This window comes from Choloepus didactylus, chromosome 16, assembly GCF_015220235.1.
Source record: "Choloepus didactylus isolate mChoDid1 chromosome 16, mChoDid1.pri, whole genome shotgun sequence".
NCBI classification, from domain to species: Eukaryota; Metazoa; Chordata; class Mammalia; order Pilosa; family Megalonychidae; genus Choloepus; species Choloepus didactylus.
The window spans coordinates 83,057,956-83,202,134 of record NC_051322.1 but is presented as its reverse complement, the minus strand read 5'-3'; the positions used below and the strand labels follow the sequence as shown (position 1 = coordinate 83,202,134).

The 144,179-nt window shown below is 37.5% G+C and overlaps 1 pseudogene; it reads left to right on the top strand.

Moving 5' to 3' along the window:
* The first annotated feature begins 29,986 nt into the window (after nucleotides 1-29,986).
* LOC119511396 lies at nucleotides 29,987-88,331 on the top strand (annotated as a pseudogene).
* Nucleotides 88,332-144,179: the final 55,848 nt, after the last annotated feature.

Genomic DNA, 144,179 nt, shown 5'->3' with positions numbered 1-144,179 from the left:
TTACTGTTGACTGAATAACCAATTAAAGGATGAACAAAAAATCATTGATGGATGGGATCAGATGGTTCTCTCCATTTTTATGGTAGAGGCTTACACAAGGTCAATTTGTAGGACATTTCCAAGAGTCTATTGTAATAAACTTCCATTGGAAATCCTAAAGTTCAGGATAATTTAGGTGACAGAGTTAGGAAATTAGGTACCTAGAATTGTATAGATGCTGAATTCAGCTTATGCCAGAGAAGTTATTGGAGTTTACAAAAGCAATGATAATTTTCCAGAGGTTTCTTTGATATTATAATTTTTTACTGAAAATGTTGTCTTAATCAACATATATTAAAATCCCACAGGCAAATTCAGAAACCTCACACTTTGCAGTCTTACAAAATTGTTTCCTGAAGAAGATTTTTTCTTTTTCTGTTTCTTCTGAAGTAGGAAATTAACTGTCCTTTGCAGAAGTGATGAGTACTCCTTGGTCAACTGAGCAGTTCCTGATTGCCATGCTATGTACTATTCTCACTGATCTTTTTTCTCCCTCACTTATGCTCTTAAATGTCTGTCTACCTCATTTCCCTTCCCCCATTTCAGTACAGGGTATATCCAGTCAGGCCTTTCCCTGACTTTCCAATTCTCCTTCCTGTCCCCTTCCATTGCCTTCCCCTTCCCCCAAAATAAGACTATCAGAGGATACTTGTCACTTCCTAGAATCAAGCTAGCTCAGAAAATTTTAAGATTCAGAACATTTTGTTTAGAAATACATTGGAATGTGTTTGGATTTGAGATGGAATATTGGTTTTCTTAAAGAAATGCATGGGAAACTGGCCTGCCTCTTCTCTCTCAGATCTAGCTGTGATAGAAAACTAGTCTTTTTTTCTTTTCTTTTTTTTTTTTTTTTTTTTTTATTTAATAAAGATTTGAGTTATATGCTGGGGACAGATAGTCTGGACATGGCAAGTATATACTTGATTTCCTTCTACTTAATAAAAATGAAATTATGTAAATCATCTATCCCATAATTTCCTCTTTTATAATATTCTTATTTCATCTTGTTTTTTATTAAGATTTATTCACATACCATACAACCATCCAAAGTTTTTGATCACATTACTATCATCTAGTTCATTCATCACCCCAATCAATTTTTTAAAACATTTTCTTTGTACCAGAAGTGAAAGCAAGAATAAAAAAAAAAAAAAGTAAAAACAGAACACCCAAATTATCCCCCCATTCTTCCTTTAGTTTTTATTGCTCCCATTTTTCTACTCATCCATCCATACACTGGACAAAAGGTAGTGTGATCTACATGGCTTTCCCAATCACATTGTCACCCCTCATAAGCTACACTGTTATACAATCATCTTCAAGATTCAAGGGTTCTGGGTTGTAGTTTGATAGTTTCAGGTATTTACTGCTAGCTATCCCAATTCATTAGACTCTGAAATGCATTATCTATATTGTGTGTAAGAGTCACCAGAGTGACCTCTCAGCTCCTTTTGGAATCTTTCAGCCACTGAAACTTGAGAGCTAGTCTTTTAAAATTGAAATATTGGACTTCATTAGGACTGTAATTCCAGGAAAACTTTAAGCTAGCACCATTTCTATGGAAGATGGGTAGCACTTGCTCATGCCCAGAGAGATCAAGATCAAGGATTGCCCTGTCAGGGAAACAGAAGTTGGGGGAGAACAGTTTCCTGAGTAGGCAAAGAGAAAGCTCAATCCAGCAATTAATGTCCATGGAGTCCTTAATATTTGAGTTAGTTTTTGATCACTGTTTAACAAATTACCACCAACTTTAAAACAACACAAATTGATTATCTCATACTTTCTATAGGTCAGAAATCTGGGCAGAGTGTGGACAGATTCTCTCCTCAGGGTCTCAAAGAATTGAAATCAATGTTTTTGGTGGCTGTGAACTAACCCAGAGGCTTTACTAGAGAAAGATCCACTCATATTCAAGCTCCCTTAGTTTCTCAGGCTGTTGGCAGATTCATTTCTTTGGGACTATAAGACTGAGATACTCTTTGTCTTGCTAGTTGTTGATCAAAGACTTCTCTCAGCTCCTAGAGGCTACTCTCACATCCTTGCCACAGAGTCCTTTCTAGTTGACCTCTTGTACTTCAAATCTCTAACTTCAGGAAGTATCCAACCACCTTTACAGGCTGGCTGGATTAGGTCAAGCCCAATCCACAGTCTCCACTTTGATGAACTCAGAGTCAACTGATCAGACACCTACTCATGTTAGTCACATCCCATCAAAACACTGATTCTTCCACCCCTCAAAGGTAGTGAACCATACAAGTATGAAACACAAGAGGGTGAAAATAATGGGGACATATTAGATTTCTATCTCTAACATTATTTATAACAAACACACTTCATTAGATCCAAAGGTGGATGCCAGAAGACTAGGTAAAAGCATTATTGGATTGTTAAGGAAAAAAATACTTAGGGAACAAATGAGTAATAAGATCAGGGAGCTAAGCAAAACTGTCCTGATGACAGGCAGTCTGAGGAGTCTTTCTTATGAGCTCAGTGAAGAAGCACTTAGAATTGCATTCAGACACAAGACTGGAGGGCAGGGACAGGATGCCACCAGGGTTGGCTGAGATAATTAGTGAGTAATTTGGCTAAGTGGGAGATGCAAAGCCAGGTGTACTTGACACTGAAAATGGAACATTTCTTAGATAACTTCATCATCTCTGCCCCATTGTCAATTCCACAGGACAAGGCTGTGTCTGAGTCTCCACTCATTCCCCAGCACCTGGCATGGGGCAGTACTTAGTCTGCACATAGTTAAAATCCAACAAAGACTGTCAAATAAATAATGTTAGCACATTAAATAACACATTGAGAAATTATTTCTGCTCCAATTGCTTTATCATTTAGCCAAAATATCAAACCTGGCCTCTCACCAAGGATGGTGTATTCACTTAACCCACTGCCTCATTTTTCTCATTGTTATATCTTAATTGAAAGGAGAGATCATCTGTTTTAAAGGTTTATGTCCTCTCCCTTTCAAACAATGGGCATTTCTCCTTTTCCCCTCCAATTACTCTTGTTATCCTAGTCCTCTGAAGTCCCATTTAAACATTAGGATTCCCATTCTCCCAGCAGCTGATGGCCCTGAGTTATTCAGAAAAGCAAATTTAAATTTTGTGAGCAGTCTTCATATGGTAAATCCTTTGAGGTACAGGGATGAAGCATCAGACACACTGCCTTCTTGTGTTGAACAACTGATCCCCATAATTGTCCACTCCAATCTGGTGACTCCAGGATTCTCTAAGTAACACCACCATCCCACCCTGCTCCATCCCATGCCTGCCTCCTCTTAAGCTCACCCCAGAGAACCTCACAAATCCACTGGAGGGTGGAGCCATTGTCATGATCACAATGCCAATGTGAGTTTCTGCAGAAGCACCTTCATCATAGCTATTGGGCCTTATGAGGCCATGCTTCTGGTGGTACTCATGTCTGTCTCTGGCTGCAACCTGATCCTGACAAAACCAGAACCATGTACCAGATTAGGAGTCCTGGAAGCACTGAAGAGACTGGGTGTCTACTAGAAATGGCTGGGTTTGAGCCTAAGGCAGCACCATGGTAAGGGCAACAACCAGGGAGGGGAGGTTTGGTGGTCAGAGCTAGTCTAATTAATTAATCAGGGGATCAAAGATTGGTGATTGCTGTAGTCTGCAAAGATCAATGAGGTCAATGCTGGTGGGCCTTTGGAGACTTAGTGTTGGTGGTTTATGTGGTGCAAAAATAGGGGAATCTGTGGGGTCAGTGAGTGCTAGAGATTTAGGAAATCAGTACTTTAAGATATCTGCAGAGACAGTGATGGGAGGTCTATGATAATCATTAAGAGGTCTGGTTTAAGGAAGAATGGGGGGTTTCATGATTTGTCAGAGACTGGGGGGGTCTCTGGTGGCCAATGATTTGGGAATGCCTGGGATTCAGCAATTATAGGTACCTAACATGGTTAGAGGCCAGATTGTCAAAGAGGGTCAGTGTTGGGTGCTGTGGGGTTTCATGATTTGGAGTATCTGTGGGTATCAGAGATAGAGGCCTGGCAGTCAGGGATGGTGATGTTTATGTAAGTCTGATTGGCACTGTCCTCGAGAGTAAGTAAGTAGTTTACTATGATTGGTAATGGGGACCATGAATGTTAGAGGGGAGCCTATGGTTGGTGGAGTTTGTGGGAAGTCAGAGTTGAGGAGTCCTTGGGGTACACAGATGGTCTGCATGTCACCTGGGGGAGAAACAGTGATGCTGGCTTTGTGAAGGCCAACAATTAAGTGTTGTCTCGGGATCAAAATTGTGCTTTCAGTGATGTGATTATTAGTGGGAATTAATGATTAAAGATCCTCCAAGATTCTTTGAGAATTGGGGGTTTACAGGGAGGACAGATTTAGAGGGGGGGATTCTGTAGAGGTCAGTGATTAAAGACCTGTGCTTAATGGTGACTGGAAACTTATAGGTTTTGGTAGTCAGGAAAGTTGAAAGTTGGTGATTGAGGAATGAATGTCAGTGTTTGAAGACCTACAGAAAATGTCTATAAGTTTTATATTTCATGACAGGCAGTGTTTAAAGTGTTGAGATACAGCAGGAAATAGAGCCAGAGTGCCTCCCTCAATGTCCTGAGATATAAAAGTAGGAAAGAGACAATTAAAATGTAAACACACAACCTCAATTATTGATAACAGCATTGAAAAAAGTGGAAGAAGATAATGTGGTAGAGAGTGCCAGAGGCTAGACAGTGTGTAGCTTTAGGTGGGTTAATCAGGAAAAGCCTTCCTGAGGAAATGACATTTGTGAAATAAATGATGACAAGGAGGCAGTCAAGCAAAGAGTTGATGAAAGTGTTCAAAGAAGAGGGAGCATCAACTGCAAAAGTACTTATGTAGGAATGATGTTGTTGTGCTCAAAGAACAGAAGGAAGACCAGTGTAGTGGGAGTATAGATGGGGAGGAAGTAGAAAGTTGTGAAATCACAGTGGTAGGAAAGGACCAGATCATGTAAGATATTGGCTATGGTAAGGATTGTGAGTTTTATTCTTGTTGCAGTCAGAAACAATTGAGAGTTTTAAGCTGGGGAGTGATCTGATCTGATTGCTACTTTAAAAATATCAGCATGACAACTCCATGGAGGATGGACTGCAGAGGGTCAAAAGTAGAGACAGAGAGGTCAATGAAGAGTTTAGGGCAGTAGTCAAAGTCAAGAGGTAAGGGTGGCTTACACTAGGGTTGCAGCAGTGAAATGAAAAGAAGTCAGATTCAGAATATTTCTGAAAGTGAGCAAATGGGACTTTCTGCTGAATTGATATGAAATTTGGGGCAAGAAAATAATTAAGATTTACCTCCTGAATTTTCACCTGAGGAGGGATGGTGGGTACATTTTTGTGGAAGTCCATATTTTTGAGAAAATAATAATTTCTTTACTATCACAGAATACCTAGTCAGTGTGCACAATTTCAAGGGTCTCAAATGTCATTTTTAAAAAAATTTTCAGTTAGTTCATTTGAATTGGGATCAAATGAAGTACACATATTGCAATGGGTTGACTATGTCTTTAAACCTACTGCCTTCAGCTCCATCTCTTTCTCTCTCTCTCTCTCTCTCTCTCTCTCTCTCTCTCTCTCTCTCTCTCTCTGTCTCTGTTTCTTTCATTGCAATTATTTTTTTAAAAAGGATCATTTGATAAAATGTAATATTATACAGTCATTTCCAGTGATGTAAAATATTAATGACAAGGAGCAGTATTCCTATTGTTTTATTAGCAGAAATAAAAGACAGTTACCAATACTAGTGTCCTACTTTATTAAAAATCTATGGCTTTTGAAAGGGACTGGAAGCATACATATAAAAATGTAAACAACAGCTGTTTCTGAATGATATGACTTAAGATGATTGTATCCAGTTAATTTTAATTTTTTTTGCTTATCTTATGTGATTTTTAAATCTTTCACTTGTCTGTATCTTCTCATGTATACATATATATTTAGTATAAATTTGTTTGATTTTAAAGATAAACTTTACCCTCTTAAAAATAAAAATAAAAAGGGTCATTTGTCATAAATGTTTCCAAAGGCCTGGATTTTGCTGATTGCTTTCCTGTGGTGTTTCTCATGGGACACTCTTTCCCTGTATTTTTTTCAGTTTGTATTTGGATCAGATTCAGGAACAATTTATTTGGTAAGACTATTTCATTTATGGTAATATGTTTTCCCATTAGGCAGTTAAAAATCAATTCCAGATCCCTTAGAAATTGCAAAATGGTGATGCTCTAATTCTATTATTCACTTAAAAAAATATCATCCCCTTTTCTTTACTCTTTTTTATAATGAGAAACTTCTCTTCTTTCATCTAGTTTATTGCACCACTCTTTAATATAATTCATACAGGAAACAATAAATTATTTACCAGTTTTGAAAACAATGAGTTAATTCATTAGCATTATTCTACAATGAGGTGAATTGGATTTTATTTTTTAAGGGACATTGTAAACTCATGGTATTTGAACATATTTGATATATTCAATCATTTGTTCATGTTGTCTTATTTTGGCCAAGAGACCGGTTGGCACCCTTGTCAAAAATCTGTTGACTAGAGATATATTTATTTCTGGACTCTGTTTTTATTCCATCCATCTTTATATATAACTTTTTGTCAGTACCAGAGTGTCTTGGTTACTGTTTCTTTGCAGTAAGTTTGGTATTTTCTACCTTCTTCTTTTTTTTAAGGATTGTTTTGGTTATTCTGGGTCTTTTGAAGTTCCATATGATTATTAGATTCAGCTTTTCAATTTCTACATAGAATTCAGCTGGAAATCTGATAACGATTACATTAATTCTTCAATGGACTTCTGTAATTGGTTCCAAATTCCTCTTAAAAGGACCCTAGTAGGAATATCAGAGTTTATGTATGGAAATGGGATCCAAGGGAGATGACAGTATCCATGTCAAGATTGAGATGCCAATTACACATCCAAGTAGAGATGTTGGGTAGCTGTTTGATACATGAATCTTGATATTAGAAGTGGTCTGGTCTGGGAATTCCATATTTAAAAGGCATCAGTATAAAGTTGGCATTTAAAGCCATAAGACTTCATGAGGTCCAGGCAAGATTGTGAATGCTGCTAGTTTAATAGTTCTTCTCTCTAGCTGTCCTCCAAAGAAATGTATTGTGATCCTAGATTCTTTCTCCTTAATGGGAGATCTCTAGTGAGCTCTCTACATTTATCTAGGAGACAAAATAATAGAGGAAAATTAAAGGATAGCAAAACCCCTTCTGAACTACTCCAACACAGAAACGGCATGCATCACACATTCCTCTTGTGAAAACTAATAACCTTCTATCCTGGCAAAAGGGGGATTGGCAAACAGTCTCTGATGGGGCTACAGTTTCCTACTCATAGTGCTACATGATAAACACATATGGCTCACTTATTCTTTATTAATATCTCTGTCTAAATATCCCCTCAACAGGTTGAACTTCCCTGACAATTTCATATGTAACATAGCAACAATCACTCACTATCTTATAGTGCTCATTTGTTTATTCCATTGACATATCACCAGTTGACATATTATATATCTAGTTATTTCTCTATTATGTCTACCTCCACCATAATGCAGGAACTTTGATTTTCTCACTCTCAAGTCTTGAACAGTACATATTGATGGTAAAGCTTTATAAAAATTTCTGTTTATAAACAATAGAAAAATGTAAAAATATTAAGTGACTTTTCATAATGTAATAAAATTGAAAGAGTACATAGCCTGAACCAACAACAAAATTCCATATATAACAATATAGCAAAGGAAATCTTACTCAATATATTAAGGTGTACTCAGAGATTAAAGTGATATAGATTTTGCAATATTTTGTAATCCAAAAATATGAGAAACCTATCAAAATTTTAATATGAAAATTAATAAAAAGAATATGAATTTATTATAAAAAGAAATTCTTTACAGAATTAAGAAGTTATATATACATGATACAGTAAATAGATCTAAATATATATGAACTATACATAAATTGAAAATGGAGAAAGAGCTGAAAACATCTAAAGTAACAGACAAAAGAGATTCAGAACAATCTGGGCAGAATAATAGTGTGGAGCTAAATTTAAAGAAGGTGGCAGAGACTGAGTTTCTGTCCACTTCATTCTCCCACTTCTTTCCAGACATTCAGTTCAAATACTCCATTATGGTTAAATGTTTCCACATAACTTACTTCTTACCTATAGGTTATGAATGGAATTGATTTGTACCAAGTCCAGTCCTGCTCATAAGGATTTCCCCAATGCACTCTTCCATGCTTCTTTCCCTTATGCCACATAGATGCAGAAGGGTCCTGCAAAATTGGAAGCCACATAGTGAAGATACATTAGCATTGGTATGGAAGGAGCTTGTGTATCTGCATTACACTATGTAAGAGAGTTCCCTTCCAGAAATGAACCCGATTTTTTATGAATTTATGCCTGAAATGACCTTCCATTGTGTTTATTTTTTTTTATATTCTGGAACATGCTGCATCAGCCAGAATTTCCTTATCTAATGCATGTACATAAAACAAACACTTTATATTTTATACATGTATGTAAGAAAATTGGCTTGGAAGAATATACATTACTCACAATAAATGTTCCTTCTAGGAAAGAGAGAGGAATGAGACACAGAGTGGTATATTCTTTAGTGAATCATTTTACTCTCAAAATGTTTTACTCTGCTGGTTATAACACAGTTGGGATGTGGGAAAATTAACTTTAAACATCAAATAATGGCATTTTATGGTCTGCTGATGTAATTAGCCTCTTTCAGACAACATAGACAATTTTTTGGTGGGTATTCAGCCTATCAGAATCCTAGGTCTCCTGGTATTCCTTTCTGTGTACATTCATGGGATTTTATATGCCTTACAGTAGAGCATAGAAGGTGGGCTTAGATAATATAGTGTTTACTAGAGTCTAACTGTATTATCTGGCAGCAGCATTAGTCTGAGCTCTACCCTGACTTGTTTTCATGTGAGACATGATAATGTTTTGGTATTTTGGAAATCATGATAGAATTGTCAGTCTTCATAATATATCTCTAACTCTGAAGTTTCTTAACCAGAAGACATTTATTTCTACCCTTAGGCCTCTCTAGATGCATGGGCTTGTCTGAATGTCACCAAAGGGCATCTCAGGAAATTCTGGATTAATTATACCCCATATAAGCTTGCGAGGAAACCAAAATGCATGTGTGTGTGTGTATGTGTGTATGTGTGTGTTATATGAATTGGCATTAATTGACTCACCAGGTATGATGTAACAGTGCTAGTAAAACTGGCTTGACAAGATAAAATTTGTATTGATGTCAGCAAAAAATGGAGTAGGAAACTCAAAAACCTATTACTTCATGAAAGTAGTACATAGACACACCAGGGTCTATCCAACAGAATAAATCATTTGCAACAATCAAGCAACTGCTTAATCAAAAAAACATCTGAGTCTTGAAAAGAAAGCTTTGGGGCATTTTACCTTGACCCAATTCTCCACTCCCCAACTTGGTGGCAGACTTGAACAACAACTCCATTTTTGCTTCCTAGTACTGGATGGAGAAGGACATGTCTTTTCATCAAAGATGTGTTGTTTTTAGTTTTGACCTGTATCATGCTCCATGAAAGGCCTATTCAAAGGCCTTGACTTTATTTTACGTAACTCAGAACTCCCCCAAGTCAGAGGTAGTTACTCAGTGGGCATTTGTTGAAAACATTTAAAGAAAAATCCATAAGTCTCTACAACCAGGACAGGTGAGTTGAAGCAAATTATTGAAAAAAAAACTAAAAACTTGGAAAGAAAAGCTGAGGAATCATATATTTGTGGTAAAAACAGCTTTCACAGACTCTTATTTATTCCTGGAATCTGGAAGATGTCACATATACCCATGACTGGGTATTTGATCAAAAAAGACCTAAGAAGGACATGTTCTCAATTCTGGCAGACTTTCAGTCTCTTCATGAAGAGAAAGTGAAGAATAAAGCAGAATTACAAACTTCCAAGGTAAACAGAGAAAGGCATGCCACAACACACACACAGGAGACATCTACAAATCTTGGAGTTCTGTTTTCTTTTATTCCTAGCATTAAAAAAAAGTGTCAAATCATAAGCTGACCATTAAACTAACAGAACAGGGACTTCAGTGTTGATACACAACAGAGTTCAGACACTTTTAAAAATCAGTAAAGAAGAGATGTTAACAAACAACAACAATCAGGCAAGCAGCAAAAAATTAAAAAAAAAATATGTACAGAGAATCTGATTTTCAATATTGCCAAATTATAATTTTCAAAATGTGCAGTTGTCAGCAAAAAATTTGATGAATATAAGGAGATAATAAATTATGCCCAGTATACAAGAAATGCAGGGATTAATATAAACTATCCTTGAGGAAGCTTAGACACTGGATTTACTAGAAAAAATGTTTAAATCAAAAATTTAAAATATGCTATGAAAGCTAAAGTAACTATCTGCAAATAACTAAAGAGAAGCAGTAAAATGATGTCTCACAAAATGGAGACTATCAATTAGAGATCAAAATCATTAAAAGAAAACAGAAATTCTAGAGTTAAAGAGTACAATAGCTGAAATGAAAAATTCACTAGAGGTATTCAAGAGCAGATTTGAGAAGGCAGAAAAGAATCATAAAATATAAGGGTAGATCACTTTAGGTTATGCTATCTGAATATCACAAAGAGGAAAGAACGAAGAAAAGTTAATAGAGGCTAAAGAATCTATGGAACAATATCAAGCATAACAATATATATATATATAAATGGGAATCCAAGAAGGTTAAGAGGAAGAAAGGTGAGGGAAAATATTTCAAGAAATTATAGAAAACTTCCAAATTTGATGAAAGAAAATCTAAACATGCTAGAAAGTCAATAAACCCTGAATAGAATAAACACATTTAATACTTCTTAAACATTTACAAAAAATAGTAGAGGAGGAAACACCTCCCAGTGTATTCTGTGAAGACACTATTATCCCTGTAACAAAGACACTGCAAGAAAGAATTATAGACCAACATGTCTTAAGAATATTTTTGCAAAACATCCTTTATATTTTCAACATAATATAAAAAGAAATACATAAAACAATATGAAGGGCAATTTATCCCAGTTTTGCATAGTTGGTCCACATAAGGAAATCAGTATAAGACCCCAAATTAATAGAATGAAAGGAAAAAATAACATGATCATATCAATAGACAAAGAAAATCTTTAGAAACAAATTTAACCATACTTTCAGGATAACATATCTTGGAGGAAGGAGGACTTCCTTAACATGATAAAGGTTATACTAGAAAATCCATAGCTAACCTTATGTTGAGTAGTGAAGGACTGAAAGCTTTCCCCTAATACTAGGAACAAGTAAGAATTCCTAATCATGCTACCTCTATTCAACATGCAATGGGAGTTCTGTCCATAGAAATTAGGCAAGGAAAAGAAAAAAAAACAGAAACCAAAGGAAAAGGAAACACTATTTCTAAACACAAATGCTATGGTAATTTAAAATCCTCAGGTATACCCGAGGTAACAAAAAGTTCAGTAAAGTTGCAGAATACAAGATTAATATATAAAAGAAATTTATTTCCTTATACTAGTAACAAAAATCTAAGAGAGAAAATGAGAAAAAAAAATCCATTTAATTAGTTCCAAAATGGCTGAAGTACTCAAGGATAAATTTTACAAAGGAGACGCAAGATTATGCATGGAAAACTATAAAATATTTTTGGAAGAGAAATTAAAGATGTAAATAACTGGAAAGACATCCCATAATCATGAATTGCAAGACTTAATTTTGTTAAGAATATCATTACATCCCCAAGGAATCACGTTCCCAATTTGAACTCTCTTTTTTTGGCAGAAATGGATAAACTGATTTCAAAGTTCACATGGAATTGCAGCTGTTCCCAACAGACAAATCAACAGAAAAAGAATGAAGTTTCAGATCTCAAACTTAGCAAAGTCAAATTTTACTACACAACTGCAGTAAGCAAGGCTGTGGTGTTGACTTGAAGATAGATAAAGAGGTTAATAGAATTTTGGATCCAGAAACAAACTTGTTTATCTATGATCAATTACTTTGGACAAGGTGCTAAGGCCATTCAATTGAAAAAGGATAGTTTTAACAACAATGGTGTAACAGGACAATTGGATAACCAATGCAAAGGAAAACTGTATCCTTACACCAAGCCACATAAAAAATTAACTCAAAATAGATTAAAGATATAAGTGTAAAAATGCATGACCTTGGAAGAGAATAAAATAGTATTTGCAAACCTCCTTGAAGAATTGGGGAAAAATGTAGAAATATTAAACTTCCCCACCTGAAGAATTCCTGATATTCTTGCAAACATTAAGTATGACAAATTTAACAGGCCAAGCACTCCATCTTGGGACATGCCCTTATGAAAGATATTCCTGCAAAACAGAAGCTAAGCCTACTTATAATTGTTCCTAAGAGTCACCTTCAGAGAACTTCTGTCGCTCAGAGGTGGCTTTTCTCTTCTAAGCCAACTGGGAAGGTAAACTCACTCTATGTGGGACATGACTCTCAGGGGTGTAAATATACCTGGAAATGTGGGACATGAATTCTGGGTATGAGCCTGGCTCTGACATTGTGGGATTGAGAAAAAAGGGGGAAGAGAAATGAAACAAAATAAAGTTTCAAGGACTAAGAAATAGATTTATTAAATAGATTTATTAAAATAGATTTATTAAACAGATTTGATAGGTCATTATGGAGGTTAATCTTATACATTATATAGATATCCCTTTTTAGTTGTTAGGGTATTAGAATAACTGGAAGGAAATACCTGAAACTATTGAACTGTAATCCAGTAGCCTTGATTCTTGATGATGATTGTATAACTATATATCTTTTATGGTGTGATTGTTTAATCTTGAAAACCTTGTTACTGACACTCCCTTTATCCAGTGTATAGGCAGATGAGTTAACAAATAAATGCAAAAATAAATAAATAATGGGGGAAAAAGGGACATTGGATGTTAAAAAATGCAGGACTTTGTATGTTACAATGAACTCTTATATATGACACCAAAGCACAAGCAACAAAATACATAAATTCCATGTGATCACAACTATAAATTTTGTGCATCAATGATTGTATCAAGAAAGAGATAACAACCCATAGATTATAAGAAAAAATTTGCACATAAAATATCTGAGAAGAGTCTCCTATCCAGGATATATAAACAACACACAACTCAACAACAAGGAAACACACAACCCCATTACAAATGGATAAAGTACTGCCTAGAAACCCCTGAAGATGCAGAAAGATTAAGTGAGAGGAAGGTGTAGCAACAAACAAGATAAGATTGAACAGAGGTCTATGAAAACTGAAACTTTATATAATTATACATATATTTTTGGATAAGGGTGGTTGGAACGGCTGGAAATAGGTAAAAGACATGGTGGAACTGTAGCCTATAGCAACCCTTGGGATTTGCTCTATAGCTGCTCATTGAATTGTGCCTGGAAAGTCTTCACCATTCTTTACATACTTTGTATTCCATAATAAAGAAAGAACTGAAATTGTGGAAATTTTTAACCCATAAAAATTTTTGAGATTACCTATATGACTGCTTGTTGAACAGTGCAAGAGATGACAACTTTCTGTATGCATATTTACAATAATGGAATTGGCTGAAGTTGTGGAACTGTGACCCATGACATTCATTGAGATTTGATCTCTAAATACTTGTGAAATCATAAATTGAATATTATTGCTGTTACATGCATATGTTAAAGTTCACAATAAAAACGAATAAAGGTCTAGAATAGATGTTTATACAAAGATGATATACAAATGGGTAACAACACATGAAAACATGCTTGATACCAAGTGTTAGCCATTAGGAAAATGCAAATCAAACCCAGAAAGAGATGCCACTTCATGCTCACCAGGATGCCTATAATAAAATAAATCAGAAAACAAGTGTTAGTGAAGATGCAGAGATAGTATAACTCTCATGCATTGCTGTTGGGAATGTAAAATGTTGCAGTCACTGTGGAAAATATGTTAGCATTTCCTCAAAAAGTTAAACAAGCAATTATCATATGAACTAGCATTTCCATTACTAGGTATTTACCCATAAGAAATGAAAATGGTCACCAAACAAAACTTGCACACAAATATTTATAGCAGCACTATTCACAATCACCAACAGGTAGAAACAACACAAATGTCCATTTACTGATAAATGGATAAAGAAAATAAGGTATATTCATGCAATCAAACACTATTCAAATATTAAAAGAAATGAGCACTGCTCCATGTTACTACATGGAATAACCTTGAAAACATCAAAGGAAGTGAAAGAAGCAGACAGAAAAGGCCATATACTATATGATTCCATTCACATGAGATGTCCAGAGTAGGCAGATGCATAGAGACAGAAGGCATTACTAATGGTTGCCAGGGGCTATGAGGAGGGGGAAATGAGAAGTAACTCCTTAATTGGTACATGATTATTTTGTGGGGAGTGAAAATGTTCTGGAATTAGACAGTGGTGATGACTGCACAACTTTGTGAATGTACTAAAATCCACTGAACTGTGCACTCTAAATGCTTTGAGTTACACGAAAACAGAGTAAGCATTCAAAAACACTAAAATTACATTTCTATTATTAATTTTATTGAACAAAATCATAAAATTGTCATTTTATTCACTTTGTATCTTTACTAGTAATATTTATTTTATTTATTACAGTTTTGAGTTTGTCTTCCATAGCTTTCAGTTACTCTCTACATATTTTTTAAGATTTTACTTATTTCTTTTTCTTTTTGCTCTTTTTCAATCATGTTTATGTATGACATTGTAGAAATGCCTCTTTTACTTTTCTTTTATATCTCAGTGTGTACCTTATCTGAAATGGCTCTCTTTTGTTCTTTTAATTGTTTTAGAGCCCTGCCAATTTTTCTTACCTTAAAATCTCTTAGTTTTATTCTCACAGCTTTATTTTGAGGTCTGATTTGGTAAAATTTATGATTCTTCATCAACCCGTTCTTATTACATGAATGGATGTAGTCTCAGCTCATGATAATGTGATTAACTGGCAAGAAAACCTATTTTGTGATCTTGTTGGGGAGGAGGTTCATTGAGGTCAAGGGCTCTCTTGAACAACAGAAAAACCCCTGGATTTATAGCATTTGCTGGTTTCCATAGTGCATGTAACTATCCCATAACCAATTTCAAGTTACCAAGTGTTTAACAACTGTCTAACAAATCTCCTGAGCATTTAGTTTGTAGCTCATAAAAGCCAGTACCAGACAGCCCAAGCTTATCTCCAGGTGAGGAGTGGAAGGACTGTGTGGAAGGAAAATAGTAGCTCTCCTAGGCTGCCTGAAGGCAGGAATGTACTGGCAGACTGTGTTACCAAGCAAGGGCTCATTGTCTGATGTGCACAGAAACCAATACCAAAACTTTGGGATTTGGTGGAAAGATAAGTCTTTTATTGTGAGTTCACCCAGCAAGGGGACAGGAGCAAAGCTCAAATCTAATTTCTTGATCTAAGAACTAAGGGAGATTTATAGGATGGAATGAAACAGAAATGGGTATAGTGATGGGATTTAGGTTGGCATATTCTGATTGGCTGTTAATAGAAATATGCCAGGAGAAGTTAGGGAATTTAAAAGTGCAAGAGTTACATGAAAACACATAAGTATATGGGGCATGAACAGAAGCTCTGCATATGAAGTCATACATCACATGAGCAGAAAATGACACCTTTAGCATGACAAGTCAGTGAAAATTTAATAAGACACGTTATGGTGTTACTTCCAGTTGCATTAGTAGAGAATGTCAAGTGTGGTCTCAGGGATTCCCAAGGAAAACTAGAGCTAGTTGCTGCTGGGGAAGTCTGACCATAAGCAGCTCAGATTACAAGGAGGCCAAAATGTCATGGAAGGATCTATTTACAACTGGTATGGGTTAATAAATTCTGTTCCCAATGGCTTTAGTACCCCCTTATCTTTATTCATTCCTCAGTTTTGAGGGATTTGGAGTGACGGCCATTCTGGTTGCCTCAGGCTGTGGAGGGATATAGATATTATGGTGCAGAGGAATGTAATTGTTTTACTTGCAGATGAAGGTATTCAATGCTCCCATGACTCAGCTGAGTCATCATCATTATCTTATTGGTCATCTTGATATGTCAGAGTTGTGATAAGTCATTAAAGCAAAGCTTAAATAGGAGAACACCAATAATTACAGTAAGGATGAATGGTCCTGTCTGTAATATGGTTCAAAACCAAGACCAGATCCCAGAGGGAAGCCAACTAAACAAATCAAATGAGGAGAACTTGCTTCTATGGCATTGATCTGATTTTTCTTTGGAGTAATGTTGTAACATTAAGAGATTCATCAGGCATAACAGTACAGCATTCAGTTTTGATCATAGCACATGTGCTGCTTTGGGAGGCTGATATGATGGCTAGGGTCATTTGGTTTTGGAGGACAGCTTTACACATGATGGTGACCTCTGGGTATAGCAGGGAAACACTATAGAGACTGTTGTTTAGGGCTTGTAGAGTAAATCTATTAAGAGTTTCAATGTGATTGGTGACATCTTCAAAATCTATTGATGGAACAAATATGGCTGCAAGATGATCATGTGAGTGGAACACTGACAGTGCCCATCTAGCTTTTAATAAGTGTTAATTAGCAGAAGGAGGCAGAAGTTTATGAGTAGTCCTTTGGGTTCATGACAGGCCTAATGTGTATCATCCTAGCCAGTATAGGGGCCACCAGGGCCATACATTGTTGCTCCAGGTCCATTGGGTTCCATTTGGAGCTTTCCAATAAATGCCAGGATGTCTTGACAAATCATCCCCAAACCAGTCACATTCTTGTAATATAATAGTGTGGTGACATTGTTCAGGGATCAGCCAGACCATTTTTCTGCTACTAAAAGGATCCTGCTGCTTGGAATGTTTTCATTGAACGTAACAAAGGGGGGGGGTCTTTTGAATCAGGGCCATACCCAGGGGTCAACTCTATCATGTCCTCCCAGAGTTCTATGTGCCCTTCCTTTTCCCTATCAGTTATGTTTTTATCCTTGGGTAATTGTTTTGCCCATTGTGTAGCCATGCCAACAGTCATGCCTTATGGAAAAACTGACCATATATCCAGGTGCATTAATATCAATAGGCCAATTACTTGGGTCAGCATTAGTTATGTCTATATAGTTAAGGACCACTGATTGTTTTTGGTCCTCTTTAAGTTTCTTAGGGCTATTCAGTCTTTTCCCTAGAGGGTCAAGATCCACCAGCAAAGGCCAGAAGCACTGGAAAGTGGGAGCTGATCACATATTCAGCAATTAGATTGATTCATAAAGATGGTATAGGAGTGTGCCCACTGAAGGAAAACATTACCATCAGGGGCCCATAGATTATGGTAGGGCTGATATAATTATATATGAGGACAATGGAGAGCAAAAGGAGAGGGAGTACAGTTACAGTAATTTAAAACTTAGCTTTTGGGTCTTGGTTCCTCTAAAAAAGCAGTTTGAGATTGGACATGAGTTTTCAGGAATATTGAAAGGTAGAAAAATCATTATTTTTGGAGTTTGTCGATCCACTGTTAGGCTTTTGCTGAAGACAGACAATGTGCTGTCTATGAAGTCTATTATCATTTGAGTCCCAATAGCTTGGCCTGGGGATATTTTCCTGATCTTGTGGAATTAACTTTAACTCAAGAGGGAAGGACTCATGATTTTATTTCCTGAAGCTTAACAAAAGAATAGGTGATAAGTAAAATCCCATAAGGCCCATTCTTCTGCTGCCACTTTTGGTGAACATTGATTTTTTCAAGTTTTTCCAGGTTTTATTTTGTCATTTTATTCAAGTTTTAAGAAGTACCCAGTCTTCTGGACTTACACAGTGAAGAAGTATATCTGTGGGAAACTTAAGGTGGCTCCAAGCATATTGATTAATAGCAAATAAAGTAGCATCTGAGGATTGTGCACATTTTCTAGTATCTAATTCCTTAACAACATGACTGTTTGCTGAATCATAGTAAATTTTAGTCTTAAGAAAATTGTCCCATGTAGCATTTGATATGAACTCAATTGGAGCCTGCTTCTAGAAACCATTCTTATCATAAGCAGTACAATTGGCATTGCTTTGTTCCAAGGTAGGTTAGTTTCTTGGCAAATCTTCACCAAGGCTTTCTTTGAGGCTTGGTTCACCTTTTCTATATTTCCAATAGATTATGGCCTCCAGGAGGCATGAAACTTCCATTGTAATCCTAGGGCTCCAGAAACTTCTTGGGTTTCCTTAGCTTTGAAAGCTCTCCCATTATCACTCTGCATAGGATAAGGCAGCCCAAATGGAGGAAAAAACTCTTTCTGTAAAGACTTTGTTACTTTGGAGGCTTTCTTTGTCCTGCAGGAAAAGACTTCTACCCATTCTGAGAAAATGTTTAGAAACATTAATATGTATTTATAACTTCCTTGGAATTTGGGCAAATAACAATCTATATTATTAGATAATCCAAGTGTAAAATTAAGAGCAGTCTCTTCCTTGAACTCTGCCATCCTATAACCCAATGCACAGGAGGAACCCATTCATGACGGTATACAGATAATTGAAGAAATCAATTCCTGGTAACTGAACCTCACAGACAAACCCCTAGAGGAAGCCTATCTCAAATAGAGCTGAGAGGTCAATCTGGAGGTTTTTCTCATGCATTATGTAGATATTCCTTTATAGTTTCTAGTGTGTTAGAAAGGATAGAATGATATCACTGAATCCTGTGAATAATAATTCAGTAGATTTGATTCTTGATGACAATTGTATAACTATATAGCTTTCATCAAGTGACTGTGTGACAGTGAAAACCTGGTGGCTGCCACTACCTCTTACCAGCTTATGGGCAGATAAGTAATAAAATAATGAGAAAATATATAAATAAAAGGAGATTATGGGGTATGGGATGGGTTTTTTCTTTCTTTAGTTTTTATATATTTTTCTTTATTTTGTAGTAATGAAAATGCTTGAAAATTGTGCTTATGAATGCACAACCATGTGATGATACTGTGTGCCAATGATTGTATATTTTTGAAGGATTATGTGTTTTGTATGTCTCATTTAAATTGCATTAAAAAAAGCAAACTCTTACTTGAACCCTGCCACTGTATGCCTCAATACACAGGAGTAACCTGTTCATAACTGTGTACAGATAATTGAAGAAATCTATTCCAGCCAACCAGTTCACAGTCCAACCCATAAAGGAATTAAATCTCAAAATGTTCACAGAGAGAAACAGCTTCATAGGCCAGGGACTCTGAAGAGTTGGGTATGCTGTACTAATCCTTCATAGAATCCTAGAGGCAAATACACTTCCTCCAGGTATGACCACCTGTTCTTGTTTGCTAATGCTGCCATTATGCAAAATAACAGAAATGGATAGGCTTTCATAAAGGGGACTTATTTGCTTACAAATTTACAATCTGAAGGCCATGAAAATGTCCAAATTAACCACCACAAGTATACCTTCACCAAGGTATACTTGGTGAATGCCAATGGCATCTGGAAAAATTCTGCTAGCTGGGAAGGCCCATGGCTGGCATCTGCTGATCATGGGTTGTGTTCCAGCTCCCTCTCAGCCCCTCCATGTTTTTCAAAATGTTGCTTTTTGGGTATTTTGTACTCTCTTGGCTTCTCCAGAGCAAAGTATCAGCAAAAGTCTGTTTTTAATGGCCATCTCCAAAATATCTCTCCTGGCTGTAGCACTGAGCTCCTTCTGTCTGTGTGCTCTTATAAGACTCCAGTGATTTAATTAAGGCCTACACTGAATGGAAATAATCTAATCAAATGTTTTATCCACCGTTTGGTGAGTCACATCTCCATGGAATCAACATAAATCAAAAATTCCAAGCTATTCAGCCCTAATATGTCTGTCACCACAAGATTGCATTAAATAAGATGTCATTTTGGGGAACATAATACATCCAAACTGGCACATTCCACCTGCTGGACACCAAAATGACATGATCTTTCCATATAAAAACTACATTCATCCCATCACAAGATCACAAAAGCTTAAATCATTTCAGTAACAATAGTTAAAAGTATAAGATCCCATCAAAATCAGTCACATGTTTGGTCTTGTCCTAAAGCAAAATTCCTCTTTAGTTGTAGGCCTGTGAAACTTGGAACAAGTTACCTGCTTTCAATATTCAAAGGAAGAATAGTCATAGGATAAGCATTCCCATCACCATGGGGAGAAATTGAAAAGAAAACAGGGTTCATTGGACCAAAGTATTTCCTAAAACCTGCAGGACATACATCATTAAATTTCAATATCTGAGAGTCATTTTTAGAATGACATTTTATCCTTGGGTCTTGAGAGAGCAGGAATCCAACACTTTCCAAGGGCCTTCATGGGAGATCTTTTCTCTCCAAACTCTGGAATGAGTGCTCCAAAATTTCCACACATTGAGGAGACCACCTTCTTTGCTCCACCCACCTCAAACATCAGGGGAGCACCCAGACTCTCTTCCATCTCTGGGGCACACACTCAACCCCATCAGAACAATGGGGTGCTGGCCAAGCTCCCCCTATCTCCAAGTAATGCGCTCCACCCTCTGAGGTCTGGGGTAGCAGCACTCTTCCCGAGCTTCTAGGCCGTAGGCCCACCCTCTGCCTCTAGGGCAAACTCACCCTTTCCACATGTGTGGGCTGCTCTGTACTCCCTGCGTGAGACCTCTTGTCTCCAGACCTTAATCTCCATGGCTCTGTCTTTGAAGAAATTTTCCCTTCAATTTGTTCCTTCTCCAACCCCTCCAGTCCAGCCTGGCAATGGTTCTGTTTATACAGATCTCTCAAAAACTCCATTGGCTTGGCATTAAGCATAAAAGGGTCAAAACCATCTGACAATAGGACTTTCCACAAATCCTTTCTGGATGACTCCATCTCCAATCCTGACATGCCCTGAAATGGCAGTTGGGATCAGTGTTTGATTAAATCCTCACATGGGACTGTAGTCTCTGGGGTCTCACTTTCTGGAAGCCCAGAATTTTCTATACTATCAATTTCTGGTTTCTTGCTATCCAATTGTTCAATTCCCAGCTGATTTCTGTCCTGTCACATTTTACTATAAGCTGCAAGGAGAAGCCAGGCTGCATCCTCCACACATAGTCTTGAGCTCTCCTCAGCTAAGTCTTCCAGTTTGTTGCTTTCAATTTCTGCCTTCCATCCAACACCAGTACTCAATTTTGCCATATTCTCTGTCACTTTGAAACAAGGATCACCTTTCTTCCAGTTGGCAATGACACATTCATCATTTCTGCTCAAGTCCTCATCAGAAATATCTTTAGAGTCCATATTTCCACAAACAGTCCTTTCAAAGCAATTTAGGCATTTTCTATCAAACTCCTCAAAAATTCTTCCAGAATCTTCCCCTTATCAAATTGAAAAGCTGTTCCAACATGTTTGGTATTTGCAAACTCAAGCAGCAGCAGCACCCCAATCTAGGTACCAAAATCCACCTAACTGCAGGAAGTATAGCCTTTACTAGAGCCTTATATCTAGGAGATGGAAAGAGGATCATCATTGACACTGACTCTAAGTATGCTTTTCTCCATAATCCATGGACATTGAGTCATCTGGAAATATATGAGACTACTAACATCAGAAAAAAGAAAAAAAGAAAGAAAAACAAGCAATTAAACACCCAGAATTTATTTTAACAGTGCTAGAGGCCATTATGTTTCCATTGGAAATAGGTTTTGCTCATTTTCTTGGGCATCAAAAACTGATACCTCTTTAGCAAAAGGAGATACTTTCCCTGATCAGATTGCTAAACAGGCCACTAAGACAAAAGAGCCAAACAGTAACATCCTAGCTGTCCTAATACCTAACATAGATCTGAATTCTTTATGCCCCAATATTCAGCAATAGATCTAAAATAAGTTGATGAATGTGGTTTTGATGTCAACTCCAGAGACCCATAAAAACCCTACAAAGATATGAAGGACAGATGGATTTGTAATGAACAAGGTATTATTTTAATACCTGAATATTTTATAGAAGAAATCATTACACATTTAAACCAAGGAACTCATTATGGTTGACACACCATGTATCAATGGCTATGAAAAGTAATAGTTGGCCCAAAATACATGGAACAATTCAAAATGTGGTTAGGAATTGCTTGTTTTGTGCCAAAAAATATCCAAAGATTGGACCTCCCACTCCCATTAAAGGAACTCAATGAGGGGTACAGAACCAGAGGATGATTGGCAATTAGAGGTAAGCCAATATACTGCTTTTTGTTCAAGATGAAATATCACACACTGGGGAGAATGCACGGTTGTAAGTTTTCCCAGAGTAAATATTTCAGCTTCTTGTAGAGGTCATGGGTGGAAGCCATGGCATGGAAAATACTGGCCAACCCATGGTAACTATATCTAATCATTTAGAAAATTATGCAAATGGTCTTCCAGTGCTACTGAAGTTTTGCATTACCCCAAGGACCACATACAAATTAATTGAAAGGTTTCCTGAGGTCTTGGCTGCCAAGTGCTGGGGTGGTTCAGGGTTCCTCTTTAATAGCATGGAACACCATTTAACATTCAGCAGTCCAGTCTAGTGACTCAATGTCCTTTCCTTAAGGGCGTCATAAGAGATCTGTTTAAAATTCCAAAGTTTGGAATCCAGATTCAACAAAACCCAGCCATTCCTGGAAATCCCTAGAGTTACCTCTTAGTGGTTGGTACTGCCACCCTGCCTATTGCTTCTCTTCTGTCTGGCAGTAAATTTCTTTGACCCTTTGACAGTTGAAATCCTAAATATTTCATGGTGATTATGAAATTTGGGCCTTTTTCTTGGAAACTTTATAGCTTCAATCTGCCAGGAAGTTCAGAGTTAAGACACCATTTTGATCTGAATCTTCCTGGGTGTCAGTGGCAATCTGGATACATCCATATATTTAGTAGGATTCCCTCCTGGAGTTAGACTTCCCTCCAATCTTCAGCTAGTACTTCTCCAAATAGAGTGGGGATATTTTTAAATTCTTGCTGAAGCACAGTCCAACAATACTGATACATTGGACTCATTTTGAAGTCTTCCCATTGTAAGAAAAAGGTTAAATTTAGCTTTCACATAAAGGTGACATGGAATAGGGGAGATGGAAGCTAAATACAACTAGCACTAACTGACTCTGTGATTAGGGGGAAAGAAAGAGCTTCTGATGTAAGCCTAGAGTTAATGCCAGTAACAACCAAGGTCACTAATATGTGAAGAAATCTGAGGTGTAATCAAAATCAGGTTAGTCAGCTCTCTCAGATAAACTGTAATCTCTGGAGTACTCAGCCAAGGGGGAAACAGAGGAGGGTGTGTTAGGCTTAGGAAATATATTGTGATGCTTTCCTTTTTTGGGGTGCTGACCTTTCCATTTTCTTTTGGTCATGTACCTGCTCTTTCAATAATGAAATCAAATTTTTCTCCTCCACAATTGGGTGAGCCTTTGTTTTCTTCCAGGTACAGATCTGCCTCTAACACCATTTGAAAGAAAATTGTCCTTGAGAATCTGAACTCATAGTTGTAGAGTAGAAGGCAGCTTTTAAATCTAGTACTGTAAACCAAGAGAAATTGGAAAATATTAGAAAAGATGCCTTGGATAAAAGGAGAGGTTACAGGGAGAACGAGGAGAAGGGAAAATTGTAATCCCAATGGAGATTTGAAAACACTTCCAGGCACTGTATCAGACAAATCCACCCCAATGGAAAATGTTCAGATCCTCCAAAGTGGAACAGAAAGAAATAGGAAAAACTCCAGAGAGGTGTGTCTAAAACTTTCCAGAAACTGAACCTCAGAAAATATTCTTAGTTTAAAAGGATCAACTGCAGTACAAAATTTGCAACTTTTAAGTTTGATTTCTTTGATTTTATTGCACAAGTATTTTCTTCCTATAATAGTAAGTTCCAAAGGAAAACTCATTGCTATTTATCTGTTTCAGTATCCCAAAACATGTAATAAATTTTGGTGATTAGAGAACTTTTCAGTTATAAATAATAAAGTCTATGAAGCTTCCTTCAATGGAAAATTTGTGTCAAGGTCATGTCATGCTCCACTGGGCACTTTCACCTTTTTCCTAGTTCTCACCCTGACAACCAAGTCAACTTTGAAGTTTATGGTTCCATAGCAGGTATATTTTGTTAAAGAGGTATATTTTGCTGAAGAGCAGTATTTTGAAGGCAGGTGAAAAAGGATACTAGAAGAGTCCCTCAATTTGCAATTGTATAATACAAATATTATCAACATTGTATTTCCAGTAAGGACTGTCTTTTCTTGAGATAGACATTGATCCTGAATAAGACAGTGCAAGGATGAGAGTCAAATGTTCTGGGCCCACATCTCAGCTTTGTCACTATGATGCTAAACTGGTCCCTGATTGCCACCAGACCTCAGTTTTCTCATAAGCAAAATAAGGGAATTGAGTTTAATATTTCAATGCAACATTGTTTGAGGGCCTTCTATGTACTGGGATTTCCATTGGCATAAAAAACTATAGGGTCCTATGATTGAAAGTTTCCTCTTCCACCTCTATGATTCTGTGACAAGCAGATGGACTTGTTTTACTGCAATTTCTTATCCAGGGTACATTCCTTAGTTTCCCTGTGGGTGGACAACAACTGAAGAGGAGGTGGCCTTGGATGGGAGGAAAGACAACTTGTTCACTCCCATTCATGCAAAACAACAAGATCAAGCCATGAGATAAACATCCTCCTTTTATGGTAAAGGATTTCTGCCCTCCACCTAATCCCCTGTGAAGTCTGGGCAGGAATAAATCAAAAAGGGATGCACCAAAAGACATAAATTCCACAACATTTTCCTGAAGATCAACTTTTAACAAAATATCATACAACTTCTGTATATTATTCTAAAGTTTCCTTATCTTTAAATATGCTTCTATAGCACCCAAACCATTTTCTCTCACTGCTGCATTAACAAAACTTTCAAATTTTATGGTATTCTAATACACCATGTGTAGTTAATTTACCTGTAGAATTCTCAGACTACATGAGAAAAGAGTACATGTTACTCCAGATGAACAGGGAAGTGGACAAATCATAAAAGATAGTGAGAAGTTACAAGCAAGCATCATAAACACTGTTCTTCCAACAAATATTTACTAGCAATTATCAACTGTCCTCAGGAACCAGGAACCAGGTCAATGAACTCCCAGGAGCTGCTCTGAGGTTTTGTAAGTGCACATTTACAGGCTGCAGGACCACATAGGCATGGGTGTTGTAGTCTTGCTCCTTCTCTATAAAAATTTGTAAGGAATCACGGGGCTAATGATGCCAACACCACCAGATTTATCTGGAAATCTTGATCACTACCCAAATAACATACAAGAACCTGATAATTTGTAGGTTTTCCCTGGAGTCTTCCTACAGCCAGCTCCAGGGCTCCAAGGCCCATATGTGGTCAGTTTTGTACTTTTTCTTCTGGCTTATTTCACTCAAAATGTTTTCTCAAGATCTATTCAGTTAGTTGCATGCTTCACGACTTCATTCCTTCTTGAAGCCACTCAGTATTCTATGGTATGCATATACCAGTGTTCACCATTCTATTCATCAGTTGATGTACCCTTAGGCCATTTCCATCCATTGCAAATGTGAGTACTGCCCATATAAACACCAGTAGGCAAATGCCCATTTGTATCCCTGCTCTCAGTTCTTTCAAGTATATGCCCAATAATGAGGTTGCAGGATTTTATGGCAAACCCATACTTGGCTTCCTGTTGAACCACCACACTGCCCTCCAGATGGGCTATACCATACTACTTCCCCACCAAAAGTGGATACGAACATCCCTCTTTCCACATTTTCTTCAGCACTTGAATCCCTCTTCTTATTTTCCCCTGCAATTTTATAGAGATATATTCACATATCATACAATCATACATGGTGTACAATCAATTGTACATCATATTGTGCATTCATCACCACAATCAGCAGTTGAACACATTCATTACTCCAAAAAGTTAAAAAAGAATAATAAAAAGGATAAAAGAAAATATAAAAATGCAATAAAATGCAATAAAAAGTTGGACACTACCACCACCAAGAATCCCATACCTCTCCTTATAGACATATAGCTTTAGTATATTTCCTTTACTTCAATTAATGGAAGCATATTAAAATATTACTGTTAACTGTACACTCTACTTCTTTTCCTTGATTGTGTTTTTCTCCAACACCATCCCATTCTCAACACCTTGCAAAGTTTACATTCATTTGTTCTCCACATATAAAAGTATTTTTATATTTGTGCACTTAATCACTGTCACTGACCACTCTAGATTTCACCAAGTTATACATCCCAGTCTTTATCTTCTATCTTTTCTTCTGGTGTCATCCATGTCCTAGACTTCCTCTTTCAACTTTACTCACAGTCATCTTTGTTCAGTGAACTTACAATAATGTGCTGCCATTACACAGTATTGTGCTATCCATTTCTGGATCTATACACTCAGTCCTGTTGAAGATTTTATACTCTATCAGCATCAAATGCCTGATCTGTTCCCTCTTTCTCTATCCTGTGTTCTCAGCTTTAACTCTCAAAGTTTGCTCATTAATGTTAGTTCATATTAGGGAGACCATACAGTGTTTGTCCTTTTGTTCTTGGCTAATTTCTCTCAACATAGCATTATTCTTTTAAATTGAGGTTTAATTTGCATACAAACTCACTCAAATCACCCTATTGAGTGTATATTCTGAGATTTGACAAATGCATACAGTAATGACACCACCCCTAAAATTGAGATATGGAAAGTTTCATCAACTCCAAAATTTCCCTTATTCCTCAATGTCCTGCTGGGATTTGGTATCAGAGTTATGCTGTCTCATAAAATGAGATGGGAATATTCCCTTCTATATTTTCTTAAAGTGTTTGTATAATATATGTATCATTTCTCATTTAAATATTTTATGGATTTAACCAGAGAAATCATTTGGCTCTTGAATTTACCAATGAGAAGATTATTTATTGCAAATTTAACTTCCTTTAGTGCAATTTAGATTATCTGGTTCATTTTAATGTCAGTTTTTAAATATTTGTCTTTCAAGGAATGTGCTCATTTTGTCCAAGTAATTCCATTTATTGACATACATTTGTTCATAATATTCCTTTCATTTTCTTTTAGTTCCCATAGGTCTCTAGTGATATTCCCTTCTTTAATTCATGATAAAGGTTATTGTGTTTTCTTTCTCTTTTTCTTAATCAGTTTAGCTAGTGATTTATCAATTTCATTGATATTCTCAAAGAACCAGCTTTTTGTTTTGACAATTCCTTTGTCTCCTTTCTATGTCAGTGATGCCCACTCATATTTATTATTTCCCTTCTTTTATTGGTTTGGTTTTAAATTTCTCTGCTTTCTCTAGTTTCTCAGGGATGAGATACCCTGATATCAACTTTACTTCTTTCCTCTAATAAACACTAAAAGCCATACATTTTCTTCTAATCAAAGCTCTAAGTACACCCCAGAGAATTTGATATGTTGGTTTTTATTTTCAATCATTTTTCTAGTGAGGAAGCTTATAAGAGTGAACCTAGGGTTGGCAGAAAATGGGGCAGGGCACTAGCATTCCAAATCAGCCAATCCTGAGCCACCCTTGATGAACCAATCAAGATAGCCCAGAATGCAAGCCCTAATTTACATATCTGTTCATGAATCAAAATGGCCATCATTTGAACCAATCACAAGTCATTCTTAGCTGTTACCCCATTGGATCAAAGCACAGTACTTTATTTGTATAAAATTCAGCCAATCCTAAAACACCAATTGTGTAAGATCACCCCCCACAAAACAATAAAAGGCCAAGACCTACCTCCCTTTTTCCAGTTCTCCTGCAATGAGATTCTTCTGTGTAAGCTACATGGCTTGGCATTCCCCATCAAAGCAGCATCCCGATTGGAACAGTGTTTGTCCCATCTTGTGATTTCCCTCTTTCTGGAGCCCAGAAACTGGATGATCTGCTCAGGTAGGAGCTCTGTTGTTTCCAGTGAGCTGGTAACACAAGTGGATGGTTTAATTTCTAAATATCTAAGTATTTTCTGTGTTTTGCAGACATTGATCTCTAATTCAATTGTGTCATGCTCAGAAAATGTACTCTGTCTGATTTCAATCCTTTGAACCTTTTTAATGGCATAGTATATAATCTACTTTAGTAAATTTCCTATACATGCTTCTAAAGAATGTATTTAGCAGCTATTTAGTGTCCTATAAATATAAACTAGAACAGTTAACTAGTGACAAGGTTGTTGAAATCTTCCTTATATTTCCTGATTTTATTTTTGTCTATTTGTCTATCAATTGTTGATAGCACGGTATTAAGTTCTCTAACTATCTGGTACATTTGTCTATTTTTCCCCTTAGTACTGTCATCCTTTTCTTTCTATATTTTGAAGCTCTGTATGTTTTAAATTGCAATAGCTGCCCAGTGAACTGCCTCTCTTACAGTTACAAAGTGTCACCCATTATGTCTAGTCATGCTCCTATCTATGAGGTCAGCTTGGTCTGTTATTATCATAGATGTGCCAGTTTTCATGCTTGATCAATTTGCAATTGCCCAGCCTTTTACTTTTACTCTATCTGTGCCTTCATATTTAATGTATATCTGTTATAATTATTACATACTTGGGTCTTGTTTTTTACAAAATGCTTTTTTAATCCAATCTGAAAATTTTTACTTTTATGTACAAAACTTTAGTTCACTTACATTTAAAGTATTCATATAATTGCTTTCAAAATCTACCATCTAGCATTTTATTTTTTGTCCCAACTTTTTTTCCCTATTTTATTCTTTCCCAGTAACTTGGTGTTGTTTTAGTATTCCATTTCTACTTTTCTATTGGAGGTATATATATAACTTCTAGTACCTTTGTCTTGTATTTTGTTTTCATTGTTGCTCTACTGAGTATGAACTTGAATAAATATTATCCTTTGTTTTAATACAAAAAGAATGGAATAATATACTTGTTTCCCTCTTTCAGTCTATTGTGTCATTATTGACATACAAATTATTTCTACGTTTGTTGTGCACCCAATAAAAATTTTATATTTGATGTAATCAGCCAAATAATAAATGAGGAAAAGGACTAAATATTAGTCAAGCTCTGTATTTCTTTTGGATAATTGATATTTCCATCCAGGCTCATTCTCCTACCTAAAGAACTTTATGTGAATTTCTTTTAATAAAGATCTGTTCTCTTTCCTATATATGAAAATCTTTATTTCACCTGCATTTGTGAATGAGGTTTCACTTAATATTCAATGTAGGCTTCACAGTATTCTTTTCATTTATTTTTTGTTTCATTATGGTTTGGGTTGAATTGAGTTTTGTGGTGTTGTCCTTTCTGCATTTTAAAGACGTCTTTCCATTGTCAGTGGCTTATGCTATTTTTAAAGAGACACTAGTGTGTTTTCTGTCATTGTTCCCCTGTCAGGAGTGTGTGTTTGTATTTGACCACTTTTTATTTTCTTTCATCATCATTTTTCAGCAATTGGACTATTATGATGTTTGTTGCATGTGTCAGCTTGGCCAGGTAGTAGTGTCCAGTTGTTTGGTCAAGAGCTGGCCTCACTGTTACTGTAAGAGTATTTGATGGATTTGGCGTCTCTGGCGGTCGATCCCGGCGCGGGGCGGGTAGGTCGTGCCTCTGGGGATCCGCGGGTAGTTCGGGCCACCAAGAGCAGGTAGCAGGGGAGTCCCGCACCGGTGAGCGCAGGCCCGGGTACCGCGGGTTCCGGGTTCTCAGCTGGCATTCCCCAGGCCACCCTCCCCGCTGCCCGGGCCTTGCTGGGCAGGGGGAGAGTAGAGGCCGGGGGAGGGGCACTTGGGGAGACAGGGCAGTCACTAGTGCCAGAATAGCCAGGCCTGGCTACCTAGCAACTGGGGGAGGATGCGAGATGTGGGGGTGCTGGGGCGGCAAGCCGGGGTGACCCGGGGAACTAGGGCGACACAGACGGCTTGGAGACCGGGTAACAGCGGGCAGCCAACGGTACCCTTGCAACAGGGGGAGGCTGAAGTTACTTGGGAAGCTGAGAGGGCTCAGGATCTGGTGCGACTCTCAAGGGCCCCAGGTCCTGACACTGGCTGGTCCTCATTCAGGCTAGGGCCGCTCCTCTTTGCCCCCACCCCTTGTGACTCCCCCGTGCCACCCCCCACCCCTTATCTGCTTCGGTAGCCTCCGCCCCTTTCGGACACACACACTGCAGACCCCAGGCCCTGGGGAAGCTGCGGAGCTGGGGTGATGGGGTGAAGGGCGGCGTGGCCGAATGGCAACCACCTGTTCTATTTGGGCTTCCATGGATCAGGCCCATCCCCTGAGCTGGGCTTTTCAGGAGAAGACAATTTGTTTCTACATTCTCAAAGCTGGTTTTCATCTTTAGATTGTTGAGATATAGTAGCCATGCAGTTCATTTCATTTGAGTGTTTTTCTGTTTCTTTTCTTTTGTTGTGTTTATATAGAACTCAAAAATTTCCCATGTAGCTACTTGAAGTAAAATTTCCGTGGTATTAATTACATTCACAATGTTGTGTTAACATCACTACTAACCATTAACAAAGTTATTTTATCACCCTAAACAGAAAATCTGTATTCACTAGGAATTAACCCCATTCTCCCTGAACTCTGCCCCCTGTAATCTGTAACCCACTTTTTGCTTCTATGAATTTGAATATATAAGTGAAATAAAATAATCTTCTTTTTGTGTCTGGTTTATTTCACTCAACAAGAAATATTTGAGGTTCATCCATGTTGTAGCATGCATTAGAACTTCATTCTTTTTAAGGTTTTTAGTATTGTGTGACATTTTGTTTATCCACTCCTCTGTTGATGGATACTTCGGTTTCCTCCTGCTTTTGGCAATTGTGAATATTGCAGCTGTGGCTATTGTACAGTTACATGTTTTAGTCCCTGATTTCAAATCTTTTGGATCTATATCTAGAAGTGGAAATTCTGGGTCATATATTAATTCTGTATTAACTTTCTGAGGAAACACTAAGCATTTTTCCATAGCAATTGTACTATTTTACATCCCCATCAACAACGTACAAGAGTTCTTATTTCCACATGCTTGCCAACACTTACTTTCCAACATATAAAATACTAGTCATTCTACTTGTAAAGTGGTATCTGATTTTGGTTTTTATTTGCATTTCCCTGATTACTAATGATGCTGAGCTTCTTTTAACATGCTTACTGGTCATTTGTAAATCTTCTTTGGAGAAATGTTTTTTCCAGTGCTTTTGCCATTTCTAATTGGACTGTTTGTGTTTTCGCTGCTGATTTTTAAGAGTTCTTTATGTAAACTGAATATTAAGCCCTCATCAGATGTATGGTTTGCAAATATTTTCCTCCCTCTGTTGTCTTTTCACTTTCTTGAAAATGTCATTTAATGCTGAAAAGTTTTAAATTTGAAGTCCAATTTATTTTTCTTTTGTTGCTTGTGCTTTTCATATAAAATTTAAGAATTCATAGCCTAATACAAGGTTTTAAGGATATTCCCCTAGATTTTCTTCTAAGAATTTTATAGTTTTAGCTCACATATTTAAGTCATTGATCTATTTTGAGATATTTTTATATAGAGTTAGGGTGCCATTTTATTTTTTTACACATCAATATGCAGTCTCCTTAGCACTATTTGTTGAAGTCAATAGACTGTGCTTGATATGCTAATCAAAAATCTATTTGGTATAAATGTGTGATTTCTTTTTCTGAATTTTAAAATCAATCCTTATATTTCTATATGACTGTCCTTAAAATAGCACCAAAATTTAAAAATTACTGTAGCTTTGTAATGAGTTTGAAACCATGGGATGTGAGCTCTCCAACTTTGTGCTTTTTCAAGATGGTTGTTGCTATTCAGTGCTCATTGCCCTTCTGTTGACTGTGATGATTGACTTTTCCATTTCTGTGAAGAAGGCTGCTGGAATTTCACTGGAATTGTGTTGAATCTACTAATTACTTTGGGTTGTATTGACGTATTTAAATATTTAGTCTTGCATCCAGGGATGTGGTATGTCTTTCCATTGATTAACATGTTCTTTAGTATCTTTCAGCAGTAATTTAAAGTTGACTGTGCATAAGTCTTTAAAATACTTGGTTAAATTTATTTCTAGGTATTTTGGAGGGGGATTTTCAGTGAAATTGTTTAATATTTTTCTAGTTCAATTTTTCATTGCCAATGTACAGAATCACAACTGAGTTTGGAGTGTTGATCTTGTACTCCTACCAGTGCACTGAGTTAATTTTTCAGCACTAGTAGGCTTTTTGTAGGTTGTTAGGGATTTTCTTTTTATGGAATATGTCATCTGCAAGTAGGGAAACTTTTATTTCTTCTTTCCCCACTCAGATAACTCAAATGGTTTTGATTTCATTTTCTTACCTAATTGCTCTGGCTATACCTTCCAGCACAATGTTAAATAGCAGTGTGGAACATAGGCATCCTTGTGTTTTTAGTTCTTAAGGGTAAATCTTTGTCTTTCACAATTGAGTATGATGTTAGTTGTGGGTTTTTCATGTATGCTCTTTATCATGTTGAGGAAGTTACTTTGTATTTCTAGTTCTCTGAGCTTTTATAAAGAAAGGGTGCCAAATTTGTCAAACAGCTGTTCTGTGACAGATAAGATGATGATTGTGTTACAGTCACCATCATCCATGTGGTATATCACTTTGATTTTCTTGTATTTCTTTGATAAATCCCACTTGGTCATGGTGTGCAATGCACTGATGGATTCAGCTGGCTACTATTTTGTTGATGATTTTTGCATCTATTTTCATAAGGGACATTGGTCTCTAAATTTTTTTTTGCCTTTATATCATTATCTGGCTTACATATTATGGTGATGCTGGTCTCTTAGAATTAGTTTAGAAATGATTAACCCACCTCATTTTTGGCACATTTGAGAAGGACTGTTCTTACTTCTAATTTAAATGTTAGTGAAGGTTCTCTGATATTGGGCTTTTCTTTGTTGGGAGGATTTTATTGCTGATATGATCTCTTATTGGTTTGCTGAGGTTTCTATTTCTTCCCAATTCAATTTAGGTTGTTTGTGTAAGTCTAAGAATTTGTCCATTTCTTTTGGTTTATCTAACTTATTGGTGTGCCACTATTCATAGTATTCTCATACACTCCTTTAATATCTCCCCTTCATTTGTGATTTTAGTAATGTGCACACCTTTAATCATTATCAGTCTAGCAAACATTTTATGAATTTTACCAATCTTTCCAAAGAACCTACTTTGGTTTCATTGATACACTATTGTTTTTCATTCCCTATTTCATTTTTCTCTGCTTTAAATTTTGTTTTATTCCTCCTGCCCACTTTTGGTTTAGTTTGTTCTTTTTCTAACTTCTGTAGTGTAAAGTTAGGTTAGGTTATTGATTTGAGCTCTTTCATCTCTTTTAATGTGATCATTCACAACCTAGATAAGTTTTGGTAATGTATTTATGTTTTCATTCATCCCAAGATGTTTCCTAATTTCTCTTGTGATTTATTTTTTTACTATTGATTTAATGTGTATTGTTTTATTTCCAGATAACTGTTTATTTTCCAGTCTTCCCTCTGTTACTCATTTCTAGCTTCAGTTGATTTTGTTTGGAAAAGATACTTTGTATGATTTCAACACTTTAAAGTTTATTTAGACTTGTTTTATGACCTGTAGTATATTGAAATGTGTCCCCTACAAAGAAAAAATATTCAAGTCATAACACCCAGTCTTGTAGGTGTGGACTCATTTTGAAGAGGTCCTACAAAAATCTTATTAGGTGAGGCCAAATTAAATCAGAGTGTGCCCTAATCCATATGACTGGTGAATAATCTAGATTGATAAGAATGGCTGAGCAGTTGAAGAGGAAGCCACAACTAAGAGGCAGATTGCCATGTGACAGGACAGAGATATAAGCTATGGAACACTAAGCATTATTAGCCACCACCAGAATGCTATAGACTTTGAAGAAAGTATAGCCTGCTCATACTTTGGTGTCAGACTTCCCTAGGCTTGAAAACTGTGAGACAACTAATTCCTGCTTTTTAAGGCAACTAATGTGTGTTATTTGACAGAGCAGCTGTGGCAACCTGACTCTATTTTTAATGCTGGGAATTGGGATGTTGCTATTACAGATACCTAAAAATGTGGAAGCAGCTTTGGGCATGAGGAATATGTAGGGACTGGAGGAAAATTAAGGCACTGGAAAGAAAAAGCATAGATTTCATTGAAGAGACTGTTGGTATAGATATGGATATTAAAGGTTCTCCTGAGAGCTCAGGAAAATATGAAGAGAGCTGTAGAAATAATTTCTATCTTACAGAATAAAAATTTTGGAGGCCTTAGAATGTAATGAATGGGTTATTGGAAACTAGAGGAACGGCAATTCTAGTTCTAAAGAAGTAGAAAACTTGATTCAATTATCTATTAGTATTGGTTTGAAATTTGAAATTCTTAGCAATGAACCTGAATATTTATCATAGAAGATTCCCAAGCAAAATATGGAGGGCAGAACCTGCTTTCTCATTTTAATTTATAGTAAAATAATATGAGAGGAAAGGGATAACGAGTACTGAACTGTTAATCAAAAGGAAACAGCTATTGATTTGGGAAATTCTTTTCCTAACCAAATGATGTGTTTTGAGGGCCCTCCCTGAATTCCTGGGGGCACAGCACCCATAGAACAGGGCTCTGCACAAGAACTTAGGTGAACATTCCTTTGTTAAAAAGAGTAGTGAGGGTGAGGATCTAAGATGGCAGTATAGAGAGGAGCAGAATTTTAGTAGTCCCCCTGGAACAATTAAAAAAAAAAAAAAAAACAGAAACAACTAGTAAACAATCCAGAATAGCTGCAGAGGGACAAACGTGACCATCCACTCATCATACACCAACCTGAATTGGGAGGAATTCCTGAGATCACAGCATAAAATCTGTAAGTAAAAACTGTGGATCCAAGTCAGGAGATCCCTCCCCACACAGCCTGAGCTGCAAAGCCTCATGGTGCCAGAGAGAAGCTCTGTCCCAGCAAGTGAATATAGCTCAGCTGAACTCCAAATGGGGTTCTAATTATTGAGTGTGAGTTGCTCACTATGAGCTATGAATCCCAAACAAGGAGACAGAGGCTTTGGGTGATGGCTGACCATGGAGAGCCAGAGGATCACCACGGACTAGCTCTGAATGGGAATTTCTGTTCCTTTCTTTGCTCAGTGGAGATAGCCACAGCCATTTTCAGTTCTCAGTATTCTGACCCAGACAAGGGTGGAGATAGCACAGGCAGAGAGAGACCATTGAAATGCTAATGACCTCCCCCTAGGGGTTCTACCTTCTCTAAGAGGAAAGTGGTGGGGCCCAGCTCTACTACCTGCCTTCCATTCAGTACAAGACCCCAGAGCCTGGGGGAAAGCAGCCACACCTCTTTACATCAGTCAAGAATTACAGGCTAACAGGCACAACCTGCTGGGCAGAAAAGCAGTGACCTGAGGCATCACAATGTGTACCAATTTTCTATGGCACATCCTCAGGGAAACCAGATACTGAATATCTTCTTCCTTCTGGGGCCTGACACTGTTCTGCTCTGGAAAAACCTGATTCGGGTAACCAAGGAAACCATGACTAGACAACAGAAAACTACAACCTATACTAAGAAAAATGAAGTTATGGCCCAGCCAAAGGAACAAATTTACACTTCAACTGAGATACAGGAATTGAAACAACTAATAATAAGTAAATTCAAAACTTTTAGGGAAGATATGGTGAAAGAACTGAACCAATTAATGGAAACATAGGACAAACATAAGGTAGAAATTGGAAGTTCAAAAAAACAGCCGGCAGAATCTATGGAAATTAAAGGCACAACACAAGAGATGAAAGACACAATGGAAACATACAACAGCAGATCTCAAGAGGCAGAAGAAGACACTCAGGAACTGGAGAACAAGGCACCTGAAAGTCTGCACACAAAAGAACAGATAGAGGAAAGAATGGAAAAATATGAGCAATATCTCTGGGAACTTAAAGACAAAAAGAAAAGCAATTATTTATGTGTCATTTGTGTCCCAGAAGGAGAAGAGAAGAGAAAAGGGGAAGAAACAATAATAGAGGAAATATTCAATGAAAATTTTCCATCTCTTATGAAAGACATAGAATTATGGATCCAAGAAGCACAGTGTACACCAAACAGAATAGATCTGAATAGGCCTACACCAAGACACTTAATATTCAGGTTATCAAATGTCAAAGATAAAGAGAGAACCCTGAAAGCAGCAAGAGAAAAGGGATCTATCATTTACAAAGGAAGCTTGATAAGACTATGTGCAGATTTCTCCATAGAAAACATGGAGGCAAGAAGGAAGTGGGATGATATATTTAAGATACTGAAAGAGAAAAACCACCAACCAAGAATCCTATATCCAGCAAAAGTATCCTTCAGATATGAGGGAAAGCTTAAAATATTCTCTGACAAACAGACAATGACAGAGTTTGTGAACAAGATACCTGCTCTACAGGAAATATTAAAGGAAGCATAATTTTGGGAGATAGTAATATGGCATTTTGAATACACTGAACAGAGATGACTGTGGGTATGGTTGAAAGAGGAAGGCTGGGACCATGTGGGACACCAGAACAAAAGATGAACAATAAAGACTAGGACTATGTAATGTGAGGAAACATAGGGTGCTCAACAATTGTAATAAAAGATACAAATATGTTTTTGCATGTGGTAGAACAAATGGATGTTGGCATGGTGGGGTGTGGAAGATAGGGTAGGTTTGGGGGGAAGATACAGTCAATGCAAACTGGAAGCTAGAATTAGCACATTGTATTGTGCTTCCTTTACTTTGGCAGAGGCAGTATACCAAAGCTGAATGCATATGGGAGGATGGAGGAGGTGTATGGGATTCCTGGCATTGGTGATCTTGCCTGACTCTTGATTCTATTTTAGGTTAATGCCATCTTTCCTTTTGTCACTTTCTAGCTATCAAGTTTTTTTGTTTGTTTTTCTCTCTTTCTCTTTTCTTCTTCATTTGCCTCCCTGCCTTCTTTGACTCTTCCTCCATCTTTGTGGAAGAAATGGAGATGTCCTTATATAGAGAGTAGTGATGGTGCTCAATACATAAATACATGACTATACAGGGAAGCAATGATTGTTTACTTAGGATGGAATGTATAGTGTTGAACAAAACCATCTTAAAAGAAATGGATTGATGAAGAGAACTTGAGGACACTATATTGAGGGAAATAAGACAGACACAAAGGCAAATATTGCAGGGTCTCACTAATATGGACTGTTTATAATATGTAAACTCATCAACCTGAAATATAATTTACCAGTATATAGAATTGAGGCTAAAGAATGGGGAGCAGTTGGTTATGAGCAGAATGTTCAACTAGGTTGAACTTAAATGTTTGGAAATGGACAGGGGTGATGGTAGCATGTTATGAGAATAACTAACAGTGCTGAAAGTTGTGTGGAGGTGGTAGAAAGGTAAGATAAGATTCACACATGTCACCAGAAGGAAAGTTGGAGGTTAAAAGATGGGAATGTATGAAACAGTGAATCTTGTGGTGGACAATATCTGTGACTAACTATACAAATATTAGAAATCTCTCCCACAAACAGGAACAAATCTATGTCACTATAACCAGAAGTTAATAATATAGAGGCATATAGGAAAAATACATACCTATTGCAAACTATATACTACAGTTATTAGTATTTTAAAATTCTTTCATCAACAGTAACAAATGTATTATACCAAAACTATGAATGAATAATGGAGGTGGGTGTGGTTAGGTTTATGGAAGGATCTGAGTCTCTTTTTTCTCTTTATTTCCTTTCTGGAGTAGTGAAAATGTTCTAAAAATGAAAAAAAAATTACTTAATTGTGTTGATGGATGCATGGCTGTATGGTGGTGCTGTGAGCAATTGATTGTATACTTGGATCTTTGGATAGTTGTATGGTATCTGAACAATTTCAATTAAAAAATCTTAAAAGTGGTGACCATATATGTGCTAAGGAAATAAGGCATATGATTCATGGATCCAATTAGACATTACAGATGGTCATAATTGGAGATACAGTGATGCAGGAAAAATCTGTGGAATTTCCTTTTCTCTGAAGGCTTAGACCCCCATGAATTGCATGGAAATCTGACAAGGTTTCTGAGAATCTTTTATAAACATAAGCACTATGTATTAGTTAGGGTTCTCTAAGGAAACATAATGAATGAGAGATATCTATAAATGTAAGATTTATAAAATTGTCTCACACAACTGTGGGTAGGCACGAGTCCAAATTTCATAGGGCAGGCAGCAAGCTTGCAACTCCAATGAAGATGTTTGATGAACTCCTCAGGAAATAAACTGGCAACTTCAACAAACTCCTCAGGAAACACTCCACTGGTCAGCCAAAGAAGAAGTGAAGGTTCTCTATCTGTCTCACTTAAAAGTCTTCAACTGCTTGGATTAAATCCAGCTGACTGCATTCTCTCATTGTGGAAGACATGCCCTTCATTGACATCATCAGACACAGCTGCAGTCAACTGACTGATAATTTAATAAACCAGCCTGTTGGTTTATTAACCAGCCACAAATGTCCTCACAGCATCAGTTAGGCCAGTGCTTGCTTGACCAGACAGCTGGGTACAATCACCTGGTCAAGTTGACACATGAACCTAACCATCATAGTCCACCCATTGTCAACTTGGCAGTTATACCCATCACCTAAAACCATACTTTACCTAAGTATGGAACAATAACAGACATATATTTCACCTAACAATACTCCACTGTGCAGTGTACAACAAGAAATGCACTAAATCTCTCAGGGTGCAAGTGTTTGGGCGACATTAGCACTTAAAATTGATTTCCTTTAACTTAAATAGCATAACAAAACTAGGAGGAAATATTCATGCCATCATAGTCCTCATTTCTGTAATTGGTCATGTGACTTTAGTTCATATTTGTCTCTACCTTCTTCCACTACCCATTCCATGTTCCCTTTACCCTCAGCAAGCATTTCTGCTGGCTGTGGTTCTTTGCCTGTTGGAGTGACCCAAACCTTCATTCCTGAAGTTTCTTGGCCCTTGGTAGACTTTCCTGGATTAGGTTGTTGCAGTTTACCATTGAATTTAAACACAGGGCATGGTAGAATTAAGAGATGCCCTAGGCAATCTCCTGTATTCCAGGAAAACTCTACTTCCATTGTGTAGTTGCAGTGCTGTTCCCCCTTGACAGTCAGGATCAATCACCCCAGCCAGTACAGTAATCCCCTTCCTTGCCTGTTGATTCAGAGGCATAAGAAGACAAACTGGCCAGGTGGTAGTCTTAACTTCCAGTTCAATGGGATTATTGTTGTGTTTCCTGGTGGAAGCACTCCTCTTTTTGAAACAAAGACTTTTAGACCAGCAGAGCTTAAACTTGCAGGGACAGGAAGCAAAATTTACCTAGTAGATCACTAGGAGTGATAGTGAGTGGTGCCACTCTTGTTTAATACTCTTGATTCCTGGATCCATGAATTCTGGCTATGGGAAACACTGACTCAGACCATACATAGCCTCCTGTAGAACACTGCCCCAGCCCTGCAAGAATGCACCAAAATTGAGTCTTCAGCAGGACATTCCACCATTCTATCAATGCAGCTGTCCCTGGATGATGCGGAACATTGCAAGAGCAGAGAATTCCATGAGCATGTGCCCATTCCCTCACTTCGTTTGCTGTGAAGTGTGTTCTTTGGTCAGAAGCAATGCTGTGTGGAATACCATAATGGTAGATAAGGCATTCTGTAAGTCCAAGTATGATAGTGTTGGCAGAAGAATTTTGTGAAGGAAAGGCAAACCCATATCTAGAGTGTGTGTCTATTCCAGTAAGAACAAATTGCTGCCCCTTCCATGATGGAAGTGGCCAATTTAATCAACCTGTCACCAAGTAGCAGGCTGATCACCTCAGGGAATGTTGCCATATTGGGGACTGAGTGTGGGTCTCTGCTGCTGGCAGACCAGGCACTAAGCAGTGGCTGTGGCCAGGTCAACCTTGGTGAGAAGTCCATCTTTCTGAGCCCATGCATAACCTCCATCCCTACCACCATGACCACTTTATTCATGAGCCCATTGGGCAATGACAGCAGTTATTGTGGAAAGAGGCTGATTGCTATCCACCAAACAGGTCATTTTATCCACTTGGTTATTAAAATCTGCTGAAGTCACCATCTGGTGAGCATTCACATGGGACAAAAATATCTTCATGTTTCTTGCACACTCAGGGCTCCCCATATACCCCTTCCACAGACTCATCACCAAATGTCCTATCATGTTCCTTCCAATTCCCTTACCATGCAGCCAAATCATTTGCAACAGTCCGTGAATCAGTATACAAACACACTCCTGGCCAGTTCTCCTTCCAAGCAAAGTGAACAACCAGGTTCACTTCTCAAAGTTCTGCCAACTGGGAGGATTTCCCCTCACTGGCCTTCAGGGGCATCCCAGAAAGAGGCTGAAGTTCTGCAGCTGTCCACTTTTGGTTGGTGCCTGCATATCATTCAGAACCATCTGTAAGCCAGGCCCAAGTTTTCTCTTCCTCGGTCAACTGATTATAAGGAACTCCCCAGGATGCCATAGCTGTGGGCTGGGAAAGAGAATGAAAGGTGGAAGGAGTGGGGACTATGGGCATTTGGGCCACTTCCTCATGTAACTTACTTGTGCCTTCAGAGCCCACTCAAGCTCTATCTTGTATTTACCATTTCCATTTTATGATGGAGTGCTGCTATGTGTGCCCAACATTATGGCTTGGTGTGTCAGAAAACACCCAGCTCATGATAGGTAACTCAGGTCTCATGGTAACTTGGTGGCCCATGACTAAGCATTCTGTCTTTACTAAGACCCAGTAACAGGCCAACAGCTATTTCTGAAATGGAGAGTAGTTATCTGCAGAGGATGATAAATCTTTGCTACAAAATCCTAAGGGCCTGCATTGTGATATTCCTAGAGGAGCCTGTCAAAGGATCCAAACAGCATCTCTATTTGCCACTGACACTTCTAGCACCAATGGGTCAGCTGGATCATATGGTCCAAGTGCCAGAGCAGCTTTCACAGCAGCCTGGACCTGTCACAGAGCCTCATCTTGTTCCAGTCTCCACTCAAAACTAGAAGCTTTTCTGGTCACTTGGTAAATGGGCTGGAGTAGCACACCCAAATGTTGAATATGTTTTCTCCCAAATCCAAAGGGACCGACTAAGCATTGTGCCTCTTTTTCAGTCATAGGAGGGGCCAGATGAAACAGCTTATCTTTCACCTTAGAAGGAATATCTTGACAGGCCCCATACCACTGGATACCTAGAAATTTTACTTAGGTGGAAGGCCCCTATATTTTTGTTGGATTTATCTCCCATCTCTGCCATGCAAATACCTTGCCAGCAAATTTAGACACACAAATACCTTATGAACAAATCTAGAGTAGTTACTACTTCTTGCTCACTAGGTCCAATCAACATATCATCAATATAATGGACCAGTTTGATGTCTTGTGGGAGGGAGAAATGATCAAGATCTCTGTGGACAATATTATGAAATAGGGTGGGAGAGTTGATATAACCTTGAGGTAGTACATTGAATGCAACCTCTGGCCTTGCCAGCTGAATGCAAACTGTTTTTGGTGGTCCTTACCAATAGCAGTTGAGAGAAAATCATTTGCCAGATGAATAGCTGCATACCAGGTACTAGGGGATGTGTTGATTTGCTCAAGCAAGGATATCACATCTGGAACAGCAGCTGCAATTGGAGTCACCACCTGGTTAAGCTTACAATAATCCACTGTCATCCTCCAAGACCCATCTGTTTTCTGCCCAGGCCAAATAGGAGAGTTGAATGGGATGTGATGAGAATCACCACCCTTGTATCCTTCAAGTCCTTAAGAGTGGCATTAATCTCTGCAATCCCTCCAGGAATCTGATATTGCTTCTGGTTTACTATTTTGAAACACAGAGGCCATTCTAGTGGCTTCTATTTGGCCTTTCCCACCATAATAGCCCTCACTCCATGAGTCAGGGAGGCAATGTGAGGTTTCTTCCAGTGGCTGAGCATGTCTATTCCAATTATGCATTGCAGCATTGAGAAAGTAACCACAGAATGGATCCAGGGACCCACTGGACCCACTGTGAGATACACCTGAGCTAAAACTCCATCAATTACCTGAACTCCTTAAGCTGCAACTCTGACTGGTGTACCAGAGTCATGTTTTTGGTCTCCTGGATTTAATGTCACTTCTGAACCAGTGTCTAATAATCCATGAAATATCTGATAATTTCCTTTTCTCCAATGCAGTTATCCTGGTAAAAGGCTGTAGGTCCCCCTGGGGAAGGCTGGGAGGAAGAGTAACAGTATAAATTTTGGTCAGTGTAACAGTGTCCTTCCCCAAGTGTATCTGGCCTTCCCCTTATTCAAGGGGCTCTGGACTGTAAACTGACTCAAGTCTGGGAACTGATTAAGGGGCTGTGACTCTGTTTTTGTAATTCAAGGGAGTCTTTTGTTCACTTGACCTAGAATTCTTTTGTTTATATAGTTCAAACAAGAATTTAGTCAATTGCTGATCTATTTTACTACTTGGTACTCCATGATCTACTAGTCAACACCTGCAAGTCATGATTCTGTTTCCCTAGAGAGCTCTAACTAATACAACTTGGTACCAGGAGTAGTTCTTGAGAAACAGAATCTTAAAATGGGCTTTTACAATTTGTTTTTTACTCTGATTAGATTCAAAGGCACTAATGACTCCATTTCCAATACTTAAAAGGGCACTGACAGTCCATGGTGTGAGTTGGCAATGGAGATACACAAAATAGCACCATTTGATTCTGCTAATCATATTCTTTTATGAAGCAAGGCTCTGGGTTGGCACTTAAGTTTCAAATTTGAAGACTTTAGCTCATCCCTTTCCTTTATATCTTTATCCAACATATCTAACAGAATCAATGAGAGATATCTATAAATGTAAGATTTATAAAGTGTCTCACGCAACTGTGGGTATGCACAAGTCCAAATTCTGTAAGGCAGCAGCAAACTGGCAACTCCAATGAAGATGTCTGATGAACTCCTCAGGAAATGAACTGGCAACTTCAATGAACTCCTCAGGAAACACTTCACTGGTCAGCTGAAGAAGTGGGGGTCCTCTATCTGTCTCACTTAAAAATCTTCAACTGATTGGATTAAATCCAGCTGACTGCATTCTCTCATTGTGTAAGACACAACCTGTGGAAGACACACCCTTCATTGACATCATCAGTCTCAGCTGCAGCCAGTTCACTGATGATTTAATAAATCAGCCTGTTGGATTAATAACCAGCCACAAATGTCCACACAGCAACAGTTAGGCCAGGGCTTGCTTGACCAGACAGCTGGTAACATCACCTGGCCAAGTTGACACATGATCCTGACCATCACACACTGCAAGCCTGGACTGAAAAGTAAAGATATGAGATGAAATGAAGGAAAGAAAAAACTTCAAGGGAAGAATCATGGAAGAGATATCTGGGAAGTAAAGAATTCCTCATGCCCAGAGACAGTGATTTCCACCCCAGACTTTGGGTATGATGGTGTTTATTCCCCAGCCATTGCAAGTGGTAAGCTTTACACTTTGGCATTTGGATGAGTTGGTCTTATGCCCCGAGTGTTCCTATCTGAAAATGTTTGCTTTACATACTTAAAAGCTCTGTTGTTTGGTGAATATATGTTTACATTTCCTATATTTTCTTGCTGAATTGACTCTTTTGTCAATATATAGTGTCCATTGTCCCTTGAAATGTTTACTCAAAGTCTATTTTGTGAGATATTAGTATAGCCAGCCAGCCCAGCTCTCTTTTGTTGCTATTTGCATGGAATATTTTTCCATCCTTTCACTTTCATCCTTCCTACATCCTTTAAATTAACATGAGTCTCTTGTAAACAGCATGTAGTTGGGTTATACTTTCTAAATCCATTCTGCCAATCTTCCTTTTTACTGGAGAGTTTAATTCACTTACAATTAAATTAATATTGTGGGACTTCTGCTATTCTGCCTTTTTTTCTATGTTTTATGCCTGATTTACCTTTCATTTTTATATGTTTACTTTTGTATGTCATTGATCTTTTTACTGAAAGACTTAATAAGATCGTCTCCTTTCCTTTGGTGTATTTTTATCACATATATTCTTTGTGATTATATGCGCTTAAAATTAATATCCTAAAAATATAACAAACTAGTTTGAAATGACACAAACCTAAAATAATGTGCAGAAACTATGTTCCTAAACCCTCCTTCTTCCCACCTTTATGTTGTTCTTCTCAAAAATAACATCTTTGTACATTCTGCACATAAAACTGTGGATTTATATTACTTCATACATTTACATTTAAAATACTATAAAAAGTAGAAAATGGAGTTACAAACAAAAAACACAATAGTACTAGTATTTATATTTATCCATGTACTTATCTTTATTGGAAGACTTTATTTCTTCATATGTTTAGTCTACTCTCCAGGTATCTTACACCTTCAACCTGAAGGTACAAGGCTCTTAACCTTTATTTTGTGGCTGGTCTAGTGGTGAAGAGATCCCTCAGCTTTTCTTTTGATCTGGGAGTGTCTTATTCTTACCCTCATTTTTGAAGGAGAATTTTGACAGATACAGATTTCTTGGTTGGCAATATCATTTTCAGCACTTCAAATTCATCATCCTTTCTTGCCTCCATGGTTTCTGAAAAGAAAGTGACAATATATCAAGACTGCCTGGTTTGTATGTGATGCATTGTCACGCCCTTGCTGCTTTCAGCCTTCTCTTTGTCTTTAATATTTAGCAGTTTAATTATAATGTGTCAAATGTGGATTTCTTTAAGTTTATCATGTTTGGAGTTTATTGAGCTTTTTAGATGGTTATGTTCATGTCTTTCATTAAATTTGGTATGCTTTTGTAATATTGTCTTCAAATATTTTTCCCCTTTCTCTCACTTCTCCTTTAGGGTCTCCCATAATGCATATATTGATACAATTGATAGTGTCCCACAAAATCTCTTATGCTATATTCATGTTTCTTAATTCTTTTTTCCTTTCTGTTCCTTAGATTTGATCACTTCAATTATCCTCCCATCCTATTTGATTCTTTCTTTTGCAACTTCCAATCTGCTATTGAATTCTTCTAGGGAATTTTTATTTCAGGTACTGTAGTTCTGAACTACAGTTATTTATTTTACTCCTGTGTATATTTTCTATATTTTCATTGAAAAGTCATTTTATTATTTTATTCAATGTTTATTCAATTATTTTTTTTAATTCATTGTCTTTTTTATTCACTGTCTCTCATGATTTTTGCTCACAATTTAATATATGAACTTTGGAATTTAGTCACTGAATTGTGTTACTTGAGTGACAGCAGCTGACTAAAAAAAGGATAGAAAATAAAAATAAAATGTCCTTCCCCTTCTGTGCAGATTGGCTCTTTGCAAGTGCTCTTTCAGAGCTTAGCCAACCTAAGAATGAACTTATACAACAGCCTGAGGTAAAGCATGAGGTTCTCCCTGGTCTTTTGAGAACATATGTATATTTCTGGGTATATACACATGGCCATGTGAACTTCCCTATTTACAGAAAAACTTCAAATGCTCCCAGTCTTAGATTCCCAGTTGCTTTGAGAAATACTACACAATGAGTTGGCTTAACAACAGAAAGTTATTGACTCACACTGTTGAGGCCAGTAGAAGTCAATATTTAAAGCATCAGCAAGGCAGTGCTTTCTCCCCAAGGACTGGCATTCTGAGGCTAGCTGCCAAAAATCCTTGGGTTCCTTGACTTTTGCATCATATGGCAATGAATATGGCAATGTCCTTTCCTTTCTCTTCTGGGTACTGGTAACTTTGGGCTTCTGATGTTTGCCTCTCTTTTACAAAACATCTGGAAATAAGATATGTTCTGGGCTCATTCAGTTGGGCCACATCTTAACTAAAAATGACATCTTCATGTGGCCCTCTCTCTCTGGCTAAGCCAACTTGAAAGGTGAAATCACTGCCCTCCCCCCTACGTGGGATCAGACACCCAGGGGAGTGAATCTCCCTGGCAACGTGGAATATGACTCCCGGGGAGGAATGTAGACCCTGCATCGTGGGACGGAGAACATCTTCTTGACCAAAAGGGGGATGTGAAAGGAAATGAAATAAGCTTCAGTGGCAGAGAGATTCCAAAAGGAGCCGAGAGGTCACTCTGGTGGGCACTCTTATGCACACTTTAGACAACCCTTTTTAGGTTCTAAAGAATTGGGGTAGCTGGTGGTGGATACCTGAAACTATCAAACTACAACCCAGAACCCATGAATCTCGAAGACAGTTGTATAAAAATGTAGCTTATGAGGGGTGACAATGGGATTGGGAAAGCCATAAGGACCAAACTCCACTTTGTCTAGTTTATGGATGGATGTGTAGAAAAGTAGGGGAAGGAAACAAACAGCCAAAGTACCCAGTGTTCTTTTTTACTTCAATTGCTCTTTTTCACTCTAATTATTATTCTTGTTATTTTTGTGGGTGTCCTAATGAAGGTGTCAGGGATTGATTTAGGTGATGAATGTACAACTATGTAATGGTGCTGTAAACAATCGAAAGTACAATTTGTTTTGTATGACTGCGTGGTATGTGAATATATCTCAATAAAATGATGATAAAAAAAAAAATAAAAATAAAAAAAAATAAAAAATAAAGCAAAGCAGGAGAGGATTGCTCTCCTTATGCCTTCCCCCACCCCATCAAACTGAAGAACATGATTGACTTGGCTTTATAGGGGCCACATTCCTCATCTAAATGAAACCCAGCTGAGGATGGAAAATTGCAACACTATCTTGTCCTCCCAGTGTCAACTGACAAAGGATAAAATACTTGAGTTTTGCTTTCCTTGACTTCATTTTCAGTGGTATTTACAACAAAGAGAGAATAATACTTAATAAAAATCTATAACAACCATGGTAGCTTTATTGCTGTGGTTTATTCATGGTTGTTTAATAGCCTCTAAAGGGTATTATAGTGGTTTTCAAGTGATTTTTCTCTATTGTGCTATTGTTAGTTTTTTTTTAATATAACAGTGTTAGGCTAGCTTTATAAAGACATTTTTATGCATTATTTTCCACATTGAAGTATTTTTTTAAGAATGTATAGTGTGAAGTGTTTCCATAGTCAAATAATATATCTTTTGGAGTTTCACAATACACTTTGGCATATCAAAAATAATTAGAAGTGCTGTGTTGTATAAATGAGCCAAAGATGGTCTCTGTCTAGTGTCCCAGTATGTTGTTTACTTTTTCACAGCAGCCTGGGTCCAATACAAAAAACTGGCCAGTGGCAAACTCAAATTCTTACACATTTAATTGTTTTAAAAAATAGCCCAAATAAACAACCTTTAGCCTTTTGGAGTTAACCTTCCTTGCATACTGTGCCAAACTTTGCCCAGTGTCACTCAGCATCTATTTCCGGTTGATTAGATAAGATCCTGCCCTTATAAAGCCATAAGCCACTTTGACACCTTGGGGTTCTCTGGCCCAGAGGCTCCCTGCTGTGCTGACTGTGACACCTGGACACTGCTGTTGGCCTTTGGAAGGTTCCTGCTGTGAGGGTCTGCCTCTCCCTTGCAAACCTGTCAAAGCAGCAGCCCCAATAAATAGCTTGTATGTTACTGCCATCTAGTGGTCAAATCTTTTTATTGGTTAACTTCCAAATTTCTAAATTCGAACTCACCACACATTGGGAATAATTTTTTGATTTTGTATATAGACCACTGTTTGCCAAACTGAGACACCAAATACTTTTTTAGTGAATCATTTGTTAACTTCTAGAACACTAAAAGCACACTTCAGAACATATTAGCATAGTGTAGTTCACTCTCTCTTTAAAATCATTCTTATGTGTCATATGTCTCTTTTCCCTTTCCTAATTTTCATTGCCACTGCACCCCACTTCTCTTTTGTTGGTTTTTGACTAGTTTGCCTTTGGGATTTTTTTAAAACTCCAATCAGAACTTACACTTATCTATCAGACCTACCTTTATTCATTGCAATCTGTATCTCCATTTTCTTTTTCCTGCCTGCCATGATTTGCTTTGTTTCTTTTCAAATATTTTACTTGAACATTTGCTTCATTTATTTTTATTCTTTTAAAACACTGAAAGCATTTTAGGCTATGAATTGTCTTTGAGTACAGCTTTTCCAACATACCTCTTTTAGTGCAGCAATAGTGCTTATGGCTTGGTGAAAATAGAATAGGCTCAGGGGAGAGCTAGACCTTTGTTAGGATCCTGCCACTTATTGTATGACCTTCAGCTGCAGTTTCTGTTATTGTGAAATGGAGTTTTAATACTTACCTTTCAGTTTTTAAAATTGAATTTAATTACATTTTGTCTATAGAGTTCATAGCATAGTACCTGGAACATAATAGATTGTTGACCAATGGGTGTCTGTCTGTATTTTTTGCATATAATTTTACAAATACTCTGTCCTTTCACTTTTTATTTCCCTTTTGTTGCAGTAGTTGTATAGTAGCTGTTTAAGAGAGTCATTTTCTTGCCAGATAGCACAATTTAAAAACATACAGTTTTCTTTTTAATTTTTAATTGTTTAATAAATTGATTAGAACATGTAGTCTTTAAAATTTCACATAATGAAGCCAGTTAGGGAAGGGGTAGATCTAGCTCCTGCAACAGCTGGAAACAGGAACTGGAATGCCACAAGGGATCTCACATACTTTATCCTCTTCTTGTCAGCTTTGTTTGTGGAGAACCACTTCTCCATGGGGTAGGATACTTGCCTTAAGGCAGCTATGAGCCCATGTCTGCTTGTGACCCAGGAGGAAATGTCTTTTTAACAAGAGCGAGTCAGTTAATTGGTGCAGTATAAGCCTTTCTGGTACCAAGGGGAGCTAGTACCATGATTGGTCAGCCTGGGTCACGTGCTCAGGCTTGTGGCCAAAATGGTGGCATCTGTGACCAATAAGCAGAAGATTGTAGGTGCTTGGCAGTAGAAACCAGTCAGTATGGCCTTCCTACAAGCAACTAATTAGAACGCATTCATTAACTCATTCAACAATTAGGTGTTGAGAGCCTACTCTGTACTAAGTACTATTCTCGGCTCTTGGGACTTAGCTGCAAACAAAATGAAGATCCCAAACTTCGTGGAGTTCATATTCTATTTAATATTTGTCTGTTTCTTTATTTCTTTGTTTCTTGTCCCCTCCCTCTCTAGATGTAGACTCCATGAGATCAGCAGCTTTGTCTTGTTCTTTCCTGTATCCCCAGTACCTAGAAAATTGTTGGAAGTACCTCAATAAATGTTGGACATATGAAGTAATCTTAGCTTGCTGGATGAATGAGCATTGTTATTTAACTTTTGTTGCCTGGTCACTTGTGTGGAGGGAACTTATTTTTTTTCCTCAGATAAACTGAAGAAATCTAATTCTTTATTTGTCAATTAACAGTGGATGAAAATCCACAGATTCTGGTTTATACTCTTCATGGCTTTCCCTATCTCTGCTCCTTTCCTATATCAATTTCATGCAGATTGTAAGTATATTAAGATCTCAGACAATGTCCTTCTTGCTCATCAGTGCCCAATATATAGTGGAATTTGAATAAATATTTGATAAATAAATGTTAAAGTCGTAGGAAATGATGCATCTCTGCCTCATCCGTGTTGCCCGTGTTGCTCAGTTGGGATCTGCACCCCTGAATGGAGATGGAGAGTTGACAGAAGGTGTTGGGAGGGGAAAAGAAAGGTTTGAAGCAACAGTGGCCACCTGAGAAAGCAGGTCCTTCCCATTAAGGGATTGATTGCTGGCATTCTGGGCCTGAATTGCCTTAGTGTTTTGATTAGGTGAAGGCAGTGGAATTTGGTGAGAATCTTCTCATTTGGGGGTCCAATCCTCTCCGCCTAATCTGGTTTTTCTGCTCAAAGCCACAACCACATGTTTAGTAGAAATTACTCCTGATGTACGGTGAGCAATTGATGAATATTCTTACTTTGCACTGCTTTGTAACTGGACATCTTTTTGTGTGCTTTCAAGGGTATTTACATGAAAATAGAAAAAAAAAGAGCAAATCAAGTACTGCTTGCTAGCTACCTTCTCAACTGGGAAGCCCCTTATATTCCATTTGTCTTTTAAATATCACCAAAGAAAAATTATTTTATAATATCCCTAAGAAATCCAGTCCTGTCAAACACTTGTGCCAGGAAATTTTTTTTAAACTGTCCTCAAAAATCTTTATTTTGCTGTGTAATTCCATTATAATGTGATTTCATATTTTAATTTCATTATGAACATACATTTTATGACACAATAAAATCTTTTATTTCTTTTTTCTATTACGTAAAATGAGTCTTTTGTTGCTGGATATATAAATGGTACACAGTTGTCTTGTTTCTTTTATTATAAACACAAAGGATTCCATGGAGAAACTAGCTAATATCATCAAATTCAAGGTATTATTTTTGGCAATTAAGCTGAATTGTTAAACTGTTAGACAGTTAAACAGCTGTTTTCTTTCTTGATTTACAAGAAAAGATTTAGCAGAAAAATGCTCTTGGAAAATTAAATTTGTATATTTTATTCAAAATGGAGAATGATTTGAAATAAAAACTGTATCACTTCATTAGGCCTGCAGATGGGTTATCATGGGCATTTCTAAGCACATTTTTATGATAAACATGCTTTTCCTTTTTCCATGGTACCCCCACCCGCCATCCCCCTAGTATCAGATGTGGAACATTATGTCCTAAGAGTTTTTCCCCTAAAGGATTTTAGAGTTAAGGAGCCTTTTACTCTCTAGTATCCTCTCTCTTTCACTCTCTCCTGGACCACCGATCTAATCTATAATTCAGACCCTCAGCTGAAAAGGAACTGACATATATATGTGATTAAGAGAGGGCTTTTATATTCCTTGAGGCATATTTCATCAATCACCTAGCCACTTTACCTCACCTAGAGGCTGAAAACTGAATTATTTCCTCTACTGCTACATGCTAGAAGACCCTTCCTTGACTTGGGAATATAGATAATGTAGACTATAATGAACTCTTTTATGTTTGTTTTATTTCCGTTCTTTGTTTTAACATGGAACATATAATTTCATACTAATTGCAGAGATGGACAATTAAAATTTTTCATTTCTTAGCAAAAAAAAAAAAAAAAAAAAAAAAAAATGACATCTTCAAAACATCTTTATGACTATAGGTTCATGCTATCGGGAATGGATTAGACAAAGAAAATAATTTTTTGTGTGATAGATAATTAGCCTAATGCAGCCCTGTTTCCAATATAATTCTCAGTATTTCCTCCTGGTCCTGGATGATCTCTTATATGTCTCACAGCCTGTAACTTTATCTCAGCAGTTGGTCAATTATTTTCTAACAGTGTTTTAGTTGCCCTGAATGCCACTTATACTAATTTAGCAAGTTCTGAGCCCACCAGAGACCAGCATCCTGTCATGGTCCCTTAGACTTCAATTGGGGCTTTTGCAGATATGCATGCAGCCCAGTAACCACATAAAGTTCACTCTGCTCCCTTCATAACTGGGACCGGGGACCTGCTCTGAGATTGTGTGCTGGCTACCCAACAAATCTGAGAGGGGATATTTGAAAGATCCAACCATGCAGTCACAGGGCTTTTCTATAATTTTAAAGGTTCCTTTTTCTTGATTCAGCCCTTACCCAGTTATTGAAACTTTTTTGTCATTTTCTGGAGCTGTGAGAGAGATGGTTCTGTGAATTCTTGTTTAAAATTTTTCTGGGGAGACTGAAGCCTTTATTGTCTCACTCCAAAATCTTGAGGACATCACTCTGGGCTCATTGATTTCTGTTACAGTGAGAAGAAGGTAAAAGAGAGAGGCAGAAAATAATATGAAGAAGGCCAACTTGAGTTGAATGACCTCTCTGGAAGATATCTGCACTGTTCCTTTCCTCTGAACTTAGAATATGTATTGCATTATGTTCAGAAATGGAATTATGTTGCCAAGTGTGGACACTCCATTTTTCTATAACCCATGTGGTCAATATGAATTTTTTTTTAAATGAAGCTACTGGAAAAACATGGTGTGTGCATCATGTCATTTAAACCATTCAAATTCAGATTAGCAAGAAATAGCCCTTGCTTTCAGTATTTTCCTCTACTGATATTAAGTTATTTTACAAAACTAAAATGTAATTTTTAAAGACTCCTTCTACCTAGAAGTCAGAATAGTAATAGTATATCAAGGCACATCACTGGAAAACTTCAGCTTGTCCCACTCTCCCATTTCCTCCATACCTCCACACACTTCACTTTCAGCTTCAGAAAACAGAACAATGCGCAATACAAAAAAAAAAAAAACTCTTAAGAAACCCATCAGGTTATTCTCATGCACTACATAGATATTCCTTTTTGGTTTCTGGTGTATTATAATGGCTAGAAGGAGACCTCTGAAACTGTTGGACTGTAGTTCGGTAGACTTGATTCTTGATGGCAATTGTATAACTACACAGCTTCTATTGTGTGACCATGTAAACTTTGTAACTGGCACTCCCTTTATCCACAGTGTATGGGCAAGTGAGTAAAGAATAAAGACAAAAATTTATAAATAATTGGTGGAGTGTAAGGAGTATGGGATATTTTGGATGTTTGTTTTTTAATTTTTTCCTTATTTTGGAATAATAAGAATGTTCTTAAATTGTGGCAATGAATGCACAAGTATACAATGGTACTGTGAGCCATTGATTGTATTCTTTGAATGGAATATGTGGTGTGTGAACGTATCTCAATAAAACTGCATTCACAAATCCACAGCTGAGGATGGAGCTTCAACACAAATCCATAGGCAGATCATACAATTTAGCAAATTACTATGGGACCTTGTCAGTTGTCTGTTGATGATGAGATAGCCTTCTTTAGGCTGCAGGGCATGCATTAGTTAAACTTGATGGCATGCATGACTCAATATTTGAAATATTTGGTTGAAACAATTGTTTATCTGCTGTGTTAAAGCCTTCAGAATCTAATGAAAACATCCAGGTAAATAGTAAAAGACCAAGTGCGGGATACTGATTACGTGCTTCAACTTGGCGGGCCTGGGCCAGGGGACCTGATCAGCCCCTGGGGAGGGTGGTGGGCACGGGCGATAGCGCCCTCCACAGCCCCCCGGGCCTGAGAAAGTGGAGCCAGAGGCAGGCCCCATTTCCTCACCCAAAAACCAACCATTAGGGGAGGCTTGCCGGAGGGAACCGCCTTTTCCCCCACCCCCTTATCTTGCCCGCACACTCCCCGTTGCCAGAGCAACTCCCCCACCGCCAGTGCGCATGCACCGTTGCCAGAGCAACTCCTGCCCACGGCAAACAGCTTCCGCGTCCTCTCAGAACCAGTCCTAGCCTTTCTCCCCTCAGCATTACCATTTAAGGCCCTTACACCCCTACTCCAACCCCGCCCTTCTTGCCAGCCTATATAACCTGTGCTCACCCCTGAATAAAGTTCCCTTTGTTCTACCCCCACTGGAGGAAGAGTGTATTTCCTTTCCCTTCTCGCCGCCCTCCACATCTTGCACGCCACCGCCGGGGACCTGGCCAAGTCCCCCGCCTCACCTTCGCCTCCGGGAAAGAGCCCCCGCCGCCGGTACCCTCAGAGCAGCGCCGAGAACTGAGGGTTCAGCAACCGGCCGCCATCCCCCCAGACGATTTAACTGCGACCGCAACCAAGAGCCAATAGAATGGTGTGAATCTCCATCATGTAGACTATTATTTTTTGTAATTAGAGAATTTGTTGGTTTACAAAAAAAACACATGTAAAATACAGGATACCCCTGTTTAACACCATTAACACCTGGCATTACTGTGGTACATTTATTTCATTTGCTGAAAGCACAGTTTTATAATTTTACTTCTAACTATATTCCATGGATTAATTTAGGGTTCACTGTGTACTATAGTTCCATAATTTTTCTTAAATTTTAATTCTATGAAAATATATTTGGAGAAACCAAGACGGAGACTAGGTGAGACAGGGCTAAGGAACACCTCCATGGATAACACTAGATAAGGACCAGAGAGTGACCCGGAATACCAGTTACAGGGATGTGCCAGCTGGATGAGATCTGCTAGTTCCCAGGGGTGGTATACTTGGTGAAACTGGGAGTCTGCATTCTGAAATGAGTGAGTAAGCTGGCTGGAAGTCCTGCAGCCATGCAGTGATCTGGGGAAGCCAGGGTTTTGCATCTGGAGACTGACAGGCTCTTTTAATAAAAATAAATAAATAAATAAATAAATAAAAGGGAAAAACCCAGGAGCAGCTGCAGGTGCAATCATGGGAACCACACAGTAAAACACAGCAAGAGGGGGCTGGGCTGGCCTCTCAGTGTCTGGCCTGGAAGATAGCCCACTGCAGACATCCCTGGGGCTGGGGGAATGGAGGGAAGTGCCAGAAGCTGAATGAAACCCCGTGGCTAGCAGCTGGCTCCTGGGAAAGCTGGATAAACTTCTGCCTGGGTCCATGCCCACAGCCCAGAGCCCCGCCAGTTGTCCTGAAGCTGGGAAGGAGGAACTGTGTGAGGAGGGGTGTGTGGAGATGCCCCATTTGGCCATTTTTCATCAGGCTGAAAGCGAGCTGGCTTGGCCCGACAGCCTGGGGCTTCCCTTGAGGGATGGCATGCACTGATGACATAGCATGGCATTCCCTCCAGAGGTCCTGGAGGATCATGGCTGGGCAGGGTGACCTGCTTGGAGATCCCAGGGTCACTATGCCAAGTCCAGTGTTTTGTGGGACAGAGAAAGAGGTGCTGGGGCTGAAATGAAATGAAGGCTTGGACTCCTGTGGCAGCCTTGAATCTCTGGGAACCAGGGGGATTTGAATATTGAGGCTGTCCTTCCTCCCTGGCCACCTGTACAAGCACCCCGCATTCAGGGAGGATGGCTCCAGCAACACACCAAGGATGAGTTCTCTGGCTGGACCCCACAAGAATCATTTCCCCGCATGCCATGGGGACAAGGTGGAGAACTAACTTGAGAGGTATAGGTGACTCACAGACACCATCGGCTGGTTAAAGTGTACATCACCAAACAGTGTTTCTGAAAAATTAGATAGGGTTTTTTTTTTGTTTTGTTTTGTTTTGTTTTTTTACAAATTGAAAGAACCCTGTTGAGCAGAGCAAATGCCAAGAGGCCAAAAACAACAGAAAATCTCAATGCATATGATAAAACCAAACAATATGGAGAATCCAACTCCAAACACACAAATCAAGTTATCAGAAGAAACAAAGTTCCTCACAGAATTAATCAAAGAAATGCAATCAAGGAATGAAAACATGGCAAAGGATTTAAAGGACATCAAGAAGACCATGGCCCAGGATATAAGGGACATAAAGAAGACCCTAGAAGAGCATAAAGAAGACATTGCAAGAATAAATAAAAAAATAGAAGATCTTATGGAAATAAAAGAAACTTTTGGCCAAATCAAAAAGACTCCAGATATTCACAATACAAGACTAGAGGAAGCTGAACAACATCTCAGTGTCATAGAAGTCCACAAAACAGAAAATGAAAGAACAAAAGAAAGAATGGAGAAAAAAATAAAAAAAATAAAAATGGATCTCAGGGAAATGACAGATAAAATAAAATGACCAAACCTAAGACTCATTGGTGTCCCAGAAGGGGAAGAGAAGGGTAAAGGTCTAGAAAGAGTATTCAAAGAAATTGTTGGGGAAAACTTTCACAACCTTCTGCACAATATAAATACAAAAAGCATAAATGCCCAGCAAACTCCAAATAGAATAAATGCAAATAAACACACTCCGAGACATTTTCTGATCAGATTCTCAAATACTGAATAGAAGGAGCAAGTTCTGAAAGCAACAGGAGTAAAGGAATTCACCACATACAAAGGAAACAACATAAGACTAACTTGTGACTACTCAGCAGCCACCATGGAGGTGAGAAGGCAGTGGCATGACATATTTAAAATTCTAAGAGAGAAAAATTTCCAACCAAGAATACTTTATTCAGCAAAACTCTCCTTCAAATTTGAGGGAGAGCTTAAATTTTTCACAGACAAACAAATGCTGAGAGACTTTGCCAATAAAAGACCTGCCCTACTTCAGATTCTAAAAGAAGCCCTACCAACAGAGAAACAACAGAAAAGAGAAGGAGATATAGAGAATTTTAACAGACATATATAGTACCTTACATCCCAAAGTACCAGGACACTCATTTTTCTCTAGTGATCATGGATCTTTCTCCAGAAGGGACCATAAGCTGGGACATAAAACAAGCCACAAGAAATTAAAAAAAAAATAATTGAACATACTCAAAGCACATTCTTCAACCACAATGGAATACAAAGAGAAGTCAATAATTTTTGAACTGTAACTCCACTGTTTGCTTCCTACATGATATAAATTACACAAACTCTAATGACAAATCAGTAGTTTTGAACTCAAGGTAAAATATGTAACTTTAGACAACTATATAAAAGTAGGGGAATGGAGGAGTATTGGATTGTAGTTTATGTGTCCTATTAAAGTGAAGGTGGTATCAAAGAAAAACAAGATTGATATGGATTTAAGAGGTTAATTTTAACCTCCACAGCAAGCACAAAGATATTATCAGAGAATATAACCATAGAGATGAAATGTAGAGTTTGGGTTAAGAGAAATGGGGGAAGGGGCAATGGGGAGTTAAGAAATGAGGGTGGAGTTGCTGTTTGAGGTGAAGGGAAATTTCTAGTAATGGGTGGTGGGAAAGAGCATTACAACATTCTAAAGGTGATTGATCCCACTAATGGAAGGCTAGGGAGGGGGAAGATTTAGGCTGTATATATATTTCCACAACTAAAAAAAATAAAGTCTAAATAGAAGATGATTGAAAGCCAAGGATGAACTTCGATGGAATTGGAGGCTAGAGGACAGGTGGCTCAAAGGGACACAGTTGAGAAATAGGTAAAGGAAATACAGAATGTAAGCTTTGCATCACTGTTGAATCTTTTGTACTTCTTAGCTGTGCTTAATGGAATAGTATAAAAGAATTTTCTTGTTCATGGGAAGTGTATACATGAATTATACTGTATGTTCAAGGATGTGTGCATCTAGCTCTCATATGTTCAGAAGACAGCAATAGATGATGGATAATAGATAGGGAACAAGGGAGGGAGGGAGGGAAAGAAATAGCAATGTGGCAGCATGTTAAGGTTGGTGGATTGAGCTATTGGGGGAGGGGCATCAGGGTATGATGTAATTCTTTGTATGGGGTTAGTATTGTTTTTGCAAGTGTTCCTATAAGTGTGAATTTATTTCAAAATTAAATTAAATTAAATTAAAAAGCAAGGAAAAATATATTCAACATGAAATTTCCCCTTTTAAACCACATTCAATATATATTTCAATGCTGTTAATTACATTCACTATGTGGCATTACCATTACCACCATCCATTACCAAAATATTTCCATTGTTCCAAATAGGACCTCTATAAATTTTAAGCTTTAGCTCCCTATTCTTTATCATCACTCCATACTTTGTAACCTATATTTTAGATCTTGACTCTATGAATTGCTCATTCTAATTATTTCAGATCAGTGAGATCACACAATGTTGATCCTTTTGTGTTTGGCTTATTTCACTCAACATGAGGCCTGTAACATTTATCCATGTTGGCACATGTATCAGATTTCCATTCCTTTTTATGGCAGAATAACATTCCATTGTATATTTATACAATATTTTGTTTATTTACTCACTGGTTGGGGGACACCAGGGTTGTTTTGATCTTTTTGCAATTCTGAATAATGCTGCCATGAACATTAATGTGCATGTATATTTGTTTGTTCTGGTTTGCTAATGCAGCCCTTATGCAAAATACCAGAAATGGATTGGCTGTATAAAAGGGATTTATGAAATTACAAGTTTACAGTTCTAAGTGCCCAAAATAAGGCATCAACAAGATGATACCTTCACTGAAGAATGGCTAATGGCATCTGGAACACCTCTGTCAGCTGGGAAGGCATGAGGCTGGCATCTGCTGGTCCTTTGCTCCTGCACTGTGTTCAAAATGGCTTTCTCCAAAATGTCCCTGGGCTTTTGTCTTAGCTCCTATGTCTCAGCTCCTATGCATCATTGTTTCTTGCTCCCAGGGCATTTCTCTATAAGCATCTAGGGGTCCTCTCTTAAATTCTCTGGGGTAAACTCTGGACTTCAACATTTAGCTTAGCATCTCCAAACATCCTTCTGTCCACTTCTATTAGCCTCAGCAAACGTCTCTCCAAAAGTCTCTCTCAGCTACTCTTGGGGCATTTTGTCCTCTCTTAGCTTCTCTGGAGCAAACTCTGAGCTAGCATCTCAAAGCATCAGCAAGCATCTGGTCTCCTTGCTTATATTCTGGGGCATTTTTCTTCTCTGTGCTCTTTGTGTGAGCTTCCTTTAAAGGACTCCAGTAAACTAATTAAGATCAATTCTTAATGGGTGGGGTAAAATCTCCATTGAAGCATTCAATCAAGAGGTCACACCCTATTCAAAAAGATTAATAACTCTGCCCCCTCCAAGACTGCATTAAAGAATATGACTTTTGGGGGGACATAACATATCCAAACAATCACAAATTACCTGCTTTCAATTCTTCTGGGTATATAAGTAGAAGTGGGATCACTGGGTCATATGGTTATTCTATACATAATTTTCTGAGGTCCCACAAAACTGTTTCTCAGTGGCTGCACCATATTACCTTGCCAGCAGCAATGAATAAGTGTTCCTATTTCTCCTTGTCTTTTCCAACACTTCTTTTCTGTTTTCTTTAGTGGTAGCCATTCCTGTAAGTACAAAATGTCATCTCACTGTGGTTTTGATTTGTGTTTCCCTAATGGTTAATGATGCTGAGCCACTTGCATTTCTTACATTTGCCTCTTGGCCATTTGTAATTCTTTTATAGAGAACTATCAGTTGTTTTACCCATTTTTTGATTGAGTTTCCCTTTTTTGTTGTGTTGTGGGATTTCTTTTATATTCTGTATATGAAACCCTTATGGATATGTGGTTTGTAAATATTTGCTCCTATTCTGTAAGTTGTTTCTTTACTTTCCTGATGAAAGTAAATTTTTGATGCACAAAAGTTTCAATTTAGTGGAGTCCCATTTATGTATTTCTTTTATTGCTTGTGTTTTGAGTGCAAAGTCAAAGAACCGATTGCCTAATGCAAGGTCTTGTGTTTTCTTCTAAGATTTTTTTAAAATTCAGTTTTATTGAGATATATTCACATACCATGCAGTCATCCATAACATAAATTCAAATGCTTATGGTACCATTATATAGTTGTGAACTCATCACCAAAACTAATTTTTGAACATTTTCATTATCACACACTCACAAAAATAATAAGAATAAAAATTAAAGTGAAAAAGAACAATTAAAGTAAAAAAGAAAACTGGGTTCCTTTTTTTCACCCATTTTTCTACTCATCCATCCATACACTTGACAAAGGGGAGTGTTCATATGGCTTTCCAAATCACATTGCCACCCCTCATAAACTTCATTTTTATACAATCATCTTCAAGATTCAATGGTTCTGGGTTGCAGTTTGATAGTTTCAGGTATTTACTGCTAGCTATTCCAATTCATTAGAACCTTAAAAGGGTCATCCATATTGTGTGTAAGAGTGCCCATCAGAGTGACCTCTTGGCTCCTTTTGGAATCTTTCTGCCACTGAAGCTTATTTCATTTCCTTTCACACCCCACTTTTGGTCAAGATGTTCTCCATCCCACAATGCTGGGTCTAGATTCCTCCCCAGAAGTCATATTCCACTCTGCCAGGGAGATTTACTCCCCTGAGTGTCATATCCCATGTAGGGGGAAGGGTAATGACTTCACCTGCCAAGTTGGCTTAACTAGAGAGATAGGACCACATCTGAGCAACAAAGAGGCATTCAGTAGGAGACTCTAAGGCACAATTATAGGCATGCCTAGCATCTCCTTTGCAGCAATGGTCTTCTCAAGGGCAAGGTCCATGGCAGAGGGCTCAGCCCATCAAACCACCAGTCTCCTATGGCTGTGAACACATCAGCAACCATTGAAGTGGAGAAGCCCAACACCCCTCCATTCTCCACCAGCTCCTCATGGGGGCTCTGCATAATTTTTTCATTTTTTTGTTATTGATTTTTTAACTCTTTTTTAAAAATTAACTATTAGCTATATCAAAAAAATTTTTAAAACATACAATAAAAAAAAACATTTCAAACAAACCATAACAAGGGAGTAAGAAAAAGACAACTAGCGTAAAATAACTACTTTATTTCCAACATGTTCCTATGCTAACCCAAGAACATAACCTAATATAGGAACATTTCTGTGAACTTGTTCCTACCATACCCACCAGAAGTTAAAAAACCATAGTCATTCCTGGGCTTTCCCAGAATGTTAAATTTACCAAAAATAGCTTATCTGTTCTGTCTCCCTTCACTAATTGTTCTCTATCACTAGTTCCCCTTCATTCTACATTATAAACCATTCATTTTACATTTTTCAATTTTACATTAGTGGTAGCATATAATATTTCTCTTTTTGTGCCTGGCTTATTTCGCTCAGCATTGTTTCTTCAAGGTTCTTCCATGTGGTCATATGTTTCACAACATCATTCCTTCTAACAGCCATGTAGTATTCCATTGTGTGTAGATACCACATTTTATTAATCCACTCATCTGTTGAAGGACATCTGGGTTGTTTCCATCTCTTGGCAATTGTGAATAATGCTGCTATGAAAATTGGCATACAGATACCTGTTTGTGTCACTGCTTACAGACCTTCTAGGTATATACTGAGAAGTGCAATTGATGGATCGAAGGGTAACTCTATGTCTAGTTTTCTAAGGAACTGCCAGACTGTCTTCCAGAGTGGTGGAAACATTTTAAATTCCCACCAACAATGAATAAGGGTTCCAATTTCTCCACATCCTTTCCAGCATTTGTAGTTTCCTGTTTGTTTAATGGCAGCCATTCTAACTGGTGTGAGATGGTATCTCCTTGTGATCTTAATTTGCATCTGTCTTATAGCTAGTGAAGCTGAACATTTTTTCATGTGTTTCTTGGCCATTTGTGTTTCCTCTTCAGAGAATGGATTTTCCATATCTTTTGCCAATTTTATAATTGGTCTGTCTTTACTATTGTCATTGAGTTGTAGGATTTCTTTATATATGCAAGATATCAGTCTTTTGTAAGATACATTGTTTCCCTAAAGTTTTTCCCATTGAGTTGGTTGCCTCTTCACATTTTTAGCAAATTCCTTTGAGATACAGGAAGTTCTCAGCTTGAGGAGTTCCCATTTATCTATTTTTTCTTTTGTTGCTTATGCTTTGGGTGTAATGTCTCAGAAGTGGCTGCCTAATACAAGGTCTTGAAGATGTTTCCCTACATTATCTTCTAAGAGTTTTATGGTACTGTCTTTTATATTGAGATCTTTGATCCACTTTGAGTTAATTTTTGTGTAGGGTGTGAGGTAGGGATCCACTTTCATTCTTTTGGATATGGATGTCCAACTCTCACTGCCCCCTTTGTTGAAAAGACTGGTTTGCCCCACTTCAGTGGCTTTGGGGGGCTTATCAGAAATCAGTTGTCTGTAGATCTGGAGGTCTATATCTGAATTCTCAATTCAATTCCAATGGTCAGTATGTCTATTTTTGTGCCAGAACCATGCTGTTTTGACTGTTGTGGCTTTTATAATAAGCTTCAAAGTCAGGGAGTGTAAGTCCACCCACTGCATTTTTCTTTTTTAGGGTGTTTTTAGAAATTCAAGGCATCTTACCTTTCCAAATAATTTGATAACTAGCTTTTCCAAATCTGCAAAGTAGGTTGTTGGAATTTTGATTGGGATTACATTGAATCTGTAGATGAGTTTGAGTAGAATTGACATCTTAGTGACATTTAGCCTTCCTATCCATTAATATGGAAAATTTTTCCATCTTTTAAGGTCCCATTCTATTTCTTTTATTAGAGTTATGTAGTTTTCTTTATACAGGTCTTCTACATCTTTGGTTAAGTTTATTCCTAGGTACTTCATTTTTTAGTTGTTATTGAAAATGTTATCTTTTTTTTGAGTGTCTGTTAATTTTGTTCATTTCTAGCATATAGATATGTTATGGACTTATGTGCACAAACCTTGTATCCTGCTACATTTCTAAATTTGTGTATCAGCTCTAGTATCTGTATCATGGAATTCTCCGGGTTTTCCAGATAAAAGATCATATCATCTGCAAATAATGACAGTTTTACTTCTTCCTTTCAAACTTGTATGCCTTTTCTTTGTCTTGCTATATTGCCCTGGCTAGCACTTCTAGCACAATGTTGAATAACAGTGGTGACAGCAGGCATCCTTGTCCCATTCCTGATCTTGATGGGAAGGCTTTCAGTCTCTCACCATTGAGTACTATGCTGGCTGTTGGTTTTTCATATATGCTCTTTATCATATTGAGGAAGTTTCATTCAATTCCTACTTTTAGAATTGTTTTTATCAAAAAGGGAAATTGGATTTTGTTGAATGCTTTTTCATCTATTGAGGTGATCATTTGATTTTTCCCTTTTGATTTGTTAATGTATTGTAACACAGATTGATTTTCTTATGTTGAACCACCATCCTTGCGTGCCTGGAATGAACCCCACTTGGTCATGGTGTATGATTTTTTTAATGTGTCTTTGGATTCAATTTGCAAGTATATTTTTGAGAATTTTTTCATCTATATTCGTTAGGGAGATTGGCCTGTAGTTTAACTTTTTGTAGCATCTTTGCCTGGTTTTGGTATTAGATTGATGTTAGCTTCATAAAATGTGTTAGGTAGCATCCCATTTTCTTTGATATTTTGAAAACATTTAAGTAAGATTGGTATCAGTTGTTTTTGGAATATATGGTACAATTCCCCTCTGAAGCCATCTGGGCCTGGGCATTAATTTGTGGGAAGTTTTTTGATGACTGATTAGGTCTCTGCTTGTGCTTGGTTGTTTGAGGTCTTCTATTTCCTCTCTGATCAGTCTAGGTTGTTCATATGTTTCCAGAAAGTGTCCATCTCCTCTACATCATCCAATTTGTTGGATAAAGTTGTTCATAGTATCCTCATAATTTTTTTTTTTAATTTCTTCAGGATGTTCAGTAATGTTATTACTGTGAAGGCATTTCTTGAATCAGCCATCCTATCCTTACATTTATGTTTGTCGGATATATTTTCCCTCTGTCTCTCTTAATGCCCTTTAATGTACCTATATTGAATCTCTTTAGTATTGAACCTTTCTCCATCTCTCTCTCTCCTTCTTTGTTTCTTTCTTGGTATGGCTCTTTTAGTATCTCAACTAGGGCTAGTCTCTTGGTAGCAAATTCTCTCAGTATTTTTTTGTCTGTGAAAAATTTAAGCACTCCCTCAAATTTGAAGGAGAGCTTTGCTGGATAAAGAATTCTTGGTTGGCAGTTTTTCTCTCTCAGAATTTTAAATATGTCATGCCACTGCCTTCTCACCTCCATGGTGGCTGCTGAGTAGTCACTATTTAGTCTTATGCTGTTTCCTTTTTAAGTGATGAATTGCTTTTCTCTTGCTGCTTTCAGAACTTGCTCCTCCTCTTCAGTATTTGTCAATCTGATCAGAATATGTCTCAGAGTGGGTTTATTTGAGTATATTCTATTTGGAGTTTGCTGGGCATTTATGATTTGTGTATTTATCTTGTTTAGAATGTTAGGGAAGCTTTCCCCAACAGTTTCTTTGAATACTCTTCCTAAACCTTTACCTTCTCTTCCCCTTCTGGAACACCAATGACTCTTATATTTGGATGTTTTGTAATATCTGTCATATCTCTGAGGTCCATTTTGATTTTTTTGATTTTTTCCCCACTCTTTCTTTTATTCTTTAATTTTCTGTTCTGTCATCCTCAAGGTCACTGATTCACTGTTCATATTTCTCTAGTCTTGTACTATGAGTATCCAGAATCTTTTCAATTTGGTAAACACTTTCTTTTATTTCCATAAGATTATATGTTCTTTTATTTACTCTTGCAATTTCTTCTTTATGCTCTTCTAGGGCTTTCTTCATATCCTTTATATCCTGTGACTTGCTCTTGTTGTTTGTCTTTATTTCTTTGATTAATTGCTCCAAGGACTGTTTCTCCTTTGACCTTTGGATTTCAGTGTTTGGGTTTGCGTTATCCATACCATCTGTTTTCTTCATATGCTTTAAAACTTTCTGTTGTTTCTGGCCTCTTGGCATTTGCTTAACTTGAAACTGTTCTTTTAGGATATTAGTCTGATTTAAACACTTATCTCTAATTTTTAAGATCTGCAGCTTGGTGGAGTATACTTTAACTAACCAGTAGGTGGCATCCATGAGCCACCTGTTCCCCTCAAGCCAGTTCTCCCAAATTTATCTTTGTGGTGAGTCAGGGTCTGAGCCTTGTTGGCATCCAATTGGTGCATCAAGTTTGCATCTGTTGTTTTTGCTGCCACCCTGAATGTGGGGTGTGTGTCTGAGTGGTTAGGGAGGGAGTGAGGCTTTAATAATCAAATCTCCCAAGTATTCCTGGAGATTTAAAGCTGTTGCAATAGCCTAATCCTTCACTTCAGTCTCACCACAGTTTGTTGCTCATACTAAGCAAACACTCCCCATTCTTTAGCCTCCTCCTATATCTTGATACCTTATACTTTATGTCTATGAGTTTACATATTGTAATTAGTTCCTATCAGTGAGATCCTGCAATGTTTATCCTTATGTGTCTGCCTTATTTCACTCAGTACATTGCCCTCAAGGTTTCTTCATCAACCCAGTTTTTTAAGATGGTTTGTTTCACATGTCATACATTCCATCCTAAGTAAACAATCAATGGTTCTCTGTATGGTCACATATTTATGCATTCACCACCTTCACCACTATCTATAGAAGGGCATCTACACTTCTTCCACAAGGCAGGAGGGAGAGTCAAAGAAGGTAGAGAGGCAAAAGAAAAAGAAATAAAGAGGAAAATATGACAGCTAGGAAGCAGCAAAAGGAAAGACAACCCCAAATGAAAGTAAAGTGTCAGACAACACCACCAATGACAAGTGTCTAACACACCACCCCATCCCCCATCTTACCTGCATTTAACTTGGTATATCACCTTTGCTACATTAAAGGAAGCATAATACAATGGTTCTGTTACAGTCTCTAGTTTACATTGGTTGCATCCCTCCCCCAATACCTCCCCATTTTTAACACCTAGCAAGGTTGACATTTGCTTGTTCTTCCTCATAAAAGAACATATTTGTACATTTTATCACAATTGTTGAACGCTAGATTTCACCAATTTACACAGTCCCAGTCTTTATCTTTCCTCCTTTCTTGTGGTGTCTCACATGCTCCCAACCCTCCTCTCTCAACTGTATTCATAGTTATCTTTGTTCAGTGTACTTACATTGTTGTGCTACCATCTCCCAAGATTGTGTTCCAAACCATGCACTCCTGTCCTCCTGTCACTCTGTAGTGTTCCCTTTAGTATTTCCTGTAGGGCAGGTGTCTTGTTCACAAAGTCATTGTCTGCTGGAAAATATTTTGAGCTCTTCCTCATATTTGAAGGACAGCTTTGCTGGATATAGGATTCTTGGTTGGTGGTTTTTCTCTTTCAGTATCTTAAATATATCACACCATTTCCTTCTTGCCTCCAAAGTTTCTGCTGAGTGATCTGCACATAGTCTTATTAAGCTTCCTTTGTATGTGATGGACTGCTTTTCTCTTGCTGCTTTCAGGATTCTCTGTCTTTGACATTAGATAATCTGATTATTAAGTGTCTTGACACAGGCCTATTCAGATCTGTTCTGTTTGGAGTATGCTGTGCTTCTTGGATCTGTAATTTTATGTCTTTCATAAAAGACAGGAAATTTTCATTGATTATTTCCTCTATTATTGATTTTGCCCCTTTTCCCTTCTCTTTTCCTTCTGGGACACCAATGATACATACATTCTTGTACTTTGCTTTGTCATTAAGTTCCTAGAGATATTGCTTCTATTTTTTATTCTTTTCTCCATCTGCTCCTTTGTGTGTAGGCTTTCAGGTGTTTTGTTCTACAGTTCCTGAGTATTTTCTTCTGCCTCTTGAGATCTGCTGTTCTATGTTTCCATTGTGTATTTCATCTCTTGTGTTGTACATTTCATTTCCATAGATTCTGCTGTTTTATTGAACTTTAAATTTCTGCCTTATGTATGCCCAGTGTGCTCTTTATACCCTTTATCTCTTTTGCCAAATCTCTAAACTTTTTTAATTGATTTAGCATTAGTTTTTAAATTCCTGCATCTCAGTTGAAGTGTACATTTGTTCCTTTGACTGGGCCACAACTTCATTTTTCTTAGTGTAGGTTGTAGTTTTCTGTTGTCTAGACATCTGACCTCCTAGGCCACCCCAATTAGGTTTTCCCAGATGGGAATAGGCTCAGGTCACAGATGGAGGAAATATTCAGAATCCATTTTCCCTGATGGTTTTTCTTAGAGGATTGACACACCCTGTGCTTTTCTGCCTGGGAGGTGCATGTGTCAGCCTGTCATTGGCTGGTGCAAGGGGGTGTGGCCCATGGCTCTCCTCCCCCAGGCTTTGGGGTCTGGTTCTGGTAAGGCAGTCAGTAGAGCTGGGCCCCTCCTTTTCCTCTTGGGAAGTTATGCCCCTCAAGAGAGGTCATCTGCATAGTAATAAGATCTTTGTTTCTCTGACTCTGCTGGTTAAACTGCTGCAATTTAAAAATATCTGAGGCTTTCTTTACTGACAATTGCTGTGGGCTGAAAATGGCTGAGGCTTTCTCCACAGAGAGAGAAAGGGACAGAAATCTCCCAGATTCACCCATCAGCCAGAGATAGCACCTAATCCTCTGGGGTCCCTGTCCTGAGACAGATATGTCCCCTGACTCTCCCAAGGTCAGTTGTCACCAAAAGCCTCCATCTGCTTCTTGAGGGTTCACTGTCTGTATTTAGCAGTTAACATTAAAAATGCAGTTGGTGCTGGGCTGAGATACACTAGCTTCTTTGGAGAGTTATGCTCTCTAGCACCACAAGGCTTCCATGAAGGAGGGTCTCTTGGTTCTCAGCATGGGTGTGCAGTTTTCAGTTACAGATTTTATGTTGCAATCTCAGGCATTCCTCCCAATTCAGGTTGGAGGATGCTGAGTGGACAGTCACTTTTTCTCCCTGCAGTTATTCCATGTTATTTACTAGTTTTTTGGTCATCTATGAATTGTTCCATGGGGGACTAATAGTCTTCCACTCCTCTCTATGCCACCATCTTAGCTCCTCCAATCCATTTGCTTGTAAAATAATGCCTGATAATTCAGGACTTTCTGCTGCCATTTTGCTCTTTGGTCTCTGTAAGTCTTATACATTTATGCCTCTCAATTCTTGTGCTAATGAATATTTTCATATTTATTTTTTGCATTTTTACTTTTGGATGCCTTCTCATTTGTTTTGGTGAATAGTGTTCATCTTTTCTTTGTGGTTTTCATAGGGCTTAAATTTGACATCCTAAAAATGGGACAATCACATTTGATTTGATTCCAACTTAATTTCAATATCATACTCATACACTACTCCCATACTCCTCTGTCCCCTCACCTTTGGGTTATACTTGTCACAAATTATATCTTTATATGTTGTGTAACTAAAACTATTGATTTATCATTACTTCTTTTGCTTTTGCATTTTAGAACCAGTAAGAAATAAAAAACAAACAAATAAATGTAGTTACATACATTGTGATAGTACCTGCATTTATAATTACCCAACTGGTTACTTTTAGATTGCATCAATATATATGTACCACAGAGTGTGCATGGGGGTTACTCTGCTCCCTCCAGGACAGAGCTAATGACCCACAATGGGAGTGTTGGATGGGAGCTCCTGGAAACTTCCAGGAGCTTTTGATCATGATGGGCTTTTGTGGCTGTTCTGGGTACTCTGGTCTAATGTGACAAGGATGGCAAAGGGGCCCTGGCTATCTTGCTTTGTTGTGTCTCCCAGGCAGCCAGACTGAGTCTCCCCATGAATCCTTATGACATGCTTGAAGAGACTGGGGTAGCATTTGCTGCTTCTTGGCAGGTAGGAAAATATGTTTTTTGGGATAGAAGTGAGAGACCAAAGGAGATTCAGTTCTGCCCCTCACAATCCTTCAGGCACTGGCAAGGTCCTTCTTGAAACTCAACTCATCTAATTGGCAAGATCTAACCCTTCCTTTCTAAGAGCCAAATCTTTCATCTTTTCTCTACTCTGAGTTTGGCAAATCTTTATTTAATAGGTATTAAAACTCAGGAGCTGATCGCTAAGTCCTTTAGGGAATCTTCATTCCCTTCAAGAAAACAAGGGCTGAACTAAAGTTATTTTAAAGAGGTACAGATTTTTTAACAGCATTTATGGAGCATTTTGTATGGATGACTTCATTTACTTATGCCAGTACCCCAAGAAGTAGATAAGAGAGGAAATAATTAGATAAATGAGGAAATTAAGGCACAGAGATGGCAAGTACCATGCCTCAAGCCTTGGCCCTGTTAAGTGGTTCAGCCAAGAGGACTATTTATTGATATAGTTACATATCATTGTTAATGAATCCCTTTCTTCTTTGTGTATATATTCTAACATTCTTCTTTGGGAATATTTCATAATGATTTATATCTACATACTAATTGTGTTGTTCATATTTTCCTATATATTTAGTGATTTACTTTTATTTATTTTCAATGAAAAAAATCACCAATCCTTCATCTCTCCTATATTGTTTTATCTGTTATATATTTGAATTTATGAAACTTGCATTTTTCAATTTTGGCTATAAGGATGTCTCATCACTCCTCATTATTTCTTTTATAGTTTATTTTTTTCTTTGCTGTGGTCAGTATTTTCCTTTTAAATTTAACTTACAGTTCCACCTTCCCATCTAAACAGCAGCTACTTATTTTTGCAACATGTATTTAATAATCAATAAATTGTCTCATTTTCAAATGACAATGGTCAGGTATTAAGATCAAAAGTAGAAGTGGCTCACAACAGCAATACAAAATAGTTATAGAAATGCTGCTCAGCAATCCCAATGTTTTCTAATCTTTAGGTTTTATAATATTTTTCTATTATTTCATATTGCTTAGCTCTGCCTTTATGTTTTATCAAACTCATCAAATGGCTTATTACATGTGTGATAATTTGTCCTGTGCGAATTTGGGGAAAAAATGATTATTGAATGTGTAACTCTGATAGTAGGAGATGTTTAATAAATAAAAGCTAAAATAAATTGATTATGTATAAAAATATTTCTCTACATAATACCACCATATTCATCTTCATTAAATATGCCTTTCCTCACATCCACAACAAAGCCAGTATTTAAAACTGTAATGTAATACAAGTATCACTAACCCCAAATTACATCAAATGATGCAGGTTAAATATTTCTTATTCTTCTTTATATCACCCCATAGACAAATCTTTCATCCAAACAATAAGTTATCCAGCTCCTCTACTTAAGTTCACTTAAAGAGACTAATTGGGTAAATTCCACCATATCACACTGAATTTCTGTATCTCTGCTAACTGTACCTCTGCTTATTCAGCAAATGCTTCATCTTCCTTTCCATCTGGTATTTGGGGAAACTGTAAGAGAAACCAAACCCATATTGAACAGCCAAACATGTTTCCAGCCCAGCCAAATATTTATTCTATCCACCTACATACAGTTAATGGCCTAGGAATGGTCATGTATTCAGATCTTTTCCTTCCCTGAGATTTTAATATTTTAAGATTTATGGCAAATGAGGATGTCCAAATTTCCCTTCAAAGGAAGAGTTCTTCATGATAAAGACTGTTAACTCTTCAGCTTGTTTGAAAACTGGTTGAACAAATATTTCAATTTTTCTGTGTTTACATAGAAATATATATTTATAATGGAAAAGCCATTATCTTGCAAAAGTGGATGATGACTAGACACCTGTTACTCATCCAGGAGAGGCTTGCAAGCATTTGACACCCTCCTCCACTGTTGATATTTTGTACATGTATATTATGATTCATAACTCTGTGGACAGTGAGGTTTTTTTCTGTTTTTAGTAATTGTTCCACTATTTCTTGAGGAATTATTCATGAAGTGTAACTTGGAAATGCTAATTTATACATGATTCTAAATTTGATGTTGTTGACATCCTGATGGGCTCTTCTGCCTGATGCACATAAAAAAATATATGTGAACTAAGATTTCAGGAAGATAGAGATTATTTGTGAATTTGACAAGCAAGGAAACTTCAGGCAAGCCCCAGATCAATCTCCCAGGGCTGCTAAGATTATTGGATTTTATCTGCTAGTTTTGTGTTGGTGTGGGGATAGGTATAAGAATGTGGTGAGTTAACCATTATGCCTCACAGGCAGTTTCTAAGGAGACATGCTATAAACTGCTTCTACATATATTGCATGACACAAATATAACAGTTAAAACTCTCCCAAGGCCATGATTTTTACTATTATATTGAAGCAAAGGTAACTTTCACATCAGGTTTGCAATTATTGTACATGCCCTTTTGTCTTAAGCTAGTTACAGCTGGTTCTTCTGGAGTGGTGAAAAACAGGAATTCATCTTGCACTGAAGCAAGCTTTTTATATGAATAGACATAAGGTTATAAGAACAATGAGTTCTGTTTGTTATTTTTTTTTCTGGAGGGGCACAGATACAATACCTGCCATGGGTTGAATTTTACCCCTTAAAAAGATATGGTCAGGTTGTAAACCTTAGTCCTGATTAAAGCAATCCAATTTAGATCTATAATTTTAGAAAATATCATTAGTCATGATGAGACCAAATTGGAAAGAGTAGCCAATATGACTGGCATCTATATAAGGAGGGTAAATTTGGACCCAGTGATGGAGCCACATAATGGAGGCAGATATTGAATTACATCATGACATGCTACTGCCAGAGCCCTACAGATTTAGTTAATGCATGGCTCTGCCAGCACCTTGATTTGAAGTTCCAGTGTCCAGAAATGTGCTCTAAGGCTCCAAAATTTCCAGGGGTATTAAGCAACCCAGTCAATGTTAGTTTGTTAGGTCAGCTTTAGGAATGAATGGAATACACACCATAACCAGAAAGAACAAAATTTCATATTAACTTGTCTTTCATCCAACATTGTATGTAATGTTCACTTTCCTTCTTGCTTTGTTAACATTTTAGCATAGCTTAAGTTAAAATATTTTTAAATTTGCATTCTGTCAATAATGATAAACTTAGTAAATGCATATTTACACATTTTGAAATTATGTTTTCAACTTTACTACTTATTATGTGTATTAATATTAATTTTTGTAAGTATTATTAAAGACTTGTCATACAGAGATAGTGTTTACTTCATCACATAAAATACTTTGATAGATCTTGATAAGATTTACACACAATGATTGCATAGTTTAGACTCAAATATGTAAAGTGGGTAGTCAAAAATTCATTTTAGAATTAATTCTCAAAACAGTAAGATATCATCCAGAGAACACACAAGTAATCTCAGAAGAGTGAACTGGATACTGTCTTTGAATTTTATATATCCATAAGAGAAAGTAGAACATATTAAATCCTAAGGAAAGACTATTGAAACTTAACTGATATTTTATAGTAAAGTGCTAGGTGAACATGGAAAAGAAATATTTGCATCCATGCTTAAGAGTGACTAGCTGCAGAGGAGACAGGGCTTGTTGTTGAAGGAGTCAGAGCAACATAGTGGCATAGGGAGGTATTGAAATTAGTTCATCCTCTAGGGAAGCTAGTAAATAGCCAGAAACTGTCTGCAACAACAGTTTGGGGTATGTCCATGAACAGACACACATAATACAACAGTCCAGAATGGGTAGAATGGCCAAGATCACAGAACAGAGCTGTTAGACTTCCAACCTATGGAGGCTGGAGTCATTCCCCAAATAGAATTACAGGCTGTTGTGGAGTCACTTCCCATTTGGAAAGCAATCCCTACAAGGAGCAAGGGGAGGTAGTCCAACGAAGATCCAATTGTGGATTTAATCAACAACTTTGGACTGCTTATTACAAGCTCAGAGCACAGATAAGCCAAGAGAAAACACAAAAGAAATCCAGATGTCTCAACCTGGAAAAGAGGAGGTAGGGTTCATGAAACAAATATTGTTAGGAGGTGGCTAAGTACAGAACACTAGAAAAGGTCTATGTCCCAAGAAAATGAACACATAAAGCTGGGTACCAAGACTGTCTCTTGATTGGTGAGCCAGGAATTTGAAAACAACTATGAAAAGGATTTGATTTTTTACTTCTCAGCATAAAGAAAGCAGCAAAGTTTTTCAGTTGTCAGGACAGCCCCAGGCAAGTGTGGAGCTATTAAATCCCTGAGAGACAAAGTAACTGGTCAGGTCAAGGAGATAATTCCCTAAAGAACATAACTTCTCCAAGAAAGGAGTGGCAGGGCCCAGCAAAAGTGGTAGATCTCATTCAGATAATATAGACATCAGGGCCTGGAAAACAGAAAGAGTTTAAGCCACACTCTGCCTCAGTGTCTGTCTCAATCACATCCCTGGCAGTGAGTAGGTCTGTTGAGAATTAAAGGCACTGTGAAAAAGCATAGAATCTGGAGGCTTCACAGAAAATACTGCACCATGCTGAGAATTATATGCAGAGAAACTTGATATTGATTACCCTCTCTTCTTGATTCCTTGGCCTATCTTACCTAGGAATATATGATTGGGGTTGATTCTATCTGGGAGAACCTCCTCAAAAAATCTTCCATATAATCATGGCAAGAACCAGGAAAACAAGGGCTGTAAAAATCTGAGCAGTTAAAGACAGACTATGCCAGATATCTAGAATAAGTTGGACCAAACATCAATGAACAAATAGAAAAGAAAGACAACCAAGAAACAAATTCTAGGAAAAAAGGAGGTAAAGATCTCCAGAATAAGAAAATTCAAAGAAATCAGATATGGAGACAAAACAAAAAAATCACAAGTCATACCAGGAAGCACAAAGATATGGCTCAGCAAAAGAACATTCTGATGCTCCAAAGGAAATGCAGAAGATGAAACAACTAATTAAAGATGTTCAAACAAATCTGGTAAACAAAATCAAGTAGAAGGAAAATGTGGCAAAAGAGATAAAGGATATAAAGAAGACACTGGGTGAACAAATGGAACAACTCTGAAGCTTGAGAAAACAAATGACAGAATCTATGGGTATGAAAGGCATAATGCAAGAGATGAAAAACACAATGGATACATACAATGACAGATTTGAAGAGGCAGAAAAGAATTAGCGAACCACAGGATATGACATCTGAAATGCTACACATAGAAAAACAGGAAAAAGAATGGAAAAATAAGAGTCACAAGGAATTAAAAGACAACATGAATCACACAAATATGTGCATTATGCATGGCATAGAAGGTGAAAAGGAAGGAAAGAGGGTGTAAAGAATAATGGGGGAAATAACTACTGAAAATTTCCAATTCTTATGAAAGACATGAAATTACAGATCCAAGACATTCAGTGCACCCCAAAGAGAATAGATCTGACCTACTCCAAGATATTTACTGATCAGTTGTCAGTTGTCAAAGACAATGAAATAATTCTGAAAGCAGCAAGAAATAAGTGATCCATCACATACAAGGGAAGCTCAATAACACTATGTGTGGATTTCTCAGCAGAAATCATGGGGGCAAGAAATCAGGCATATGGCATGTTATGATACTGCAAGAGAAAAACGGCCATCTGTGAATTCAATATCTGGAAAAACTTTCCTTCAAACCTGAGGGAGAGTTTACAATATTTTCAGAAAAACAGACACTGGGAGAGTTTGTGAAAAAGAGAGTGGCTCTACAAAAAATTCTAAATGGAGCTCTACAGGTAGAGAGGAAAAGAGAGGACAGAGTGGTTTGGAGAATAGTGTAGTAATGAAGATTATTAGTAATGGTAAAAAGAAAGGAATAGAAGAGATAAGACATATGAAGTTCAAAAGACAGATGATAGCAGAAAGTACTGCCTTTAGAATAATTAAATGTTAATGGAATACACTCCACAATCAAAAAACATAGACTACCAGATTTGGATTAAACACAGGACCCATCTAAATGCTATCTAAAGAGACACACATTAGACCAAAGGACAAAAATAGACCTAAAGTGAAAAGCTGAAAAATGTATTTTAAGCAAACAACAATGAGAATTGAGCAGGGGTATCTATACTAATATCAAGTAAATTAGACTTCAAATGTGAAACAATTAAAAGCTACAAAGGATGACACTATATATTATTAATAGGGAAAATTAATCCAGAAAACATAAAAACCATAACTATTTATGCACTGAGACAGAGGGCCCTGAATACATGAGGCAAACAGAGAAGGGATATGTAGACACCCAGAGAAGGGAAATGTAGACACCTCTACAATGATAGTTGGAGACTTCAATACACCACTCTCATCAATGGATAGAACATCCAGACGGAGGATCAATGAAGAAACAGAGATTGAAGAGTGTGATAAATGAACTAGATTCAATATTTAGAAAACATTGCACCCATAAAGGCAGGATACCTCTCTCCATGCCAACATGGCAGGCGGACTAGCTGCCTTCCCACCATGTGGGACCTGACTCCTAGGGGTGAAAATCTCCCTGGCAGTGTGGGACTTTTTGACCAAAAAGCAAAGAGAAATGAAATAAAGAAAAGTTTCAGTTAATGAGAGTTTCAGATAAATTCAAGAGATCTTTCTGGAGGTTATTCTTATGCATTATACAGATTCTCTTTTTAGTTTTTATTGTATTAGAATAGCTAGAAGGAAATACCTGATGCTGTTGCACACAATCCACTATCCTTGATTCTTGAAGATGACTGAATAACTATATTGCTTACCCTGTGTCCATGTGATTGTGAAAACCTTGTGGCACACTGCTTTTATCTAATATATGGAGAGATGGGTAGGAAAATTGGGACAAAAAGTAAAGGAATAATGGGTGGGAGAAGATGTATGGGATATATTTTTACTCTCATTTTTATTCCTATTTTTATTTTTATTACTTTTTGTAGTAATGAAAATGTTCAAACCTTGTGATGATGAATGCACAACTATATGATATTGATGTGAATAATTGATTGTACACATTGAAAAATTCAATGTATGTTACTACATCTCAATAAAATTGAAGGAAAAATAAAGAACAAAAGACATTTTTCTCAAGTGCTCATAGGTCATTTTCCAGGATAGACCACATGTTGCATTATAAGGCAAGTCTCAACAATTTAAAAAGACTAAATTATACAAAACACTTTCTCTGTTAATAATGCAATGGAGCTTGAAATCAATAAAAGCAGAAGGCAGGAAAATTCACACAGATATGAAGGCTGAACAACACACTCTTAAACAACCACTGGGTTAAGGAAGAAATAAAAAGAGAATCAGTAAATATATCCAGGTAAATTAAATGAGAACACAACATATCTAAATTTATGGGATGTAGCAAAGGCAGTGCAGAGAAGGAAATTTATTGCCTTAAGTTCCTATATTAACAAAGAAGAAAGAGCAAAATGAGAGGACTTAAAGGCTCACCTCGAGTAAGAGAAAGAACAGCAAATTAATAAGGCAAAAAGGTAAAAATTAACAAAAATTAGCTGAAATAAATGAAATTGGGAACTTGAAAATGATAGAGTGAATGAACAAAACAAGAAGGTGTTCTTTGAGAAAATCAAAATCAATGAACCCTTAGATAGGCAGACAAAGAAAAAATAGAAAGGATGCAAATAAAATCAGAAATGGGATGGGGACATAAGAGATAAAAGAGATAATGGGGGTATGCTATTAACAACTATATTCTAACAAACTAGACAACTTAGATGAAATGGAAAACTTCCTAGAAAAGCATGCATAACATTGACTCAAGAAGAAACAGAAGATCTCAGCAAACCAATCACAAGTAAAGAAAATGAATCAGTCATCTAAAACTCCCAAAAAAGAAATGTCCAGGGCCAGATGGTTTCATCTGTGCATTCTGTCAAGCATTCAAGAAAAAATTAGTACCAAACTTACTCAAACTCTTCAAAAATTTGAAGAGGAGGGACAGCTACTCTTTTGCTATGCAAAAGCTTCAAGAATGCAATATATCAGAAATGAATTGACTTTTACAATGGCGGTTATTTAGGTCACAAATACACATTTCTTAGGGCATGAAAATGTTCCACTTAAGGCATTAAGAAGTAGATGCAAATGGCATCTATTATTCCTCTGCCACATGGGAAGGCACATGGCTGGCTCTGCTAATGCTTCTCTGCAGAGCTCAGCACCTGTTTTCTATAGCTTTCTCCAAAATGTCTCTGGGATTCTCCTCTCAGATCTCTGATGTTTTAATTATGGGTCATTTCTAAGAGTCTCTCCTAGTTTCTCTTGGCTCCTGCTTTTCCCATGGGCAAACACTGGATTATATATCTTAGCTTCTCTACAAAATATCTCTCTCAGCTTCTCTGAGCTCTGTCTCTCCAAGAGCTCACCTAAGGAACTCCAGTAAAGGATTAAACCCAACTAAATGAACAGTGTCACATCTCCATGGAAATAATTTAGTCAAAAAGCCCCACAAAATATAGGTTTCCCCCCACAAGATTGGATTTAAAAAACATGGTTTTCCTGGGGGTTCATAACAGATTCAATCCAGCACAGCTACCTAACTCATTCTATGAGGTCAACATCACCCTAATACTAAAGCCAGATAAAGATACAAGAAAATTACAGACCAATCTCTTTACTGAATTTAGATGCAAAAATCCTCAACAAATACTTGGAAGTTGAATCAAGCACTACATTGAAAGAATTATACACCATGACCAATTTGGTTTTATTCCAGGTATGAACAGGTGGTTCAACACAAGAAAATCAATTAAATAATAGTCTCTATCTACAAATTGAAGGGGAAAACCACATGAACTTCTTGATTGATGAAAAAACCCCATTTGACAGAACTCAACATCCTTTCTTGATAAAACCCATCAAAGGACAGGAATATAGGGAACTTCCTCAACATGATGAAAGTAATTTATGAAAATCCACAGTTAACATCTTACTCAATGGGGACAGACTGAAAGTTTTCCCTCAAGATGAGGAACAAAGCGATGATGTCCAGTCACCACTGTTATTCAACATTGTCCTGGAAGTTCTAAAAAGAGAAGTTCTGCAAGAAAAAGAAACTAAGGCACCAAAATTGGACAGGAAGAAGTAAAACTGTCACTGAGTGCAAGTGGCATGATCCTATATGTAGAAAATCCTGAAAAATCTACAGCAAATTTCCTAGATCTAAAAAAATGAATCCAGCAAAATGTCAGGATACCAGATTGTTCCAATTTGCTAACGTTGCCCGTTACGCAAAATACAAGAAATGGATCAGCTTTTATAAGGGGGATTATTTGGTTACAAAGTTACAGTCTTAATGCCTTAAAGTGTCCAAGGTAAGTCATCAACAATTGGGTTCTTTCACTGCAGGATGGCCAATGCTGTCTGGAAAACCTTTGCTAGCTGGGAAGGCACATGGCTGGTGACTGTTCCAGAGTTCTGGTTTCAAAATGGCTTTCTTCCAGAACATTCCTCTCTAGGCTGAAGCTTCTCTCCAAAATGTCACCATCAGTTGCTCTTGGGGTGTTTATCCTTTCTTAGCTTCTCCAGAGCAAAAGTGTGCTTTCAAAGGCCATTTCCAAAATGTCTCTATAAACTGAAGTTCCTCTCTCAGCTCCTATGCATTCTTCAGTGTCCCTCTTGGCTGTAGCAAGCATGCTCCTTTTGTCTGAGCTTATATAGTGATCTAGTAAACTAATCAAGGCAATGCTGAATGGGTGGGGCCACACCTCCATGGAAATCATCCAATCAGAGTTATCACTTACAGTTACATGGGTTGCATCTCCATGGAAACACTCAAAGAATTACAATCTAATCAACAGTAATATGTCTGCCCACACAAGATTACATCAAAGAAAATGGCATTTTAGGGGACATAATACATTCAAACTGACACACAGGTCAACATGCCAAAATCAGTTATGTTTCTATACACTAGAAGAGTGACCTGAGAAGGAAATAAAAAAAAAATCCATTTACAATAGCAAGCAAGGAATCAATTATTTAGGAATAATTTTAACCAAGAACAAAAGACCTATACACAGAAATCTACAAAAATTACTAAAAGAAAACAAGGATGACCTAAATATGGAAGGACATACTGTGTCCTTAGATTAGAAGACTAAATATAGTTAAGATGTCTATTCTACCCAAACTGATTTATAGATTCCATCCAACACCAACTACAATCCCATAAATTATTTGCAGAAGAAGATGAAACAATAATCAAATCAAATTTGAATGGCAAGTTGCTCCAAATAGATAAAATTATCTTGAAAAAAGAAAAATGAATTGGGAGGTCTCAACTAATTGACTTTAATGGATATTACAAAGCTAAGTGGTCAAAACACGTGGTGCTGGCATAAAGATAGGTATACCAATCAATCTAATCGAACTGAGTTTTCAGAAGTAGCCTCTCTCACCTATGGAAAATTGAACTTGATAAGTTGGTCAAGTCAACTCATCTGGGACAGAGCAGCCTTTTCAACAAATGATCCTTAGAGAACTGGATACAGTATTCATATCCAAAAGAATTGAAGAGTTCCCCTATGTCACAGACTATACAAAAACTAATTCAAAATGTATCAAAGACATAAACATTAGAGCTAAGAACATAAAGCTTTTAGAGGAAAATATAGGAAAACATCTTAAATATCTTGTGATAGGAAGTGATTTCCTAGATTGTACAAGCAAAGTGCAAGCAATGTAAAAACAAATAGATAAATTGGATCTCTTCAAAATTGAACACTTTTGCACATCTAATTACTTTGTCAGGAAAGTTAAAAGACAGCCTGCCTACACAATCGGAGAGAATGTTTGGAAGCTACATATCTGACAAGACTTTAATATCAAGAATATGTAAAGATATCCTAGAACTTAACAGAAAGACAGCAACTCAATTAAAAATTGGGCAAAATACCTGAACAGACACTTTTCCAAAGAGGAAATATGATGACTCAAAAACACATAGAATTATGCTCATCTTCAATAGCTATTAGAGAAATGCAAATCAAAACCACAAAGAAATACAATCTCACATATACTCCAATGGCCACTATAAGAAAAAAAAACCAGAAAACTATAAGTGTTGGAGAGTTTCTGAAGAAAGATGTAAACTTATTCCAAGTTGGTGGGAATGTAGCATGGTGTAACCACTCTAAGGCAGTTTGCTGTTTCCTTGGGAAACTAAGTATAGAATTGCTATATGATCCAGCAGTCCCATATCTAGGTATATACCTAGAGGAACTGAAGACTAGGACACGAATGGACATGTGAACACCAATGTTTATAGTGGCATTATTCATGGTTGCCAAGAGATGAAAACAGCTCCCAAATCCATCAGTGGATGAGTGGACAAATTTTAGTTTATATATGATGGACTATTACAGTGTTGTAAGATAGAAAAATGTCATGATGCATGTATCAGCATGATGAACTTTTATGACATTATGCTGAGTGAAATTAGCCAGAAACCACAGGACAAATACTGTGTTGTCTCACTATTATGCAGTGAGCAAACTCTGAGAGTTGTAGTTAAGAACTCAGGTAATTAGGAAGTAGAAAGAGGGTACATATTGGGCATTTGGTACTAAAGGAGTAGACAATGTTCAATAGGATTTGTTGTAAAGATCCACAAATGGATAGCATATTAATATCTGATGGTGGCATGATATTGTAAGTATAATGAAGAAATCTGCATGTGAGTGTGGTCGAAAGAGGAAGACCAGGGACATATATGACACCAGAAGGAAAGATAGATGATAAAAACTGGGACTATATAACTTTGAAGTCCAAGAGTGGTAAATGATGGTGATTAAATGTAGAAGTATAAGCAAGTTTTTACCTTCAGGTAAAATCCTGAAGGAGAACAAGTGAATGTCACTATTGCAAGGTTTTGAAAATGGGATGGTATATGGAAAAAAAATACAATCAAAGCAAACTGTGGTCTATAATTAAGAGTGACAGTGGCCTTTTGTTTCTCCTTACCTCATTCAACATAATGTCTTCAAGGTTCATTCACCTAGTGTATGCCACAGAATTTCTTTACTTGTTGCAGAGGATCAATATTCCATTGTATGTATACACCACAATTTACCCCTCTGTTCACCCTCCATCCATTGCAAATTGTGAATATGGCCACCATAAACAACAGTGTGCAAATGCCTGTTGTTAACTCTACTTTTAGTTGTTCCAAGTTTATATAAAAAATACTGGGATTTGGGATCATATGGGAACCCTATGCTTAGCCTCCTGTGGAACAATCATACTGCCATCCAGAGGAGCTGCACCATTTTACTTTCCTCCCAACAGAGAATAGGTATATCTCTAACTCCACATCTTATCCAAAACTTGCATATTTATTTTTTAACAGTTCAATTCACACACCATACAAGCCATCCCTAGTTAGTAATCAGTATCTCCTCATATAATCACATGGTTATGCATCCACCACTGTAATCTATAGAGAGCATTTTCATTTCATCTACAAAGAAGATGAGGAAAATTATAGAAAAATGTTAAAAAGGGGAAACCACAACAGGAACAAAAATCCCAAACCCCTCTCTATATCCCCTCTATTGACATTTAGTTTGATGTATTACCTTTGTTACAATTAATGGAAGACTATTACAAATATTGTAAGGCCTTACTAATATAAGCTAAATGTAATGAGCAAATGCTGAGACTTAAATTCTAGGGCATAGTTTCTCAGGGGGTAGAATGTGCACAGAGATTGGGCAATTGATTATGCAGGAGTATAGAATGTTCAATTAGAGCAGTAACACACATTCTGGAGTTTTAACTGTTGTTTAAGAGATGTTTATTTGGAAAGTAGCACACTTTGTTTTTTACTTATTTTTAATTTAATTTTATTGAGATTTTTCATATACCATACAATTACCCAAAGATCCAAAGTGCACAATCAATTGCCCATGGTACCATCATACAGCTGTACATCCATCACCATAATTAATTTTTTCCAATTTTAGAACATTTTAATTACTCAGAAAAGAAATAAAGACAAAAAAGAAAATTCAATTCCTCCCCTACCCCTAACCACCTCTCCTCCATTATTGACTCATAGTATTGGTATAGGACATTTGTTAACTATTTACTAAAGAATGTGAAAATACTAACTGTAGTACATACTTTGCAATAGGTATATTTTTCCCTTTATGCCCCTCCATTTTTAGCTTCTAGTTACAGTGTCATACATTTGTTCTAGTTCATGAAAGAGATCCCTAATATTTGTACAGTTAATCACAGACATTGTCCACCACAAGATTCACTCTTTCATACATTCCCATCTTTTAACCTCCAACTTTCCTTCTGGTGACATACGTGACTCTATGCTTCCCCTTTCTACCACGTTCACACACCACTCAGCACTGTTATTCTCACAATAACATGCTACTGTCACCTCTCTCTATTTTCACTTAGTTACAACCTAGTTGAACATTCTGCTCATAATAAGCAACCACTCCCCATTCTTTAGCCTTGTTCTATATCCTGTTAACTTACATTTCATGTTTATGTGTTTACATGTTATAATTAGTTCATATCAGAGACCATGCAATATTTGTCCTTATGTGTCTGACTTAATGTAGAACTCAATGTAGAGCCCTTAAAGTTTTGTCATCAGCCCATTTATTTAAGATGGCTTTGTTTACCCACTATACTTTCTGTCTAAGTAAATAATCAATGGTTCACTCTATAATTACATATTTATGTATTCACCACTATCACCACTATCTATATAAGGACATCTCCATTTCTTCCACAAAGAAGGAGGAAGAAACAAAGAAGGTAGAGAGACAAAAGAAACAGAGAAAGAAAAGAGCAATGAAAGGAAAGACAGAATTAAACTAAAGTAGAATAAAGAGTCAGACAATATCACCAATGCTAAGAGTCCCATACTAGTCCCCCACATCCCTCTACTACAGGCATCCAGCCCTGGCACATTGCCTCTGACACATTAAGGGAAACAGAAGGCAAAGTTTTTGTTAACTATAGTTTCTAGGTTGAGTTGATTGTATTCTTCTCCCCAATACCATCTTATTTTCAACACTTTACAAGGTTGATATTCATTTGTTCTCCCTCATATAAAGACATATTTCTACCTTTTATCACAACTGTTGAGCACTCTAGTTTTCACTGAGTTATTCATTCCCAGTCTTTATCTTTCCTCTTTCCTTCTGGTGTCCCACATGCTCCTAACCTTATTTCAACTACATTCACAGTCATCCTTGTTCAGTGTACCCACACTGCTTTGCTTCCATCACCCAAAATTGTGTTCCAAACCTCTCATTCCCATCTCCCCCCAACTGTCTGCAGTGCTACCTTTAGTATCTCCTGCAGCACAGGCATCCTGTTAACAAAGTCTCTCATTTTTAGTTTGTCAGAGAATATTTTAAACTCCCTAATATTTCAAGGACAGCTCTGCTTGATATAGGATTCTTGGTGGTTTGCTTTTTCAGTATCTTAAATATATCAGACCACTTCCCTCTCACCTCCATGGCTTCCACTGAGAAATCACAGAGAGTCCCATCAAGCTTACTTTGTATGTGATGGACAACCTCCCTCCTGCTGCCTTCAGGATTCTCTGTCCACCCTTGACACTTAATCTAAGTGTCTTGGCATAGGTCTATACAGATCCACTCTGTCTGGGGTATGCTGTGCTTCCCAGATCCATAATTTTATGTTTTTCATAATATATGGGAACCCTCAGTGACCATTTACTCTATTATTGCCTTTGCCCCCCTCCCTTCTCCTGTCCCTCTAGGACACCCATGACACACAGACTCACATGCTTCATTGTATCATGCAATCCCCCAAGATGTTACTCATATCCTTCCCCTCTTCCCTCATCTGTTCTTCTGTGTGTGGGATTTCAGGTGTCTTGTTCTCCAGTTCCTGAGTGTTTTCTTCTGCCTCTTGGGATATGCTAATATATGTGTTTTTCATCTCTTGTGTTGTGTCTTTCATTTTCATAGATTCTGCCAGTTGGTTTCTCAAACATTTGATTTCTACCTTATAGTCACCCAGTGTTTTCTTTATAGCCTTTGTCTTTTGTTACAGCTTCCCTGAACTTGTTGATATTTTTCTTTATTTTATTTAGGATATATCTTTGAAAATCTTTAATAGATTTCTTCATTAAAGTGAAACCATATCTTCTGTTTTCCTAGTATGGATTGTAGTTTTCTGTTGTCTAGGCCTCTGGTTTCTTTGGTTACCCCAGTCAGATTTTCTCAGACCAGAATGGTTTCAAGTCTCAGAATGGGGTTGTATTCAGGTGTATCTTGGAGGAATTACAGACTTTCCTGTGAGGTTTCCAGTTTCTGTGCTTCTCCTAATCTAGCCAGCAGGTGGTCCCTGTCAGTCTGTTGCTCCCAACTGTTGTAAGGAGGTGTGGCCTCCTTTGTTTCTGTTTTGGCTGTTTCCCCCAGGCTCTGGGGTCTGGTTCTGAAGGGAAAGCTGGACCCCACCTCCTTCTTCTTAGGGAAGATACACCCCCTATGGAGTTATATACATTTTAATAGTCTCTCTGACTCTGTTATCTCCACCCCGGTCTGGGTCAGAGTTCTGGGAACAGAAAACAGCTGTGGCTTTCTCTTCTGAGCCGCTCAGGTTGACAGAGAGAAAAAGGGACAGGAAGCCCCTTTTTGGAGCCAGTACACAGCCCTCAGTTTCACTCATCAGCTGGAGGTAGCGCCTGGTCTTCTGGGCTACCCCTCCCAGAACAGATGAGTCTTCTGGTTCTTTAAGATCAGTCATCACTAAAAGCTTCTGTGTGCTTGTTGGGGGGGGGTTGTAGCTTGTATTTAGGAGTCTGTATTTGTAAATTAAAAGCCCAGTTGGAGCTCAGCTGAGCTATGTTCACTCACTCAGAGAGTGCTGCTAGTTTCTACCACAGTGAGGTTTTGCAGCAAAGCCTGCCATGGGGGGAGGGAGCTCCTGGCACAGTTCTGAAGCTTTTACTTCCAGATTATATGCTGCAATCTCAGGCATTCCTCCCAATCCAGGTTGGTGTATGATGTGTGGACAGACATGGTTGTCCCCCAGCACTTATTCCAAATTATTTACTAGTTGTTCCTTGTTGTTTATTAGTTGTTCCAAGTGACTGACTAAATTCCACTCCTCTCTAGGCCACCATCTTGCTGTCACTTTATACACTATCTTTTTTAACCTCTATGGTCAGTTTAAACAACATAATTACATGTAATCTAGAACAGGGGGTAAGATCTTATTATTTTCTGCAGTTTAATGTAATATGCTGATACATCCCACAGTATTTGAAGCAACAAAAAAATAAAAATGTATTTGCAAAGTCCTCTTGTAGACTGGGGGAAAATGTGGAAATATTAAACTCCACCACCTGGGGAATTCCTGAGATTCTTGCAAGCATTAGTCTTCCTCAGTTTATTAAGTAATGCCCCCAATTTTGGGAACTTGCCCTTATGAATCTTACTCCTGCAAAGGAGAAGCTGAGCCTAAGTATAATTATGCCTAAGTGTCACCTTCAGAGAACCACTTTTGTTGCTCAGATATGTCTCTGTCAGCAAACTCTGCAAATAAACTCACTTCCCTCCCCCCATGTGGGACATGACTCCCAGGAATGAGCCTGTCCCTGGCATTGTGGGATTGAGGATGAATTCTTGACAAAAAGGGAGAAAGAAGTAAAACAAACAAAGCTTCAGTGGCTAAGAGATTTCAAATAGAGCCAAGAGGTCATTCTTGGGGTTATTCCAATGCATTATATAGATATTCCTTTTTAGTTTATCATGTATTTTGAATAGCTAGAAGGAAACACCTGAATCTGTTGAACTGTAATCCAGTTGACTTGATTCTTCCTGAAGGTTGCATAACTATATGGCTTTTATACTGTGACAATGTGATTGTGAAAACCCTGTGGTTGACACTTCCTTTTTTACAGTCTATGGTCATATAAGTAAAAAAGTAAAGACAAATATATAAATAACAGAAAGAAATAAGGAATATGGGATGTTTGGGGTGTTATTTTTTTCTTTATATTGTTATAGTGAAAATGTTCTGAAATTGTGGTTATGAATGCACAACTATATGATGATACTATAAACCATTGATTGTATACTTTGAATGGATTATAAGGTGTGTGAATTTATCTCAATAAAATTGCATTTATAAAAGGTCTCCTTTCTACTTAAGATGCCATGCCGTTTCTGAGAGTTTAGATTTTCTTATACATCTTTTTTGAATTCATATATTCTTATATTTTAATAGTTTTACAAATAAAATTTATACTTATGCAAGGCAAAAATGGAATGACAAGCTGCATACACTTACTTGTGTTAGACATGTGCTAGTGTTTAATCACACTTCCGAATCATTTTCACTTAGAAATATGTGTGCAATATTACTTCAATTTATGATCTCCCTGAAAAGCAGTTTGTTCCATTTTGATCCTAGAAACTTATTCTTAATTTATGTGCAAGTGTTTCACCAGCCCTACTCTCTAAGTTGAATTTTCACACCTCTGCTTTACTATTGTTTGTTTTAGTTTGAAAAAAAGATACACCTTGGCCATGTCTATTAATCTTTAAATATTGCTTTCCATTGATTACTCTTATTTCATGTATCTTATATGTAAGTATAATACAAAATGTTAGTACTCCTTTAGAGAGTATTTATATATACAGTAATTTTAGGATGCTGAAATCTATTATTTTAAAATATTATTCATAAAACCAGCATGCATAGAGGATAGTTTTGTAGATTAATAATATAAAATATTATTTATAAGCAGTTTTAGCTTTCTGTCAGATTGTTCAGTTTGCAAGTTTATAATATCAGTGAGTAATAAAATTTGTTGAGGAATATTTGGAACAAGTAGAAATCCATTTTGTGTATATTCTAAGATGTTAGGAAATAAAATACATTTCTCATCCTTCCAGTTACTGATCCAGCATTTAAGTAACATGGAAATCCTCATTCCTATTCCAGCAACAAAAACAATGGTAGGTACAACCTGAGAAACAACTATTTTTATATATATAAGATAATTGCTGTCATGGGCAAACCATTGCCCAGAAAACAAAACAGAGGCAGTTAATATGAATCATTGCTATCCTGTATGAGAAATACATAAACAAAAGCTCTCTAGTGGAGTTAGTTAAAATATAAATGCTTGAACTCTAGTTGATCAATTTGTGGATATTCAGTGTGGGCAACTTCGAGAGTTAAAGAGTCAAGGAGAACAATTATAGTGGGGAGTTTCTATCCTTTCCTGACTTTTATCTTCAAGAGCCAAACTAGATTCTCACTGTGAAGACTGGGAAATTCCCTCTTGTACTTGCACTTCCAGTAGGAACAGGGAATATGTAACTATTTTGATATATACCTGTAGTGATCCATTCTCATAAAAGAGAACTGCCCTCAAAAGAAACTATTTTATGAGTGCCAACCTACTTTAGATTTTGGAATAGAATGAAAAATATTTTCAAAGCCCCCTTGAGGGGCTGTGAAAAAATGTGCAAGTATTAAACTTCCCCAACTGGAGAATTCCTGACATTCTCACAAACCCTGGGGACAAGCTTAGTAGGCCAAGCCCATGATCTTGGGGCTTACCCTTATGAAGCTCGTTACTGCAAAGGAGAGGCTGAGCCTACTCATAATTGTGCCTATGAGTCACCCCCAGTGGACCACCTTTGTTGCTTAGATATGGCCTCTCTCTCTAAGCCAATACAGCAGGTAAATTTGCTGCTCTCTCCCCTATGTGGGACATAACTCCTGGGGTTATAAATCTCCCTGGCAATGTGGAACATGACTCCTGCAGATGAACCTGGACCCCACATCATGTGATTGCAAAAGGCTTCTGGGCCAATGGAAGAAGACCATTGAAACAAAATAAAGATTCAGTGGCTGTGAGATTTCAAAAGAAGTTGAGAGGTCATTCTGGAGGTAACTCATCTGTTATATAGATATCCCTTAGTTTTTAGTTCGTTTGAATAGTTAGGAGCAAATTTGTGAAGCTGTTGAGCTGCAATCCAGTTTCCTTGATTCTTGAAGGTGATCATATAACTTTATAGTTTACATGGTATGACCCTGAGATTGTGAAAGCCTTATAGCTCACATTCCCTTTACCCAGTATATGGACAAATGATTAGAACAAAAGGGACAAAAAGTACATGAATAATATGAGATGGGTGTATGGAATATTTTGGGTGTTCTTACTTTTATTTCTATTCTTATTTTAAGTTTTGTAGTAATGAATATGTTCAAAATTGTTAGTGGTGATGAATACACAACTATATGATGAGCCTGTGAACAATTGTGATCTGCAAATAATGACAGTTTTACTTCTTCCTTTCTGATTTGGATGCCTTTTATTTCTTTGTCTTGCAGATTGCCCTAGTTAGCACTTCTAGCACAATGGTGAATAACATTGTTTATAGATTAAAGGTAATGGCACTTTGAAGAGATTTTGCTGCCCTGTATGCCTCTGTCACCACCACAGGCATTGTCATGGACTCTGGCAACAGGGTGTCTCACACTGTGCCCATATATGAGGGCTATGCTCTGTCCCATGCCATCCTACATCTGCACCTGGCTAGCCAGGACCTGACAGACAACCTCAAGAACATACTCATTAAGCATGACTACAGCCTCACCATGGGTGAGTGGGAGATCACGTGTGATATAAAAGAGAAGCTCTGCTATGTCACCCTGGACTTTGAGCAGGAGATGGCCACTGCTGCCTCATCCTCCTCACTGGAGAAGAGCTATGAGCTGTCTGATGGGCTGGTCTTCACCATTTTCAATGAGTGGTTCTGCTACTCTGAGGCCGTCTCCCAGCCTTCCTCCTTGGGCATGGAATCCTGTGGCATCCATGAAACTACCTTCAACTCCATCAGGAAAAGTGATGTGAACATCTGCAAGGACCTCTATGCCAACACAGTACTGTCTTCTGTGACCACATTTCCAGGCATCACCTACAGGATGCAGAAGATCACAAGACTGATTCCCAGCATGATGAAGATCAAGATCATCACCCCACCCTGAGCCAAGTACTCCATGTGGATCAGCAGCTCCATCCTGGCCTAGTTGTCTCCCTTCCAGCAGATGTGGATCAGCAAGCAGGAGTAAAAGGAGTCAGGCCCTGCATTGCCCACCGCAAATGCTTTTAACATATTACTTACTCGTGTCACATCCCTTCTTGACAAAATCTAACTTGCACAGAAAATGAGATGACATTGGCATGGCTTTATCTCTTTTTTGGTTATTTTTGCTTGTTTTTTGACACTTGACTCAGGATTTAAAAACTGGAATGGTGAAAGTGACAGCAGTCAGTTGAAGTGAGCATCCCCAAAGTTCTACAAGTGCGAGGACTTTCTACATTTTTTGTTGTTGACAGTCATTCCAAATATCATGAGATGCATTGTTACAGAGAGTTTCTTGCCTTCCCAAAAGTTGCCCACTTCTCCCTAAGGATAATGGCCCAGTCTTCACCCAGGTTCACATGGGGGATGGTGACAGCATTGCTTTTCAATAAATTGTGTCATCCAAAAATTTTTTAAAACAGATCTTTCATTTTAATACTTGTTCTTTTAATTTTTTTATTTTGAATGGCTAGCCATTGTGGCCCCCACTTTCTGTATCCTAAATTTGGATGTATGAAGGCTTTTGGTTTCCTTGTAGCTGGCTGTGTTGGTGACACATCCAGGGCTTATCTGTACACTGACTTGAGACCAGTTCAATAAAATTGCATACCTTAAAGAAAAAAAATTGAAAATTTGCAAGCTATTTTAACAACTCATGCTTCAATGCTACTTACAAAAGCTAATATAATCTCCATTTTGGAAATTCTGTACCATTCTTTCATTATCCTGTTCAACTGAAATAACTTTGGATTACAGGATGTTTCAAAATTTAGGACTTACAGATAAACAATGGTAAAAAATTTATATGAAATCCTTAATGAAAGTTGATGTGTGTATAATACTCAATATATTTATAGGGTAACTTATTTATAAAGTTATTTGTAAAATAACCAAAGTTTGTCTAAGAATACTCATTCTTCAATAAACAATATTTAACATTAAATTTAATCTAGTAATTGGCATTATCTACAAAGATATATGCAATCTAAATTACATTATTCTTTGAAAGCTAAAATTAAAAAGGAAAAATAAAAGTGAATAAGATTAAATTATCCAGTATGAAAAAAGTCACTTCAATTTCAAAACATGTATTTAATGTAAATTCTGAAACATCTTAATAAAGTATCCCCCTTTACTATGACATAAATACATAGGTTAAGAAAATGAGAAAATAATGAACATATAATACAAGTGCCAGGACCTTGAAATCTGACTTTCATTCAATTTCTCTCATAGTTTATGTGAAATGGCTGAACCTAGTTTGTGTTTCAAAAGCATATATAAGGTGAGATATGAAAAAGGCATTACCAGGTATCCTGCAAAAATAAGCTGCTTTTTAAATGCAACATGAGAGGTGAAGAGACTTGCAGAAGCATGAGTAGCTAAACAATTTTTCTAATATGGCATATTTTACTTAGAATATTAGTATTAGAACATAAAATTGATTTAACTCAAAAAAAGTGTTTGGGCAGGGTGGATGTCCAAGTTATATATTTGTAGAAAGTCATGCAAGAAAGATAATTGCACTAGATAAAGAGCAATAACTTCAGTTTGGAAATCTGCTTGGGTCTCCTTTTAGAGCTCAGAGTTGCTTTGGACTCAGTTTCCATTGAGTGTTTAAATATTATCACACAGAAGTAAGCTGTATAACAGTAGTTTGTTCTCACTGGAATTTCCTAGTGTATTCTAAAGAATGAGGTCAATTTACTTCATTAAAGTGGTTTTTCATTCAGAGAGTAAGGCTCACAATAATGATACTTTGGTGACATTACTCCAACATAGTATATCACTGAAACATGGACAAAAATGGTTTTGAAAATGAGCAGAATAGACTAAATAACCATTTTGGTTGGGTGCCTCTCAAATGTTAAATACTTCCATGAAAGTTATCCAGGCACAAGTTATTGGACTACAATAAAACTGATTTGACCAAAAAAAGTACCATTAAGTAGTAAAATTAACATAAACTTGATCATTATTGCTATTTATTTGAATCAAAATTAATGGTTAATTGGAAATATTCAAGAGAAAATATATAGAAAAATGGGTCTAAATTGTCACAAGACTAGACCTAATGAAAAACCACTTGTCAAATTTAGACTATATTATTAAATAGAAAATTTCACATTGAAATTCATCTTTTAAAAGTATTAATAGGGCATTGGAAGGTTCAATTTCCCCAAAATAGCTAATAGGCAGAAACTGTCCAAAGCAACTGTCCTTGGGCTCCACAGACCAGAGTAACACTGCACAGCACCCAGGGAGTAGCATGACTAAGAGAATGAGAAACTTCTGTGAAAAAAATAACTCTAGTGGACAAGACTCCTGGAACCCATGCCTCACACCCTTGAGGAAGGCAGCTTTCTGTCAGCCCAATCCCCACACAGTGGGTTGCTGCAGACTGGAAGCACCACAGACTCCTTCCTCCCTCAAAACAGAGAGAAATGTCACCCAATACTAAGCCAGCTATTAGCTGGTGAATTTATACTACTGGGTACCATTGTTTCAATCCATCCTGGACAGGCCCTACTTGTACCTTATTTCAACTTGAGTCAGAGGAGAAACTTCCAGAGGGTTAAAAATAACCAGCCTTCTTAAGGCTGCAAGAAATAGATAAGGGTCACAATCTACTGGGCAGGCCAGGAAAATAAAACTTTGTCAAAAGATACATTTGGTGAAGAGCACCATCTTCTGGGAAAACCAGGAAAGCACATCCTTGAGGAGCTGAAAAGAGACTTTTTGGTATTGTATCTGATTCTCTCCCCAGAGTTCTTTGGAACTGGCCTCTGCCTTCAGCATGGGTCCTTGGCACTGGGTAGGCTGGGAAATACTAATGAACTAAAGGTCAGAAAAGAGCCTGAACACAAACCTAAACAAAATCCTGTACAAGAGAGAAACTGAACTTCAGAAGAGTATCAAGATGATCAGTTGCCTAGGTAACAGCAAAAAATTGCAAGACAAACAATAAAGGAGATATGGTCCAAAATAAAACATTAATTCAGAGCAGATAATTTGGAACAACTAATCAAAGATGTTCATACAAGTCTCCTGAAACAATTCAAGAAGATGAAGGGAAATATGTCTAAAGAGAAAAAGGAAATCAAGAATTTTTAACACATTCAAAGAAAAATACCAGAAATTATGGGAATGAAAGGCATGCTAGATAAGTTTAAAAATACACCAGAGGGTGTGATAAGACATGGCATTTACTTCTCTAGGGCAGCTGGTAAGTAGCCAGGAACTGTCTGTAGCAACTGTTGTGGGGCATCTGTGACAGGACACACACTGGACACCAGTCTGGAATGGGTAGAATGACTGAGATTGCAGCATAGAACAGGTAGATTGGCTGACACCATGGCTGGTTACCCTCCCCCACTGTCACAGAAGTCTCTCTGGGAGCTGGTTTCCCAAGGGAAAAAGAAGCAGTCTCTTCTGGAAAAAAGAAGGGTGGCTTGACCAGGCTCCAACTGAAGAATTACAATTTCAGACTGCTAAATAAAAACTCTGAGCACAGATAAGTCAAGAACAAGCATGAAAGGAACTGGCAGGTTTTTCTCCAGCAGAGACAAGGCATGGCTAGCATCAACAAGAACAAAGAGCTTGAGTTGTAGGAGCTCAGAATACTGGAAAAGGGCTGGGCCCCAAGCAAAAGGGACACACAAAAGCTATTACCAAATCTGGCTCTTGATTGGCAAACCCAGGGAGCTGGGGTTCTGGCTCTGAAAAGGCCTTTTTCTTTTTTTATTCCCTTCTTTAAAAAAAAAAAACAACTTTTCACTAGCCCTCTAGAGCTGTAGAAATGCTCAGGTTTCAGCACTGCCCAGAGCAAGGGCAGAATTAAGGTGTGTCTGAGAGTAACTAGTCAGATGAAGGAGATAATTTCCTAAAGGGCATATCTTTAAGTAGTCACTATAATCCTGGCAGAGAGGAGAGGTTGTTGGGAAAATTACAGTGAAATAAACTTTTAAAAGTGAAGGTTGAGACTTCTGGAGTTGACTGAGCTCAGCATAGTGGAAAGGGGAAGTACCCCAAGAATTAGTGTACACAGAGCCAGGTATCAACTCTGACTCATGGCTGGCAAGCCTTTGGGGCTGGTGAAAGTTTCTGAGAAGGGACTTCTTTTTCCTGTGTTTTTTCATTTGTTAGCTTTTCTTCTTTTTAAAAACTATTCTAAATAGCTCATTAGAGAAAGCCTCAGATATTTTCAATTGGTAATTGGACCCAGGTAAGGGGGGAGCTAAGATAGAACTGACAAAAAAAGTAATGAGTCAAGTGTGGGAGATAATTCCCTAAAGAGCATATCTTCCCCAAGAAAAGGTAGAGTGGGGCCCAGCTTAAATAGCAGCTCTCTTTAAGAGAACTCAGACCCCAGGGGCAGGAAAACAAACAGTTTGAGACAACCACAACCATGTCATGGACAGGGGCTGCTGAGAATTAGAGGTACCACATCTCTTTCCCCCAGTGAGGAGCTGTGGGCTGACAAGCACCACCTGCTGGACAGGATAAGAAAAGAACAGTGTCTATAAGCTTCTGTCAGCCTGTTTCTCATTCTCAGGGAAACTTGATATGGATTACATAATTTTCCTGAGACCTGCACATTTCTGAAATGAGAAAATCTGATTGATGTTGATCATATATGGTGATATCCCTTCAAAAAATTGCTCCATATAGGCAGGCAAGAAACAGAAAACAAGGCCTGAAAAATTCTTCATAAACAGAAGCTATGTCAGAATTTTTGAATAAGTTGAATTGATCATCAAAGAGTAGAGAATGATGCCAACCAACAATAATACCCTGACTAAAAGAGTGGAAATGTTTTCCAGAATTAATTGGTCAAGAAAATCAGATGCCTAGACAGCAAAAAATAAAATCACAAATCACACTAGGAAGTACTAAGACATGGACCAAAGGAACAAACTAACAATTCAACTGAGATCCAGGAGTTCATACACCTAAAGATGTTCAAATAAGTCTTCTAAATCAAATCAACAAGCTGAAGCAAACTGGGGCAAAACAGATGAAGGATATAAAGAAGACACTGGGTGATGATGAAGAATTTATAAGCTTGAGAAAACAAATGGCAGAACTTATTTGAATGAAAGGCATTGAATAGATGAGATAAAAAACAATGGAGGCACACAAGAGCAGATTTGAAGAGGCAGAAGAAAGGATTATTGAACTAGAAGACAGGACATCTGAAATGAAAAACAGAAAAGAAAAGATAGGGAAAAGAATGGAAAAATACTAACAGGGTCCAATGAACTGAATGAAAACATGAAGCACACGAATATGCATAGTATTGGTCTCCCAAAAGGAGAAGAGAAGGGAACAGGGGTAGAAAGAATTATGAAGGAAATAATCACAGAATATTTCCCAACTATTATGGAAGACCTAAAATTAGAGATTTGAGAAGTGCAGTGCATACCAAACAGAATAGTTATTTCATGTGAACAGTGACCAGAAAAAAAGGAGTACCTATATTAAAAGACAAATTAGCCTTCAAAAGTAAAACAATAAAGAGATGAAGAAGGACACTATATATTGATAAAAGGGTCAATTGATCAAGTAAACATAAAAATCATAAACCATAAGGCAAACACTGAGAACATTGAAAGAGAAGGAGATACCTCTACAATAACAGTTGGAGTCAATACAGTGCTCTCTTCAATGGATAGAACATCTAGACAGAGAATCAATAAGGAAACAGATATTGAATTGTATGATAGATGAACTAGACTTGACAGACATTTATAGAACACTATATGCCACAATAGCAAGACAAACATTATTCTGAAATGCTCATGAAACTTTCTCTAGGATAGACCACATGTTGGGTAACAAAGCAAGCCCCCCAAAATTTAAGATTATTATTATAGAAAACACTTTCTTAGTTCATAATTGAATGATGTTAGAAATAAACAACAGGGAGAAGATTGTAAAAATCAAATATATGGTGGCTAAACAAGACACGTCAGAAAACTAGTGAGTAAAGGAAGAATTTAAAGGACATTAGTAAATACTTTGAGGCAAATGACAATGAAAACACAACATATCAAAACATGGGATGCAGCAAAGGCAGTGCTGAGAGGGAAATTTATTGCCATAATTGCCGATACTAAAAGAGAATACAGAGCAAAAATTGAGAAATTAACTGTTCACCTGAAAGAACTAGAGAAAGAACAACAAAGTAACCCCAAACAAACAGAAGGAAAGAAATAACAGATTAGAGCAGAAATAAATGAAATTGAGAATAGGAAAATAGAATCAATATGACAGAAGTTGGTCCTTTGAGAACATCAACAAAATTGATGGGTCCCTAGCTAGGCTAATGATAGAGAGAGAGAGAGAGAGAGAGAGAGAGAGAGAGAGAGAGAGAGAGAGAGATGGATGGATGCAAACAAATACAATGAGAAATGGGAAAGGAAACATAACTACTGACCCTACAGAAATAATGAGAAGTTGCTATGAGCAAATATATGCTACAAACTAGACAACTTTGATGAAAGTGACAACTTGCTAGTAAAGCGTAAACAACCAATATTGACTCAAGAAGAAATAGACAACCTCAACAAACCAATCACAAGTAAAGAGATTGAGTCAGTTATCAAAAAGCTCCTCAAAAAGAAAAGCCCAGGACCACATGACATCACATATGAATTCTACTGAGCATTTCAGAAAGAATTAGTACCAATCCTGCTCAAACTCTTCAAAAAATTGAAGAGGAGGGAAAGTTACCCAAATCTTTCTATGAAGCTGACATAAACCTAATACCAAAATCAGATAGACACTACAAAGAAAACTATAGACCAAGATTTTTAATAAATATCAATGCAAAATCCTCAACAAAATACAAATCATATCCAGCAGCACATAAAAATAATTATACACCATGACCAGGTGAGGTTTATTCCAGGTATGCAAGGCTGGTTCAACACAGGAAAATCAATTAATGTAATACACCACATCAAGAAATCAAAGAAGAACCACATGATCATCATGATCAGTGCAGAGAAGGCATTTGACAATATTTAACATCCTTTCTTGAAGAAAATGTTTCAAAGGATAGGAATAGAATGGAATTCTCAATATCATAAATGCAAAATCCAAAAAAAAACCCACAGCTAACAACACACTCAATGGGGAGAGACTGAAAGTTTTCTCTCTAAGATCAGAAACAAAACAGGGATAACCACTGTCATCATTGTTATTCAACATTGTGCTGGAAGTTATACCTAGAACCAGTATGCAAGAAAATGAAATAAAAGACATCCAAATTGGAGAGGAAGAAGGAAAACTTTCACTCTTTGCAGATGCCATAATTCTATATGTAGAAAACCCAGAAAAATCTACAGCAGAGCTATTAGATCTATTCAATGAATGGAGAAAACTGGCAGGCTACAAGATAAACATGGAAAAATCTGTAGGTTCTTATGTACAAGTAATGTGCAACAAGAGGAAGAAATAAAGAAAAAAAAATTCCATTTACAATAGCAACCAAAAGAATCAGGTATTATTCAGGAATAAATTTAATGAAGGCTGTTGCTCAGATGTGGCCCTGTCTCTCTAGCTAAGCCAACTTGAAAGGTGAAATCACTGCCCTCCCCCCTACATGGGATCAGACACCCAGGGGAGTGAATCTCCCTGGCAACGTGGAATATGACTCCCGGGGTGGAATGTAGACCTGGCATCGTGGGACGGAGAACATCTTCTTGACCAAAAGGGGGATGTGAAAGGAAATGAAATAAGCTTCAGTGGCAGAGAGAATCCAAAAGGAGCCGAGAGGTCACTCTGGTGGGCACTCTTATGCACACTTTAGACAACCCTTTTTAGGTTCTAAAGAATTGGGGTAGCTGGTGGTGGATACCTGAAACTATCAAACTACAACCCAGAACCCATGAATCTCGAAGACAGTTGTATAAAAATGTAGCTTATGAGGGGTGACAATGGGATTGGGAAAGCCATAAGGACCACACTCCACTTTGTCTAGTTTATGGATGGATGAGTAGAAAAACAGGGGAAGGAAACAAACAGACAAAGGTACCCAGTGTTCTTTTTTACTTCAATTGCTCTTTTTCACTCTAATTATTATTCTTGTTATTTTTGTGTATGTGCTAATGAAGGTGTCAGGGATTGATTTAGGTGATGAATGTACCACTATGTAATGGTACTGTAAACAATCAAAAGTACAATTTGTTTTGTATGACTGCGTGGTATGTGAATATATCTCAATAAAATGAAGATTAAAAAAAAAATTTAATGAAGGCTACATAATACCTCTACAAAGAAAAATACAAGAAACTGCTAAAAGAATTTGGACAAGACTTTGAAAAATGGAAGAACATACCATGTCCATGGATTGGAAGACTAAATTTAATTCAGATGTCTATTCTACATAACTGATTTATAGATTCAATGCAATATGAATTAAAATCCCAACAAATTACCTTGCAGAAATAGAAAAAGCAATGGCCAAATTTATTTTGAAAGGCAAGGTGACCTGAATAACCAAAAAATACCTTGAGAAACAGGAACAAAGTGGGAAATCACACTACCTGACTTTGAAGCATATTACAAAGCTACAGTGCTCAAAGCAGCATGGTATGGGCATAAGGATAGATATACCAACCAATGTAATCAAATTGAGTGTTCAGAAATAGACACTTGCATTTACAATTGATAGTTAATAAGGCAGTCAAACCAAAGCAAGTGGAACACAGCTGCCTCTTCAAAAATGGCATTTGGAGAAGTGGCTATCCATTGTCAAAAGAATGAAAGAGGACCCCTATCTCACACCTTATACAAAAATTAATTTGAAATTGATCAAAGGCCTAAACATTAATGCTAAGACCATAAGAGTCTTAGAATGTAGGGCAGTTTCTTAAAGATCTTGATAGATGGTGGTTTCTGAGACCTTACACCCAAAGCATGAGCAACAAAGAACAGATAGACAAATTGGATCTCCTCAAAAGTAAACATTTTTGTACATCAAAGGACTTTGTCAGAAAAGTAAAAAGGCATCCTCCACAATAGGAAAAAATATTTGGATATCACATATCAGAAAAGGGTTTAATATCCCAAATACATAAAGCAATCCTAGAACTCAACAACAAAATGAAAAACATTCAAAATAAAAATGGACAAAAGACATGAAGAGACACTTTTCTGAAGAGGGAATACAAATGGTTCAAAAACATGAAAAAATGCTCAACTTCTCATTCATTAGGGAAATGGAAATCAAAACCACAATGAGATCTCATCTCACACATACCAGTATGGCCACTTTCCAAAAACAGAAAATTACAAGTGCTGGAGATGATGTGGAAAAAGAGACACACTTATTCACTGTTGGTGGGAATGTAGAAAGGCATAACCACTCTAGGAGACAGAGTGGCAGTTCCTCAGAAAGCTAATTATAGGTTTGTCATATGACCCAGCTATTCCATTACTAGGTATATACTCAGAGAAACTGAAAGTCAATTTATAAACAGACTTTTGTAAACCAATGTCTATCATGGTATTATACAGAATAGCCAGGAGATAGAAACAACCCTAATGTCCATCATGGATGAGTGTATAAAGAAACTGTGGTACATATACATGATGGAATATTATGCAGCTGTACGACAAAACAAAGACTTGGAATAGATAATAATGTGGATGAACCTTGAGGATATTATGTTGAGTGATGTTAGCCAGAAACAAAGGGACAAACAGTGTATGGTCTCACTAACAAGAGCTAACCTTAGGGAACAAACTTTGAGAGCTAAAAGTTGATGACAGGCTAACAGGAGATAGAAAGAGGGTAGAAACCAGGCATTTGATTTTGAAGAACTATAGAATGTTCAGCAGGATTGATTGTATACATACAGAAATAGATAGCATAATACTGTGTGATGGTAGCACAATACTGTAACTACACTGAATAAAGATGTCCATGATTAAAGCTGAAAGAGGAGGGCTAAAGGGCATGAATGACACCTGAGGTAAAAATATATGATAAAGACTGGGACTGTTTAACTTAGCAAAAACTCAAGTGGTCGATTGTGACTATATGTACAAATATAAAAGTTATTTCATGTGGGAGAACAAATGAATGTCAACCATGCAGAGTGTTAGAAAGGTGATGGTATTTAGGAAAAATATAATCTAATCAAACTGGGGTCTATGGTCAACAGCAGCATTGTAATATGCTTCCACTAAATGTAACATAGGTAATACACCAAAGCTAAATATATATGATAGGGGGATATAAGGGAAGGATATGGAATGCTTGGTGGTGGTATTGTCTGACCTTAATATTTTATTGTATTTTATTATATTGTCCTTTTCTTTTTATCTTTTTAATTATTCACTAAAATAACTCTTTTTCCATAGTTATTAATATGTTCAAGTGCTGACTGTGGTGATAAATGCACAACTGTATGATGATACTATGAACAACTGAAATTGTACACTGTGGATAAGTATATGGTAATGAATATAGCTCTAACAGTTGTATGGAAAAATATAAATGAATACAAGTCCTGGTGAAAACATGGAGAGAGGGATGTACATATTTACTGGTGGTTAGGAGGCAGAATACTCTATCCTTTCTGGAGGACACTGGGTGCTTCCACAAGAAGCTAATATGTGGGTGCCTTAAGGTCCTACAATTTCAGCAGTGTGCATTTACATGGAGAATCTGTGAGCAGGAATATGAATGGACATTTTCACACTGGTATTTATGGGTACAGTATGCATGATTTGCAATGGGTGGAGATGGCCTAAGGGTACATTGATAGAGGAACAAAATGGTGAACTCTTGTGTTTTCATACAATGGAATTTTGAACAACTGTGAGTAGTGAAGCTGTGAGACAAACAACAGGAGAATGGAACCTGCAGACAGCATTTTGAGTGAACTAAACTAGTAACAAAAGCAAACACTGTAATGCCTCACCAATATGGATTAAATACAATGTGTAAACACAGAATTGAACTTTAGAACACAGTTTATCAGTGGAATGCTTATTGTAATGGTCCCTACATTGTAAGCTTTTATAGCAGTCACATCTATTCCTGAATTGAGTGGCTTTCTCCAGATTCTGAGATGCTGTATAACGTGATTGATCCCTGGAACTTTGGGTACCTGTGTGACACCTGAAACTCAGTGCTAGAACTCGGCAGATATGAATGTCAGTATTAGCACATACAGCAACTGTTAAGAAAGCTGAAAATAGAGTCCAGACTTCAACTAGAGATGTGAATGAAGCAGATGTGTTTAGGACTGGGCAAATCATCTCAAAGGGTAAAGGACAATACAGATTGCATTTTTAAATCTCAAATTCCATTTGAGACCAAGGGAAGAGATGTTTAGTTGGTGCAAGATCTATATTTCCTAAAATATTTAACTCATACATTTTGTTCAAATACAAAACCCCAAAAGAATTTTCTTATAATGCTCAATAAGATGAAGGAAATACAGAGAAAGAACTATAGGATATCAGGAAAACAATGAATGAACAACCTGAGAGTCTATGTAAAGAGATAGGAATTTTAAGAAGGAACCAACCAGAATTGCAGTCAAAAATCAGAATGCCCAGGAAGGATTCAAGGGCAGATTGTAGTAGGAAGAAGAGGGAATCAGTGAGATTAAGTCACTTGAAATAAGACATGCTGAGGAGCAGCAGACTGGAAAATATTAAAATTGAAAATGGCCTAAAACAGCATTGGGACATCAAGCACACCAATAAACAAATGATGGGAGTCCCAGAAGACAAGAGTCAAGTACAGAAGGAATAGTCAGAGAAATAACAGAGAACTCAAACTTTGTGAGACATGAAAATGAACAAAGAACAGAGAAGAACACACAAGATAAACCTGAAAATACACCGCATCATAAACTGATTATACTGTCAACTGCAAAGTACAAAAGAGTGGAGAGAGCTGCAAGAGAAAAGCAATATATTCTTTACAAGAGAGACCCAATTAAATTGAATCACAATTTCTTATCAGAAAACAAGGAGGCAAGGCGGCAGTGGGTTGATATACTTAAAGAGCTGACAGAAAATAACTGTAGCGTCTGGTGGGACTCTTTACAAAAATATAGGGAGAAGTTAGGACTTTCTTAGATAAAACCTCAGGGAGTCCACCACTAGACCTGACCTAAAAGCAATGCTAATGGGAGTTATGACCATAAGCAAAGAACATTGAACAGTGGTTCAAGGCAGCATAAAGAAATGAAGACCTATAGTAAAGGTAACCATTTGGGTGAATATAAATGCCAGTATTATTATATTGTATGGTATGGTATGTAACTCTACTTCTAAGTTCCTAAGGTAACATAATTTCAAATGCATGAAAAATAATGATAAATCTGGGTTTTTAGACCTACAATGCACAAAGACATTAGGGGTATAGGAAATGTATGTGTATTCTATTCAAGTTAGGTATCAAACCAAATATAATTGTTATATGTTTAGGATGTTAAATTTTAACTCCATGGTAAATACTAGGAAAATAGGTGAAAAATATATCCAGATAGAAATGTGGAGGCATGTAATATGGTACAACACACCAAAACCAAATATAAAAGTAAACATTAACAGAAGGGGGATATAAGGCCTACAAAGCCTAAATAGCAAAATGGCACAAGTACAGTATTATAAGTAGTGTCTTCAAATGTAAATGAGTTGAACTCTAGTCAAAAGGCAGAGATTACAGAAAGAATAAAGAAGCATGATACATTTATATGCTGTCTCCAAGAGACTCACTTTAAAGTCAAAGATACAAGTAGATTGAGATGGAAAGGATGGAAAGAACTACACCATTCAAGTAGTAACCAAAGGAGAGCTGGGGTGACTATACTAAGGTTAAATAGACTTTAAGTCAAACACAGTTCTGAGGGGAAAATGGTCATTGCATATTGACAAAGGAGACAATTCAAGAAGGAGGTGTGACAATTATACATACATATGCTCTAAACAGCAGAGCCCAAAATATATGAAGCAAATACTGACAGATTTGAATGGAGAAATTGACAGTTCTAAATTAATCATAGATGACTGTAACACACCATTCTCAATGGATGGAGCATCTAAAAAGAAGACCAATAAGAAAGTACAGGACATGATGGATACACAAAACCAGCTATACCTAACAGGCATATGTAGAACACTGCACCAAATGAAAACATAAAACATTTTTTCTGAGTTCACATGCAATATTCTCTCCAAGTGTACATTGAATACTCTCCAAAATAGGTCCATTTGGTCACACAACAAGTCTCAAACTCAAAAATATTGAAGTTACAGAGTGTATATTCTCCAATCACAACTGAATGAAGCTAGAAATTAACAGATGAAGAAATGGAAAATTCAAATAAGTTGAAATCAAGCAACATATTCTTAATTAACCAAGGGGTACAACAGGAAATATGAACCAAAATTAGGAAATATATTGAGGCAAATGAAAATGCAAAACAGCATACCAAAACTTATGGGATGCAGTAAAGGTAGTGACAAAAGGGAAATTTATAGCTCTAAAGACTTACATGACAAAAGAATTTACATTATGAAATCAGAGACTTAACTTCAAAACCTGAAGAAATAGAAAAAGGGTAAACTAAACCCAAAGGGAGCAGAAGGAAGAAATCATAAGAGTTAAGATAGAACAACAGAGAGAATCAACAAACAAAATGTTTATTTGAAAAGAAGAAAATCAACAATCTAGCTAGACTGACACAGAAAATAAAGGAATACAGATACTGAAAATCAGAAATGTAAAGGACATTACTAGCAACGCTAATGAAATAAAAAGGACTTTATGTTGATACTATGAACAAATGTATGCCAATAAATTAGATAATCTAGAGGAAATAGGCAAAATTCTTTAAAAAATACACAAATTACCTACATTGACTCAAAACCTTCCAACAAAGAGACACCTAGGACTCATTAGTTTCACAGGAGAATTCTGCCTAACATACTAAGAAGGCATGAGTCCAATCCTGGTCAGACTCTTCAAAAAAGTTGAAGGGAACCCTCCATAACTCATTCTACAAAGCCAGCATCACCTTCATATTAACTTCAGATAAAGATACCACAAGAAAAGGAAACTAAAATATAGTATCTCTTGATTGCAGAGGCAAAATCCTCAACAAACTACTAGCAAACTGAATCCAGCAGCATATTAAAAGAATTATACACCATAAGAATATTTTATCCCTGGTGTGTAAGGTTCATTCAACATAAGAAAATCAGTTAATGTAGCACACCACATTAGCAGAATGAAGGAAGAAACACACATGATCACCTCAATCAATGCAGAAAAGGGTTTTGAAAAAATACAACACAGTTTCTTGAAAAAACAGTCAGAACACTATCACTAGGAATAGAAGCAATCTTCAACATGGTAATGGGCATATGTGGAAAGCCCACAGCTAACATTCCAGATAATGGTGAAAGACTGAAAGCTTTCCCTTTGAGATCAGGAACAAGACAAGGATGGTCATTGTCAACATTGTGCTGGTATTGTATTCAGAGCAATGAGGCAAGAAAAAGAAAAGGAACACAAATTGGAAATGAGGTAGTAAAACTTTCACTATTTGTAGATGGTTTACCATATTTAGAAAGTCCTGAAAAATTGACAAAGCTACTAGAGCTAATAAATGAGTTCAGCTAAATGGCAGGATACAATATCAACATGCCCAAATCAGTAGTGTTTCTGTACACTGGGAAGCAGCAACCTGAGGAAGCCATCAATAGAGAAATCCCATTTACAATGTCATCTAAAAGAATCAAATATCTATGAATAAATTTAACAGAGGATGTAAAGGACCTGTATTCAGAATACCAGAAAACATTGCTGAAAGAAGTCAAATATAACCATATATAAATGGAAGAACATTCCATGTTCATGGGTTGGAAGACTAGATATCATTAAGATGTCAAGTTCTACCCAAAGTGATTTAGAGACTTAATACAATTCTAATAAACTTCTGTGGTCTACTTGAAGGAAATTAAAAGCCATTCACCAAAATCATTTGGAAGTGAAAGGGGCCCAGAATAACTAAAGCTATCTTGTAAAAGAAGAATGAAGTTGGAGGTCTCCCACTTCCTCATGTTACGTGATTACAAAGCCACAATAATCAAAACAGCATGATACTGGCACAAGGACAGACATGGACCAATTGAATAGAATGGAGAGCTCTGAAATCAACCCTCACCATTTCTGGCCAGCTTATATTTCACGAAGTTGCCAAGATTAATCAATTTGGAAAAAGTAGTTTCTTCAACAAATGTTGCTGGGGGAACTGTGTCTCCACTTGCAAAAAAAATTGGGAACCAATACAGTTCCCACCATCACACCATATACAAAAATCAACTCAAAATGCATCAAAGAGCTTAACATAAGAGATAGAATTTTAAATCTGGAAAAAAAAACAGGGAAACAACATCAGGACCTTGTGTCAGGCAGTGGCAGTGGTTCCTTGCACTTTACAATCAAAGCACAAGAGAAGACAGATAAATGGGACCTGTTCAAAACTAAAATTTTGGTTTCTCAGAGGACTTCTCCATCAAAGTAAAAGGAGAGCCTATACAATGGGAGAAAGTATTTGGAAACTACATATCCAATGAGGATTTAATATTAAGAATATATAAAGAAATTCTTCAACTTAAAATAAAACAATCCAATTTTTTAAAATGGGAAAAAGTCTTGAAAATACATCTCTTGCAAAAGATCTAAAATTGTCTGAAAAGCACATGAAAAGATACACAACACCATTAGCCATCAGGGAAATACATATCAAAACCTCAATGAGAAACCATTTCACACCAATTAGTATGGTCACTAAAATGGCAAATAAGTGCTGGAGAGCATGCAGAGAAATTGGAATACTCATTCATTGCTGGCAGCAATGTAAAATGGTGCAGCTAGTGTGGAAGACAGCTTTCTGAGGAACGGCCAAACTAAGTATAGAACTACCAAATAACCTAGGAATCCCAGTACTAGGTATATGCCCCAAAATAGAAAGCAGGGACTTGGATATTTGCACACAGGTGTTCAGAGTGACATAGTTCACAAATGCCAAAAGATGGAAGCAATCCAAGTGACCATCAAACAATGAGTGGATAAATAAAGTCTGGTATACACACACAGTGGAATATTATTCAGCCATAAAAGGAATGAAGTCCTGATATATGTGACAGCATGGATGAACCTTGAAAACATGTTGAGTCAAATAAGCCAGCCATAAAAGGGCACATATTGTATGATATCACTGTTCTGAAACAATTAGAATAAGCAAACTCAGTGTCAGAACACAGAATATAGGTTATTAGGGGAAGGGAGTGTGTAAGGAATTGGCAATTTAGGCTTAAAATGTACAGGGTTGCTTTTTGGAATGATTGACATATTTTGGTAATGGATGGTGGTGATGGTAGCACAGCACTGTGGATGCAGTTAACAGAAATGAAATAGATATTTCAATATTACTAATGGGAAGTCTTAGATTGTATATATGGTAACATAAAAAAAACATTTAAACCTATGGAACTATACTACACAAACACTGAACACCATGGACTTTAGAACAATTATAAAAGTGTGCTACTGAGAAGAAGTCAGCATAGAGAGGAGTGGAAGCTAGTTTGTCCTCCTGGAACAACTAGTAAACCACCAGGAATAACCAGTAAATAATCTGGAATAACCATGGGGGGACAAATATGACTGTCCACTCATCATACACAAACCTGAATTGGGAGGAACGCCTGAGATCAGAGCATAAAATATGTAAGTAAAAACTGTGAATCCAAGCTGGGAGCCCCCTTCCTCCATGACCTGAACTGCAAAGCCTTATGGTGGTAGAGAGCAGCACTCTCCAAGCAAGTGAATGTAGCTCAACTGAGCTCCATCTGGGGTTTTAATTAACCAACATGGACTGCTCAATACAAGATATGAATCCCCAAAAAGCAGACGGAGGCTTTTGGGGATGACTGACCTTGAAGAGCCAGAGGGTGGCCATGGACTGGCCCTGATGGGGCTTTCTGTTGCTTTTTCTGCTCAGTGGAGAAAGCCTCTGCCATTTTCATTTCTCCAGCACTCTGGCCAGACAAGTTTGGAGATAGCACAGGCAGAGAATCTATTCAAATGTAAATGATATCACCCTGCGGGGGGGGGGGTAATCTCCCTAAGAGGAAGAGGTGGTGCTAAGCTCTACTACCTGCCTTGCATTCAGAACTAGATCCCAGAACCTGGGGGAAAACAGCCATGAGCCACACCTCATTACACCAGTTTGGAGCTACAGACTGACAGGTGTCAGCTGCTAGGCAGAGAGGCACGGTGACTTGAGGTCTCACAGGGTGTACCAATCTTTAAGACAAACTCAAAGGAAGACATAATATTATTGCCTCCTGCTGAGACCTGAGCCTGTTCTGGTCTAAGAAAACCTGATTGGGATAATCAAGGAAATGAGATGCCAGAACAAGATAAAGCTACATCCCACACTTAGAAAAATGAAGTTATGACCCAGTCAAAAGACAAAACTTACACTTCAACTGAGATACAGGAATTTAAACAACTAATACTAAATCAATTCTAAAAGTTTAGGGAAGATATGTTGAAAGAGCTGAGCCAAATAATGAAAACACTGGACATAAATGAGGAAGAAATTGAAAGCTTGTAAAAACAACTGGCAGAAACTATGGAAATGAAAGACATAACACAAAAGATGAAAGAAAAAATGGAAACATATAACAACAGGTCTCTAGAGGCAGAAGAAACACTCAGGAACCAGAACACAATGTACCTGAAAGTCTACACACAGAAGACTGAATAAAGAATGGAAAAATATGAGCAATGTCTCTGTGGACTTAAGGATAAAATGACATGCAGGAATGTATCTGTCATTGGTATCCCAGAAGGAGAAGAGTAGGGAAAAGGGGCAGAAGCAATAATAGAGGAAATAATCAATGAAAATGTCCCATCTCTTATGAAAGACATAAAATTATGGATCCAAGAAGTTCAGCATACCCCAAACAGAATAGATCTGAATAGGCCTATGCCAAGGCATTTCCTATCAGATTATCAAATGTAAAATATAAAAATAGAATCCTGAAAGCAGCAAGAGAAAATTGATCCATCACATACAAATGAAGTTTGTTAAGACTATGTGCTTATTTCTCAATAGAAATCATGGAGGTAAGAAGGAAGTGGGGTGATATATTTAAGATCATGAAAGAAAAAAACCACCAACCAAGAATCCTGTATCTGGCAAAACTGTCCTTCAAATCTGAGGGAGAGCTTAAAATATTCTTTGACAAACAGACAATGACAGAGTCTGGGAAAAAGATACATGTTCTGCAGGAAGCACTAAAGGAAGCACGATAGACAGAAAGGGAAAGACAGGAGTGAGAAGTTTGGAAAACAATTTTGGAAGATAGTAGCATAGCAATGTATGTACACTGAACAAAAATGACTGTGAGTATCATTGAAAGAGGAAGATTAGGAGCATGTGGGACACCAGAAACAAAGGCAAAAGATAAAGACTGGGACTGTAAAACTCAATGAAACCTAGGGTACTCAATGATTGTGATAAAAGGTACAAATATGTTTTTATATGAGGTAGAACAAATGATTGTCAACATTGCAAGTTGTTAAAAATAGAGTGGGATTGGAGGAAAATACAATCAATGCAAACTACAGAATATAATAAACAGAAATATTGTATTATGCTTCCTTTAACATAACAAAGGCAATATACCAAAGCTAAATGCATATGAAGGGAAAATAGGGCAAGAATATGGGACTCCTGGCATTGGTGATGTTGTCTGACTTCATTCTACTTTAGTTTAATGCACTTTCTTTTTGTTGCTTTCTAGCTTTCATGCTTTTCCTCTTTCTTTTTTCTTTTTCTTTTGCCTCCCTACCGCCTTTTTCTCTTCCTCCTTCTTTGTGGAAGACATGGAGATGTCCTTGTATAGATAGTGGTGATGGTGCCGAATACATAAATATGTGACTATATAGGGAACCAACAATTGTTTACTTAGGATGGAATGTATGGTGTGTGAACAAAAGCATCTTAAAATGGGTTGATGAAGAAACCTTGAGGGCACTATATTGAGTGAAATAAGATAGACACATAAGGACCAATATTGCAGTGTCTCACTGATATGAACTAATTATAATATATTTCATGCCTATGGGTTTACATAAGTTACCAGGATACAGAATGAGGCAAAAGAATGGGGAGTAGTTGCTTATTATGAGCAGAATGTTCAACTAAGGTGAACTTAAATGCTTGGAAATGAACAAAGATGAGGGTAGCACATTGTGAGAATAAGTAACAGTGCTGAATGGTGTGCTTAGGTAGTGGAAAGGGTAAGCTCAGAGTCATGTATGTCACCAGAAGGAAAGTTGGAGGTTAAAAGATGGGAATGTATAAAATAGTGACTCTTCTGTTGGACAATGTCCATGATTAACTATACAAATATTTGAAATCCCTCTCATTAACTAGAACAAATGTATGACACTATAACTAGAATTTAATAACTGAGGGGCATATAAGAAAAATATATACCTATTGCAAACTGTATAATACAGTTAGTAATATTTTAACATTCATTTATCAACAGTAACAAATGTACTATACAAAAACTATGAATCAATAATGGAGGGGGGTTGTTAAGGGTATAGGAGGATTGGAGCTTCCTTTTTTTGTCTTCATTTATTTTCTGGAGTAATGAAAATGTTCTCAAAATTTAAAACTTTTATTGTGGAGATGAATGCACAGATGTATGATGGTACCATGGGCAATTGATTGTACACTTTGGATCTTTGGATACTTGTATGGTATGTGAGCAATCTCAATAAAAACTAAAAAAAAAAAAATCTTAAAATGTGTGCTATCAATTGTAACAAATGTTTCACACCAAACAAAGTATTGGTAGTTGGGTTATATATGGAAAACATGTATTTTATGCATGATTGTTCTGTAATCCCACAACTTTAACATTAAAAGAATCACTATGGGCTCATATATACACACACAATTCAGCCAAAGTGCTTATGAACATATGTACATTTTTGCTTGAATATTTGCAAGTCCCTTGTGTTTGAAAGTGCACATGCATGTGGATAGATATGAGCAGATATTGATATAGATTAGATAGGAGGGAGAGGGAGAAAGACAATTATTTTGAGAGACTGAGAAAATGTTAAAATTTGGAGAACTGGTAAATATATGGATATGTATCACTGTACTTTCAATATTTTGTAAACTTGAAATATTTTCATATTAAAGTTGACACAATTTTCAGAGAAAATGTATGTGAATTTGAAATAGGTAACATTTCCTTCTTTAACCAATTCCATATTTTTAAGTTACCTATAAGCAACTTTGCTGCCAAAATATTTAGTCCCTACATTGTATATTATCTTTTTCTGATATAGTGTAAGTCCAATCCACTGAGAACCTATTTGCTTTTCCAACTACATTTGAGGTGTAAAATTTCCATGAAGCTCTTATACAAAGAGATAAACTGTAAAACAGCATATATGAATCAGAGTTTAAGTATTTGTATAGTACTGAGTTGAATCAATAATAATTCAATATTGTAGGCACCTGACTTTATTTCCTCCCTTAAATACTATTTCTTTACCATCTATGAGTAAAGAAATCAGTTTAAAATTAGAGAAGTAATAGAAGAAGAAAATCTAATATAGAAGGTAACCTGGAGATAAGAATATAATGTAACATATACATTTGATTATCATAATTGAATATAGTCATACCCCTGAAGAATATATAAAGCTAAAGTATGACCAGGCATCCAAGTTAATGGAACTAGTTTGCCAAGAATGACGGATACATGCATATACTTTATTATTCATATAACATCTCTGTACCATGGAAACAAATATATTTTCTTTGTGGTATTATGAATTTATATTTTCTGTCCTAGAAAAGTTCCAATGAAGCAACAGTGTGATAGTTTGAAGCTGTATGTCTCCCAGAAAAACAAGTTCTTTAATTCATTTTAAGTAGGAAAGCTTGATAAGGTTATTAGTTAATGTGTGGCCCATATCAAGCAGGATGGATCCCAATCCTATTAATGAAATCTCTTATAGGAGAAGGCAATTCAGACAGAGAAAACCACAGAAGCAAGAAGCTGAATACAACAAAACCCAGAAGACGAGGGAGAGAGCAGGAGACACCACCATGGTCTTGTCATGTGACAGAGGAGCTAAGGTTCATCAGCATCTGGTCTTGGGATAGACAACATTGCCTTGATTTGGACACTTTCCTGGTCTCAAACTATAAGCAAATAAATTCCCTTTCTTTAAGCTGAACAATTTCATTGTATTTGTGCTGAGTAGCCTTGGAAACTGGAATAGTGCATTCCTTTGCTAAATTGAGAAGCCTGTATTTTCTATGACAACCTCTCACTTTATATCAAGTCCCTTAATGAACTAGCATTTTTTTCTCATTGTTGTCTTTCTAATATAGCACACTCCATATTTCTTAATAAAATTTGCTATTTCACACATACCTCTAATTTAAATTTCCTTATGTTTGTAAATAGTAACTTAATCCATTATTTTTCTCTCCCCACTGGATTAAAGTTCCTAAAACAATTGTTTATGCCACATTTTCAGTTGTTACTTCCATCAAGATGTTTTCTAGAGGTAAACAATGGGCTTATATTTCTTAACCTGACATTCTAGAATTTCCAAAATTGATTTCTATTAGAGACAATCTCATCTTGTCCCTTACAGTTTCACTCCAACTGACATAATCCTTTTCTTCCTCTTCTGCTACCAACACTATTGATACCTAGACATCTACCCCCAAAATAAAACAGTGAGGAAAGAGAATCTTAGAAGACTGCCAAAAGTAGTTAACAGTATATTCACGAACCACATATTCTAATCTAGTAGAATTCTGGGATATGAATAAAATGAAAGATCACATCTCATGGATTAGTATAGTTTGACATTTATCCTCAGTGTATAAGAAAGCCATTTATATGTTACACACTGTTCATATTTTATTTGACATTTTCAGGAATAGAAGTATGTATTTAAATATTTTTATGGGACCTGTGAATTTCATTTTATAATGCAATTTCTTAATACTTTAATCTACTTAAAATTATATTGACAATAAGTATTATAGAGATGTGGTTAATAGGTACTCAAAATCCATCCCAAACATTTACTGCTCTTTTCTATATTTCTGAGAATAGAAAACTAAAGAAAAAATTTCAGTCACCAAAATCTATGTTTCTGAACATGATTTAAAATCCCTCAATCAGGTTTATTTGTGCTGTATCTATGTGCTGTTTTGAATCTATTATGTACCCCATAAAATATTATGTTCTTTAAATCCACACTTGTGGGGCAGACCTATTGTGCACAGGACCTTTGATTAAGTTGTTTCCATGGAGATAGGACACACCCAGTTGTGGGTGGGGCCTTTGATTAGGTTGTTTCTGTGGAGATGTGACCCCATCCATTCAAGGTGGGTCTTAGTTTACTGGAGTCCCTAAGAGTTCAGGGAGAGCATTCAGAGATGACACAGACCAAGACACTTGGACATGAGAAGCTAAAAGACACAATCCACAGTTTTCCCTTGAGAGAAGAAAGGATTACTCACAGGATCTGAGAGAGCTCAGAAATACTTACACAGAAATGCCCCTGGAGAATCAAGGAGACAGCCCAGATAAGCTGCAAGAGACAGATTGGAGAGAAGCAAATATAAGTAATCCAGACTTTGCACCATAGAAGCTAAGTGAGAACCCACAGATGCTTAAAGAGAAAGCCACTGGAATCAGAAGCTGAAAGTAATGCAACCTGGGAGCAGACATCAGTCACATTGTCTTCCCAGGTGACAGCTGTTCCAGACACCATCAGATTTTCTTTGTTAAAGGTATCCTCTTTTTGAGGCCTTAGTTTGGACACTTTTATGGCTTTTCAACTTGTACATTTGTAACCTAATAAATCTCCTTTATAAAAGCCAATCCATTTCTAGTATATTGCATTTTGGCAGTTTTAGCAATCTGTAACACTGTAGAATGCAACTGGAGAGCAAAGGATACTCTTGTCCTGCTGTATCCATGACTCAGCAATCATGGAGTGCCTTTTGCTGGGATGGATTGTAGCATGAGTGAAGTTGGAATGGTAAATAGCTTTACTATTACTTGAACTCCCACTTGACTCAGAAAACTACAAAGAACACAAAGCAACTAAGGCAGGCTGATGTGCTAAAGACCCTTTGTGGTGCTAATTAAAACCACTGCCTCTATGGGAAAGGAGGAACTGTGACAAACAAGTCATCTTGACACCAGAAGATCTGATTCCCTTCATCAAATAGGCCCATTTGATGAAGACATTTATGTCTTGGCAGTTTTTGCAGATTTGTGGTACCCAAGGACACCCTGCCCCATATACCTCACATAGCTCATGTCCTCCTTGCCTCCCCCTCTCCATTCTGCCCATACCCTTTCTTTTTTCTGAGCATATATGTAACTGTTTCCCTCTACTTTGTTTTGAGCAGCAACTTAGTTCTGCACCCATGTGTGTCATTCAGCTCCCTAAATTACTCTTTGCCTTGGTTTTCAGACTCTGTTTTCAGCTTACATGTTTGGCATGATGATGTAAAGGCAAGTAACAACTATCAGATATATGGAATCCAGGATTGATTAACTTATCTGCTTATTTGTGAAGAGTGAAAATATTTGTGGTGTAATCAGAATTACAAGAGGTAACACTAGGAGTCCATGGCATGTGGTGATGTACTTTTAAGTGTATTATAATAACATAGTGCTGATTATACCAGCTTTCATTCAACACAAGGTAAGAATCTCCAGTAGGACTTGTCAGCAGGGTGTGGAGCATTGTGACTTTGCCTTTATGATCTACTGGGATATATTTTAGCAGACCAAGAAAATATGAGGAATGTTTTACTCTCAAGGTTTTGGAACAACACTATGCACAACCCAGGAATTAAAAATTTTCATGAAAATAGATCTTGACTTGCTACAGATTATTAAATATGTCCCATCTTGGTTCTTCAAGTGACTATCATTACAGAAATATTGGTCAAGAATTGCATGTTATCTAATCCACTTTGTCATAAATTTGGGTGGGACAGCATCGCTCTTCAAGTGCAAGTCGCAAATATGATATCAGCCTCAAGTAGGTTACAAAAGCACAATTAATTGTGTCAGCTGATGACTCTTCTCCCAGTATGCCTTTTAACTGAACTGTCAGTGGTGAATCTTTTGCACACTGACAGCTAATTTTCCCAGAGCTAGGAAGGCTGCAAAAAAGGGAAAATAAACACATCCCATCCAGCCTTCTTTTCAGCAGGCTGGGAAGGTCCCTGGGCAACACAGTGGCCCACCCCATTCCTTGAAGACTATGCTCATCTGTGACATTGTGCTGATTTACCTCCATGAAGATCCTTGGGGATGGGACAACATGGAAGTCCCAGGGACCATATATCAATACCAGAGGCTTGTGGGTTCATGGCAGAGACAGACTGTGGGGAGGCTGAACCAAAAGTTTGGACTCCTACAATGCTTTAAGTCTTCAGATCACCTGGGGTATTTGATTATTAAAGCTGCCCTCCCTTCCTAACTGTTCAGACACACCTCCTGCATTCAGAGTGGGCAGCACCAACTACACACAGAAATTTGTTGCATAGAATAGGTGGCTTGCTGGTTAATCAGAGAAAGTGTATTCCACCAAGCTTTAGCTCTGACAAATTATAGATATTTGTTCAAAGAAGCCTACATATCCTAGAAGAACCCTGTCAAGATAAGCAAATGGCAAGAGGCCAAAAACAACAGAAAATTTTAAAGCAAATGGAGAAACCAGAAGATACAGGTAACCCAAACCCAAACACCCAATTCATAAGATCAAAGGATACACAGTACTTGGAGGAATTAATCAGAGAACTGACAAACAACCAGATCATGGCACAGGTTATAAAGGACATGAAGAAGATACTAGAAGAGCATAAAGAAGAATTTGCAAGAGTAAATAAAAATAGATCTTACGAAAATAAAAAAAACTGTTGATCAAATTATTAAGGTCCTTGATAATCACAGTACTAGATCAGAGTAAGCTGAACAGCAAACCTTCTAGCTCAAAGAGGACAGAACAGAGAGCAAAAGAAAAAAAGAAAGAATGGGGAAAATTTGAAAAAATTGAAATGGATCTTAAGAATGTGATGGGAAACATAAAATACACAAATGTAAGAATCATTGGTGTTCCAGAAGGGGAAGAGAAGGATAAATGTCTTGGAAGAGTATTCAAAGAAATTGTTGGAGGAAAACTTCCCAAACATTCTAAACAACATAATTAACTCCAATGAACTCCAAACAGAATAAATCCAAAGAAACCCACTCTGAGACATATTCTGATTTGATTGTCAAATGTTAAAGAGGAGGAGCAAGTTCTGAAAGCAGCAAGAGAGAAGCAATTCAGCACTTTCAAAGGAAACAGCATAAGACTAAGCAGTGACTACTCAGCAGCCACCATGGAGGCAAGAAGGTAGTGGCATGATATATTTAAAATTCTGAAAGAGAAAAATTGCTAACAAAGAATTCTTTACCCAGCAAAGCTCTCCTTCAAATTTGAGGGAGAGCTTAAATTTTTCACAAAGAAATGCTGAGAGAATTTTCTAACAAGAGACCTGCCCTTGAGATACTAAAGGGAGCCCTCCTGACAGAGACACAAAGGAAAGAGAGATATGGAGAAAGGGTCAGAACTAAAAAGATTCAGTATGGATACATTAAAGGATATTAAAAGAGAGAGGGGAAAATATATCCAACAAACATAAGCCAAAAGGTAGGATGACTGATTCAAGAAATGTCTTCACAGTAATAACATTGAATGGAAATGGATTAAACTCCCCAATTAAAAGATATAGATTGGCAGAATTCATTAAAATATTTGAACCATCAATATGTTGCATACAAGAGACTCATCTTAGACACAGGGGCACAAAGAAATTGAGAGTGAAGGGATAGAAAAAATATTTCATGCAAGCTACAGCCAAAAGAAAGCAGGAGCACCAATATTAATCTCAGATAAAATAGACTTTAAATGCATGGATATTATGAGAGACAAAGAAGGACACTACATACTAACAAAAGGGGCAATTCAACAAGAAGAGATAACAATCATATATGTTTATGCACCCAATCAAGTTGCCCCAAAATACATGAGACTATCATTGGCAAAACTAAAGGAAGCAATATATGATTACACAATAATTCTGGGAGACTTTAATACATCATCTCTCCTATAGATAGATCAACCAGACAGAAGACCAATAAGGAAATAGAAAACCTAAAAAATCTGATAAATGAATTTGAATTAACAGACATATATAGAACATCCCAAATCACCAGGATACACATTCTTCTCTCCATTTGTTTTAAGCAGGTAAAATTTTAAACTGATCTCTATGCACTGCTTCCTTTCTATTACTGATTTTGCTGTGTTGTATTTTCACTATCATTCATTTCAAAAACTCAAAATATTTCTAAATTTCTTCTGCTTTTTTGACCCAAAGATTGTTTTATGTATGTTTTAGAAAATAAATTTTTCATCACTGTTGATTTCTAATTTTCATTCCATGTTGGGCAGACAACATACTTTGCAAAATTATGTCATTTTAAATTCATGGAGAGATGATTAATGGCTCAGTATGTCATCCATTTTGTATAAGCTCAAAAGAAAGTAAATTTGAAGTGCAATGCTATGCTATTCACACATCCAGAATATCAAAACTCAACAAATGTGGCAATACTCCATGATGTTGATGATTTTTATCAACTTAAACTCTCAAGGATTTTGTACATTTGGTTACAAATGCTATAATATCTCATAGGGAGGGAGGCGGGGCAAGATGGCAGACTAGTGAGCTGTAAGTTTTAGTTACTCCTCCAGGAAAGTAGGTAGAAAGCCAGGAACTGCGTGGACTGGACACCACAGAGCAATCTGACTTTGGGCATACTTCATACAACACTCATGAAAACGTGGAACTGCTGAGATCAGCGAAATCTGTAAGTTTTTGCGGCCAGGGGACCCGCGCCCCTCCCTGCCAGGCTCAGTCCCGGGGGAGGAGGGGCTGTCAGCTCCGGGAAGGAGAAGGGAGAACTGCAGTGGCAGCCCTTATCGGAAACTCATTCTGCTGATCCAAACTCCAACCATAGATAGACGGAGACCAGACAACAGAGAATCTGAGAGCAGCCAGCCCAGCAGAGAGGAGACAGGCATAGAAAAAAAACAACACGAAAAACTCCAAAATAAAAGCGGAGGATTTTTGGAGTTCTGGTGAACATAGAAGGGGAAAGGGCACAGCTCAGGCCGGAGCCCAGGCCCTGAGGCGCATATGCAAATCCTGAAGAAAAGCTGATCTCTCTGCCCTGTGGACCTTTCCTTAATGGCCCTGGTTGCTTTGTCTCTTAGCATTTCAATAACCCATTAGATCTCTGAGGAGGGCCCCTTTTTTTTTTAACCTTTTTTCTTTTTCTAAAACAATTACTCTAAGAAGCCCAATACAGAAAGCTTCAAAGACCTGCAATTTGGGCAGGTCAAGTCAAGAGCAGAACTAGGAGAGCTCTGAGACAAAACGCAATAATCTAGTGGCTGAGAAAATTCACTAGACACCACAACTTCCCAAGAAAAGGGGGGTGTCCGCTCACAGCCATCATCCTGGTGGACAGGAAACACTCCTGCTCATCGCCAGCCCCATAGCCCAGAGCTGCCCCAGACAACCCAGTGTGACGGAAGTGCTTCAAATAACAGGCACACACCACAAAACTGGGCGTAGACATTAGCCATCCCTGCAACCTCAGCTGAATGTCCCAGAGCTGGGAAGGTAGAGCAGTGTGAATTAACAAAGCCCCAATCAGCCATCATTTCAGCAGACTGGGAGCCTCCCTACACAGCCCAGCAGCCCAGAACTGCTCTGGGGGGACGGCACTCACCTGTGACATAGCACAGTCATCCCTCAACAGAGGACCAGGGGGTGCATGGCCTGGAAGAGGGGCCCACTTGCAAGTCTCAGGAGCCATACGCCAATACCAAGGACTTGTGGGTCAGTGGCAGAGACAAACTGTGGCAGGACTGAACTGAAGGATTAGACTATTGCAGCAGCCTTAAAACTCTAGGATCACCAGGGAGATTTGATTGTTAGAGCCACCCCCCCCCTCCCTGACTGCCCAGAAACATGCCCCATATACAGGGCGGGCAACACCAACTACACACACAAGCTTGGTACACCAATTGGACCCCATAAGACTCACTCCCCCACTCACCAAAAAGGTTAAGCAGGGGAGAAGTGGCTTGTGGAGAACAGGTGGCTCGTGGACTCCACCTGCTGGTTAGTTAGAGAAAGTGTACTCCACGAAGCTGCAGATCTGATAAATTAGAGATAAGGACTTCAATTGGTCTACAAATCCTAAAAGAACCCTATCAAGTTCAGCAAATGCCACGAGGCCAAAAACAACAGAAAATTATAAAGCATATGAAAAAACCAGACGATATGGATTACCCAAGCCCAAGCACCCAAATCAAAATACCAGAAGAGACACAGCACCTAGAGCAGCTACTCAAAGAACTAAAGATGAACAATGAGACCATAGTACGGGAGACAAAGGAAATCAAGAAGACCCTAGAAGAACATAAAGAAGACATTGCAAGACTAAATAAAAAAATGGATGATCTTATGGAAATTAAAGAAACTGTTGACCAAATTAAAAAGATTCTGGACACTCATAGTACAAGACTAGAGGAAGCTGAACAACGAATCAGTGACCTTGAAGATGACAGAATGGAAAATGAAAGCATAAAAGAAAGAATGGGGAAAAAAATTGAAAAAATTGAAATGGACCTCAGGGATATGATAGATAATATCAAACGTCCAAATATAAGACTCATTGGTGTCCCAGAAGGGGAAGAAAAGGGTAAAGGTCTAGGAAGAGTATCAAAGAAATTGTTGGGGAAAACTTCCCAAATCTTCTAAACAACATAAATACACAAATCATAAATGCTCAGCGAACCCCAAATAGAATAAATCCAAATAAACCCACTCCAAGACATATACTGATCACACTGTCAAACACAGAAGAGAAGGAGCAAGTTCTGAAAGCAGCAAGAGAAAAGCAGTTCACCACATACAAAGGAAACAGCATAAGACTAAGTAGTGACTACTCAGCAGCCACCATGGAGGCAAGAAGGCAGTGGCATGATATATTTAAAATTCTGAGTGAGAAAAATTTCCAGCCAAGAATACTTTATCCAGCAAAGCTCTCCTTCAAATTTGAGGGAGAGCTTAAATTTTTCACAGACAAACAAATGCTGAGAGAATTTGCTAACAAGAGACCTGCCCTACTGGAGATACTAAAGGGAGCCCTACAGACAGAGAAACAAAGAAAGAACAGAGAGACTTGGAGAAAGGTTCAGTACTAAAGAGATTCAGTATGGGTACAATAAAGGATATTAATAGACAGAGGGGAAAAATATGACAAACATAAGCCAAAGGATAAGATGGCTGATTCAAGAAATGCCTTCACGGTTATAACGTTAAATGTAAATGGATTAAACTCGCCAATTAAAAGATATAGATTCGCAGAATGGATCAAAAAAAATGAACCATCAATATGTTGCATACAAGAGACTCATCTTAGACTCAGGGACACAAAGAAACTGAAAGTGAAAGGATGGAAAAAAATATTTCATGCAAGCTACAGCCAAAAGAAAGCAGGTGTAGCAATATTACTCTCAGATAAAATAGACTTCAAATGCAGGGATGTTTTGAGAGACAAAGAAGGCCACTACATACTAATAAAAGGGGCAATTCAGCAAGAAGAAATAACAATCGTAAATGTCTATGCACCCAATCAAGGTGCCACAAAATACATGAGAGAAACACTGGCAAAACTAAAGGAAGCAATTGATGTTTCCACAATAATTGTGGGAGACTTCAACACATCACTCTCTCCTATAGATAGATCAACCAGACAGAAGACCAATAAGGAAATTGAAAACCTAAACAATCTGATAAATGAATTAGATTAACAGACATATACAGGACATTACATCCCAAATCACCAGGATACACATACTTTTCTAGTGCTCATGGAACTTTCTCCAGAATAGATCATATGCTGGGACATAAAACAAGCCTCAATAAATTTAAAAAGATTGAAATTATTCAAAGCACATTCTCTGACCACAATGGAATACAATTAGAAGTCAACAACCATCAGAGACTTAGAAAATTCACAAATACCTGGAGGTTAAACAACACACTCCTAAACAATCAGTGGGTTAAAGAAGAAATAGCAAGAGAAATTGCTAAATATATAGAGACGAATGAAAATGAGAACACAACATACCAAAACCTATGGGATGCAGCAAAAGCAGTGCTGAGGGGGAAATTTATAGCACTAAATGCATATATTAAAAAGGAAGAAAGAGCCAAAATCAGAGAACTAATGGAACAACTGAAGAAGCTAGAAAATGAACAGCAAACCAATCCTAAACCAAGTAGAAGAAAAGAAATAACAAGGATTAAAGCAGAAATAAATGACATAGAGAACAAAAAAACAATAGAGAGGATAAATATCACCAAAAGTTGGTTCTTTGAGAAGATCAACAAGATTGACAAGCCCCTAGCTAGACTGACAAAATCAAAAAGAGAGAAGACCCATATAAACAAAATAATGAATGAAAAAGGTGACATAACTGCAGATCCTGAAGAAATTAAAAAAATTATAAGAGGACACTATGAACAACTGTATGGCAACAAACTGGATAATGTAGCGGAAATGGACAATTTCCTGGAAACATATGAACAACCTAGACTGACCAGAGAAGAAATAGAAGACCTCAACCAACCCATCACAAGCAAAGAGATCCAATCAGTCATCAAAAATCTTCCCACAAATAAATGCCCAGGGCCAGATGGCTTCACAGGGGAATTCTACCAAACTTTCCAGAAAGAACTGACACCAATCTTACTCAAACTCTTTCAAAACATTGAAGAAAATGGAACACAACCCAACTCATTCTATGAAGCTAACATCAATCTAATACCAACACCAGGCAAAGATGCTACAAAAAAGGAAAACTACTGGCCAATCTCCCTAATGAATATAGATGCAAAAATCCTCAACAAATTACTTGCAAATCGAATCCAAAGACACATTAAAAAAATCATACACCATGACCAAGTGGGGTTTATTCCAGGCATGCAAGGATGGTTCAACATAAGAAAATCAATCAATGTATTACAACACATTAACAAGTCAAAAGGGAAAAATCAATTGATCATCTCAATAGATGCTGAGAAAGCATTTGACAAAATCCAACATCTGTTTTTGATAAAAACACTTCAAAAGGTAGGAATTGAAGGAAACTTCCTCAACATGATAAAGAGCATATATGAAAAACCCACAGCCAGCATAGTACTCAATGGTGAGAGACTGAAAGCCTTCCCTCTAAGATCAGGAACAAGACAAGGATGCCCGCTATCACCACTGTTATTCAACATTGTGCTGGAAGTGCTAGCCAGGGCAATCCGGCAAGACAAAGAAATAAAAGGCATCCAAATTGAAAAAGAAGAAGTAAAACTGTCATTGTTTGCAGATGATATGATCTTATATCTAGAAAACCCTGAGAAATCGACGATACAGCTACTAGAGCTAATAAACAAATTTAGCAAAGTAGCGGGATACAAGGTTAATGCACATAAGTCAGTAATGTTTCTATATGCTAGAAATGAACAAACTAAAGAGACACTCAAGAAAAAGATACCATTTTCAATAGCAACTAAAAAAATGAAGTACCTAGGAATAAACTTAACCAAAGATGTAAAAGACCTATACAAAGAAAACTACATAACTCTACTAAAAGAAATAGAAGGGGACCTTAAAAGATGGAAAAATATTCCATGTTCATGGATAGGAAGGCTAAATGTCATTAAGATGTCAATTCTACCCAAACTCATCTACAGATTCAATGCAATCCCAATCAAAATTCCAACAACCTACTTTGCAGACTTGGAAAAGCTAGTTATCAAATTTATTTGGAAAGGGAAGATGCCTCGAATTGCTAAAGACACTCTAAAAAAGAAAAACGAAGTGGGAGGACTTACACTCCCTGACTTTGAAGCTTATTATAAAGCCGCAGTTGCCAAAACAGCATGGTACTGGCACAAAGATAGACATATAGATCAATGGAATCGAATTGAGAATTCAGAGATAGACCCTCAGATCTATGGCCGACTGATCTTTGATAAGGCCCCCAAAGTCACTGAACTGAGTCATAATGGTCTTTTCAACAAATGGGGCTGGGAGAGTTGGATATCCATATCCAAAAGAATGAAAGAGGACCCCTACCTCACCCCCTACACAAAAATTAACTCAAAATGGACCAAAGATCTCAATATAAAAGAAAGTACCATAAAACTCCTAGAAGATAATGTAGGAAAACATCTTCAAGACCTTGTATTAGGCAGCCACTTCCTAGACTTTACACCCAAAGCACAAGCAACAAAAGAGAAAATAGATAAATGGGAACTCCTCAAGCTTAGAAGTTTCTGCACCTCAAAGGAATTTCTCAAAAAGGTAAAGAGGCAGCCAACTCAATCGGAAAAAATTTTTCAAAACCATGTATCTGACAAAAGACTGATATCTTGCATATATAAAGAAATCCTACAACTCAATGACAATAGTACAGACAGCCCAATTATAAAATGGGCAAAAGATATGAAAAGACAGTTCTCTGAAGAGGAAATACAAATGGCCAAGAAACACATGAAAAAATGTTCAGCTTCACTAGCTATTAGAGAGATGCAAATTAAGACCACAATGAGATACCATCTAACACCGATTAGAATGGCTGCCATTAAACAAACAGGAAACAACAAATGCTGGAGGGGATGTGGAGAAATTGGAACTCTTATTCATTGTTGGTGGGACTGTATAATGGTTCAGCCACTCTGGAATTCAGTCTGGCAGTTCCTTAGAAAACTAGATATAGAGTTACCATTCGATCCAGTGATTGCACTTCTTGGCATTTACCCAGAAGATTGGAAAGCAGTGACACGAACAGATATCTGCACACCAATGTTCATAGCAGCATTATTCACAATTGCCAAGAGATGGGAACAACCCAAATGTCCTTCAACAGATGAGTGGATAAATAAAATGTGGTATATACACACGATGGAATACTACGCGGCAGTAAGAAGGAACGATCTCATGAAACATATGACAACATGGATGAACCTTGAAGACATAATGCTGAGCGAAATAAGCCAGGCACAAAAAGAGAAATATTATATGCTACCACTAATGTGAACTTTGAAAAATGTAAAACAAATGGTTTATAATGTAGAATGTAGGGGAACTAGCAATAGAGAGCAATTAAGGAAGGGGGAACAATAATCCAAGAAGATCAGATAAGCTATTTAACGTTCTGGGGGTGCCCAGGAATGACTATGGTCTGTTAATTTCTGATGGATATAGTAGGAGCAAGTTCACAGAAATGTTGCTATATTAGGTAACTTTCTTGGGGTAAAGTAGGAACATGTTGGAAGTTAAGCAGTTATCTTAGGTTAGTTGTCTTTTTCTTACTCCCTTGTTATGGTCTCTTTGAAATGTTCTTTTATTGTATGTTTGTTTTTTTTTAACTTTTTTTTTTCATACAGTTGATTTGAAAAAAGAAGGGAAAGTTAAAAAAAAAAAAAAGAAAAGAAAAACAAGGGAAAAAAAAAAAGATGTAGTGCCCCCTTGAGGAGCCTGTGGAGAATGCAGGGGTATTCGCCTATCCCACCTCCATGGTTGCTAACATGACCACAGACATAGGGGACTGGTGGTTTGATGGGTTGAGCCCTCTACCACAGGTTTTACCCTTGGGAAGACGGTTGCTGCAAAGGAGAGGCTAGGCCTCCCTATGGTTGTGCCTAAGAGCCTCCTCCCCAATGCCTCTGTTGGTCAGATGTGGCCCTGTCTCTCTAGCTAAGCCAACTTGAAAGGAGAAATCACTGCCCTCCCCCCTACGTGGGATCAGACACCCAAGGGAGTGAATCTCCCTGGCAACATGGAATACGACTCCTGGGGAGGAATGTAGACCTGGCATCGTGGGATGGAGAACATCTTCTTGACCAAAAGGGGGATGTGAAAGGAAATGAAATAAGCTTCAGTGGCAGAGAGATTCCAAAAGGAGCCGAGAGGTCACTTTGATGGGCACTCTTATGCACACTTTAGACAACCCTTTTTAGGTTCTAAAGAATTGGGGTAGCTGGTGGTGGATACCTGAAACTATCAAACTACAACCCAGAACCCATGAATCTCGAAGACAGTTGTATAAAAATGTAGCTTATGAGGGGTGACAATGGGATTGTTAAAGCCATAAGGACCACACTCCACTTTGTCTAGTTTATGGATGAATGAGTAGAAAAATAGGGGAAGGAAACAAACAGACAAAGGTACCCAGTGTTCTTTTTTACTTCAATTGCTCTTTTTCACTCTAATTATTATTCTTGTTATTTTTGTGTGTGTGCTAATGAAGGTGCCAGGGATTGATTTGGGTGATGAATGTACCACTATGTAATGGTACTGTAAACAATCGAAAGTACGATTTGTTTTGTATGACTGCGTGGTATGCGAATATATCTCAATAAAATGAAGATTAAAAAAAAAAAAAGACTGTAATTAAGTGAGGAGATTATGACCGAGTAAGGAGCATATACAGTAATTAGTATAATAAGACAATTGCCAATTCCATTTTACTTCTTAAGCTGTATAAATAGAAGCCAATGTAAGACTACTACGAAGAGTCACGGATTCAATGTACAATGATTAATCTGGTACATATAGCTTAACGCTCCCAGAAACATCTTAAGGTGATATGGAGAATTGAATTCATCTTCTTACTCAGTCATATATAATACCTTCATGATCTTGTAGACCCATCTCTCCTAATATCATTTAAAAATCAACTTACAAACCTTTTTCTGGAAGCAGATATGAAAAGTTAAAGTACATGAGGTCTTTCAATCTTTTAAAAATGAATTGAACATGTGAAACTCTGTCCTTACTTTATTATTTTAATTCAATCTTAATTATGCTTTATAAAATGTATTACTAACTTGATACTTTCCATTAAATGGACTACTTGGCTAAAGTAGCAAATGCTATATATTCCAAAACAATTTGGAATAAATATATGTATGTTACAGTAAGCCTTTCCTTCCCCATGTCATGACCTGAACAACTGCACATAATAAAAGCATTATCCCACAGCAAAAAAAAAAAAAAAAAAAAAAAACTCATAGTGAGTTGAGAAGTTTCAAATAAACTAACCATTACCAATCTTATGAACATGAGTCCAGTCATCATTACATATTCAATGGAAGTAAATGCAATCATCCAGAAGAAACTTGTAGAAGAATATTAATAGCGGCTTTAATTATGCTAAATTAAAAGTGGTAAATGTGCAAGTGTTCAAAAAAGGAAAAAGAATAAACATCTGTGAAATATGTAAAAAATGTAATATTGCAAAATTTTTGACAGGGACAGTCTAAAGATATTTCCAGATATGTGGATGAATATTAGAGTTATAAAAGCTTTTCACAAAGTGTCTATTGCATGATGTAGTTTATAAAATGTATTTAGAACAGGATATATGAATCCATGGTCATATAAGTGTTGCCTAAAACAACAAATATTCACAAAAAATAAAAAGGAATACTAAGACTCCCTGTTTGCTTGTTTGTTTTTGTGTATTTGTGAGCCTTTCTCACTTGGAAACTCAGTCACTGTCACCACCCCTACCATCAAGTCAATTTTTCCAGTTTATTCTTTGCATATATAAACTTTCTACTGATAATAATTCACTGTAATACTACAAATCAAAGGAAATCTGTAATCTTAGGTTAGTCCACCTTAAAAGGAAATATTATTTTAGGGTTATTAGTCTTATGAATACACACACAAAGGAAAATGTATCTATATATTCACATACCCTAATGAAAAAACATCTTTCATAGACATGAAAAGACTTTTATAAATTACTCCAGTTTAATGAATTCAGAGTGAGGATGATCATATACAAATATAAATATACACACATATGCATGTATTTATATATGAATGTTTTTGTATGTATACATCTACATAGATTGATCAATATATGGATATAGATATAGATACAGAATATATGCACATTGACATTTATATATGTATGAAGGAAGAACATGATGCAAGGAAAAGAGAGCAAAGTGATAAATCTTTCAGACTTTACATTTGTGATGATTGAAATAAATCAAAAGTATGGGAGGATATTATTAAGATAACTAAAGATACACAGAGTTAACCGTTTGTAAAACAGATGATAATAGATACATACAAAAGAGCACTGATTTAGTAGTGGCAATGTATGGAAAGAAAACAAAAACCAAGACAGGGAGAGAAGAATATTACAAAGCAATGGTTGCTAAATAGAAAGGTAATCCTATATTTGAAATGAAACTTAAAACAATGTCCTTAAAAATTACATAGTTAATCATAGTGTTTCAAATCACAAAAATGAACTGAAGAGCTTAAAAAGCATATCTCAACCTGGAAAGTATGAGTTGAATTAGAGGATCAAAAAGTCAGAAACATTAAATAACAGACTTTTTGATACCCACTTGCACTTTCTTAGGATATTAATGAAGTAACTATGAGAGTTCTAATTTAAAAGAACACTGAAGGAAAGAATTATCCTGTCAGTCTACATAAATCATATAATGTCAACATTCCAAATCAGCAAAGGAATACAGGAGATTGTGAGAGAAGAATGTCAGAAAAATGGATTTTGATAGGATAGATGAGGATATGTTCAAGAAAATAGGTATTTTAAATTAACATATACCTAAATTTCTACAAAAATATATGAATGATACAACAAAGATACGACTCATGCAGAACAAGTGATATTACCCTCAGAATTGTATGTTGTAATTTTTTCTTTTTTATAGATTTTTATTCTAGTAACATATACACCAAAAAATCCCTTTTTAACCAAATTCAAATATAAATTTCAGTGCTGTTAATTACATTCAAAATGTTGTGCCACCATCACCACAATCCATTACCAAAATTTTTATACCACTCAAATATAAACTGCACTATTTAGGCATTAACTCCCCATTCCATACATACATCTCAGCTCTAATACATTCTCTTTTATATGCATGTCTTTATTTCTCATCTACCCATGCACTGGATAAAGGGAGTCTCAGTCACAGGTTTTTTGCAATCACACAGTCACATGATAAAAGCTATATATTTATACAGCCATCATCAAAGATCAAATCTATTGGATTAGAGTTCAAAAATTTCAGGTATCTCTTTCTAGCTATTCTGATACAATAGAAACTAAAAAAGAGATATCTATATAATGAATCAGTAGTCATAATCATTTTTCAAATCCTAATTTATTGGTTAAACCTCTTCCCCTTCAATACATCATTCTCTCAATCTTCAGGTATCTGGGAAATGAGTATTTTAGATTCGTCTTGTTGGAAAGTGGTGTCAACTCAATGGGGTGAAGGAATGGGACTGGTTGTTGTTCCTGGAGAGGCTGATAACTGTGATTGTCAGTGCTTATCTATCTGGCAAAGGAACAATCTGGAGAATTTAAATTTTGGAAAAAAATACTTACTAGTATTTTTAAAGAGACTCACATAGAGCTCAGATAGAGCCCAGGAATTCTTTAGGGTTTTCAGTATTACTGTTGGTTTGGGCTTGGCATATTGTAGTAGTTTGTAACATCTGGTTGAATCTTGCATAAGAGTAACCTCCAGAATGACCTCTTGATTCTATTTGAAATCTCTTACCCACTGAAACTTTACTTATGCCTATATTACTTATGCCTATATTTACTTATGCCTATTAGAATTTGCCATTGCAGAAATGAGTTTCATAATGGTAAGCCTCAAGATCGAGGTCTTGGCATATTAAGTGGGGAGTCCCTGGTGTTTTAGAGAATATCCAGAATTCCCCAGGTGGGGAAGTTTAATAGATCCACATTTTTTTCTCCCATCCCTTAAGGGGATTTTGCAAACACACTTTTTCTAATTTCCTGCCCCAAATACTCAGAAATGTATCAGGTTATTACATTAACATGTATAGAGTAATGAGATCTTATTTCCTAGTCTAGGTTCCATGTAATAATGTTATTTAAATACACTGAGCAGAGAGGGTAGATTAGATAGTGTCCAACAGAAAATTTAAGTTTGAGGCAAAATAAATATCTCTTCCTTTTGGTCTCACACAGATGTTGGAGTTTTAAAATACAGTCAATATCACCCTTTACCTTGTATTCTGATTTACCTTAGTCCTAATCAGATCTGCTTCATTCATATCTCTAACTGAAGTCTGATATTCTCAGCTTCTTCAACAATTGCTGCATGAAGTAATGCTGATTTTCAGAGCTTTCATACAGATACCTAAAGTTCCAGAAAACTACCAGGTTATAAAAATAGCACAGCATCACAGAATTTAGAAATAACAGTTAAAACTCAGGAATAAATGTGACTGCAGTAAGAGCTTGCTACCCAGAAATATTTACAATGAACCTTATTGAATATTCTGTACTCTGTCATCATTGATTGCCAAATCCCTGCCCACTTTCTCTTTCCTATTAACCTATTCTCTTGAATTCAATTCTTGAAGTTTGTTCATTATAGTTAGTTTATATTACTGAGACCATACATTTTTTGTTGTTTTGCTTCTGGTTTTTAAACTGAATATAATGGCCTCAAGTTTCATGTAGTGCATGCTTCACAACTTCATTCCTTTCTGCAGCTGCACTATATTCTGTCATATTTATATACTGAGATTATCCTCATGTTCATCCATCAATGTACCCTTAGGCCATCTCTATCCATTGGCAATCATGAAAAATGCTGCCAGAAACACTAGTGTACAAATGTCTAATCAAGTTCCTACATTGATTTCTTCCACATACATACCTAATAATGGGCTTGCAGGATCATATGGCAACTCTAAACTCAGCCTCCTGTGGAAATACCACACAGCTTTCCAGGTGGGTGCCACAATTTTACTTCACTAATCACAGTGAATAGTTATATAGCTCTTTCCACATCTTCTTCAGCACTTCTATCTTTCTGTTTATTTCTTTAAAGTTTTATTCACACATCATACAATCAATCAATGGCTCCTGGTGTAATCACATAGTTATGCATTCACCATCACAGGCTATATGTGAACATTTTCATTTCTTCTGAATGGAAGAAAAAGAGAAATAAAAAAAGAGAAACAACAGCAAAAACCCAATACCCCTCCCTCATCTCCCCTCTTTTTGACATTTAGATTTGACTTTGTTACACTTAATGAAAGAATAGCACAATGGCACTGTTGAATATAGACCTGAGGTTGGATTTAGTGTATTTTTCCCTATAACATTCTATATTTAACAACTTGCAGTGGTGGCATACACTTTTTCTCCCTCATGTAAAAACTTTCTTCTGTTTGTACATTTAATCATCATTGTCCAATGTATGTTTTGCTAAATTATATGATCCCAGTTTATATCCTATATCTTTCCTTCTGGTATCATGTATGCCCCCAAATTTTCTCTTTCAGTCGTACTCACATTTAGATTTGTTCATTATATTACCAATACTGTGTGACCATCATATAACATTGTGTCATCCATTTCTGAATCTTTACAATAAATTTTGCTAAACATTCTATACTCTTCCAGAATCAAATACACAAACTCTACTTGTTCTAGTTTGCTAATGCTGCTGGGATGCAAAACACCAGAAATGGATTGGCTTTTATAAAAGGGGACTTATTTGGTTACACAGTTACAGTCTTAAGGCCATGAAGTGTCCAAGGTAATGCATCAACAATCGAGTATGTTCACTGGAGGATGGCCATTGGCCTCCCAATAACCTCTGTTAGCTGAGAAGGCATGAGGCTGGCATATGCTTCAGAGTTCTGATTCCAAAATGGATTTCACCCAGGATGTTCCTCCCTAGGTTGCAGTTCCTCAAAAATGTCACTCTTAGTTGCTCTTGGGGCACTTTTCCTCTCTTAGCTTCTCTGGAGCAAAAGTTTGCTTTCTACGGCCATCTTCAAATTGTCTCTCATCTACAGCTCTTCTTCTCAGCTCCTGTGCATACTTTGAAGTGTTCCATTTGGCTGTAGTCCCTTTTGGCTGTTCCTTCTGTCTGAGCTTATATAGTGTTCCAGTAAACCAATCTAGGCCCATACCAAATGGGTGGGGTCACACCTCCATGGAAACCATTCAGAGCTATCACCCACAGTTGGGTGGGGCACATCTCCATGGAAACACTCCAACAATTACAATCTAATCAACATTAATACATCTGCCCACACAAGATTGCATCAAAGATTAATGGCATTTTGGGGAACAAAACACATCCAAACTAGCACACTGCACTTTTCTATCTTCTGATAACCTGTGTTATGAACTTTAACTCTCAGAGTTTGCTCATTATATTTAGTTCATATTAGTGAGACAATATGGTATTTGTCTTTATGTTTCTGGTTTAATTCACTCAACATTATGTCCTTAAGTTTCATCCATATTTTTGCATGTGTCATGACTTTGTTCTGTATTACAGCTGTGTAATATTCCATCTTATGAATATACCACAATTTTTTTATCCTATCATCAGTTGATGGGCATTTGAGCAGTTTTGATCTAATGGCAATCATGAATAATGCCACTATAAATGTCAGTTTGCAAATTTCTGTTGTTTTCCCTACTTTCAATTCCTCCAAGTATATACCTAGTAATGGGATTGCTGGATCATACAGAAATTCTATACATAGCTTCCTGAGGAACCACCAAATCACCTTCCAGAGTAGCTGCACCATTCTATATTCCACCAACAGTGAGTAAGTTTACCTATTTCTTCACATCCTCTTCAGCACTTGAAGTTTTCTGATTTTTTGTTAGTAGCCTTTCAAGTAGATGTGAGATGACAACTCATTGTGGTTTTGATTTGCATTTCCCTGGTAGACAGTGGGGTTGTGCATCTTTTCATATGCTTTTGAGCAATTTGAATTTCCTCCTCAGAAAAGTGTCTACTTACATTTTTGCTCATTTTATAATTGGGTCATTTGACTTTCTGTTGTTGAGTCCTGTTATCTCTTTATAAATTCTTGATATTACCCATTTCTGATATGCAGATTCCAAATATTGTCTCACATTGTGTAGGCTGCCTTTCTATTTGCCTGTCATAGATCTTTGATGTACAAAAGTATTCAATTTTGAGGCGATCCCATTTATCTATTTCTTCTTTCATTGCTTGCCCTTTGGGATTAATGTATAGAAAACCACCAACTACCAGAAGACATTTAAGATATTTCCCTACATTCTCTTCTAAAAGTTTTATGGTCTCATATCTAATGTTATGTCTTTGATATATATTTTGTTAAATATTGTATGAGGTGTGTTTGGGTTTGCTAAAACTCCAGAATGCAATATACCAAAAATGAGTTGGCTTTTTCAATGAGGATTTATTTGGTTGAGCATTTTCAATTCTAAGGCCATGTAAGTGTCCAAATTAAGGCATCATGTGTTAGATACCTTCTCTGAGGATAGGCTAATGGCATCCTAGGTTTATCTGTCACATGTGACGGCACATGGTGGCATCTGCTGACCCTTCTCTTCTGGGTTCTGTTTTCAAAATACCTGTCTCTCTCCAAAATGTCTCTGGTCATTTCTCTCTTAGCTTCTCTGAGTTCTATTCAAATTGTTTCTGCCTTTTCTCCTCTCATAGAGGACTCCAGCAAGGGGATTAAGACCCATCTTGGATGGGAAGTGTCAAATCTCCATGGAAACAACCCAATCAAAATGTCCCACCCACAGTAAATCTGCCCATACAAGACTGGATTAAAAGAACATAGGCTTTTCTGTATTACATAACAGCTCCAAATCATCTTAATGTGTGAGATAGGGGTCGAATTTCATTCTTTTGGATATAGATATCCAGTTCTCCAAGCACCATTTGTTGAAAAGGATGCTCTGTCCCTGTTGAGTTGACTTCAATGCAATATCAAATATCAATTATTCATAGATAAGAGGGTCCACTACTGAACACTCAACTCAATTACACTGGTCATTATGTTACACCACTATCATGCTGTTTTGACCTCTGTAGCTTTGTAATATAATTTAAAGTCAGGTAGTGTGAAACCTCCCATTTCATTTTTCTTTCTCAATATATTTTTAACTACTTGGGTCACTGTAATATGGTTTTACAGGGAAACATAATCAATAAGAGATATCTATAAATGTAAGATTTTACAAAAGTGTCTCACACAACTGTGGGTATGCATGAGTCCAAATTCCATAGGGCAGACAGCAATCTGGCAAATACAATGAAGATGTTTGATGAACTCCTCAGGCAGCAAACTGGCAACTTTGATGAACATGTTTGATGAACTTCTCAGGAAACAAAATGCTAACTTTGATGAGCTCCTCAGGAAATGCTTCACTGGTTAGCCAAAGAAGAAGTGTACATTCTCTATCTGTCTCACTTAAAAGTATTCAACTGATTGGATTAAATCAAACTGAATGCTCTCATTGTGGAAGACACATCCTTGATTGATGTAATCAAACACAGCTGCAGACAATTGACTGATGATTTAATAAACTAGCCTTCTGGTTCACTAACCAGACACAAATGTCCTTGCTGTAATGGTTAGGCCTGTGCTTGCTTGATCAGACACCTGAACACCATCACCTGGCCAAGTTGACACATGAATCTAATCATCACAGTCCATTCCTTGTCAATTTGGCAGTTATACACACCACTTTAAACCATATTTTATCTCTATGTAGGGAACAATAGCAGACATAAATTTCATATAACAATACTCCTCTATCCTGCATACAACCAGAAATGCACTAAATCTCTCTGTAATGGGGTGCAAGTCCTTGGGTGAAATTAACTCTCTTAAAATTGATTTCCTTTAATGTAAATATTGCAAAATGAATAATACAGCTCATGTCATATGATAAGGGATGAGATAATGAAAAAAAGATGTTTGCTTCACAGATAAATACAAACATACTCATAACAAAACAAGGAGGAAATAGTCATGACATCATAGTCCTCATTTCTGTAACTGATCATGTGGTCATAGTTAATATTTATCACTACCTTCTTTCACTACCCATTCCATGTTCCTTTTACACACAGCTCACCATGGTTCTTTGCCTGGTGGGGTGAACCAAACCTTCATTCTTGAAGTTTATTGGCCATTTGTAGTCCTGCCTGGATTGGGTTGTTGCAGTGTTCCTTTGACTTTAGTCACAGAGCATGGTAGTACTAAGAGTTACCCTAGGGTATCTCCTGTATTCCAGGAAAGCAACTCTTTACCTCCACTGTGTAGTTTCCATGCCGTTTCCCCCTGATAGTCAGAATCAATCATCCAAGTCAGTAGAGTAGCCTCCTTCCTTGCTTATTGATTCAGAGAATAGGAAGCCCAAAGTGACAGGTGTCAGTCTTAACTTCCAGTTCAATGGAAGTATTGTTGTGTTTCCTGGTGGAAGCACTCCTTTTTTGTAACTAAAACTTGTAGAACAGCAGAGCTTAAGCTTGCAGGGACAGGAAGCAACAATTTTCCTAGTGGATAACTAACAGTGATAGTAAGTGGTGCCACTCATGTTTTGTCCCATTAATTCCTGAATCTGTGAACCCTTGATATGGGGGAAACAGCATCATAGAGTGGATGCTGACTCAGAGTATACACAGCCTCCTGTAGAACACTGCCCCAGCCCTGCAAGGTACTGCCTCCTAGTTGGTACCATAATTGAGTCCTCAACAGGCCATTCCAGCATTCCATCAACTCTGCTGCCTCTGAATGATGGGGAAAATAGTAAGACCAGAGAATTCCATGAGCATGTTCCCTTTCCTTCACTTCATTTGCTGTGAAGAGTTTCCTTGGTCAGAAGTAATGCTGTGTGAAATAACATGATGGTGGATAAGACATTACATAAGCCCATGGATGGTAGTTTTGGCAGAAGCACTGCATGCAGGGAAGGTAAAACCATATCCAGATTATGTAACTATTCCAGTGACAACAAATTGCTGCCCCTTCCACTTTGATTGCTTTGGGGAATGGTGTCATATCAGGGACTGACTGTGGGTCTCTGCTGCTTGAAGATTGGGCACTCAGCAGTGGCTGTGGCCAGGTTGGCCTTGGTGAGTGGAAGTCCATATTTCTGAGCCCATGCATAACCTCCATCCCTACCACTATTACCACTTTGTTCATGAGCCCATTGGGCAATGGCAGGAGTGGCTAGGGAAAGAGGCTGATATCCACAAAATGGGTCATCTTATCCACTTGATTATTAAAATCTTCTGCTTAAGTCACCCTCTAGTGGGCATTCACATGGGACACAAATAACCTTCAATTTTTTGCCCACTCAGAAAGGTCTACCCACATACCTCTTCCCATAATTCCTTGTCACCAATTTTCCAATCATATTCCTTCCAAGTCCCTGACCATTCCACCAAACCATTAGCAACAGCCCATGAATCATTATAAAAATGCACCTCTGGCTAGTTCTTCCAAACAAAGTGAACAACCAGGTTTATTGTTTGAATTTCTGCCCAGTGGGAAGATTTCCCCTCATCACTCTTCTTCAGGGAAATCCTTGATAGGGTGACAGAGCTGCAGCTCTCCACTTTCAGGTGATGCCTGCATATCATGCAGAAACATCTGTAAACCAGGACTAAGTTTCCCTTTCTCAGTTAACTGATTGTAAGGAACATCCCAGGATGTCATAGCTGTTGGATGAGAAAGAGGTGGTAAAGTGGAAGGAGTGGGAGCCATGGGCATTTGGGTCACTTCCTTGTATACCTTATTTGTGCCTTCAGGACCCACTTGAGCTCTATCTTGCATACACCATTTCAATTTTACGATGGAGTGCTGAAGTGCATACTCAACTTTATGGGTTGTTGGGTCAGACAAAACTCAGCTCATGATAGGTAACTCAGGTCTGATGGTATCTTGGTGGCCCATGGTTAAGAATTCTTTCTCTACTAAGGTCCAATAGCAGACCAACAGCTGTTTCTCAAATGGAGAGTAGTTATCTGCAGAGGATGGTAAAACTTTACTCCAAAATCCGAAGGGCCTGCATTATTATTCTCCTACAGGAGCCTACCAAAGTTTCTAAACAGCATCTCTATTTGCCACTGATATTCCAGCACCATTGGATAAGCTGAGTCATATGCTCCAAGCACCAGAGCATCTTGTACAGCAGCCTGGACCTGTCACAGATCCTCATCTTTTCTTGGTCCCCACTCAAAACTAGAAGCTTTCCTGGTCACTTGGTAAATGGGCCAGAGTAGCACACCCAAATGAGGAATATGTTGTCTCCAAAATCCAAGAAAGTCAACTAAGCATTGTGCCTTTTTTGGTCATAGGAGGGGCCAGATGCAGCAGCTTAAACTTCATCTTAGAAGGTACATCTTGACATTCCCCACACCACTGGACACCTAGAAATATTTCTGAGGTGGTAGGCAGCTGTAATTTTGTTGGATTTATCTCCCATCCTCTGACAAACAGATACCTTACCAAAAACCCTAGTGTAGTTTCTACTTCTTGCTCACTAGCTCCAATCAACATGACATCATCGATATAATGTACCAGTGTGATATCTTGTGGGAGGGAGAAATGATCTAGTTCCCTTCAGACAATATTATGACATAGGGTTGGAGAGTTGATATACCCCAGAGGTAGCACAGTGAACGTATACTGCTGGCCTTGCCAACTGAATGTGAGTGGCTTCTGGTGGTCCTTACTAACAGCTATTGAGAAAAAGAATTTGCTATATCAATAACTGCACACTGGGTAGAAAGGGATGTGTTTATTTGCTCAAGCAATGATACCATATCTGTAACAGCAGCTGCAATTGGAGTAACTACCTAATTAAGCTTATGACAATCAGCTGTCATACTCCAAGACCCATCTGTTTTCTGCACAGGTCAGATAGGAGAGTAGAATGAGGATATGGTGGGAATCACCACCCCTGCATCTGGCAAATCTTTAATCTCTGATATCCCTCTAGTAATCTGGTATTGCTTCTGGTTTACTATTTTGCTAATCAGGGCCAGTTCTACAGCTTCCAGTTGGCTTTTCCCACCATAATAGTCCTCACTCCAGGAGTAAGGGAACTCATGTGAGAATTCTTCCAGGTGCTGAGTATATCTATTCCAAATATACATTCTGTAAATGTGAAAATAGCCACAGAATGGGTCCAGGGACACATGGGACCCACTGTAAGATGGACCAGAGGTAAAACTACATTGATCACCTGATTTCCATAAGCCCCAACTCTGACTGATGGACCCAAGTGATGTTTTGGGTCCCCCGGAATTAATGTCATTTCTGAACCGGTGTCTAACAATCCACAAAATATATCATCACTTCATTTTCTCCAATGCACAGTTACCCTGGTAAACAGCCATAGGTCCCCCTGTGGAAAGCTGGGAGTAAGATTAACAATATAAATTTTTGGCAGTGTAACAGGGTCCTTTCCCAAGGACAGCTTGACCTTCCCTTATTCAAGGGACTCTGGATATGTAAACTGTCTTCAGTTTGGGAATTGATTAAGGTATCATGACTCTCTGTTTTTATAACTCAAGGTTGATTCTTGACCTAGAATTCTTCTGCTTACACAGTACAAACAAGAATTTAGTAGACTGCTTATCTATTTTACTACTAGTTACTCCATGATCTACTAGCCAACACCATAAGTCTATGGAGTCAGCTTATTTTGACTGCTGCTTTGATCCTGTTTTCCATTATGGTAGCCATGCCCACCTTGTCTTTGGCAATTAACTGCTTCCATGTGGCTTCTGCCAACTGGGGATCCAATTATCCCCATTGCGTTTAAGGATTCCAGCTCAGTCACAACTGTTCCAACAGTAATATCTTACCTATGGAGAAGGGTGAATACAGAGCTCTTCAGGGATGACAGAGCTAGTCTCACAAAATTATTCCTCAAAATCCTGAAGATAGGTGTGTCCTCTGGGCATTCCAGGCTTGTGTGAGCAGGTCTTCTGTGATCAGTCCACTCTAACCTTCCAATCTCTCTAAGCTTTTGAATCTCCTCTTCTACATTACACCATGGCAGTTCTGGAATTTCAACCTCAAATAATGTCAGCCACATTTTGATCCATGTTTCAGCCAACCACAAAAACTGTTAATACCCTTTCTAAACCATTGAACTACAACACTGAGTGCAGAATCTCTGCTTAATGGGTCCATATCTGTAAATTCAGCCAGATCCAACTTTATATTCCTTCCACCATTGTTGAACAACATTAATGTCCTTCTCACACATATTCCTTCAATTTCTATCTGTATGAGTTGGAAAACTCATACAGTGTTTTTAGAGTATAGCATACTTCCTCATGGGTCACACTTGTTACCTCATCCTTCAGGGCTTGTTGGGACTTTAGTCTAGTTATAGGTCTTGAAGCAAAGACTGGTGGTGGGTGTGGGTATTGAAAATAATTAGAAGTATCCCCCAAGCCACTTACCTCAGGACATTCTGTTGCAGTTTCACCTTGTGAAACAGGATTACTCTCACCAGACAGAGGAGGGAGGGCTTCTTCCTCAGGGGAGGTGTTTACAGGATTAACAGGCAATGAAGGGTTAATCTCTTTAGGTGGAGGTTGAAAGGCAGGCTTTTCAGGGCATAGTGGAGTTTGAAAAGCTGTTTCCTCAATGCAGTCTGGAGTTTGGGTAGCTGTCTCCTCAGGGCAGACTGGAAGTGGGGTTCTGTTTCCTCAGGGCAGATCACTACAGGTTTCTCTAACAAAGACTCAAAAGAATCCAGGTTTCCAGCATCCTCACTGCCATTATTACCAATCCATACGTCTCCATCCCAAGTTTCAGAATCCCATTCTTTTCTAAGCAATGCCTTGTCTTTAACAGCAAACACCCTGTGAGGTTGAGATTTTAGTTTACATTGTAAATCTGCTACTCACACAATTAGACTCTTGTAAATCTCAAGTCTGCAGTGACAGGAAATAAGATATTCTTTCAGGGCACACAAAAATAAAAAACCTTTACATCTGTCATACAGTGCTTAAGTTTCAAATTGGAAGACCTTAGCTCAACTCTTTCCCTTATGATTTTATCTTGTGTATCTAAAAGCAATCAGCCAACATCATTATACCTCTTAACTCTGCAAAACTGTGTTAAGTTGTCAAAAACACTGTCATCCAGAGCTTTGCTTTGTACAAGAGTATGACTAGAAGTATAAAACTGTAATATTTTGTGTATCTTCACTGCCAACTCATGCCATGGACTGTCAGTGCCATCAAGATTATTGGAAATGGAGTCATTAGTGCCTTTAAGTCTATCAAGATTATTGGAAATAGAGTCATTAGTGCCTTTAAGTCTATTCAGAGTAAAAACCAATTGTAAAAGCCCATTTTAAGATTCTGTTTCTCAAGAACCACCCCCCTCCCAAGTACCGTGTTTTATTAGTTAATGTTCTCTGGGGAAATAGAATCAAAAGGGATATCTATAAATATAAGATTTTATAAAAGTGTCTCACACAACTGTGGGTAAGCCTGAATCCAAATTGCATAGGGCAGGCAGAAAACTAGCAACCCCAATGAAGATATTTGATGAACTCCTCAGGCAGCGGACTGGCAAAGCTCACGAATGTGTTCAATGAACTCTTCAGGAAATGAACTGGTAACTTCAATGAACCCTTCAGGAAATGCTTTGCTGGTTGTCTGAAGAAGAAGTGAAGGTCATATATCTGTCTCACTTAAACGTCTTCAACTATGCTGCTTGCTAGGGTTCCACTTCTCATCTCACAGTCCTCCATGTGTTTTTGGGCCATTCATATTTCCTCTTCAGACAGGTGTCTGTACATGTCTTTTGCTGATTTTTTAATTGGTTTTTTTATCTCTTTGTTGTTGAGTTGTGGGATATCTTTATGTATTCTGTATATAAAACCCTTGTCTGATATGTGATTTCCAGTTTTTTTGTGTCCCATTGCATAGTTTGCATGTTTTGGAGGTTAGAAATATTTTCAATTTGATAATAGTTATGGCCCAGGTGGGTTGTGGGGTTTTAAATACTGGGGAGGAGCTCTGGTGTCCTTACTCATTCCTGCCACTCCCCTGAGAACCCTCAGAGTTCTGGGTTTTGATGTGGCCTAGATCTTTAGGCAGCACAGGTGAGAAGCCCAGTGCTCACTGTGCCTGAGGCATGTGTGCACTGTGGAAGATGGAGAGAGATTTCTACTTTCTGAGGATCCCTGGTGCCCAATTGGCAAGTACAAGCTTATCCATGTGGATACTTTTTTTATACACTTTTCATCTGGGATGTTTATCTTTCTTTTTATATCCATCATCCAGATAGATCTATTTGTGGAGGAAGGAGAAAAAATCAGGTAGGGGATGTCAGATCCATCCTCCAGCACAGTGTACTCTTACTAACCCTGTTACTCCCACTGCAGTAAATCAGTTATGTTTTCACAGACCTTGAAATGGGCCCTGTCAGGAAATGTGAAAGCCTTTCTTTAGGGAAAGAAAGGTGAGAGGGCAGAGGGGCTTCTATCCATAAGCACAGGTTAATCTCTCTGGGGCTGGTAGGTGATACCAGGTAAATTTTAATTCCCATGGCTCAGAGAACCAGGGGTAGGTTATTAAGAGAGGGTAGTATATGTTGTTGGGACAGAACCACACAATGAATGTTCATCATCCACCTGTCCAAGTCTGGTGTTTCTGGGTGAGGCCTCTGCCTTAGGGCTTATCTAGAGAGTATGTCTGAGTCTCTGAAATCTTCTGTTCAGAGGCTAAATTTGAGTTATGGTCTCAGGGAGCAGAGTCCTACCTGATTTATCACAGGCACCTCCAAGTCAGAGATTTCACCTCCCTCAGCACATGCCTTCTGTCAATAGCACACTGTCTTCCAGATAGGCCACAGAGCATACTGTCAATAAAGGATCATTCAAAAAAACCTTCTTTGAGTTTTTCAAAGGAGGAATGATAGTAAATGTTCTGATGCCCTTTAAATGATAGATTTTGAGGTACAAAGTCATATTGTTTATGAAAAATGAAGGTCTGCTCTTCACCTAAGAGAGGAGAGTGAGAATGGATTTGCACCTCCTGATTCTTTCATGGTCAAGGGAGAGCAGAGATGGAGATCTTCACCTGACCTCACACTCTCATGACAACTCTCCCTACCTAAGCTCAGCCCACCCTATGGATTCCACTGAACCACTCACTTGCCATCCTCAACCACTGGGCTCTACACTCCACCAACATATAAGCCTCCTTAATGCTGACTCAGTCTGACTTAACTCCCTTTCTGTTGATACTGGCCCAGATAGCTCATCTCCATAGTGTCCATGTGGGTTGCTATTGTTTGTTCCAAATCTTTCAGGTCTGGAGGACTCATGCCTGCTCATTCCAGCCTTCTCCTGGAGGCAGTTATTTGGCAAAATTTTGTCATTTCCACCTTTTCATGATGTTCTCCATAAAGGATATCTTTCTTTCTTCTTTTACAAGCCTTACTCTGTGGTCCCTAAACTCTTTGTGTGAACTTGAGAAGCTTCTCTAGTTGTCAGCTGATTCTTCCTGAGCTCATAGAGATAAGAGCAATGAGGAGGGGGGCGGGGCAAGATGGCGGAGTGGTGAGGAGCAGAATTTCGTCTCTCCCCTAGAGCAGCTGGCAATTACCCAAGAACTATATGAAACAGTGTTTTCGGGGTCTCCAGTAACCAGTCACACATTGGACACAAGTTTGGAATTGGAGGAAAAGCTGAGATCGCAGTGAACATTGTAAGTTCCCCGGACCAGGGGTCTAGCGCCCCTCCCCACCCAGACCTCACAGACTGTCTTGCGGCTGACTCCCTGAAAGGGGGGAAAAAAAAACAAAAAACAGCAATCTGCTGAGGGCAAGAAGGGAGGCTCAACCCAGCCTCAACTGCAGAATTAATTAACAAATTAATTAACTAACTTTGGGAGCTGGGGTGCTAAAGAAGGGCTGGGCTCCGAGAAGTGGGGGCACGTAAAAGTGGGCACTCATTCCCAGACTCCAAAAAAGCCATTTTTCCCCCTACATTTTGTCCCTTCTGGCTTCTCACTGATCCCTTATCTTTTTGCATTTCAATAGCCCCAGGCAGGGGTGGAACTGAAGCAGTTGGAGAGTAATTATCAGACAATAGCCCAAAGCATGTCCTTAAATGCCCTATTCTGACACTGACAAAACTTACAGGCTGGGGAAAGACTTTTAAAAGAGACTCTTTTTTTTCCCCTTTTTTCTTTTTCTTGATTTCTTTTCTCCTTTTTTTTTTTTTAATCTAAAAGTAATATATGTGGTTATTTTCTATTGGAAAACCCATGTTGAGGGACTAGGCTGGGCTTGGGGGAGACAGAGTACCCACAGTGTCTTTGAATTCCATATTCACTACTGAAGGCCTCCACCCCCATCTTTAATTGGCAACTCAGGCTGACCAAGAAATCTACCTGGAGAGGCCCCAAAGAGGAGAGAGGAGAAGGGAATAGTGCCCCTGAGAGACAACTGGAGTTCTGAGGATTGGGAGAGTGGAGGGAGGTCCAGTTCAACTGGCAGTCCTTCTTCTGGGAATTCAGACCCCAGGGGCTGGAATTCAGATTCCGGCTTCAGTCAGCCATGCCCCTGACAGGATCAGAGTCACCAGGAGAACTAAAGGCTCCATACCTCCTTACATTGGTGGGGGAGCTGCAGGTTGGCCAGCACCACCTGCTGGACAGGAGAGGAAAACCACAAATTCTAAAGGCCTCATAGGAGGCTCTCATTCTCAGGAAAACTCCATACCCTCCCAATGAGACCTGGGCCTCACTAGACTGGGAAAATCTGACTAGGGTCGACCATTTCTGAGGAGACCCACTCACAAAAAGGTTACATAGAGGCAGAGCAAGAAACAGAAAAAACAAGAGGGGAAAAATTCTGATCAACTAAATAGAATCTAAGTTAGAGGTCTAGAATAAGTTGAACTGAATAACAGAGGCCAGAGAACAAAGCCAACCAACAAGAAAACCACTAGGTAAAAGACAGAAAACAAGCTCCAAAATAAACTAATCAAGAAAATCAGATGCCTAGACAACTTAAGATAACAAGCCATACCAGGAAACACAAAAACATGGACCAGCCAAAGGAACAAACTAATAGCTCAGCTGAGACACAGGAGTGGAGGCAACTGATACTAAATAAATTTGATGAAATGAAGGAAGATATACCAAAAGAGCTGAAGTATATAAAGAAGACATTGGATGACCATAAAGAAGAATTCATAAACTTAAAAAAAAACCAAATGGCAGAACTCATGGGCATGAAGTCCACAATGGAGGAGATGAAAAACACAATGGAGGGACACAACAGTAGATTTGAACAGGCAGAAGAAAGGATCAGTGAACTGGAAGACAAGTCATTCGATTTCATACACACAAAAGAACAGATGGTGAAAAAAATGGAAAAATATGAGCAGGGTCTTAGGGAGCTGAGTGACAAAATGAAATGCACAAATATACATGTTATGGGTATCTCAGAAGGAGAAGAGAGGGGAAAGGGGCAGAAAGAGTAATAGAAGACATATTCACTGAAAATTTCCCAACTCTTATAAAAGACAGAAAATTAGAGATTCAAGAAGTACAACATACCCCAAATAGAATAGATCCCAATAGACCTACTCCAAGACACTTACTGGTCAGATTGTCCACTGTCAAAGACAAAGAGAGGATTCTGAAAGCAGCAAGAGAAAAGCAATCCATCACATACAAGGGAAGGTCAATAAGACTATGTACAGATTTCTCGGCAGAAACCATGGAGGCAAGAAGACAGTGGCATGATATATTTAAGATACTGAAAGAGAAAAACTGCCAACCAAGAATTCTATATCCAGCAAAACTTTCCTTCAAAAATGAGGGAGAGATTAAAACATTTTCAGACAAACAGACACTGAGAGAGTTTGTGAATAAGAGACCGGCACTACAAGAAATACTAAAGGGAGTGCTACAGGCTGATAGGAAAAGACAGGAGAGAGAGAGTTGGAGAAGAGTGCAGAAATGAAGATTATCAGGAAAGGTAAAAGGAGAAGAAAAAATAAGATATGACATATAAATTCCAAAAAACAAAATGGTAGTAGAAAGTACTGCCCTTATAGTAATAACACTAAATGTAAATGGATTAAACTCCCCAATAAAAAGACAGACTGGCAGAATGGATTAAAAATCAGGACCCATCTATATGCTGTCTACAAGAAACTCACTTTAGACACAAGGACAAACATAGACTGAACGTGAAAGGTTGGAAAAAGATATTTCATGCAAACAACAACCAGAAAAAAGTGGGAGTAGCTATATTAATATCAGACAAGTTAGACTTCAAAAGTGAAACAATTAAAAGAGACAAAGAAGGACACTATATATTAACAAAAGGGTCAATTCATCAAGAAAACATAACAGACATAAATATTTATGCACCAAACCAGAATGCCCCAAAATTCATGAGGCAAACACTGCGATCACTGAAAGGAGAAATAGACACCTCTACAATAATAGTTGGAGACTTCAATACACCACTCTCATCAATGGATAGAACATCTAGACAGAGGATCACTAAAGAAACAGAGATGTTGAATTGTATGATAAATGAACTAGAATTGACGGGCATTTATAGAACACTACATCCAACAACAGCAGGACATACTTTTTTCTCAAGTGCTCATGGAACATTCTCTAGGATAGACCACATGCTGGGTCACAAAGCAAGTCTCAACAAATTTAAAAATATTTATATTATACAAAACACTTTCTCAGACCACAATGGAATGAAGTTGGAAATAAATAAAAGGCAGAAGGTCATAAAATTCACAAACGTATGGAGGCTAAACAACACCCTCTTAGAAAACCAGTGGGTAAAGGAAGAAATTACAAGAGAAATTAGTAAATACCTCGAGGCAAATGACAATGAAAACACAACTTATCAAAACTTATGGGATGCAGCAAAGGCGGTGCTGAGAGGGAAATTTATTGCCCTAAATGCCTATATTAAAAGAGAAGAGAGAGCAAAAATTGAAGAGTTAACTGCTCACCTGGAGGAATTAGAGAAAGAACAGCAAACCCCAAAGCAAGCAGAAGGGAAGAAATAACAAAGATTAGAGCAGAAATAAATGCAATTGAGAACAGGAAAGCAATAGAGAGAATCAACAAAACCAGAAGTTGGTTCTTTGAGAAAATCAATAAAATCGATGGACCACTGGCTAGGCTAACAAAAAAAAAAGAGAGAGCAGATGCAAATAAATGCAATCAGAAATGGAAAAGGAAATATAACTACCGACCCTGCAGAAGTTAAGGAGATAATGATAAGATACTATGAGCAAATATATGCTAATAAACTAGACAACTTAGATGAAATGGACAACTTCCTAGAAAAGCATAAACAACCAACATTAACTCAAGAAGAAATAGATGACCTCAACAAACCAATCACAAGTAAAGAGATTGAGTCAGTCATCAAAAAGCTCCCAAAAAGGAAAAGCCCAGGACCAGATGGTTTCACATGTGAATTCTACCAAGCATTCAAGAACAAATTAGTACCAATCCTGCTCAATCTCTTCAAAAAAATTGAAGAAGAGGGAAAGCTACCTAACTCTTTCTATGAAGCCATCATCACCCTAATACCAAAACCAGGCAAAGATACTACAAAAAAAAAAGAAAATTATAGACCAATTTCTTTAATGAATAGACACAAAAATCCTCAACAAAATACTTGCAAATCAAATCCAGCAGCACATTAAAAGAATTATACACCATGACGAGGTGGGATTTATTTCAGGTATGCAAGGCTGGTTCAACACAAGAAAATCAATTAATGTAATACACCACATCAATAAATCAAAGCAGAAGAACCACATGATCATCTTGATTGATGCAGAAAAGGCATTTGAAAAAATTCAACATCTTTTCCTAATGAAAACACTTCAAAGGATAGGAATAGAAGGGAACTTTTTCAATATGATAAAGGCAATATATGAAAAACCCACAGCTAACATCACACTCAGTGGGGAGAGACTGAAAGCTTTTCCTCTAAGATCAGGAACAAGACAGGGATGCCCACTATCACCATTGATATTCAACATTGTGCTGGAAGTTCTAGCTAGAGCAATTAGGCAAGAAAAAGAAATAAAAGGCATCCAAATTGGAGAGGAAGAAGTAAAACTTTCACTATTTGCAGATGACATGATTCTATATGTAGGAAACCCAGAAAAATCTACAGCAAAGCTACTAGAACTAGTCAATGAATACAGCAAAGTAGCAGGCTACAAGATCAACACACAAAAATCTGTAGTGTTCCTATACACAAGTAATGTGCAACAAGAGGAGGAAATTAAGAAAAAAAATCCCATTTACAATAGCAACCAAAAGAATCAAGTATTTGGGAATAAACTTAACCAAGGTCACAAAAGACCTTTACATAGAAAACTATAAGAAACTGCTAAAAGAAATTGAACAAGACCTGAAAAAATGTAAGAACATACCATGTTCATGGATTGGAAGACTAAATATAGTTAAGATGGCAATTTTACCTAAACTGATTTACAGATTCAATGCAATACCAATTCAAATCCCAACAACTTACTTTACAGAAATAGAAAAACCAATAACTAAATTTATTTGGAAGGGTAAAGTGCCCCAAATAGCCAAAAATATCTTGAGAAAGAGGAATGAAGTGGGAGGTCTCACATTACCTGACTTTGAAGCATATAACAAAGCCACAGTGCTCAAAACATCATGG